General features: G+C 37.1%; 4 protein-coding genes across 6 annotated transcripts in view; all 4 read right to left on the bottom strand.

The window, feature by feature from the left end:
* DPP4 (dipeptidyl-peptidase 4) overlaps positions 1 to 2,236 on the bottom strand; it is a 42,525-nt gene extending 40,289 nt beyond the window's left edge. The window contains 3 exon segments of the mRNA XM_010569541.1: positions 10 to 244; positions 360 to 515; positions 2,193 to 2,236. Of these exon segments, the coding sequence (XP_010567843.1) occupies positions 10 to 244; positions 360 to 515; positions 2,193 to 2,236 (435 nt within the window).
* A 3,992-nt stretch (positions 2,237 to 6,228) lies between these two features.
* Positions 6,229 to 19,165, bottom strand: GCG (glucagon). Its single transcript, XM_010567622.1, has 7 exons — positions 19,080 to 19,165; positions 13,299 to 13,399; positions 12,745 to 12,906; positions 11,813 to 11,866; positions 10,062 to 10,199; positions 7,748 to 7,891; positions 6,229 to 6,728 (listed from the first exon to the last, which is right to left on the bottom strand). Exons 2-7 carry the CDS (start codon positions 13,394 to 13,396, stop codon positions 6,704 to 6,706), a joined length of 621 nt encoding a protein of 206 aa, XP_010565924.1. The 5' UTR covers positions 13,397 to 13,399; positions 19,080 to 19,165; the 3' UTR covers positions 6,229 to 6,703.
* A 6,518-nt stretch (positions 19,166 to 25,683) lies between these two features.
* Positions 25,684 to 69,570, bottom strand: FAP (fibroblast activation protein, alpha). The gene is made up of 26 exons (XM_010567614.1): positions 69,344 to 69,570; positions 68,979 to 69,063; positions 61,643 to 61,738; positions 59,640 to 59,734; positions 59,416 to 59,490; positions 59,171 to 59,223; positions 57,955 to 58,027; positions 56,234 to 56,354; positions 55,525 to 55,679; positions 54,333 to 54,436; positions 53,280 to 53,415; positions 49,777 to 49,821; positions 47,946 to 48,050; positions 47,785 to 47,855; positions 47,126 to 47,179; positions 46,670 to 46,794; positions 45,396 to 45,443; positions 42,411 to 42,509; positions 41,606 to 41,675; positions 40,177 to 40,371; positions 35,731 to 35,785; positions 32,382 to 32,481; positions 29,293 to 29,357; positions 28,333 to 28,405; positions 28,001 to 28,074; positions 25,684 to 26,626 (listed from the first exon to the last, which is right to left on the bottom strand). The coding sequence occupies exons 1-26, from the start codon at positions 69,347 to 69,349 to the stop codon at positions 26,525 to 26,527; spliced, it is 2,280 nt and encodes a 759-aa protein (XP_010565916.1). The 5' UTR covers positions 69,350 to 69,570; the 3' UTR covers positions 25,684 to 26,524.
* Positions 69,571 to 75,021: 5,451 nt separating this feature from the next.
* On the bottom strand, positions 75,022 to 104,275 carry IFIH1 (interferon induced with helicase C domain 1). 3 transcript variants are annotated; one of them, XM_010567601.1, is made up of 16 exons: positions 103,707 to 104,275; positions 101,734 to 101,890; positions 99,296 to 99,472; positions 93,390 to 93,470; positions 89,723 to 89,943; positions 88,648 to 88,858; positions 85,352 to 85,569; positions 83,705 to 83,821; positions 83,091 to 83,214; positions 82,765 to 83,001; positions 80,435 to 80,691; positions 78,813 to 78,962; positions 78,055 to 78,216; positions 77,537 to 77,727; positions 75,998 to 76,091; positions 75,022 to 75,890 (listed from the first exon to the last, which is right to left on the bottom strand). In XM_010567601.1, exons 1-16 carry the CDS (start codon positions 104,154 to 104,156, stop codon positions 75,708 to 75,710), a joined length of 3,030 nt encoding a protein of 1,009 aa, XP_010565903.1. In that variant the 5' UTR covers positions 104,157 to 104,275; the 3' UTR covers positions 75,022 to 75,707. The 3 variants fall into 3 exon arrangements, with proteins under 3 accessions (XP_010565903.1, XP_010565884.1, XP_010565893.1); XM_010567582.1 differs by lacking the exon at positions 93,390 to 93,470 and having other exon boundaries at positions 103,707 to 104,239; XM_010567591.1 differs by lacking the exon at positions 75,998 to 76,091 and having other exon boundaries at positions 75,779 to 75,890; positions 103,707 to 104,239.
* Between the last annotated feature and the right edge of the window lie 2,432 nt (positions 104,276 to 106,707).

Raw genomic sequence — 106,707 nt, 5'->3', positions numbered from 1 at the left:
GCCCCGGGCGCAGGAGCCGGGCGGTGGCTCCGCGATCCTGCCGCCGCCCTCGGGGACTTCCCCTGCGAGCGGCGCTGGGCGCCTGGGCGGGAGCTGGTCCCTTGCAGGAAGCGAGCAGCGCCAGGCACCGGGGGGTCGTGCGAGGTCTCGGATTTCCTGCCGGCTTTGCAGCTTCGCGCGTTGGGGTTTGAGCTGCGGTTTCTCCTTCGGTTCAAACGCTTGGAGCGCGGTGACACAGCTGTACCTTAAAGAGGAGGGAGCTTTGACACTGAGAGGATTTCTGTAGGAAATCGGACAACGGCCGCCCGGAGGCCCCAGAGGTGAAATGCCTTTCAGACGCTAGGGGCAGAGCCCCTAACGCTTTGGTAACACCAGCATTTCTCGCAAAGTTTCTGCTCTTTGAACTTCTTTCTCTGGCAGTCAAGCCACGGAAAGACGGATACAATTGCAGGAGGGGCTCATATTTATTTCTTTGGCACTGGTTCTTGGCATCAAATAGAGGTGGATGTGTAAGTCTGCAACAGGGAATTTTAAATTAAGACCAGAAAAATCGAAGTATTGGATAAAAGTTTAAAATTTAGCTCTGAAGATGACCCTGGGTTATCACATCAGACAATTCCATTTCCAAGGAGAATTTTGAGATAGTAGCACTAATTGGTGGAAAAGACTGAGAATAACCTGTGAATCAAAACTATAAAGCCTTTGGTTGTTTAAAAAGCTGAGTATCACCAAGCAGTCAGAAAGCTGCGGGAGTTTCTGGAATTATTGTAAGAGAAGAATTCTAGCCTCAAAATGTAATTATTGAGTGGTGTGGTTTGTGCTTTTGGTTTGGCCCATCTTAGCTTTTTTCCCCTCTACTTGCGGAACACTAGCTGTTATCAGAGAGAGGGGCAGGTATTTTACAACTTGAGAAATGGAACAGAAAACGTATGTGATCCGCTAAAGCAAGAGGAAGAGACTCGAAGCCAGGGGAGACAGCAAATGTTCTTAGTCTTGCCTTCAAAATACTTGTCAGAGCTTTCGTTAAAGTTGTGCTGCTTGTTCCTTCATTCCGCTCCTGCAGATTAAGCACAGCATTTAGCATTTTGCTGCTGTTTTTTTAAGTAATCTCTATCTAGAAGTGGCTTAGTAACTTTTTATAATAGATACATCTCCTTTAGAGTAAGCCAAAGTATTTACAAATATTAAAGGTTTGTCTATATGGAAGGTAATAGACTTCATCTAGATACAAACTTTGCTCTACTCACTATTGTATACCATTCTCCTTGAAGGTAGTGATTACTACTAGTTACGAATTTACACTGTGCTAGCTATATTGGTTTACCTTAAGAATACCATTAATGTGCCCTGACATTAGTTCCATGCAGCTCAGTGTAAATTTACAACAGAGGATCTAATGTGCTGCAAATTCACAGCTTGCTTAATGTGATTTTCTGTGTATAGATAAGTCCACTTTTATAAAGTAAAATCACAGTGAAATGACAGTCTTTTATATTACTTTTCAAACTAGTATCCCATATGTGCTGTGAGATGCGTGACCAGAGTTTCAGAATGTCTTACAGCTCCACTTAAATATCTATCTGGTATACTGTGCACTCTCTCGTCTTACCAACAACAATAACAAAGAAAAACAAAACAAACCCCCGCCCACCCCTGGGATGAATTTTCCTTTTCCCAGTGAGTAGGAATCACAACATATATATATATATATATATATATTTCAGCCAATCCATGCTTTGTTTTCTAAACATTTAAGTAGTGATCATCACTGTCTCTCAAAATATAGTACAGTCAAATTATAATCTCGGTCTTGTGACAAAACGTACCTGAATGTTACCAAGCTTTTGGTAGCCAAGTTGCAGTTTAATAATATTTTGAGAGATTATCTGCAAGGTTTTAATGCTTCTCAGTGGTTAATTCTAAGAAAAAAAAAGACCTACACTGACAAACCATATGCCTAGCATCTGCTAGTTTCAGTGGGTACACAATTTTAAGTACCTTTGGAAATCTGGATTCACCTATCTAGACCAAAATGTCTAATCATCTGTAGTGCTTCTGACTCTGGTCATGCCAGAGAGGCTTATGGGACCTGACTCTGTACTCAGAACCACCTGAGTGATCCAGTAAGAGTCAACATAGCAGAATATGTTTTCCATTTAGTTGCAATAGTTCCTAGCAGTGATTCTCTACACCTTGGAAGAATCTCAAGTTCCTCCTGTCTGATCAAAATACCCATGGTCCCAAAAATGATTGTAATGGTTGTGCTTCTGGTGCTCTGTCAGATTGTCTTTTGTGATAGCCTGAGACTTAAAAAGCTGTTCCAGCTAATTATTTCAAATTACTTTATACCATGGTGTTCATTTGCAATCAGGTATGTATTAATATGATGCAAAGAGATTAAAGAAATGAATATCCACCAGTGGCTGCTACACAGTAAAGTTTGAGAAGCCGTAGCTGTTCATCATATTGTATGCTGAACACAAAAATATTCATAAAGAAGTTGTACGATTAAGAAGAGCTACTTACTAGAAAGGACCAAAATACAGCTTTTGGCCTGAAGTTTGGTTTTCCAAACACTTGGTGGGCCTACCAGATGTGATGTCTCCTTCAGACTTCTAGCCTCAGTGAAACTCAAGACTTTTATAAGTCTGTTTATATATTTGAGTCTTTCCTCAGAAATATTTGGAGAAGTCAAACAGGAAAAATGGAAAACATAAGTGCTCTCTGCAGAACAAAAAAATATAATTATTGTTTGTGACTAAAAGGTATACAGTCTACTTTACAGGTGCAACAATGTGTTCCAGATGTCTCAATGTGTGGCTATGGGAGACAAAATATGTGCTGGAGAAAGCTTTATACTGATTCAAGTGGCTTCCTTCAAATGTGCTGTGAGGAAGAGAAGGCAAAAGTGCTGTTAGCACTGAGGACTGTTCGAGTTCTACTCAACTAAGTGTGTCTTTTGATACCAAATATATTAAAAATGTCTGTTTTTTTCAGAAATAATTTCTTTTTGTTTCTTTGCATTTTGAGGCTGAAATGGCATAAGGACAGTTTTGTAATTTGTCATTACGCTGGTTCTGTTTGAGAAGATTGTGAAGAGAGTGTTAACTGTAAATCAGGAGAGCAAATGAGGAAAAGAACCTGTTTTCTGTGGTTATGTCATTGGGACAACCATTTCAATGTGACAAGTAGTGGCTGTCATGCAGTTCTTTCAAGTTTATGTATTTTTCTTTATAAAATTAATTTCCTGGCCACTGAAGATTCTTGCCACATGTCCTCAGAGTGCAGTTGAATGGTTAGTGTATCTCAGGTTTCTGTTCATTTTTATTGTATTAATTCCAATTAGTTGTCTTGTTTTGCTTCAATGTGCTTATTTTTCCAGATACTTAGTAAATAGGATGGAAGAGGAAGGATGCTGCACACTCAGCATATAAAATACAGTTATTAAAGGAGATAATATTGAGAACACTTTTTACTATAACTGGAAGTTCTAGGCAGCACATGTGCAAATAAACAGAGGAGTCCAGATACACACGGGTGTTCATGGAATACGGAATTGTAGAAGTTGCACGTACACCATACAGTCAAAACATCTGGGCCAGTGGTACTGTTTTCATACAACTTAAAGAAGGTATAAGATTCAGTTTTCTAGTAGAGTGAAGAAGTCAGTGTGGAGTGAATGAAAACAAAAAAATAATTAAGTTTATGCACCATAAACTGCATCTGTGATACATTTACAGTGTATATCAAATAAGATGGGACCCATACCGTAACTCTTTTGTAGACTTAAAACTCACATCAGGTGCAGAGGGGCATTGCAGCAGTGCCATCTTTTATAGCATGTCAGTCAAGACCCCTCATGTACACCAGGGCATGTGATTTTAATAAGCTATACACAGTTTGGGTCCTTGACTGAAAAGAAGATTAATGTTTCTGAGAATGGATGAGGGTGTAGCCCTGTAGGTAATGCTGAAACACGCTCCTGAGCCTGATTGCCTTAAGCAGTCCCGCTTCTCTTCCTTTATTTGCCAAGACCAAATTGAAGCCCCCTCATACAAGCAGCAGCACCACAGGCAATGCAGTCAACATAGTAACTGACAGCTGTTGCTCCATTGCCTGAAGACTTTGAAAACCATCTATTATTTAAAAGGAATCTTCAGGCTGCTCTGTTCCTAAATTTCTCTACCAATGTACCACTCACAGCATGGCAGGCCTAGAATTCTCCCTTACTAAAGTACAAAATTAAGATTAAGACATAAATAGCAATTTTCTCTAGGCTCAAATGCTGCAGCTATTCTACCCTCTCTCAGCCTGCAGATGTGTAGCTATTTCTCTAGTAAAGACACTTTTTAAAGAAATGACTGCTATTTATTTCTCCCTGTGTTTGTACCATTCACTGAATTTCATCTAGTGTATATTAGAAGTACCCAGCACATACCTCATAGTTTTTTTGATCCCATATGGACTTGCTCTGTGATTTCAGGTTGTGTAAGTCCTAGTCCTGTTGAGCTAAAACATGCATTTGGAACTTCTAGAACATGCTCAACTTCATCTCACTTCTGAAGAAAAGGTGTCTTTTGATTCATGCTCTAGATTGGGACTCAGAAAATAAGAGATTAAATACTTTTTGCTGTGTTCCAGCCAAGCTGCATAACTTTGAGAAAATAATTTATACCCTTCTGTTCCTAAAAGCATATAATTTGTAGAAATGTGGGAAAACAGTATTTTCATAGTTGAAAAAGCCATCATCAGGAGGTGCTCAAATACACTGGTGACAGACACCACAGTAAAATGGATTTGTAACTCAGGAATCCTGTCCTTCAGAGCACTAAATATCCTGGACATAGTGGAATAAAACATTTTAAAGACAGTTGCTCAATCTATGGAAACAGAAGAGTTAGCTGTTTGTACCATTTCAGCCTGGACCATGTCGATCCAACTGTGTATAACTGAATCTTTTTCAGTTCTGGAAGCACTTGGAACCAAAGCACTGTGTACAAATGGGATTAAATAAACAACAAATATGTATACATTCTTCCCCCCCTCCCACTTTTTTTTTAATCTCCAGTGGTATTTTGGATGCTATGGTGGTTTTTTTTAGTGCAAAGTTCTACTGAGTTGTTTAAAGTTGGAAAGTTAAAACAGCTTTCTGTTGCTGTGAAGAAGCTGTTCTAGATGCCAAGTTGGGTGTGATCAGTCCTGATCTGAAATCAGAGAATATTGGTTCCTGTAGCGTTTTGGGAGGACAATCTAATGTTATTTTTCCAGAAATTCTAGACCATCAGTGAAAGTTTCAGATGCCTTTGAAAAACAAATAAGACACGAAACAATACTAGTTATTCCTAGCAAAAGTTACCAGTGCTAATTCTGATTCAACAATGCTCCTGCTTCACATCAACTTCTACTAGATACTTGCTAAGCCCATTTGGTTTTCTCTTAAACCACTTGCCCTTTCAGACATTTTAATATAGATACCTGGCATATTGCTGTTATAGCAAGGGGAGAAAAGGGGGCTCAGGGAGTCATCAGAAGAGGTACATAACCACCTGTGGCTACTTGAGAGTTGCAGCTACTACCATACCTACAAAAACATGCCCTGGCCAGCTGAGAGTATAACAGTTTGAGTTGCTAGAAATGCTGAGATCTGCAAGCAAAATGTTCTGTCACCATAATGGAGAAGGTACAGGTTACTGAAATGACAGTTATGCTTGTAAGTTACAGTAGAATGTTGCTAGATGCAAGAGTTGACGGACAAAGCGGTTCTCAGAGGAAGAAGGAAGAAAGAAGAAAAGAATACAACACAGATTAGAGTGACCCCAGGGCCATTTGAGTTGGCTTTACTTGGCGATCTTATGAAATTTGAAGACGCTATGTGGCAGTTTCCACTACTAATGGAGTATATTGTACTTAATGTTTTTCAAAGCTGTCCTCCTGCTTTTGCTGAGAAACAAGAATTTATGCTAATGAAGAATACTTGTCTGTTAAGTCTTGTTTCCCCCTCTGGCTTCATCTTACATGATTTCTTTTTCAACTAAAGATAATTCAAGGTTCAGATAGTTCTTTTCTGAGAATTATTATGGAGAAAATGTGACAAAACAAAATATTGAGTTTCTTTTATCATTCCGAACAAACCACTTCTAAGATCTCAGTGACACTACAGTATTAGAATAAAATGAAATGGAGTGCAAAGAGGCACAAGTGATATACACATGAAAAGTCAACAGAAAAGAAGCTTGAAAAAATTTATTTAAGGCTATCATTTAATATCCTTAAAGCTTAGCCTTTTTATAACAAAGGTTTTAAGAGGGATATTCACTTCTCAGGCATTTGTAACTGCCAGCCCCTTACAAATAACACATATAATTGGTGATTGAATCCTTTGTGTGTAGAAGTCAACTTTTTAGAAAAATAATTTTATCATTAAATATAAATGGAGTTACTTCAGTCCTAATAAATGGAAAATATGAAGATATGGAACTTTCATAGTCTTAAAGCTGTTAAGATAACCATCCCTTAGACAATAAGTTTTCCATATATAAACCTTTGGCAACACTAAACTATAGTACAATTATTTCCTGGCATGCAAGGTGACATAGCTTTGTTACACCCAATGTAAATGACAGAATACAGATTTCAGAATCTCTTAATAACTGGCAGTTGATGCAATGAAGATCTTCATTTATCCCATTTTTATTCTGCATTTTTACTGGTATTCTCCCAAAAGGTCCCTGTAAAAGAAAGCAGCAGCAATTAGGACATATTATAAATCTCCCAAGATTTATGAAATATGTGTGGAACATATTTTTTCTGTTTAAGAGTTAGCAGATGTTAGTTCCACAGACCCCTCAATGCCTCTGTCTAATAACAGATTGAAAACAATTATTCCTAAAGGAAAAGGGTTTTAATAGTTTCTAATAGATTGTTTGTTTCAACACTGAACTACAAACACAAAAATATTAAAAAGTTAATAAAAACTGTACTTTACCTATAGCTTCTAAATTTTTTGAGATGATGTTTTTTTTTCAGATTTCCAAGATCAACTAGTCATTTTGGGTGCTTCAGTAGTCAAAAGACTAGAAGTAATTCATTTTTACAGAGTGGACATCCAACATTTTAAAAAATCTGACCACTCACATGAGCCTTGATTTGGCATTTTATTATTTTTGAAACGCTTTGTTAATGTTTACAAATAATTCTTAAATATTAACCTGTTTGCAGAGCTCAGGTAGAAAATGTTGCAATTCCAACAGGATTTGCCTATATACAGGCAAGCTAAAGCAGGGTTCTTAAATAGTTAGCTATCAGGAGCTCAGATTACAGTACCCTATTGCCTGATGACAAGCCACAATTTAAGGCACTGTTTTGCATCATGGTCTTTAAAGAAATATTCAAATTGGTGTAATTTTACCAATAAAAATGTCTTATCTTATAATGCCCATGCAAAGGAGAGTTTTATTTTTCAATAATTTAATATGACCTCACTTCTGGTAACCTTCAGTAGCAAAACTCCCCTCAATTTAAATAGGAAACTATTAAATAGGTTTACACTGATACAAAATACAAATTATATTTGGAATGAGTTCTGTTTAGTGTCTTATCATTGTTCAGTACTGTCTGTAATAAAGTTTGTAACACAGTTAGAGAGATGTCAATAGTTAAGAGAAAAATTAGCAATGTTTTCCCTATGTGTGACAAATACATCTAAAACTCCAGTATACTAAGAATAACACAATAAAAATTCAGGCACCTTTGAGTAACTTTTGTGTTAATCAGCCATTTTAGGAACTCTTTGGCAGCCATGTCATCAAGGACTTTGTTGATATCACTCGTGAAAGTGCCATCTGCATGTCTTCGGCCCATTTCTTCAGCTACAAGAGCTTTTTCTGGGAAACTTTAAAGGGAAGAAATTATCAAACAATTTGCAGATCAAAATAAACAAACTGTTTAAAAGGGCCTCGTTACAGGATTCTAATACACTGCACATTTCCAGTGATTTTAAGCAGTTAAGCGTTGAGCATGATGTTATGGCTCAGTACAGTTCGATGTATATCAGAACATCTTTTGAAGCATTATTTTAACAACAGAATAAAACATGGAAGTCTCCCTTTACCAGATGAGGACTGTTACTTCACGTGAGTCTAAATTCCTTTCTAGCATTTTTTGGAAAAGCCATACAAGCAAAAACATATCTCAGTCTGTAATGTCTGTGCCAAGTAGACTAGACATTAATGAAACTCAAAGTAGATTTACTAAGAATTGCTATTTAAGAAATATCACTATTAAAACATTAGTCAAATTTTCATACGTTTTTTCTGTTTTAATTGGACTTACACCCTAGTTATATACTTACAATTAGATTGCATAAGTATTTAGATATTAAGAACAGCAACTTTTTGGGGTGCTTAGAATAACTCAATTACAACACCTGTATAAAATCTATGTGCTTGTTTGCTGTACAATAGCATTTTATATTTGGAATCAGATCCTCATTCTTGCTCTATCATTTTTTGACCATTGGAATACCATTATGCCAAGGGCCTGGTTTAGAAAACTTTCCTCTCTTGTTTCCTCCCATCAAAACCAGATTTTAATGAATTCCTTTAAGGTGGGCTGACACAGAAGCATGCTGTGCTCTGGGATCAATGACAGGCAGACTGGTTCTTTTCATGCAATAATTTCAGGGAAGGCTGTATATAAGTTTGACCACAAGTAATACTAAATATTGGGAAGCAGAAGGGTAGTCTGCGTTTAATTATCCATCTAGGTTTCTAAGCTTAGCTTCTTATCACACCTAGGTTGTAATCTCTGTCTCTTACAGATACTGAAATACCCTATTTCTGCTCATGAAAATAAAATATGACAGAAAAACAACTGCAAATCTGAACATCACTATGAAGAGGCAACAGCCTTTCCCTTCTCTGTATAGCTGACCTCATTTATTTAACTCTGTTTTTTCAGGCAATTGTCATTATTTACAAAATTTACTTTTACCTATTTAGTCTTCCTTGACTACAACACACAATCTTGTCTTACAGATTATATTTTATTGTTATTGTTATTTATTATTTTTATATAGTGCGAGAGACTTACATAGTACTTTACAGCTGGTAGCATATATAAGCAGAGGATGAACTGAAATCCCTGCCCCAAAGAGCTTACAGTCTAAAGGCATAAATAAGTACAGAACAGTTAAAAGGTGTGGAGTGGCATGTGCATTGTGTAGCTCCTACACATGCAGAGTTGGAAATATGATGAGATAGAAGGTGCCTGCAGAGACTGAAGGTAAGGCCTTTCTAAGTGTAAGACTCTCATAAAAAAAGATGTAAAGTCATGAGTGAATAGATGAAGTGAATAGGCTTGAGAAATCTGCAATGAGTATGTGGAGAACATGATATTAATGGAAAAAATCAGAGACATAGGTAGGTCAAAACAGTGGAGCACGGTGTGCAGGAAACTGTGAACAATAGCAAAAGAAGTAGAGGTGTCTTAAAAAGGAAAATAAGTCACAGTTGTAGGAAATTATCGTTATTTTGGCAGCAGCAACTTGGGGAGACTCTGGGGGCATGGGAAGAGGCAAAGAGGTCATCAGTTACTGCTGGGAATGATCACCAGCACATAGAGTACAGCTGATGACATTGGTACAAATTTAATCTTGGAAATATTGCAGAAGAAAAGATTGACTGTGAAAAGGAAAAAAAGAGAAAGTAATTTAACATGACACTGACTTGAATCATTTCAATGATAGTTAAGGAGACTGTAAGCAATGTTATGTGAAGGGGGAAAGGTGGTAGAGGAATGTTTGGTTTAGTTTTAAATATATTCAGCTTAAATATAACTTGACCTTTTAGAGTGTAACAGCATAGTGAACAGGTTTGTTTTAATCTGTATTTGAACTTAATATTTTAAAGTGGTAGTCTAACACCCACAGAATATCTTCTATTACAAAAGAAAAACATGAAGTACAGCAAGAATGATCAAAAACACATCAAGGTTTCATCAGAGTTGGTTTCTAACCTCAAAAGCAAGGCAAAATTTAATAATAGGAATGGATGGATTCTTACTCTCTTCTTCCTCGTCCATTCACTAACCAAGCAATGAACTCTTTGGCAGCTTGACCTTCCAAATAGGAGGTGATATCACTGGTGTAGGTGCCTTCAGCATGTCTCTCAAATTCAGCATGACGTTTGGAGATCGCATTGCTGAAAGAAGAGCAATACTCTAGAAGCAGGCTGCATAATGACTTAATTTTTTTTCAACCTTTACTGATTTCTATTTCCCACCCACCAGACTAGCATTTCCTATTAGGGACAGGGGTTTTTTTGCTTCTCAAATTACCCTTGATATTTTTTTCTTGATATCTTTCAGTTCTGAAGGCATTGTCTGTGCTATGCAATACAGTTTTGTGCAGAGATGCCTGAACTAGTTCTGAACAAATCAAATCAGGTGCTGAAAGCAAATATAGCTGCATTGGAATGGTCTGCTGGATTAATCAATTAGCTATGATCAACAAACTGTATTGTATTCTACAGACATATTTCTTGTTACCTCTTGTGTTAACCTAAAAATTTCCATTAAGCCACTCCTCCTACCTTCGTCTTCTTTATTTCTTAGCCAAACTGTTCAGACTTAATTCCTTTTGAATTTACATTTTGAATTGTTTTGTGAACACCCTTTTAATCATCATTCTGACCAAGTGATAATCTTGGAACAATTTCAAGCCTGGTCATCTTCTCAGCCTAATAGAGAAAGATGATTTCCTTCTCCCTCCCTATACCTTATTGCGCTTCTTTCTCTGATATAGCACAAAATTATGTCACAGTGCCCCTTCGTAAGGCAAGCTGCACTGAGAAGTAGACATATTATGGAAAATTTTCCACAAACAAGTTCCCTAGAATTTCTATTTCAGAATTTGCTAATTTCCACCCAATTTTCAGGGCCTTTAGCTCTTTCTATTATTTTTTATCTTCTTGGGATTTCACCATTCCTCCTAATTTAGTACCATCTGCACTCTTCATCAGCATGCTAACTAAAGTTGTTTGGAACATTATGATGAAACATTAATTTTGTTGAGATATGCTGTTTCATTGAAGCAGAAACTTTATTACAGATTTGTTACTGATATGGACTGTGTTTTGAATGGAAGGATCTTCGTGATCCGGGCTATCCTCTTTGGAATTTCTGACAAAAAGAAGAATGAATATAGGTATTTCAATCTGTTTTGCAAAAACACTGGGGTTTTGTTTTATTTGTTTCAAATTTCCAACTGCCCAACCCCATCCAAAAACATTGTCAAGAAACAAAATTCCGGCCTCCAGCAGGTCTTGTGCTCTCCTTTCCTGTAACGAGTGGTTTATGTAACATGGGACTGAGTGCTTAGGGCTGAGCATTGTATCATGTTTTATCAGCTCTCTGCAAATTGCTGCCTGGCCATTTTCCTTCCATTAGTCTTCTCACTGGTTTTCTTTTCCTCAACATAACAAGTTTTTTTTTCTTCAGCCTTTTTCTATACCAAGTTTTTCTTTTTATCTTATTCTCTACTCTCCTTTATTACTTGGAATGTCCTTTCCTGAAATCTATTCTCATCCTGTTGCATTCCTTGAAGCCATTGCACACAGCTATCGAACACAGGTACAGGAGTAAATAACATAGAGGCATTTCCTCTTTCCTTGTGAAAAATAGGTGCGAGATAATTTCTTTTGATAGGTATTTTTTGGGTTATGGTAACATTGTAAAGAATACTAGTTTTCTTTCTTGTTTAACAGAAAATGAGCTCAAACTGGTTTTGAGTAACAAGTTGTGGCAACTAGAATACCTTGAGAGCTGGTCCAGGATTTTGTCATTTTCTTTGTCCTCCTGTCCTTGTTGGCTGCAGTGGAATTCCACAGTCATTAGATCATTATTGCCAGTACATTGCAGAGCATGCATAAACTGATAAGACTTTATTGGTTATTATTTAAATATTATGATAAACAACCATGACTGATAGATGAATATTACAAATAATTTTGGGCTTATAAATTTAAGTTAATACAATATCTGGAAATCATTACTTTAAAGACTTCCATAGGGATTTAAAAGCATTAATATAAGAGATTTTTGGATTCTGTGGACATACCTTCTCTAGAACACAGGGCATAGACTTACATGCTCTCAGCTTGGTAGCTTGTATTTAATCAAAGCTTGTATTTTCAAAAAACATGCCAACTCATGCCTTAACATTATACTTGTGATACCGGTAAAGTATCCAGTGGTCAACAAAACTTAAACCTTAGCTCCCTTTTCACAAATGAAACTTCAAGATTAGAGTACCCATAGATAGGAAAGTTTTATTAAGGCTCAATGGCCCAGATGTTCAAATTGTATTTACATATCTTATTCCTATTGAACTTAATTCATTCACTGAAACAATCTGTCCCAAAGAAGCTGAGATAGTCTTTTTAGACAGCATATCAGCTAATACACTGATACTACACTTGATTTATCCAAATACTTTTGACTGATTTTGCATATATTCCCCATTTTTAATAACATATTAATTGTGTGTATCTATTATAAATTATATATTATTAAATTATATAAATAAATATATTATTAAATGATATATAATTTTTCCTTAAGTACTTTACTTATTGGAGGGTTATGCATGGTCTGTGATGGGAAGCTGAAATTAAGAAACTGCATTCAGCCAGATTTTTGGCTGTTTCTGTATGTGAAGAACTATAGCAATGTGACCAAAATGCTTACCCATTTCTTTTAGTGCTCATTAACCATTGCACAAAGTCCTGAGCTCGTCTAGTGTCCAAGTACTTGCTGTAATCACTGGTGAATGTGCCTTGTGAGTGACGTTTCACTTCATTCAGCTGTCTAGATTCATCTAATGGTTCAGACTGGGAAGCTTTGAATGATCTGTGAAAAGTTTATAACTTGTTAATTGGCAGTGGTTATAGTACATTCTACAGGTGCATTGACTTTTCTTTTAAAAATACTGTTTTAGACTCTCACAAAGTAAAAGCAAGTGGCATATTGATCACTAGCTGGCTAGTAAAATGAATCAACATAATGGATTGGATACCGCACAATTACAAGGTCTTCTTAGGTAACTAAAGCAGCTATTTGTAATACCAAAAACTTCTATGCTATCCTTTGCAATATGAAAACCTTTTGCCAATTCCAATGGTAGATTAAGTACTGTGTAATAGTATACAAAAAACTATCTTTAAGTCACAGTGTGTTTTGCTTCAAACTATAAGAAAAAGTTCACGCCAAATGTTTCTAGAAGTTTGATCTAAAGAATTTACCTTGATTTCTCCTCCGTATCCTGAAGAGGATTTTGCCAGCTGCCTTGAACTATCATTAAAAGAAGCCCAGCAATAAAATAAACACTTTTCATTTTCATTGCCTGTCAAAACAGAAATATGGCAACAAAGAAAAATGTAATCATCTTTACATATATCTGAATCAATTACATTGAAAAGAGACATCCTTAATGCTGATCTAAACTTGATGATATTGAGAACCTGTGAGGACAGGGTCCATGTCCAGTGGATGGAAACTGTAGTGCCTTGGGTAGGCATTCAAAAGACATAGTCTTTTCTATAGACTTTTCTAGCCTTTAGGCTCTAGTCTCTATTCTAGAATGCAAGGTGAGCTGAGAGCAACTGCATCCTCACTTTCTTCAGTAATACGAAGATAAAGGTCTGTATCTCCTTTGTTCTGTGTACTGCTGATGGCAAACATTAGATCTGTTTCTACAATACTGTTTTATTGCAAAACTAGGGTATTGGTGTGACTTTTATTTTTTCCAGCTCATTCACTAGACAAAAGATAAAGCAAATCTGTCAAGAATACTGTCACATTAGCACCTCTCCATTCTTTCCTTCTGGCCCTCCACCCTCCTTTTAAAATTTTTTTTTTTAAATAACAGACATTGCAGCAGTAGGCCTCTGGACTTAATGATGACTTATTAATAGGTGTGAATCCTTAGGAAAAAAACAACCACCAAACCACACACTGGCATGTGTTCAATTAATGACATGATATGGCAAGTTTTGCTTGTTGCACTATTGACATGATACTTTATTTCGGCTTAAGGGCTTCCATTATGGGACTATATGGGATATACAAGATGTGGGGTATATAGTTCATATTAATGGTAAACCAAAGCAGAAAACATTGTCTCCCAGATGTAATTCTTACTGTTACAGGTCATTCTATTGGCTTCAACCATGTAACAGAAATGGCTACATTATTACATGTGTCTTCATCACACACACTGGAATAAATTGACCAGTCTCACTGACTTTAATGTGCGATTACTCAATGTAAACTAGAGTATTACAGTCTGTACAAATACTTTGGTGATCCACAGCCAATCTGTGATTCCCTTACTTGCATTAATGACTGCTTTACTTATGCAAGTAGTACAGTTCTAACTTTTAGTGAATAGTTACCAATGGGAATAAGGCATTCTCTAATCCCCTAATTATGTGTGCTACAATTTTCATTATTTACTGTAGTAGTATTAGTCTATTGACACGTGATCCCCTATCGGCCAAACTCTGTTGAACAAAGAAATGCTATTCACTTTAGGCTCACAAAACCCTATGCAAAAGGGACTATGAGCAGCTAATGGCTAATAGACTCAAAAGTGCTTTGCATAAACAGGAAATGAGAGGAAATCTACTTACAAAATCAACTAGTATATATTGTTTATTTGTAATTATTTTGGATCACTTTAATTTATGGAATGAATGTATAGAAAAGGAAAAGATTTTAAAATTAGGTTAGGTACTTTTGACCTTGACAAAAAATTGAGTATGCCATTCATTCAATGGCTAAATGCTTGTTTGTTCTAACTTTAAAATCAGTGTGGATCACAATTTTAACCTGCTGTAAAGCAACAGAAGTTGCAATGAGTTCACATCAGCAAAATGTCACTGGAAATAATTTCATCATGTACTTGAACTGATATTTGTGTATTTGAAAGACCCCTTCTGTCATCCATGACACTTTCCTATGGAGGTTTATGTTACAGTCTGAAAAACAAGGGGAGATAGGAAAGATGAGTGCACTGAAGTAAAGTGGTAGCTGGCAAGGTAAGACCCAGGAAAAACCACCCTCTCCACTAATAATCTCCACCAAAATCCTCTGGCTGTAATGGAGGAGTTATTTATTGAAATTCAATAATTTATAAAATAAGGCAGTCTCACTGAAAACATATCTATTCTCTATTTTAATGCCTTGTCACAGTAGGCTGAATTTAAATATACTATGGCCTGGAGGAAGCCATAAGAAAGTTATGAAGGAATGATGTGTAGAGAAGGTGCAGATTACTCTGTCTTGAGATTTAGAGCTGGCTCTGCACTGAGCAGTGCAAATGGGGGATGGGGGGGGCCTATACGAACATCTCTGAAAAAGTAAACTTCTGCATCAAAAAACTTACTGCTGTAAGACTTCTACTCTGCGCCAGTAGCCTGCCCAGTTTCAGAGCATATTTTTTATTAAATCTCTTTCTTCCTTTTATTATAAAATAACTTATAGTTGGAGACGCAAAGCTTGACTGTTGGCAGGAATTTACTTATCATTAGGAAGAATGCATTGCTTCTGGTACTTTGTAAGGCCTAATTTTTAAGAAAATCTTGATGAATAATATAAATATTTTACTAGAATACCTCAGTGTCAGTATCAAAATATTTAAGGCAATCAAAGTCTTAATCAAATCTTAATCAAAACCATGAAAAGAAATGGAATATAAGATTTTCTGGTGGATTGTACTATTAAGCAATGGAGTCAATTTCCTTCTCTCCACCAGAAGCCACTGTCAGTGTTGCTCATGTTTTCATCAGCATGTATGGAGACTCTTTTCTGCCTTCTGTATGTCCTGATATATGACATTTGATTTCTACACTTGCACATTTTCTGCTATAGTACCAACAAATACCGTGGTGGCCATGTAGTCAGTCCTATTGTAACCCTAACTATAGTATTGAACTTTACACTGTTTCATTTGGAGCTGTAATTTCGTGGTGCAACACTGACATCCAATGTTTATCTCAAAGAATGCACAATTTCACATTTCATAGGCTGGAACAAAAACTCTGCCTATTCTTTGGGAGATGACTCTGCTGTGGACAAAAAAATGGTTTGATTGTAATGTAGTGACCCCCATGCTAGCTGATACAGCTGTAAATGAGTTAACCTAGACACCGAATAAAGTCTGGCTATTGCACCATACATAAGTAAATTTGCCCTGCTTAATGGTATGCTAGCAGTTTGGTATACTTTTACTTAACCTGAAAAACTAAAGAAAAATAGTTTACAGCTGCCTGTAGCTTTGTTAAACCATGATACAGATTAGACATAAACCTAAAGCACTGAGGTGGAATGAAAGAAAAAGTCTAGTCATTAATGCAGCCTCCTTATAGCAATATCAGATACCAAAAGCTATTCTTTTGTATAAAACTTTTATGAAAAAAACAAATTCAAAGCCTCCTGTAGTCAGTAAACAGATTTTTGATGATTTCAATATATCTTGGATCTAACTCTTATGCCTCAGTCCTATAAAGCTTTCAGATGGGAACAGTCCCACTGGCTACTTTATGCCTTAAGAATATGTTTAAAGTTAAATGCAGTTTTAGCTTCTTTCTAAGTTTTTCAGAATCAAAATCTGGGGACATTACTAAAAAGAAAGATGTATAAATGCAGTTTTTTGAAATGAATACAATTTTCAAGTAAGAGAATCCTTATTAATAAAATAAGTATTTTCAAAAGCTATTTAACTTCTGTCAAATATGTTCTTTTAAAAATTAGAATAAATTTTGTTTGTTCAACATTTAGTACTTCCTATTGGTAACCCAAACCAGCAACAGCAGTTTTCAACAAGTTAAAGAAGCTACAGTTTTTAAAGAAGAAATTTTTATTTTATCCTTGGGAACACAAAGTTGTTTTGTAAAGAAAAAGAGATGATCAGCAAAATAATATTTGTTTAGTTTATTCCTGCTAATCAATTAATTTCCCAATCAGAAGAAAGGTTTTATTTGCTCTAAGTTATTAAGGTCATCAGTAGATACTGCTAAAATCTGTGCAATCCTATTGTCAAGGTGCAGGAAAACTAAGGCTAATCTTACACAAAATATTTTTGTTCATATGCATATTAGGCTAATGGAAATGTTTTAATTTCTTTCTGATTGGAGATGAAAAATTAACACATCTTACTTTGAACCACCAGAAAGTATGTTACAAATATGTCTCTCAAATCTTGATCGGAAACTTACTGGAATATTATTTCTTTGATCAACATGTTTTTGCTAGTTTTTCCAATATATATTACTGCAGAGGTCTTTTGTACCTATGTGCAATTTTAACTAGCTTAATTTCATTGAGCTTTCAAAAAAAGAATCTTTCAAAAGTCTGATTTGTATCTCCTGTTTAAAAATAGGAATTATGCAGTTACAATAGTTAAGGGAATATTTTCCTATGAAAAGGCATGAATGAATAATACAGATTTCTATTGACATGGAACTGTTTGCAAATAGCATTTATTTCTAATTATAAATATATTACTTTTTCAGGTAGATGTACTTTACATCTAATTTACCTACCATGCTGTAATGCCTGGTGGAAAATTCTGTGAAATATAATGGTTCTAGTCTAACGAAATCCATAGTAGGATGGAAGACTAAATTAAATTTTATACAATAATCACAATAACTATTGAAAGGCTTTAATTTTTACTTTTGTGCTATATAATTTCCTTTTCAGATCTTACAGTGATATGAAAAAAATAGTTGCTTGGACAAAATAATCTAAAGGTAGGGCAGTGGAGTGGCAATCTGTAGGGTGATGGAGTGACAATCTATCTGCCTTGGACAGCTTTAAATCAGTGTCTATATAAACCCGCTTAATTTGTTTGCATTCTGCTAATTTAATCCCCATTGATTCTTAATTAGGCAGTATCTATAAGGAGTGAATATTTCAAAAATCACATTCATTAAATATCTCTAGAGAAGATACTAAAGGAGATAAAAATATAAAAATCAGTAATTATGTATCTCACATTTAAATGCTTTCTACAATGCATGACTTTCATGTTCTCATGGCTAATCTTCCTTCTCTCAATTGCTTCTGCAACCCAAACAGTTGATTTCCCTTTTTCGGATCATTCTCTGTTGAACTAATTCAATACATTAAAAGATTTAAATGATGATGTCATTAACTCCAGACATTGGTGAGTACAACCACAGAAGAAAACACCAATTTGCTGCACCTCTATTGCAAACTTTGGGCTATACAATTCAGACAATGCACTCAGTTTTCTCAAACAAATTGTACTGGTAGTTCATATAAATCTTACCTTTTTATACTTTGAAGTGATATGTAGCAGTTGTAGAAAGACCTGCTACTCTCTCTTCTGGAACTATGGCAAGCCTTGAGGATCCTGAGATCTGCCTAGCTGCCTCTTTTGCACAGACTTATATATATACTGTTCAGCTCTAGTAAGCATTACGAGAGTGCATCATTGCTGACAGTTTCCTTATTCAACTTAAAAAAAAAAAGTAATCATATTTGCTATTCATTTCATTTGATAATTTTACAAGCAATTTCACACATTCATTCTGCTTACTTTATGACATCAGTGCTAACATGGATTTGCAAAAGGAGTGAGGTAGCAATGTCCAAAGAAGTAAATATCAAACAGAAGGGCATTAGGATGACAGGGAGTGGGCTAAAGGTGCCTGGGATTAAGGCAGCAATTTCTCCAAATTCTGATTTGCCACATTTAACATTTAGAATCCCGGTCCTGTTGACATCAATAACATAACTTCACCTATCAATTTTAAATCAAGGTTTATAAATTTAATACATTGTTAACAATAACTAACATGACTTCCCCAAAGCCATGAAAGATTCTTCAAGTAATCTTGTGCCAATATAATGAATGTGAAGAGATGTGAAGTGCTGCAGTGATGGCTACCCACTATGAAAAGCCTAGCACAGGTCAAATTTAACAAAAATATTTGATTACCTTAGATGTAAAATGCTAACTTTGTAAATTCTTTTGTATGAAAATTCATACTTACGGGAGAACTGTATGGCAAACATTCACTATAAATTGAGTTTCACACTGTGGCCTACAGATTTAGGCAAGATAAGACTTTTGGTCATGTCTCCATTCCCTACAAAGAAAAAAAATCCAAAACCCAAACCAGATTTGAGCTTCGTAGCTGTGTGTGTTCTATGCAACTATTGTCAAGGTCCTAAACCATCCAGTAACAGGGGCAATTTCATAGCTGTGGTGGGGCAGCATTGCCAAAGAAGACTATGTAAAGCCATCTGGTGACTACAGGTAGGAGAGATTGACAGAAAGTTTGTCAATGGCCCTGGCAGCTGAAAAAATCTGCCAGTCAGGAATATGGGTCTTTTATCCTCTCTATGAAGCAACAAGTGAGATATCCCCCTCCAAGAAAGTTCCGAAGTTTTCCTTTATGGACTTCTTCATATGTCATGATAATCCTTTGTAAAATGCAAAAGGGCACAAAAATGAAATATGATTATTACATATGTAAGGTGCCAGGCAGTCCAGGAGACACATTAAATATGAAGGACTCCACCCTGAGTTTCAGTTCTGCTCAGTAGAGGGAAGGGTCTGGAATCACAGTGGACATCTCACTCAACATTAATGACAGCCTATGCTCCAGTCTGAAGTGGCCCATGGTCTAATTTGTGGTACAGAGCATACACATTACAGCAAACCCTCTTATTTCCCCTAACAATACTCCATGAAGCCAGCAAAGAATTTTCTTCAGTGAGTTAATTTTCTGCTGGCTGACCACAACCAGATTGGCATAGCCCATATGATACAATTGAGGCAGTGTATAAACTTAATAACCCTAGTGTTACAGTGGCAAACAAAATTTAATGGATCCTTCCTAGACTTCTATCCTAAATACATTGCTGTGGTACCACAGTATGGGTTTAGGGAAACATTAAGTCTCACTACATAGTCCACATAATCAATTTTAAATATATTTTTGGTGTTAGTATAATTTTTCTCTGCTCTTGGATCCATCTACTGAGAGTCATGGTCCATTTTTGTCATTTTTAGCTACAATGCAAGTGTCTACTAATGCTGCTACTGAAAACTTAAGACCACAGCTTCTGTCCCTCTCATCATTGCCTTCTGTTTGTACCTTCAGTCATTTCTGAGAGCCTTATTTTGCCTTTTTGTTATTCTCCTTTTTAATTACTACTTCTTTTCCCATCTTTTCCACATATTCTCTTCCCCATGTCCTCTTTCTTCCTCCTCCTAATTGTATTTTTCACATCCATTCAAAGGCATGGACTCCCAGTCCTTGATTGGCATAGGATATACAAACTTGCATACATATTTATCAAACTTGGCTTTCCAGATTTTTTTTTGTTTGAAATTACCGGAATTACCATCTCCATATACCAACCTTCTCTAGGCAAACAACTATGTAACATCTAAGACATGGTACCAAAGGAGCCAAAATAAGTCTGGAAACAATTATACCCCAAACCTACTTATTTTCATGAAGTGCCGATTTCACTGAGATACTTTGTCGTCTTTATCTCAGAATTATTTTAAAATCTACTTTCTACTTAAACTTTATGAGCGTTATATAGGGGATGCAAAATCACAGTTTAAATGTAAGTCCAGCACTAGAGTATTAGAAGGCACTCTCCACGAAGTTGGTCAACTCTGCAGCTCCTGCGGGAGAAGGCAGGCTGCCCAGCCCTGCAGTACCCCGACAGGACAGCAGATGGTGATCAAAGGGCCGTTTAGACCTTTTTTACACCAGGATGACACATACACAGTTGTTGAAATGGATTGCTACAGACAATTATCTCACTGCATGTTGAGTTAAAGATACATAGCTTTCTAAACAGGCAATACAGAATGTAAGACAATATCATCTCCTCCAGGAAACAGGCAGTTTTTTTCTTTTGTTTAGCTCTGTTTGTTTTCTTGTGTCAGATAAAGTTCCTTGTTTACAGTAGGATGATTTCAGAAAAAAATATATGAGACGTAGCAGCTCAGTGCACCTGGCTGGGCAGGTTGTTACACAGGCTATATCATCTAGCAGGTCATCTAGCATCTAGAAGGTGACTGATTATTTGTTTTTCAAGTGATATACAGACAATAAAAAGTACAGGAAAGAAGTGAACTGCCATCGAGAACCATGCAACCTACAGTTGCTATAACTTACTCTATAGTAATATATATTTCAAGAGCACAGCTAACAAGTTACCAAAAAGAAGTAGAAAATTGTAATGAGTGTATGAGACATGCATATATACTCAGTTTTTTTCCTCTCACATTGTAAAATACTATAGTTAGATGACACCTTTTGGCAAAAGTTAAGGGCAATCTCACTCTCCTCTATATTATAGTTCACATATGAGACAGTACTTCTACTGAGGCAGACTAAGAGACAGAACCTGAAAGTGACCTGCCCTCAGGAAAGTTTCATCTTGATGTTTTTCATGATTTACTTGGAGTAATTAAAATTCTGTATCTTGGGTTCACTGTATTTGGAGCTGATCAGAGTTTCCTGCACCATCATCTCAGCAACAGGTAATGGCTGCTATTAAGGACAGTGTAGTGCACTCACTGGACAAAAAATCTGTGGGGAAAGTTACAGAAGAGGTAAAATAAGAAGCAGAATTCTTACCAGCTGCACACTGAACCTGATGCTCTAGCAGTGACAATTCCAGTTGGCATGGCTTTTTAGAAAAATAGGAGCAATGTATTTGTTATAACTGGCTAGCTTACCCTGAATATCATAATTTTCTGGGAGGTTTCTCTCAAGTCTTTAACTGTTGGTACAAGAAAAAAAATTTAAAAAGTTTAAATTGTCAGGATTTGAACATTTCAATGAATTAGGAAGTTGCTGACTTTTGAAAGTAAAGAAGTAAAAAAATCCCCAACAAATGCTTTCAAAAAAGTGAACCCCCCACATTTTTCTGTGTATTTCTTCGTTACATATTTATTGCTATTATATTATTATATTTTTATCCATTACATATCTAAAGAACATGGGAGGGAGGAGGATGTTTCTTGGGGTATGACTACAGGCCCACACCCTTTTCTTTCTTACATTACACAGAAAGCATTCTCTCCCTAACTTGTCAACCATGAGTTCAGAGGCTGGGCTGTGCAGCCCCTTTTATTTTCCAATCCTTGCTACATGGTAATCAGTCAAAAGAGCCGTGCATTCCCCTTCTGAGAATTAGTGCAATATATAGAGGAAGAACACATGTACACACATACATACATAAAGCATATGCATCATGTTACATACGTACACGTGTACATATACAAACACACAAATGTGTGCATATATATGTATCAGCTCGATGGCTAAGCTTGGGAGAGCAGGAATGGCTTTCTGAAATGGAGGATTAGTTTAGGGTTTCTAAGCCTTTCCACAGCATGGAGCTACCGAGGATGCCAATGGGTTTGTACCTCACGAAAAAGAGCTATTGTAACTATGCTGTAGCCCACACTGTCTGCTCACATAAATCGGAATCGCTCTATTTGAAGTCAATGAAGCTGCATCAATTTGCGCAGGCAGAAGATCTGGCCAAGTATGTACTAGTTACTTTACATTCTGAAAAGACAATGTTCATAATTGAAAGTAATACCAAATGCTCTTAGCGAATACTATGAATTATTCAGATTAAATATAGAGCCTTCAAATGACTATAAAATGTTCTAAACAGCTGTGCCTTGTAATTGGAACTGACTGGCAAACTGGAAAGTATTGAATGTAGTCTGAATTTTACTTGATATCTGAGTAAAATGAGTATAACACTAACCATATTCTGGAGCCTGGCTGGGGTTATACTTGGTTTTCTGTTACTGCTGTTTTCTCTTCAGGCCTTTTCTTCTTTGCAGCTGCAGTAATCCTAAGTGAAGCAAAGCATGTGGCTCCACATTTGAGGTATGAGGATTACATGTTCATTGGTATGTACAACTCACACAGCACGGATGAGGTAGACGATGAAAATAGGTGGTGAATGAATGGTTTGGAGTGGAACCAGTGGTTTTCTACTATTTATGTACACTTCAGTTCCTAGAATAAAGCAGTTTTTGCTTTGCAGCTCTATTTTCTAAAAGCTAAACAGGATTCATAGTGGAAACTGACTTGTAAACAACTGTATCTGTGGCTCTTTATCAAGGACCTGTCTACTTAATTCAGAACAACTATGTCCCATCTTCAGAGGCTTGTATACCTTGTTTATATGACAAATATTTGAAAACTAAGTTTCATTATCTGAAATAGTATTTTTTGGTATCTGAAGTGTGAGATTCTTATTCAAAAGAGAAAAGAAGAGCAGAAAGGGCTCAGCATTTTCTGAAAACCAGATCCTCTAAAACATTTGAAAGTGGGAAGCAAAACTTTGAGGATATTCATTCATCAGCTTAGAAAATCTTGTCACAAAAGCTATCATTTCTTAGTTTCATAATAAGCTGTGTTCCAGTGTTGGCTCTTACATACCATATTCATATTCCTTAGAAAGGAATGGGGCAAATAACTGCCCAGTGAATGTTTGTGGTGATGCTTGTAACATGGATTGTGATTGCAGACAGCAATGCAGAATGGAAAAAGTTCTCTTTCTAGAGAAGAAAAGGCTCGGGAGGATTTTTCACTGTATATAAATATCTGAAGGGACGGTGTAAAGTAGATGTAGCCAAGCTCTTTTCCTTGGTGCCCAGTGACAGAACAAGAAGCAACAGGCACAAACTGAAACATGGAAGGTTGTGTCTGAACATAAGGAAACACTTTTTTACTATGAGGGTGACCGAGCACTGGCAGTGTAGGCCGAGGGAGGTTGTGGAGCCTCTGTCCTTTCAGACACTCAAAAGCCATCTGGACATAGTCCACCAGCTGTAGGTGGCCCTGCTTGAACAGGGAGGTGGGACAAGACGACCTCCAGAGTTCCCTTCTAACCCCAACCATTCTGTGAATCTGTGGTACTGCGATGGTAGGTTTGAAGTGCCCTGCACCATTTCTAATGACTGACTGCAACACTACCTGTTATTAGCACAGGCCAGCAATTTGATGTTGTGGATATTTTTAAGAGGTTTTTTTTGACACTCACAGCATCCTACGACATTTTCCCTCAGGTCATCAAAATACATGGTTGCTCAATCATAAAGTTTCACATTAGACATTATTCCAGCAACTCAGTGTAAATGTCACACTCTGCTGAAGACATATTCCCATTCTTTGGCAAGAACACTGTGTAAGGCAAATAAATTAACAATATGAGAAACAATGAAGAAAAACTGAAAGCAGCATGATGCACTTATTTTTTTCATGTTTTATCCCCACAACTGCTTCCTACAAGCCAAGGTAAAAGGTGGACAGTTTGGAAGATGTGTACTCTGATTGCCTTAGGAAACAGACATAAGGGCAGATGAATAATGAAACAGCTAATGCATCCCTTGGGAAAGAGGTACCTTCTGTTATTTTATGTGACACATTTTCCTGAAATGTCCCTTATTCCAAATACTTCCAGAAGCTTCTGACTATAGACCTGTGTGCAGGGTGTGAACAAAACATTGCATCACTTAATTACTTAAGAATCCACAAAGGGCCAATTTATCTGGTGAAATTTCCAGACCTTATAAGATTTTCAAAAGTATAAGTAAAAATAAAGGTGCAGAAATGTAAAGGGAACTTAACACATTGATATTTATGTGAGATTGATCCCATGCTTTTTTAAAAATTGCTCTAGGTTCTCATTGACATATTCAGGTATCTAAAATTTTTAAGCATCTGGGATAAGAGCTTGATTTTTCTCTCTTTGACCACAATCTTGCAATGGTTTCTGTGGTATTGTATCAATATAAGAAATTGAGAGTTAAATCTCAGTAATTTCAGCTGAATTGTATTCCTTATTTGTAAAATAACCACATTACTGAGACTACTGTTGTGTGCAGCAAATGCACATAGGACCATAGAATCAACATCTAATTAGCCCCACTTCATGTCATATTTGCTTAATGTTAACTTTCTTAGAGCTATAATTTTTTCCTTTAACCATTATAGCAGTTGAATTTTAATTACATTACCAACAAAAAGCTCATTAACGTCACGTAATTGGCAGCATTTCCAAAAAAACCTGAACTAATTGAGTATTTTCTGAAGAGTTCCTATCAAAGTGTAATTTAACCATTACAAACAGCTTGGCAACTACATTTACATAAAGATGTGTCTGAGAATGTTCTCATGTGTGGAAAATCAGATTTGATATTGCCATTAACAAAACGAAGGAAGCTGTTACATAGCAAATCACTTCCACATTTTAATGATTTTGGCTAAACACCATGTTTTTGTCAAGAGGGTCAAATGAAACCCCTTGCTTTTCCACAAAGAAGCAGCAACTGATCTCTGACTGAGCATTAGGAAGCAGCTTGCTTTGTGGGAAGGCTACTCCACAATCTTTTTCACGTTATTTTGTACTCTCACCGACTAATAGCAGAGATGAGATACTGTGTTAGACAGACCACGGTTCTTATGCAGTAGGGTAGCTCAGAATTTTTTAAACACATGACCAGAGAATCATTTCATCTACAATGGATGTCTTGCCAATTATCTTGTTCATATTCTTATATTATGACAGGACTGATTTAATTACTAATCAAAAGAATACAAGTATTCCAATCATTATTAGCCTCCAGCATTTTTTAAAGAGTCCCTAAAACAGTTTCACGAGAAACAAAGCAAAGAAAGCCTGCATAATCCTTTGATCCTTCCCCTCCAGTCTGGGATGAATGACATTGAGATTAACTTGAATGCTGAGGTGATGATTAGAGATTAAAAACAGGCTAATATGGCTCACATATTCTCAATACAGGGAGAAAAACCACTGAGATAAACCAGCTATCATGAATGTCCTACTTTCATATTTAAACCTGAAGACTGAGAGTTCTGCAGAATCAAGGTTTCAAATAAGAGTTGAATAAAATTTGAACACAGCATTCAATATTCACGATAATTATCCAAACTTCAGCTTTAAATATTGTGTGTTCCCATTCCTGCTTGGATTCCTTCCAAGAAATTGGAAATCAGTTTTGAGAAACTGGTTCTTGTTAGGATGTTAATTAGGTACTTGCACTGCTTGCTTTGTCCTTTCCCATTTTACAGTTGTAGTTAACAAATGCAAGCAGATTCCTCTGGCAGTGTGCCTTTGCAGTGGACCACCTATCTTTGGATTACAGAATGTAAGCTTAAGCAAGATGGCAATAAATGCACATGGCATTTTACATTCTGATTTTATTTTTTCTATCAAACAGGTGTTAAATGTGCCAAAACATGTATTAGCATAACATTTGCTAATATACAATATCAAACATGGATGTAAACATCAACTTTAAAATTTCAAAGTTCCTGTTATGAATTCACCTGAAAACTATACAACCTGGGCACTGTTGCACATTGCATTCTCCCAGAGATGTATCAGATGTCTTAGCATGCTCTGAATAGCCTACTTATTCTGACAAAGCAAAACATTGTTTGAGGAAGTGGGTCATATGTGTGTAGAGATGTTTGCTGGAAAGGCCTGGAATTCCATGGTTTTGGTCAGTATACCACTGAAAAAGAAAAAAAAAAAAGCCATAAACCCCCTATGTTCTATTTTGAATTCTGCAATAGTTAAACAACACAAGAACTTTATTTTATTACCATATAGAAGAAAGTGGATGCCTCAAGAAAACAGAGAGACTTGCTAATCTTTTTTCATCAGTTTCCAGTACATTCACATTCTTGCTGAAAAAAAGTTTCTAAACCTTCTGTAATCTTCTGTAAGCATTACTGCCTCAATACTGACAAGTCAGTTGTATTAAGTCAGGCAAAAGAGCTTTGAGATGCCCTTAGGATTGAAATGCCCTCAACCTGCTGCATGGCCTTGGCAACAGGGGTCACAGTCTTGCTTAGGAATACTGGGCTCTAAGCAACAAGCTTTCAGCTAAAAGTTGTGGAATTCTATTCAAAATAACCTGCATTACAACAGGGCCATGAACATTATGAATGTTATACTGCAAATAAAATACACATATGAATTATGCTAGCTCTTAGAAATAACTGACATTCCCCCATAGCTGAACTAGAATGACTACAACTGCATACAGTATTCCAGGCACTTGAGATATAACCTGGGTTTGCTAAAGATCAGTGAAGGAGGCAAAAAATGTGGAATACACAAAAGGGTCTACAAACCCTAACTATACAAGATCCCCAAGGGATCCCTGTGTGATCCCTTTTTGGGGAGTTCATGGCCCTCGGAAAGTGGACTGTGGGAGAACGCCAGTACTTTGATAGCAGGCAAACACTTTGGCCATTGGCCCTGAGAAAAAAATGTGCAGAAGCAGAGCATAGCATGTAATTCAGAACTACTTTTCCCCTGTTCATTCCTCATTTATATCTTCTAACCTCTTGCCTATGTGTTTCTCTCTTTGCCTGCACCTGCTACCCCAAGTAAATTTTGCAAAGAACTTGTTTATTTTCTGATCCTGGATATACTACTTGGATACCTTATACCCTTTTTGCTTGTTTTACCTCATGCCTGTGGCAGGCATGTCCAGTTCAGGATAGAATCCATCAGAACCAGTGATGGTTTTGGCCCCAGAAGCTAGCTCCTTCATTCTCCTCTCTTTTACTAGCTATCAGCAACTTTTATAAGGAGGCTGGATTCTCATTCCTCTCCCTGGCTCATTTTAAAAGCCTTTAAGTTATTCTTGACAAGAAAGAAATCCTGCTAGCATCCAAAGGGCAACAAGGAAAAAAAAGAGCAGCCAAATCTTTCGAGGAAGAAATTGTTTATGAAGAGCAACAAATGCACTAGCAATTGCCAGATTTTGAAGCATGTTCAGTTGAACCAGGTTCTTAAAAACATTGCCAAATGTCAGATAAGCTTATTGATGAAGCTATAAGCCACTGATCAAAATGAAAAATAGTGTGTTATTTACCATTGCCTGGAAATCCACCTGTGCATTAACCAGAGCTTTTGCGATTTGTGCTGAGTTCTGAAAATGTACGTTATCTGAAAAAGGAAAAAAAGAGATTGGCTATTGAAACGTGTAAATACCACACAGCATAAAGTTATAGTGCATTAAGTTGTGTCCACTAATTATCAAGTAATAGAGTTGACATTACTAAGAATGAGTAAGCATCTTATGTCACATGGAAATCTACTGAAGATCTAAGTACTGACCCTAATCAAAGGCATAGAAAGATGCTTAATGTTTTTCAAACAAAGTGATACTGACTCTGTATTTGTACTGCCATTTGCAAACCTCACCATCTGCTGTTCCATGGATGAGAAGATACTCTACGTTTTGGAAATTCTTTGCTCTTGCCATCACAGTTGAATTCTATTGAGAGGAAAAATGAACAGTTCAGCAGCTTCAATTTAAACCACTCAGTCACAGAGCTGAAAGGCTTTCATTACCTAGTAGAACAATAATCAAACAGTTGGACTGGCATAATAATGACAGCAGTGACTTCATATCAATCTGAGATTATAATAGAAGCCATATATATTTAGTGCCTTTTCTAAGGGGCAGTTCACAAAAAGCACAGCACTAGCCATGTGTCATTCCCTGAACACTGTAGTTCCTGGCTACCCAGACAGCTCTACCATGGCAGTTTGGTATTGAGCATTGCTGTTCTTTGAGTTGGGATGGTACTGAGAACGTGATCCAAAATCTTTAACAGGAGTCTTTCCGCTGACTTCTTTGGGCATTAATTCAGGCTTCTCTGTATCCAGAGCTGGTATGTGTGCTGCTAGAAGAAGCTATAGACTTTCTATCAATGTGAAGAAAAGAATAAGGCAACCTGTTCCAGGTAGGGGAAGCTGTTCTGACCATTTAGTATGCTTATGCTTATGATGTTATTATCAGAAAGCTAAATTTGCATGAAGCAGTTTGCATACCACAGCTAACTGTACCAACCAAAACCTTACCAACATCAACATTTTAACCTCTCTCATGAATTCTTTCCTAGGCTAATGGTTCACACTGGCAGAACTGTCTGACTTGTCCAAGTGAGAAAATAAGGAACCTTCAATTTAGCATATTTAGGATTGATAAATACAAAACCACAAGTAACTACGGAGATAGGAATTTCACAGCAGTAGCTAGGCTGCTACAGGACTGCCACTGTGAGAGCTGGTGGGTCATTTTCTTTCTTCACAGTTCTACTTGTCCATGGAAGTGTGATTCAAGTTTAAGGCAGATCAACACAGAAAGAGAATTCTCACCTTGTAGTGCTCAAGATTATCGGACTCTACAGGAAGACCCATAAATCGTTCTGTGTAGATAGATGCTGTGGCATTAAGGAAGAAAAAAGTTATAGATAAAGAATGTGCCAATATTTTTCTGCCTCCAGTGACACACAGCAAATTAAATGTTTATTTTAACTTTATCTGTACTGCTTGGTTTCCTCATTATACACCAAATTTAAACATGTTTAAAAAAATCAACTATGAAGGTTAATTAATAAATGTCCTCCAAATCATCCTTGCAGAAATAATGGTTTGATAGTCATCAGTGGAACCAACAGAAGGTTGTGTGGATAAAGGTAATTAACTGATACTGCTTTATGCTATTGGGTTGAACTCCAGAAGTCAGTTGAACAAGCCAATGAGCCAATAAAGGTGCATGGTGGAAAGATGACACAGATTATTCTTGACACCTTAAAAAGAGAAGCTGAGCAGAATTCCAACCTGGGCATGTGTATGTACAGTAAATATAGATATATATGTTGTCCTTTTCCTGTTGAATGGATATATGCAGCAATTAGGGGGAGCAGGAAATGATAAAGGCTTCCACTGAAAAAGTGCTGCAATTGCTGTTCAGGTCTCTGTTCAGTTCCTTTTTCTAACTACAGCAAAGACTGTTAACAGATTTGACAAAACAAATGTGAATAACTGAACAGTATCTATCATCAAGAAATCAGTAGGAACAGCTATCTTTGAGCTGCCTGGGTATTTGTAATTTAACTAAGAGCTGTTATGAAAATTTGTGGAAAACTGACGCAGCAGCTGTCACTACCAGAATATTACTTTCTTTATGACCTTGCCTTGAAAAAGAAACTGACACATATTGAGCAGTCAAGCTGCAGTATTACGAGGATTTTATTTATTTAACGGAGTCAGGGCTTTCTGACAAAGAAGAGCTGGGATCTTTCCCTCCCTTAAGAGAGGTGATGGCTATTGTAAGCAGTAAGGAATTGGGACTGTCTACCTTGTTGCCCAGTTTGGCACACTGCATTAGAATAATTTTGTTAAAAAGTAGAAATGAGAATCCTCTCAGGAAAGGAAAATGACTCAATATACTCATGTTCCCATGGTTTATTATGTATCCTTCACATATGTTACCACCAAGTGCTAAAGATGTGTACCGTGTCTCCCATATCAGCCAAGAAGGCTCCTGAAGGTAATTTGTAATAAACCAAGTACCAAAAAAACCTAAGTAAGTATCCTATCTTTTATCAAAATCCTTTATCATTCACTGAAAACAGAAAATGTGCAATATCTGTTGTCAACACAGTGTCAAACAACCATATTGGGCTTAAGTTTTCAATAAAATAGACTCTTTCTGAATGGCTGGCATTTCTACAGTATTCTGAGCCAATTCTCCACTCTCTTTTACCAGTGTAGCTACAACAAGTCCACAGAGGTCAGCAGAGTTGCATTATAATGACTAAGTGGAAGATTCGGCTTGTCAATTACTGATGAAGGAAAAGGAGATAAATTGTGAATTTTAATAAAATGGTCACAGATCTAATGCTTTTAACTATACATTGTCCCCAAATGCAGTTTCCCTTGCCATCTTATAACTGTTTAGCTGTTACTAACTCTGACACAAAATGGAGGTGAGTGTGAGGATTTCAGAGAAAAGATTATAGTCCAGACTCTAATCTGTGCATCTAAAAGAGGGTGGGACAGAATTTAGAAGCTCTAGGGGCCAGTACATCCTCTGACATACTGATACTACTTAGAGACTTAAATATGTAGCATCCTGTCGTTTTGCCCCTAACACAGTTCACCCTAATGTTAAAATGATCTGTTTGCAAAACTTATGACTCATAACTTCCTTCTGTTTCCTTCCTTCCTTAGTGGAGGTACATTTGTCTGTTCTGTTTGGATTTTACAATGTGTTTTTAGCAAGATTCTTTAACTCCCTCCTGAAAACTCAGCTAAAGTAAAGATTGCAATGGTGCGTCTAATCTACTCTAACTTAAAAACTTCATTCAATTTTTAATGCTTGGACAAACGTTTATAACTCTTCTTTTATTGAAGGACTTTTGCAAAAATAGTGCTTTATGCCTGCATTCTGGAAATAATTTTGCGATCATGAGTGAAAAATGTATAAAAAAAATCTTGATGCCAGTGAAAACATGAAGAGTATGCTTCCTCTGTCATACAAATCTTTTGCCCTTTGTTTGCAAAACACCATATATACAAGGAATGTCTGTGCTAGCAGGGAAGGAACCTTTCCCATTTAACAAAAAAAATTTCTTATAACCCAGAATACTTAGCAAATAACTGTATGCTAAGTAAATGTGTTCAAAAAGTGCTACATTTTGCTCATTGAAAACATGTATGCCATGATTCTTTTCAACACTAAGGTTCCTTTACACCATGCCAAATGCTTAGCAGGTCTGCAAGTAAGTATGAGTATGTGCCTGCTTTATTCACACAGTAAGGCCCTGGGAGTATACTCCTGGAGTTGTTTCCTCTGAACAGTAAGGAGCCTAAGTAAATAGACAAAAGGATGTCATGTAACACAACAACACAGGAGATGTGACTGAGAAACATCTGAAGGAAAAAATATTTAATTAAAAAAAAATTATATCAGACACAACTGGGTCCCTTTCTTTTCCACTGCTTTTGGGAAATAACTTTGCAGTCATCAGAGATACTGATTCCTGACAGAGATCGTCTGCAGCATCTAAAGTTGAAGTGCTCTGTGATTCCATTACTGGCAGAAAAATAATTTCAGCTGTTTCTGAATTCAGTGATACTTTTTAAACAGGATTTTTAGGGACATCACTCCTGAGTATAGCAGTTTATCAGGAGGGCTTTATACACTTACTGTTACAGATGTGCATATGGAATTATCTGGACGTACCTTCTATGTGACAAAGTCTGTTCCAAACTGCCAGTTGCAGTCAGTTTTTTTCAGCAAGGAAAACATTAAACTTAAGGTCTTAAGAGCTTTATGTCTAGGTAATTGCAATGTCTTTAAATTTCATATTGCCATTCTCCTGCAATGATTTCATTTAGAAAGTCATTAAATGCTACATCTTGCTTTCCAAGTCAGTATTTATGACAAGTTTCCATACCGTAATATTCCCAGCTGGAAACAGGAGCCACAGCCATTCCACATTTAAATACTCCACTGCCAGATCCAAGTGCCAAAGAAGTTACATACCCACCATAGGACTAGGGAGAAATCACAGTTTAAAATTATTGGTGAAGTATCATTTTGTTTTCTGAATCAAACTCATATAAATTAATTCCAAAGTAAATATTTTGCTTTGAATACATGGAGGACAAAGCAACAAAAGCTTTTTAATTTCTTTTATTTATTTATTTATTTCAGATGGATCTGATGTGATTTCTTGTGAGAGAGATTAGACAATTTTATTGAATCATTTCTTTTTTTGCTACTTCTTCAATGCTTATCACAGGATACTGCTCTTACTTAGAATGACCAAAAACCTTAAGTTGGTAGGGTCCTTCAAGGTAATCTAGTACAACCTCTATCTCAAAACAGGGCTAACTTCAGATTTAAAGGAGGCCGATAAGAGTCACATCTACATTACACAGCCTCTCTTCTCAATCTGTTTTGACACTGATGACTGTCATTGTAAAAATTTTTCTTCCTAAAACATAAACAAAACTTCCCTCGTGGCGACTTGTGTTCATTGCCTCTCATCCTTTCGGTGTGCACCTCCAAGAACAGTAACAGGTTTTTCCGTGCCTTAACAAGCTACCTAGCTTTTGCTAATGATTGGCATATTGAACCAAACCCATCATCAGTACTAACAGGCTCAGCTACTTGAGAACTTGAGGTTCGAGCAATTCCTCCCTACTGCCTGCCACTGTTCCATTTATTTTCTGGCCTGATTCCTCAAACTGGGACCCAGCAAGGAAGAATAAGTTCATAGCTGGAAGGTAGGTAAAGTAGTAAGTAAGCCTTGATATCAGAATAGATCTGTGCAACTGTGCGGGGCTAGTTGCTGAGACAGGAAAAAACTGTAAATAAAAAGCATTTAGTTTGACTGTCCACAGGATGTGGAACTAGGGTTGGAAAATACTTGTATAAGGTCTTTAGCAAATAATGGGTTACTGTTTATTCTGGAATGGAGGGAGGGATAAATATATGGTGTGTATCATGAAGAATCCTGAAGATTATCAGACTCATCAGTAGCATATGAAAGACTAAGGGAAATAAGCAAAACTATTAAATATTTTTTTGTGCAAAAGTAAGTTAGTCCCTCCCTCCTCTCGATATTCTAGCTTGAAATGGCAGTGGGGGATATGCTAATGGAAACAATAATTAGTACAATTTTTCCAGCTCATTTGATTGGCTCATTTGATCTTTTAAAAAATCAGGCCACAAGGCTAAAAAGTAAAGGATTAGGATCAGGCAGATAAATCTATGCACCATAACAGGCAGAGAGATAAGAGTTCAAAACCTGAATTGCTTTAGTGGTTATTTAAGAGCTTTTGCCATCCAGAAGAGTTTGGTGAGTCTGAAAGTATGATGAGCTGCATAGTTCATGCATACCTTCCAAGCTGCAGGCTATAAATAAGGAAACACCTTTCAACTCCTTTCAGAGGTTATGGACCAGGAAATGGTATAATAAACAGAAAAAAAATGGAAAAAAAGACTGACAGGTTTGGCAATAGTGCCATTATTTGAATATTATATCCACTACTAGGATACAATACTTTAGATGTGTGAAATCTCTTAATTGGTTCTGGAAACACTGTGGTGAAATAAAATATGATGTGATTAAAAAAATAAAATATTTTCATGTGGCCTTAACTGACTTAATGTCACTTTAGAATTACTCACTTGTAAGTGCCTGTGTCACTTAATTTCACCATATGGTACCCCATTTTATCCTCGTGTTACAGCAGTGTCTGACCAAAGTAATTTAAATATTAGTTGGTAGAAGCTTCATAGAAAGATTTTAGCAACCCTGCTCATGTGCTAAGATCAGGCAACTTCTATAGTTACAGTTGAACTGAATCTTAAAAGATCCATCCTCTAGTGTGTTTCTGGGCAAGTCTCTTACAATGATAGTGGGCCAATGAAAACAAACAAGCAAACAAAACCCAGCAAAAAATTAAACAAAACAAACAGTGACAGATCAGAATTCTCCTAGCAAAGACAAGCAGTTAAAGAGAATGAAATAAAAGGTCTTTCTGAATGATAATCAGAGAAGAATGAACATGTATAAAGAGAAAAATATTGGAAAATGTTTATGAGTGCCAACATACCAGTTTATTCTGTAAGCTTTTTTAGTTAGTGCTGCCTATTACTGCTGGATAGCTGATACTGGGTTACTCAGAGAAGGGGTAAGGGTGGCTAACATAGGTCTGGCCTCCAACCCCCTTTAGCATTCCTTACAGTGCTGTCCCTAATCCATGAGACCCTCAGGTGAAGCTTATCAGCTGATTCTCCTGTTACGCTAAAGTTGCTGAAGCTGGGTAGGAGGCAGGGCTCCAGTTCTGTCTATGCATTCTTGATCCAGCCATTCATGACGAACATGAGCAATTGAGTCAGATGACCTAAATATCTTAAAAATCTCTATAAAGGGGCTGTGTTGGCTTCAGCTCTCCCATAACACCACTAATAGGTCTGCATCTCATTTCCATGAATGGTCCTACTTTGAGGCTGACAGCACAGGAAAAAGAACCCCAACTATTCCAGTAATTTATTTTTCTTCTATTAGAATGCAGTGCTATCCTACAATTTGTACTTGAGGTATGCTACTCTATTGCTCAGTGCCTAAGGGTGGTGGAATCTGGCCATTTAATAATAAAGACTTGCAATACAACTGGCTATAAAAGGTTCTGGGAATGTTACAAAGCAAAGTACAAAAAAAAATCAAAGATGAAAAGCAGACTGGCTAATTATTTGGAATGACTCCCATACTGTCCAGTTTTTCCACTTCTTGGAGAAGCTGTCAATGCTGTACACCCATCAGACCTACATTCATCCCTACTGACCATTTCAAAGCCAGCCAAGTGTACAATGATTCACAATGATGCAAGGGTCACATTTTCTGATGAGAGATAGGACTTTTCTCATTATTTTAAACTCAGATCAGAAAGGATAATACTTGAATTTTGACACCATGCCAGTCAGTTCCTAAGTTAAAAGTAAAGCCAATTAAAATGTCTCAATTTTGCTTAACTTCAAGTCCAAAGAATATATTAGGCATAAGCTTTTAAAAATTCCCTCTTGAGCTGCCAAAGATCCCGTTTCGGGGGCTTGTACTGTTGCACTGTTGCAGTTGCATGTATATAGGCACTAACAGGAACTATTTCCTTTGGCAATACTATCAAACACTGGTAGAAGAAATTTTATACAGATTTAGGACAGAATAAGGAAGAATTAAAAAAATTATACTGCAGGATTATTTAAAGATAGATACAAAAAACCCAATCACTTACCCAGCCCCATATTGCTATTCGTTTCTCATCGATAAAACCCATTTCTATAAATTTCCTGTGGAAACGAAAATCACAGAAATAAATGCATTATTACAAAAGAATGCTAATCCTATAACAAATTAGAAAAAAAAAATTTTTCTTTCTTTTTTTCCACACATCCCACCAATCTGAGCAAATTGACAATCAGCATAGCATGTCTAATTTCTACAAAGCATCAATTATTCAATTAATAGATATTTCAGAGGAAAAGGAAGAATTCTTCTTGAAAGAATAAAAAATGCTGAATTTAATACTTTCTTCATAATAATTTTTGTTCCAGTGGATGAAGACTCTGCCCAACTGGCTTCTTGGCAAAAAAGTTCTTTTTTCATATACTTAGAATCCACCTGGATATTTAGTCCAGACTAAATTAAACATCATACATTATACTCATGTTGTACATGTGCATTTATATGTATGTGTGTGTCGTTTAACCCCAGCCAGTGACTAAGCACCACGCAGCCGCTCACTCACTCCCCCCCCCACCCAGTGGGATGGGGAGAAAATTGGGAAAAGAAGTAAAACTCGTGGGTTGAGATAAGAACAGTTTAATAGAACAGAAAAGAAGAAACTAAGAATGATAATGATAACACTAATAAAATGACAACAGTAGTAATAAAAGGATTGGAATGTACAAATGATGCGCAGTGCAATTGCTCACCACCCACCGACCGACACCCAGCTAGTCTCCGAGTGGCGATTCCCCGTCCCCACTCCCCCCAGTCCCTATACTAGATGGGACGTCACACAGTATGGAATACCCTGTTGGCCAGTTTGGGTCAGCTGCCCTGGCTGTGTCCTGTGCCAACTTCTTGTGCCCCTCCAGCTTTCTTGTTGGCTGGGCATGAGAAGCTGAAAAATCCTTGACTATAGTCTAAACACTACTTAGCAACAACTGAAAACATCGGTGTTATCAACATCCTTCGCATACTGAACTCAAAACATAGCACTGTACCAGCTACTAGGAAGACAGTTAACTCTATCCCAGCTGAAACCAGGACAGTGTGTGTATGCATATGTACAGACGTACACTCACACACATGCAGAGGAAAAAGTTCAAAAAGTGTACTCCTACTAATTACATTTCACTTCCCATAGCTCTACTTTCCCACAGGCTATTATCATTTTGATTGTTTTAATGCCAAAGGTGCTGGATTAACATTACCATTCAGACCTTATCCTGCAAGATACTCAACATACTCATCTTACAATGAGTTGATCTCTCAAGAGGCACAGTATCAACCTCTAAGATTAGGGATTCCCTGGAGCAATAAGCTTTCTTTTTTATGTGCCTGAAAAGTGAAGAGCACATACTGCTACTGTAATAAAAATAATAACGAGGAAAATATCTTCTAATGCTCCAAGTAGGTAATAAGCTTGCAATGGATGAAAGGTGCATCTTGTTTATGCACTCAGTAGTCAAACAGGTCAAAGAGAATCATAAATATTAGGTGCCCTACAAAAATCCTGTGTCAGAGACTGAAGACTGTATTTTGAGAGCCGTACTAGCAACCGCAAAGAAGAGAGGATGAGGCAAAAGACCACAAAGGTTCAAGAGTGACAGATAAACAAAATATGTTCAGATACATCCCAGGACACATATTAGCCTTATTTTACTAGGGCAAGCATGAGTAACTGACAACACCCAAAATGCGGGATACTATCTGGGTGGGACAAAAGAAAAGCCAAAAAATGATTCAGCTTTGTTATATTGCTGTCTTAATCCCTGGGGTTCCTCCTACAGTAAAAGCCTCTCCAAGAACTTCCCACTAGAATATAGGATCCTCTCTAAAAATCACGCATCTTAAACCATGTGTTAGATCAGGAAGATGGAATGCAATACATTTAACTGAATAAAAATTTAGTCTAGGTGCCGACAGAAAACTGGAAAGTATGAAGTCTGAGGTTATTTCTTCACAGCCTGTCTCAGCAGATTTTGCAACTGCAGAATCATTTTAGGTTCCCTCTGTCTCTGGCATTTTATGTCTGAGTGACGATTCAGAGCAATAAAAAAACATTCTCTCGTTATATTTTAAAGTATGCTGGTGCTGCTGAAAGTTTCAAGAAAGAAAAATCAAATAATAGATTAATAGAAAAACCTGACATGATATTGTGGAATAATTGCTGGAGGTGACTTATTAATGACTTATTGATATGTTCACCTCTTAAGGGAAGGTAAACCTCCAGGGTGGAATGCGATGGATACGCAAGGAATCTGTTCCATAATAATTCCCTAAGCAACATAACCTGCAACCTTAGATGTTAGCAACACCAGGGGAGCTTGGTATGCTGACTCTAAGAGAAACAGGGAGGATAGAGAGGAGTGGGAACACTGTGGCCAGGCTCTGTGATGTTACCACAGGTATGAGTAACCGGAACAAGAATGCAAGGTTCCTGCATTGAATCCACTGAAGCAAGGAGGTGAAACAATGAGGTTCTGTCAACGCTATTGCCTTACTTCTGATTTATACCATAAGTGTCCAGTTCTGGAGTAGTGTCAAGCAAAATCATGTCCTCCGGGTAAATTTTGCTCATTATATTCTCATTATAATACCAAAACACACCTCCATCCCAAAGGCTACCCGCCTTCAAGGTGCGACTACACCTCACTGAGCACGTGCTGTGAATTTCTCTAGCTTATACCTTCAAAAGTAAAGCAAGGAGATTTTATACCAATCATAATAAAGGTATGTATGACTAGAGTCACTCAAGAGCCACCTAAAGATAAGAAAATAGTATAAAATGGCTTAAGAGAGGAGGAATGCTTGGGAAGATACCATTGGAGACAAGTTGGGAGGACATCGCTGACTGCTGGGATCAGCTGATGGGCTGAACCTCTCTTCCCCCTCCCTGGGGATGCCTATTAGGTAAGATTTGAACCTTTGGTTATACCAAGTGCTTCCCTGGGAAACTTCAAAATCTCTATAGAGTTATTCCGTGATTTAACACGTTTGTAGTCAGCTGTATAATTCATATTCTTGGTACTTGCACATGCTTTGCAGACAGTGTATTTATCACTGGCAATCTAAAATAATCTGCACTTCTGTTGCTTTAATAAGCTGTACTATTCATTAATCTAGCCATGAGAGTTCTCACGGAATGCGCCCAAAATTCTTAAGTCTGGCCATGCTAGTTCATTGAACGTGACTAGACTGAAGTTACTTTGCGCTATTTGTGCCTCCGTGATTGTGGTAGTTCAATATATTGAACATGACCAGACTTCCAGTGTTGAATTGGGCATCACTCAGAATCTAAGCCTAGCTGCCCCCAGCCCCTCTGATATCTGAGGACAAGCTGGAACACAAGGGGTTTATTTTCTGCCAAACATCTTTACCCTTTAATGCAACAGATATACAGCTATTCTGTTTCATTTATCACTGAAAAGGATAAAGGTGGGTTTATATCATTGAGGAGGAAATTAATTATCACAAAGCAGAAAGAGGAAGGAACAGACACCCTCCTCACACACACTTGTAAATATAGGCAGTGTTCTCAAACAAGTAGTGAAAGCTGTGGAAACCTGGACTGCTACATCCAATTTCTAGCTAAGCTACTCAGAATCAGGTCTATTACTTGGGAAAAGAGGGTATTTACTGTTGCACCTAGAAATCTATCCATGCTCTGATGGGCCAAATTCCAGATCAAAGCCTAGACTAAATTTCTTATTCCTGCCTTGTAGTCATCTCTGCGGAGTTCAAACTAACACTTCTTTAAATGCTCACTTTAGCAGTGCTACTGCATCTGTAAGCTTAACAGGCAGCCTTTCTTTACAAAACCTCAGCTTTCACTCCCTCGCAAAACCTCTGCTTAAGGAATTATTTTCCCTTGGAACACTTTAAGTGCAACGGAGCAACTGTTGGAGAACAACTACCAGAGGACCTGGACCTCAGACACTCTGTTGTTCATAACTATCCTAAAATAGCATGGAAGGCAAGTTTATAACTAACAGATCTCTAGAAGGCTTGTGTCAGGATTCAGTTCTGCTACAAACTTCACATTTGACCTTTAGCTAATCACTGTGGTATATCACTGTGGACCTTTGGTCACTGAGGTAAGTTTCCCCTACAGGAAAAACTTCAGAGTAATGGATAATACACTGGCTTACCTCTCACCACTGACACTTGTATTTCCTTAGGCCTAGGATTGAAGCCTCTGATGATGCTCTTATAAAATGGAAGTGGTGAGGTCCAAATGTGGACTTAGTAGTATATGGACTTAATCAACCACACAAAACCTCACTGACATCAAGCACCTCAGTAATATTTTATTTCTACAAGTCTTCTTGTCTTATTTCCTGGAGACCTCAGTTCTCCAGAAAAAAGGCTGAGAAGTGTATTTAATATTTTTTCACATTACTTCTTGTAGGTATGTAAATACAACAGTTATACAGGGAGATATTCTACTTACTTCACTGCTGAGATTTGGTCCTCAACTTCATAGACTCCTAGTCTTCGATATACTGCATGCAAAATCTTGTCACCTTGATAAGCTGTCCCTCTGCCATCCACTAGAGCAACAATAATTCCCTCTTTGCTTGCAAGATAGGTTATCCAGCTAATGCTAAATGTTTCCTTTACATTCTGACTGCAAGGTCCTCCGTACCTGAGGATGAAAATTCACACATTTTCAACACTTATAAATTTATAAATGATTACCGGATACTGGACTATAGCTATAGGTACTTCTTAAATTTTCTCCACAAGTATTTTGTTATATGGCTGTGGTTCAGAGACCTCAGTAGACAAACAGTTCAACTACCATTTTCATATATTTGTGAGATTTTGCTATCTAAAATCCATTTTAATCCTTAAGGTCTTATGCCTAAGGCAAATCATTAGTTTTAGCTCAGACTAAGGGGTGCAGCATCAGGTGCTTGTCCTAAGGTAAATCCTTGGAAGAGTGATGCCTCAAAGACTCAATTCTTTCCTCTCTCCAAATTCCTTAGGTATAATAGCCCTTTTTGGTGCTTTTCTGCATTTGATCTCCACATGCAGTCAGCAATGCCAAAGAAAACAGGAGAAAAAAGTACAGCTCCTTACACTTTCTGGCCATCCCCAGACCTTCTCTGTTTCAGTAGGGATTATTGTGCTGTTGGAGCTGTGGGCAGAACACACCCCACATAGCTGAGCCGAACAGAGAGACACTCCTCATGGGAATAGCCTAATGCAAATTACACATTTTACCTCAAGGACACAACTGAGTTAATCTTCTACTCTAAATTTCATTCAAACATACTTAGCATTCTTGGACCTTTGGATCATCACTGATTAATAAAAAATGATGTAAGGTTTATTACATCCACTCAGCTCTCCTTTCTGCCTCTCTTTTTTTTTTCACCACTGAAATTTTTGTTGCCTTTCCTGCCTGCAATAAATTAAATTCATGTCAAATGCTCTTTAGAAGGAACATTTGATGAAAGAAGCCACTCCACATGGTTTAGGGGTGTTTTTGGTTTTGTTTTTTTTTTTAAATGAAACAGGCTCTTGTATTTTTCATATTAGCAAAGCTGAAATCAATAATTTCAGACTGCCTCATGATAAACAGAAGCAGCAACAGAGCTACGAGCTCCAAGCATTAGCTCACATGTTTTTATCCTTTTTCTTTCTCTGAGGAACTAATCTTTGCCATGCTAAGATTAACATAAAATCCTCATTGATTTCCATTGGGTTGAATGTCTATTCCAGAAATATATTTAAAAAAACAGTACGACAAGCAAAACAGAACTAAGTGGTTTTGCTTTTGCTTCAATGTTGTAAATGTCCTAGGTTTTGTTAAATTATAAGAAGTATGTTTTCTGACAAAACAACAACATTAAAAGAAAGGAAGTGTTACATACACCTGAATAAGCAGAGGGTACTTCTTGGATCTATCAAACTGTGGGGGTAGAAGCATTTTGTACCACAAAGCTAGAAAAGACATATTAAAATTATATTGTTAATGGTTAAAATGATTCCTCCAAGCATAATCCAGTCTGGTGTAATAGCGTATGAAAGTGAATCAGCACAAACTACACAATGCATGAACTGTGAATCACAGAACTGATGCAAGTAACTGTTTATATTCAGCTGTTGAAGAACAACTTTGAAGAAATAGTGTCCACTTTTATTTTAATTTAGCTATGCATAAAATTATTATTTCACATTACCTCTAGGTTCTGTTTTCCAGGTGCCTAGAAAAACACAACTAGGAATATAACTCTTGTTAACATCATGAGAAACACGTTTTGGAACTTTACACTGATTAATTTCCATTGAATATTGTTTGTAAAGTCACTAGTGAAAACAACAGTGTATGCAAGTCAATATAACGTGTAACAGATGAACAGCAGTTTACATTTCACATTTTATCACCACCATACTATAATGTTTTTACATGATATTTAAACACCTTACCGATAGTATTAAAGATTTAAAACAAAAAATTGCATTGTGAAACAGAGATGTTATTTTAAATACTACTCAGATACCCTGAGGCACAGACAAATTGGTTGCTGTCCAACAGGGCGGAACCAGGCCTATTCTTCCCAATCTGAGAGGCTAACAAGTTTGTTCTACAGAAAGACGATACTTACTATAACAAAATGAAGGCAAAATATTAAAAAGGTAGGAATAAAAGGTATAATAAAGATGTGTAATTCTTACTTATACCATCCACTTCAAGTTTATTAATTTCTTCTTTTGGCAGTTTGATCTCTTGCAAAGCAGACTGCAATTCCCAATTGTCTTCCAATACTCTGAGCTCTAAGTAAAAGAAATGCATGAATTATTAACTAATTTATTGTTAATTCCTCTTCATTAATTGAGGTTCCTCTATCTTGTGTTATTAGAACAGAAAGGAAATCCGTGAACTTTACAAGCAGAGTAATGAAATCAACTCAGACACTTCTAACTGGGCTTGATCACATAGCTAAATAAAAGCAAGGCACTGGTATTATAGTGCACAAATATTAGTTAGATTTTTAAAGGATGTACATTTTGCAATGCAAATCATTTCACATGTTGCCTCTGAGTGTTAGAGTCCTGGATGTTATGAAGAAACTCCTTTCTCCTGCAGAGCTCTCATCCCAGTTTTGTAATACGGTGGGAGCTGGAAATGTAAAATTCATCCTGTCATGCAAAACACAGTCCTGTATCTCCTCTCTTGCTTACCACAGTAACATCAGTTTAACCTCTGAGATACTTGGGCACTGTGGTTAAGCACATAGATGTTTGGGAATATCTTGCTTCTGGGCTAACGCAGGAAATGCAGTTTCTTAAGGGGTTGTGGCAAACCCTTGCTTAACCACTGTATGGTATATTCATGCACAAAGATACTAGACTTACCATATAACTGTCCCTAGTAACATATTACCGCACACTTAGTGAACCTTTTTTGTTGTTTTTTTTTAATCTAAAAAGTATTTTACATTTTTGTTTTAATTGCTTTAGACCCAATTTACAGTTATATAACTTAAAAATTACTATTCAAAATTTAGTTAATTTCCAGCATAGGCTGCAGAACTATACATTATGAATCCACTGGATATTACTTGTTTATTTATGTGTTTTCCCATGAATAGTGATGGAAGAAGAATATTATACATAATGGAAATCTGTGACTTTTAGCTTCACTTTCAAAATGAAAGAACCTTTTAAAACTGCAGGAGATTTTCTGTTAGTTTTTTTTTTGTTTGTTTTGTTTTTTTTTAATGCAGCCACTTCCTGTCTCTGGAAATGCTCAAAAAAATACAAGAATTACTTCTCTCAGCACGTCTTGAGCTAGATAGTGGTCAGGACATGCCAGAAATATAACACTGGAATTTGTTCTTTCAAAGTAGTATTGACAAGTTTTAGAGATTCAAGTTGGTTTTTATGGCTGAAAGATCATGCTAGCTTTGGGTACTCACCTAAACTCAGCTGAACCCTTTCCATCCTTCCCCTCAAAAGTCCTGAAACATGCCCATTACCACAAATGAATTGTAGGCATGCTGGAAGGAGCTTCCAAACTGGTGTATGTTAGTTTAACTGCATGCCTCCTACTAAAATTCATGGATGATATATTTTTAAAATCCTGCCAACTGCAATGAAAATGGATCTGCTAAAAATAGCTTTGCACCAAAGAAGAGATTATGAAAGCAAGAGACTTAAGGAAAATTAATCCAAAAAGGTCATAAAAAGTCAAAGAGAAGCCTGAATTTGTTTTTATTCCTGAAGAATAATAGCACAGCAGAGTTAGACATCATGAAACCAGTGGTGAAGATCCACTAAATGAAACTGTTCTCCCCTACAAAGAGGTTAAGAAACACGTATTTGTAGTTGGGCATTTAGCTGCATTTAATGCAATTCATACTTTGATAAGGAAGTAGTAGTAAGGGCCCTTGATACACAAGGTCATATTGAATCATGGAAAACAGCTATCACAATGGATTAAATATGAAAAAATCCATGCATTAGCAGTATTTAAACCTTTAAACCTATTTAAACCTTCTGCAAAAGAAATACCAGAAGGACATAGTGTTTTTATAGCACAATTGCAATAGACACATTGACCAATCTTTTCCATCTGCAAACATTTTTGAGTGGTTAAAAACGAAGATGTACCAACTCCTATTGGAGTCAAAATAATCTTATGTTGCATTTCATTGACTTCTACATGAATCACCACTGATCAATTTAGCTTAACAATATTGCTGCATTTGTCTTCCTCATCCTTTTATGTGTCTTCTGGTCAGACAATACTCAGTTAATAGTGGGTTATCAATACCGCCTGAACTGTAAGGACCCTGGCATTAGAACTACCAGTGCGTTCCCACTGATTATTGGGGAATGAAGGAGGAATGCCAAATCACTGAAGTTTTTTACAGGACCATGTTAGTTTTCATAACATTTCAGGACTGAGGGCTTTAAGTTGGGGAAAAATTTTTAGGGTAAAACAAGGGACAGACAGAGAAAACTCACTGCAGAGCAATTAATATTTTCATGCTTAGCAAGTTCCTGCTTGGTCTGGTTGCAAACACTCCTCTCTAACAGGCTACTTAAAGGAGGGCTCTGAATGTTTCTTGCTGGAGTTCCCATTTTGTATCAATAACTACACCTTGTCTGAAGCAGTTATTTGAACTGATCATCTAAAAGAGCTTCTGCTCTTTCCTGACATCTCTACCAATGGCTGAAGCGCAAGTCACTGATCCAAATTCTAATTAGTACAGTACAATACCTCAAACTGCAAACTCTGAACAATACACTGTTGCCTTTTGTATAGGGTAGGGCTGTTTCATGAAAAAACTCAGAGTGTCTTGTGTTCATCTGAATGTGAAAAGGAATAGTTTGGAAATCACAAGAATGTTTTCTACAAAGTTTGACTCAATATTTGGTAGACAAAGAGTTACTGATGTTCTTTGCATCTATGGTATGTAAACAGGAAAAACCTCAGTACGCTATAAAAGTGCTGGACTCAAGAATAAAGATAAAGGCTTGAAATTGATATTTGCATTTTACTAATTAACAAATCTAGAAAGACACTAGGTATTTTAATAACAAACAAGACAAAAGGCTTCTTGATCACAATCCTAATATTGTATTAGAGGATCTGCATAGTGAAGATCAATGAGAAAAACAATTGCTCAGAAACAGGCAGGATATTTGCAGTACCTCTATCACCGTGGTTCTCAAAAAGAGTAGAAATTGGAATCCCGGGACCTGTCATAAGAATGATAAGAAGGCAGTTTATAGTTTGAAGCTGGAATTTGGTGATGGAGTGTGTATTACATTAACATTGGTAACTGACAGGTGTTAAAAAGCCCAAAGTTCATACACAAATCTGAATCTTCTCTGCTGTATAACTCACTAGTCCCTGCTGCACGAAATGCATAAAGTACTGTGTGTACACAGACTTGTATACATACAGGCATTGCTTAGCAAACATAATAGAAGTAACTTCAAATCTACTAACAAACTCTTCCTCCCTAGAGATGAAGTGACATCTAGTTAATACCTGAGATGAGATTACATAAGGTGAATGCAGAATTAACAATGTGAAACATTCTTTGAGAACATGTCACATCGTATTTGTGAAGGTGAGTGGCTTTCATATGGTGACGACCTTACTGACTGTTTTGTGCAAGAATGATTGAAAGGTGTTATTATTTGCTACATCTGCTTCTCTGCTCAACGGAAGTTCTAAGGAACTCTTCAGCTGATCAGTCACTGCAGAATCAGAAGAACAGTAAACTTTATATGAAATATGCGAAGGGAAAACCCTGGATATTTTTCTTTCCTTTTTTTTAGATTGTGACTTCAATCTTCTTTGATTACAGCAATGGATGAAACCTCAGATCACCAAAATTACCTAACATTTCAAAAGAGCTAAGACTTCACTTAATACTTCTGTTACAAGTGGTTTCAGTGATCACACATCTTGATGAACTGAATTTTTCTTAGTTCAGTTATTAAAAATGTTCTCAGGTAGTAAAACCCCAGCATTTTGTGGCTGACATGGGCTTTAATAATTTCAGTTGGGAAACACATTGTAGTAGTTTCTCAGAGCTAACTTTGATCACAGGAATTGCAAATCAGTGTGTGTTTCTAAATCCTGCTCTTGCTGCTGCAAGAAAAAGCATGACTGATGAACCAGACTACAGTCTGTTTTGTGCCATGAAGGACTTTCACAAATTTGTTCTTAATTCTAAAAATCGCAAGGTTTTTGTTGAAAAAATAAAAAAATATAGAGTGAAAATATTTGTATTTTCTGAAACATCTTCCCAAGGTTTTTGGACATGGAAAAGTTTCTTTCTGGAAATCTCTCCTGGTTATTGTGAAATTTCTATGATTCATCTAGCTATCATTTGGGATAATCAGTATTATCTACACCTCTGATAAATTTGAAAGAATAGCTGATTTTATGTTTGCTTGCATGCTATACATACCATAACAGATCAAGGCATAATACTTAGAACGTTCGCTGAACCTTGCTGTATAATACTGGCATCTCTCTTTCCTTAAATTGCAAGTAATGCATTGTTTTCTGATAGGTTTACTTCCAATACTGATTCTAGGAGAAAAATAAAAAAAGCAATATTTATTTTGCTACAACTAACTTCACACGTGTCTGCCTTACATTTTAGAACATATGCATTGTACTTTCAGAACAGTTCAATCTAAAAATAAATGTTTCCCCTTTTTCTAATTTTTTTCTCCCAAGAGTATATTTAAACCTTAGGTGCTATTTCTCCTTAATTCTCAGATATAATCTAAGGTCAAGATTTAGTTAAAATAGCTTGTGAAATTACACTTTAAACATCTTGAAACAATTATTTTATTGACAAATCCAGAGTTATATTCTATCAACCTAGTATCATTAAGATAATATTGATAATACTTACTTGTAAATATTCCTTCTTCCTGGATAGCCTTCAAATTCATTGCTTGAATAGAAACTGTAAATTCATTTATATGTTAATAAATAATCCATAAAGTGATGACCTATGAACCAGCATCAAGATGAAAAGCCGTCTTGGAAGTTAACTTAGACTTTTTGAGATGTCTGCATGTGATGGAAGAGTAAATTAAGCTTATAAACCTTTCATCTTAATAAATCTTTGCTCAAACTCTCATTAGATGACAAATAAACAACATAAATAGGAGTTCTAGCTTAATTCTCATGAGCTCATCACTCCAATTATGTAAGCTGTATCTATCTATATAGTAAACTGAATGAGAGACCATAAAAAGAGAAGTAACTGCAAATTGTATGAGGGTTAACCACATGATTAAATTTAAGTATTTCTAAATAAGTTTCTCTAAGATGGGTGATTGAAAATAAATAGAAAAATTAGGGCAATTTGCAAAGAATCTCCTGTAAGTAAAACAAGTTTGCAAACTCATGCAGTGCCTTTGCATACAAATTTGTTGTGGATCCATTCAGATACAAAACAAATTATACCTATTTATAACTTGATGAATTAACAAATGGTGCTCAAGTGATTAAGTGTTGCTTTTACTGACACCACTCACAACCTGTTCACTTCTTCATGATACTTACATTGCATCATTTGTTACTCTGAAAATGTATATTGCCTCCCACTCTCCACTTGTAATTTGGATTGCATTCTCCTGTCAAGCAAGACATATAAGTTACTGAATATTGTAGAGTTATTTCAGGAACTTACAGTAGATCAATGTAGAACACTTTGCTTGACTTACCACAGAGTCATTGATGTAATGAATATGCTTATAACCATTTTTGTCACTAAAAATTTTGTAGTATGAACTGCTGTCTGATGTAAAATATGGTGTAGAAACAAAGAACTGAAACAATGCAAGAAAAATGGTAGATGAGATGTTAAGTAAGACTGTCCAAACTATTTAGCAGATTATAATACACATACTAAAAGTAACAAGAGTATTTAATCAGTTCAGATGGGACAAAGTACTTTGCACAAGTGTTTACCTGTGATGTTCAATCTCCCAGTCAGTACACATTACAATTTCTAACTTGTCTTGTCAGATTTCTTAAGCTGATAATATAGATACCTCAAGTACCCCACAAATGCAAGCTCCCTACTTATAAGTGGAATAATTTGTTTGTATATTGTGAATGACCTTTCTTTAGTTATTAAAAAATAGGTAGAGGTGATGTTTAAAAAAGAAGTTCCTGAATAAAGTTAATGTTCATGAATGGTGCCAGACTGAAAATCTTGTGGACCACAGAGTCTGGCTGATTCACTGAGCAAATACAGCGCTAAGTAAATGGATATCTAAAGTTTCCCATACTATTCCACTAATGTTAAAGAACATATTATCCCAGAGAAGACCATTCAACTTTTGCTTCCTTTCAAACCATCAACTCTTTACTAAAATTGTCAGTCAAGGATGAGTTACTGCAACAGTGAGTTTTATTTTCAAAACATGAACACAGAAGAATGACCTGCAAGCACTTCAAATGTAGCACCAACATTCCTGAGTATGACTTTTGAATAATGCTAACCCAAGCTCGACCAGAACCTATGACCACAAGCTAAATTGTTCTGGAGCCTGCTTATAATATTCTTAACGCTTAAAATGCCATAAAGGCTAAAGCAGGGATTTATGCATGTGTGCAACTTCTTTAGCTCTAATAAAAACCTGTCATCACAACGTCAAGAGAAGTGGCAAAAAAAGAAAGGGACCAAGTAAAAGAACTAATTCTTGTAAATGTGTAATCTTCAACTCAAATAAAAACACGTCTCTTAAAGGACAGTGTACTGAAAATCGAAACTTGGTTAAGTCCACGGCAGGATATTCAGGCACAGTGTAAGGTTGCCCACACTGAATTCTAGTAACTTCACCTGGCTGAAGAGTAAACATAAGCAATAATACATATTCACTGTTAGAATATATGATTATAAATACTGATCTCATGCTCTTACAATTTTCTTGCAGGTTTGTTTTTACTGTGAGTTCCCAAAGATAGGTGTTATGTCTCTTCCAAGATAAAGGTTACTGGGTAGAGAGAATTTATTTTGCTTAGGGGTAACTGCAGAGAAGTATCAACTACCATTGTAAGTGGGGTATCTTATGTTGAAGGTTCCTCCCTAGCTGAAGGTGTGCAGCACTTGGCACTAAAACTGAGTTCTGAACAGACAGGTTTTATTCTCAAAATGTTATGGTATGACTGATCTTATCTCTTGCCCTTAGTGATATCAGAGGAATTTTACATCTATTCTTTGCCTCCAGGATGCTTCTAAGAATTACATTGCAGTATGAATCTGTGTCTTTTCATGACTTCCCTCCCTTCAGTATAAGGGAGTATATTTTCTAATCAGTTGGTCTAAGATTTGTAAAATAAGACAGAGAAAGGGTTTTTAAACTCAGAAAGCAAGTAGCCAGATACTATGCCTCGCACAGCATTAAAAGTCTTAATCTTACAGTGCAACAGGTTTAAGCAGTAGTGTTGTATGACTCAGAATTGTGCTTCATGTTTCAAAACACTGCTGTAAAGATGCAGAAAGCTGTAGCTTTTCATTAGATCAAAATAGAGTACAAAAAAACTCACTCCGCCTGCCCATCCTGTTTGACTCTCTTCTATGTGCTGTTGGTTCTGAAAAACAAAATCAAATGTACACTGTTTAAGAAGTTCAAGAATGAGTTTCTGGAGATTTAAAATCTTCAAATAAAAAAATTTGTAGCTGCCTGTAAAAGAGAATTTTAGAATACTTGCTATGAAGGCTCAGGGACTTGAAGGTTGTCTGAGGTAAATAATATTACTGTATTATCATTATGTTAGTTAAAATATTATTTTTAACAGCTGTCATCAGAGCTAAATAAAATCTAAAGTAATTGTTTTAACCTTATGCAACATTTTCACTGAAAGCAATAATTAACAACTACTTAATCTCATGAATTTTTCAGTAAAAAAACCAAGTAAAATAATTTCAGGAATAATAATTAAAAAAATCTGTGTTAGATTCTCAGTTGGTTCATTTGACATATTTCCTTTCTTTTCAAAGCTATGATGTTGATTTATAACAGTGGATAATGTGACTATTAGGTACTTCTTTTAAATGTAAACCTTAAAAACATAAAAAATACAAGCCAAATACTTTAACTAAGTACATAGAAATCAAGGGTCTCTATATTTGGTGCTCAGCTCAAAGATATTAAAGGGCCTGATTTTCAACACTTCAAAAATATCTCACAAATAACATATTTAGAAAGAAGAATTAAGGATTGGCAAAGATAATGTAGGCAGCAAAAATCACCCAGATTATCACACCCTGAGACTATGAATGTAAGTTTAGCAGGTCTTAACTCCTTGTAACATTCTTAAAGCTGATTTTAAAAAAGACTTATACTTAGCATAAATAGATCAGTACCTCCTGCAGCTAAAGGTGCTTTTACATTTTTATTTATGTTTTACTTATAAAGTTTCTAGTGCATTTTCAATACTTTCCTAAGACTTTTTTCATTGAAGAGTATATCTTGCTTGTTGGATGGAGCAAGTGATTTATTATTTAACAATTCTGCATTCAGTCAATGTATTTATTTTTTTTTATCTTGCAAATCTTTCTTTATACTGTTCATTTAATACAGTATTTCTTCACAGGCTGAAATAAATGCAACAAATTTGCTTTCTAAAGAATATTGTTTGTAGTTGTTATCCTCAGTGTAATCTCATTAGCATTCAGAATGCTTTCCCCCTTTCAACTTAGTCCCTGCAAAGTGACTTATTTGAGCAAAAGTTGCGGGTACTTGCCCTGTAGAAGACCGTTTTGTACTCTGTAAGGGCTCCACTGAGCTATTAACTCAGAAGATGGATTTTAATTCTTTTCATGATAAGAAAAACAGGATGTATTGTTTTATTTCTGCATCCTAAATTTATTTTCCTTTCTTTAAATTAAGGCTCAGATCTTGATGACTTAGTACATTAAGGATATATTTAACTTCTCTCATATGAGTAGTCCCATTGACTTCTATGGGATTTTTCTGTGTATTAAAGTATGTACAGAATTTAATTAGAGAACTGTCATCTTTATAGGAAATCCCAATTTCACAAACACATGCCCAGGTTTTAGTCACATGAATAGCTCCAATGAAGTCATATTGGTTTCTGTGGTCTACTCACATGAGCAAGACTTGAACACATGAACAGTTCTGATGAATCAACAGTTTAGGAACATCTTGTAGATTATATTTTGTTATTATTTTCAAGTACATAAAGCCTAGCACATTTATTGTACATTAGAGTCTCGATTTATTCTGAAATCAAGAAGAGAACTATTTTTGCCAATGGAAATGTACAGAGATGTACTTTCTAATGGCAAATAGAGCTAATGCAGCACTCCCATCTGTTCACACTCCTTCAATTGGCCATTTGCGCAAACTTTAATGTGATAAAAGCATTGTATCACTGTATAAATATAGAATTATAGAAACGTCAGTAGTGACTCCACAAATAAGGTTTCATGGAGAAATGCAATTAAACAAGGATCATGAACACAGTCCTGCAAGATGTTAATTGTTCTGGTCTGGTTCCAGCAAAGCAATTAAGCACATGCTTAATTTTAAACACATAAATAGACCTACTGAAATAAATAAAACTGCTTACATGCTTAAAGTTAAGCTTGTGTTAAAGTACTTTGGTGTATTGTGGTAGAATCCTAGAACCCTTGAGGTTTTTTTCTGTACATTAAAATATTTAGTTATTAAAATGTAGGTTACTTGGAGGCAAGATAGAGATTCAGTGTTAATGCACTTATAAAGTGGAACAATTACTTAGGATACACATCAAATGCTGCAGTAAATATGTATTTCCTTCTAATAAATTAAGATATTTCTCTGTGGAAATTTACTTCAACGATAATGTTTTTGAAAGAACAGGACCTTAACTTCCTTTTAAATTTGCAACAATTGTCATATCATAGAGGAATAAAAATTATTTTCAGCTTGGAAGGGCTGTGTCAATACACTCTGAATTTACAATTTATCAGTTATACAGGACAATTTTATAAGTATTTTTGCCTTTTATTTCCCATTAGTTCAAGGTTTCAGCCTAATGCTAGTTTTTGTAGGTGTTCTGTATCACAAACTCTAAAAACAAGACATGCAAACAGCATCAGTACTGAAAGACAATAAATGAGACATCTGTACTAGAGTTACTGAAATTCAGGGTTATCCTTTCCTTCAGGATCTATATGAATGTATCAGTGTCTACAGTCTTCAGGCTTTACAAGGTCTTTTAAAGAAATATTTCTTTCAGAAAGGCTTCCGTATGTAAGATCTGTAATTATTTACATATTGGTATAGATAGCTAGGCCATCTAAGCCATCCTTCTGCTCAACAGAGCATGGTTATCCCTCCAAAATGTCTTAAAGATGGCTACCGTTGCAACTGGCCTGAAGTTTTCTTTTCAGATCTGAAAAAGGGATTTTGTTTCTGAAAACTTGCGTGCTTTCTTCAACTGTGTGATTTGATAAGACAGAAGGATTTCTCCCTCCTGAAAACCTGACTTGCTTTTAATCTGTATGTTCTTTCAACTAATTTAACATTAATCATAAAGGACATAATTTAGTCAGACTTAGTATAAAATGTCAACGTAGTATAATAAAATTTTCTTTAAAAAACAATAAAGATCCTACGTGGTTCCACTTTTGAAGATGAGGAAACAAGAAGGAACTAAACAACAGTACTGAAAGCTGCTCAATAGCCACCTTCTTAGTTTTGTTGCCTTGTTTGTTATTTAAGCCTCGCTAAAAAAATATATTAGTGATTTTATTTCTTGTTGGTGGAATTGAAATTTTTTCACCCCTCCCCCAGCAATTAAAATACTGAAAAAGGTATCACTAGTAGCTAAAAGATGAATGTTATCAAACACTGGAAAATACAATTATGGCAGGCACGCAATTATTTTCTGAAAGAATTCAGGGCAAGATTAAATATACTTCTGCAAGTAAGTCAGAGCAACCTGTGCATGACCAGTAGGTGTTAAAATAGCTATGCAGATAGGATTAGCAAATGCTAATTTCGGCAATGTTAAATTTATATTTCCAACTTTATTACCTCTGGGCAGTCCCAAGTATTTGAATATTCTTTGAAGTCACAAATAGCTAAGACTGAAAAATTCTGGATTCTCTTTAGCCACTGCACACAGATTCGACTATCTGTTACCCAAGTAAGCCAAGTAAAATAGTGATCACTAAAAAAATAGAACAAAAAAAGAAAGAAATGGTGATTATTAAAGAACAGGAATATAGAAGCATTGCTACAGGTTGTATCCCCCATATTGCTCTGTGGAAGACAATAGCAAAGCTTCCACTGTCTTAGAGAATTATTTTGTCCTTTGTAACTGTCGTGGTTTAACCCCAGCCAGTGACTAAGCACCACGCAGCCGCTCACTCACTCCCCCCCCACCCAGTGGGATGGGGGAGAAAATTGGGAAAAGAAGTAAAACTCCTGGGTTGAGATAAGAACGGTTTAATAGAACAGAAAAGAAGAAACTAAGAATGATAATGATAACACTAATAAAATGACAACAGTAGTAATAAAAGGATTGGAATGTACAAATGATGTGCGGTGCAATTGCTCATCACCTGCCGACCAACACCCAGCTAGTCCCCCAGCCGCAATTCCCCACCCCCACTCCCAGGTTCCTAAACTAGACGTGACATCCCACGGTATGGAATACACCGTTGGCCACTTTGGGTCAGCTGCCCTGGCTGTATCCTGTGCTAGCTTCTTGTGCCCCTCCAGCTTTCTTGCTGGCTGGGCATGAGAAGCTGAAAAATCCTTGACTTTAGTCTAAACACTACTGAGCAGCAACTGAAAACATCAGTGTTATCAACATTCTTCTCATACTGAACTCAAAACATAGCACTGTACCAGCTACTAGGAAGACAGTTAACTCTATCCCAGCTGAAACTAGGACAGTAACAATGGATCATATAGATAGACAGAATCAAAATACAACATTTCTAGTTAGCTTGTGATCCATCTAGGAGATGAATATGGCACTCCACTGTTAGAAACAGAAAACAACTCAGAGGTTCAAGCATTTAAAACAAATTGGCAAAAGCTTTTTTTAAAAAATAGAAGACATATTTGAGGGCACACTACCTGGATGCTATGACTGCAGGAACTGGCACCTCCTTAGGACCAAACGCTTCAGCATTAACAGTGTCTACAATAAACACTTTAACAGTAGGATTTTTAGCCCCAGCCTTCAAAGAAAATGTATCAGGTTATTCAAATCAGGTTCTGAACAATTCAGATTGAGGAAAGTTACAATACTTTTTGCAGGAAAGGAGATAGGTTAGAAAATATGTATTCAGTTGAGTATAATAGGGCAAATGCTGTCTTATAAGATCTCAGAGTGACACTACTGCAGTAGTACGTTACTTTGCATCATTTCATATATAAAGGAGAAAACCTTTTAACAGTCAAATTTAGTGCCTTTCTATACAGAAAACGTGCTTGATAGGAACCAGCGTTCTCTTTGCAGTGTGGATCTTTGCAGTACACACTACACTTACCGTGGCATAAAACTACAGGAGTATATTCACATGATTGCAAGTGCTCTTTTACATCCAAGCTGTGAAATAAAATGGTTTAGCTTAAACTGATTTCATGCTTGCTTATTCATTGTATATATTATTAGGTTTTTAATTCTCCTCCATGTGTTGTCTAAACCATCCAGCTTTACTTTAGAAATGTAACCCAGCTGACAGGTGAGTAACTTCTTAAGATACATTAACATCATCACTTGCAGTGGTAAGAACATGACAAGAGTTGGGAGAGCTCTCTAATACATGCTGAAGAAATGCCAACGCAAAACCTTCTTGTCTTAGATCTTGCACTTGAAAGCAGTTAAAATCCAAAGCCCCTTGAGATCAAAAAGCACTATGAAGTGTGGAAATAAACTGAAGCTGTCCTAGCCTTTACTTTTCAAAATAAAAAATGTCATATAATTCATTTACTGTAATGAAAAATAACAACTGCATAGTTAACACATCACAACAAGTAAACTGAATTGAAAAAAGCAAGGCTTGATCATGCAAGCATATACTTTTGGACACGCTTTTTACTTACATGAGTAATTCCATTTATTTCACTGATATTATTAAATATCTACAGTTTTGAATGTACCTATACCTTTTCAGAACTTGGCCTAAGTTTGTTTTCTTTCATTAATTTAGGCCACAATGGATTTAACCACTGTAATACAACTATTCTTTGAGTACAGTTAATTTTATCATTGTCATAACTCATTTCTCAACAGAAAGTAAGTCAAAAGAATGAGAAAACATACCTTTGGGTATGGGATAATTATTTTTCTAGGATACTGGTCCTCACCAAAATATGAATATTCAATAACTGGTATGTCAGAATCATTAAATTGTACATAGGCTAAATATTTTCCACTTGGGGACCACCACAGTGCATATTTTGTTGCTAGCATTTCCTCTGAGGAAAAAAAAAATCATTCATAATAGTTTATCATTGTAATCTATCTATTTTAGCATTCTACTCTTACCAACCTAGACATGTAAAGGGAGTTACATTAAATAAATAACACCGATCATATTGCAATGCATGTCAATTCTGAAAGGCCTTAAGAACTCTCAGAACAGGCACACAGATCCCATTTAACTCACTTGGGTTTTTCCTGTGTGCATGTGTTTGTTTTTTTAAGATTTTTTTTGCATTGAAGTGCCAAATTTTCACTAAAATTAAAACTTCCATTAAAGCTTAATTCCCAACCACCGCCTGTGCAGCAGAAGGAAGCCCAATTTGTAAAGTTCTGATACAGCTTCAGTAACAAAAGACTCAGGATTTTGGTTACACACTATGAATACAAAATGCAGTCATTATATGGCAAATAATATATGGAAATGAAGTAATCCTCAGGGGTCTAAAAATAATGTATCATCACAGATATTTTAGAATGGATTGTGAGAACCACATAATCTAAATAAAGCATTTAACATGTTAATTGTTGCCCTGCAAGATTTACTTACCTTCATAGACCCAATCAGGAATCCCATTAAATATTTCATTCTGTTTTCCATCACTAGTTAGTTTAATGGGTACGTCTCTTGGACTTTGTTTCAAATAGATATTATTCTGATATACATATACCTAAAGACAAGAAGTATTTTTTATGAGTATAGGCACTAATAACAGGGCTTAGAGTAAGATCTGCAGTCAATGCTCTTACATTATATCAACAAGAAAACGTAATGAATACAAACCAGGAAATAAATGCTACACTAAAAGCCCTTGCAAATTCTTCAAGAGTATCTACAGGCCTTATACATTACAGGCCAAATTCTACGTTCAGCTATGTCAGAATAAATCCTGAACAATTCCTTTGATTTTAATAAACTTCAGAGGATTCTGTGGCTAGCTTTGGTGTGGAAAATAATGGGGAAAAAAAAAAAAAAAATCTTTGAAACTCATTCAAATTGCTGTTTTTTAAAACACCCTCAGACAAAGTGTTTTGTGACTTTTCCTTCTGGTTCCACCAAAAGTATAAGATAAAAACAAATACACAGTGACTAAAAAGAAAATAATTGGACTTTTCTAAACCTGTCAAAAGGCCTAGGCGATGCGAGATGAGAGAAAAAAAGGTTTTACTTTGTCTGGGCTGGTTTGTTCCTTTCTAGTACATTAGTTACCAAAGAGAGCTCTTGCAAGAAATCCTTGCAGGCCTTGGGTATCTCTAAATTTCAATCAAATGGACCTGTGGTTAAGAAACCAGCATCAGAAACATCACTTTCTTAGAAAATTATGCCTTTTGAAGCTATAAGCATTTGTTAGCAACATCAGTGTAACATTTTAACTACTTTGTGCTTTAAATGAAAAACAGAGCAACTCCTAAAACTCTCAGATACAACACAAGGACTATTGTATAAAACCACCACAGACTATTAGTGCTAGGAAGATAGGAAACTATCTTCATTGTATTCTGTCTTCAGAATTCTTGATAAAGAAAATAACAATATTTAATTTAATTGAGACAACTAATACTCTGCTAGAACATGGAAAAATTTTCCTAATAAAGTATCCATTCATATTTAGCCAAATCCCTGGGTGTTTTCTGAAATTAGTATGATGTTTAAAAATATTTTCTTGCACAAATATTTTGTAAATACTGGATAAGTAGTTAAAATACCACTATTATTGGGCTGATGCTTTGGAACCAAGAATAAAAAATGTTTATAAACTTGTTACTCTATGCAATAGGTCTATTATAATTACTGGGAAATACATACTTGGCTATCAAGTAGCTATTAAAAAAAAAAAGAAAATAACATTTTTTGTAAAACGAATCTGGCAGGCATTTCCTAGAGTAAAAATTTTAAAAAAGATTTTGAATATTTCATCTCTGAATCACCATAGTAAACTCATGTGTTATGCTGTGTCAAAGGAAAACACATTGGTTTTCAGGCCTTGAAGCCACATTTAATCCTACGTACAATTATGTTGGTCAATTCTTGATAAGAGACTGGCTAGTGAACTGAAACACAATGTAGCTGAGAACATGGATTCTTCTATTGAGACACAGACAAGTTAAATTTAACAAGTTAAAACTGTTTTGTCATTCTTGCTCACAACCAAGGTTAATACACACAGGCCTGTCAAAAAAATGGCCTAACAAAATAATAACAAAAGGCAAAGAAATGTCTTCTAGCCACACAAAGCAAAATCATTCTAGTGCTTCATTAACTTTACTGACCAATTTGTGTCCAACGGGTGACCAGGATATATACTGAATTTTATGTGGAAGCTGATTTTCTGTTACAAAACCACTAAAAAAAGGAAAGAAGTTGAGATGGCTTTTTGTGCACAGTGCAAATGGATCATTATACTGTACATTCATATAAAATTCATGAAGGGCTATATTTTCTAACAGCTTATTGTTTCTTGAGCAATGCAAAACTAAGGCAGGCAGTGAGACATGCAGTAATGTGATGGTGTTCACCAGTGCTGGTAAAGGTTGCAGCTCAACCCTTTGAAAACATATTCAACAGCCTAAGAGGCAAGCCTTATCTCTTTCTAAATACTGCACAAGCATCTACAGTCATTTGCTCTATCTGCAGTCTTCATTACATTCTCAGCAAGTTATTGGGAAATGTGAATGCAGGATATAGCATGCTGAGGCAAGCATAAAAGCAGCAATTAAACATTTGTTAAGGATCATGACCCACATGCAGTACCTCTCTACTCACATTAGCTTGCAGCAATCTTTTCCTGTCACCTTGAGCCAACAGTTTCCCAAGAATGGAGCAGCTCAGTGCAGCCCCTGTTGCTCAGAACTAAGAAGCATTTGGTCATGCTGCTACTTAATGGCATAAGTATGCCATACATGGGTATGGGGAGTATATATAACAAGTACAGGGAGGCAGATGCCTCCTTCTGACTTGGGTGGAAAGAGTAATGGTTTGGGGAAGGTCCTGGGAAAGAGACCAAATGCCATGGAAGAAGCTGTAAAATTTTAAGGAACCCAGGATGGACTGTTACAAGATCACTGGAGCACTAAAGGACATGTGAGAGTTTTAGGAAAGTTAAAGATTAGATCAACCATAAAAAGGATGAATTAAACAAGAGAAGGGCATGGAGACATCAGGTGTGAGACTGAAGTGGACTCAAGCAGCCAAGACAGGGTGGGAGAAAATTATGCAAAGAAGAAAAAAAGATGAGAATGTTGAGCAGTGAAAGTTTTAGGGCATGAAATATATAAATCAATCCAGATACCTGGATGAGTAGATGAAAGGACTGTATGATTTTCTTAGAGGCCATTTTTTTCAAGCAAACAAGTAACCTGATAGATTCAGGCAAAAGCAAAGCAGGGTGGTAGTCACATTACTATAGATTTTTTCAGTGGAAATGCTTGCAAGCACATCACTACAGAGTATTCACCATATCTTGCTCTAAGAAATATCTGGCCTTACCCATATATGAGATCATAAATGTGGTATGATGCTGTGTAAGAGTATCTCCACAGCTGCAAAATTAAGCAAGAAAATAATATTATTAACTTGGAAAAAGATAATCTAATTAAAAATAATCAGCTGCCCTTTCACAGCCTACACCTTTCTCAAGACACTACCAAGAAACATTTATCTATCACAACCACAATCAACAAAATACTAAATGAAATCAAACATTTCATTAAGTGATCTATTTAAATAATTACCTTTGAATAATTGCTTTCCAGAGCTATGAAATATTTGTCTGCTGACAACACATAATTTGAAGCATTAACTTGTTTCTGAAAGATTAAGAAATAGATTAGATTCTAGTAAAAAACCCCTCTAAATAAGGATTTGATGAGTCAGGTTTTAATCCACTCACTTTTAAACTGGTACTTGAAATGCAACTGCATTTTGCTGCCTTTTTATTAATTGAAAAGGTACGTACCATTGTGCTGTTAGTCATGATGGTAGTTGGGTAGTTCATTTCAACATTGTAAAGAATAATATCATCTTCTGTGGACTGATGAAGATATTCATTATCTTTATAAACAAGATAAAAGGGCTGTTATCTTGCACAGAAGATACTACAGAACAGATCCGTTTATCAAAGTATTCACACTCCTGTCAATGAATAGATTTTGAGCAAATATCTTTTGGCATCTACATAAAAAATGTTTTTCTTCTAATGATGCCAAGGTACAGAGTTATCAACAAACTGTCTTCAGGGTTCTTAAAGTATGTTCTCAAGATTACACACTGCACACAGAATCAGCTAGTTAACTTTAAAATTAAATGCTAGATTTTATTCTCAGTAATGTCTGATCAAGAATACCAGAGACAGACCCATTAAAAGGTCAGTACCACAATGTAAATGTTTTAAAGAAAACATTTGAGATCTTTGCTTATAATTTCACCAGAACATTCTCATTTGTACAGATTCCACAGATAACAGCAGTACCATGTAACTAACACAACATAAATGATGCTGCCCTTACTCACACAGATGAGTGGCCTTCAATGAGAATGGAATTTAATGCTACCTGTGCTCAAGACCTGAGCCATAGTTTGATAGAGAATGAAGATCAGAATTTTAGTTTCACATCATTATTTTCACTGCTATAAACAGAGAGAAGAAATTACACACTTGGTGTAGCTGAAGAGAGAGAGACTTTAACAGTTTAAAAGCAGCCTGAAATATTGTATAAGGTGCTCATTTTTAGGAAATTAGATCACCCTTGGACCTTTTGAGCACACTTCTGTGATTTGTGTAACTGCATTTGTGGTGATCTCAGGCACCCTTAGGAAGAGATATTAAATTTTAACTCCTTGCTTCAGAAGAAAAGTAGACATATGGAATGCTGTAGGCATGACTATCTATGGAATCTATGGCATGACTTTTGCGTGAGCTGTGTGACAGTTAAGAGGAAAGATAAGTCTAAGTGAGAAGGATATAAAGAGGGAAAGAGAATATTAGGTTTAGGTGATATGCTGCCTACATACTTCAGACATTCAGATAGAATTCTAACAAATGGTGACCTAATTTTTAAATCATACAAGTGATGTCAACATACTTCAAATTGTTAATTGTAAAACTTGAACTGCTGCTAGCAATGTCCTGGAAGTCTTCAGTTCAGTTCTAAAATAGTGGGTTAAAACTAACTTGGTAAGAGTCCATGTGAACAGGCTCTATGTTTCTTGTCTCTAGTCAGAGAACAATAATTGCTTGAGGCAGTGGATAGATAGGAGCGGTAGTAGCGTGTGTACCAGAATGTAATCCAATCTAGCTCAAGCCTTTTGGTGCTGCTGCAATTCAATGATAACAAGACTAGTATTTCAGCCACACACAGACACATATATCAGCAGCAATTAGCTTCACGTCTTTATATTCTACCTTAAGGAACGTGCTTAGAAACTCAACCTTATTTTCAATGCAATTCATTGGAATTCAGGAATTTCAGCAGTGTCAGCATTTCCTTAAATGAGATAAGAACAGCTGGGCTCATGGCAGAGCTAGGTACTACTGAAAACAAAGAAGAATGGGGCCTGTAAGACAGGCTACCTCAATTATTACAAATGGTACATAAAAAAGTGCTGTTACAAACACAAAAAAGGAGATTACTTAAGAAATGACTGATACATCGACATATTTCTTTCACTTGCTTCAATGAATATGACAGTAAAAGAAATAGAACACTGAAGGCCTCTAAAATTATAGTTTATATTTGACTCAAACATGTCTGTTGAAACATCAAATACCTAGAATTTCTAGAATGACTGACAGAATAGTAAATTTTAACCATAAGTTTTGACTAGCAGATTGTTTAATCTCATAGTTAGCATTTATTCACAGTAAAGCTGGAAGGAAAATACATTTCTGAGTCTGTGTAAATCAGTCTGGAAATGCATATTAGAAAGGTTTATGTACTTTTGAGAAAAGGTTTTACTTACCTGACACCCAATATGGAAAAAATGTTTTATATTGGAAGTTTCCATTCAAATAATCCTCCAATGTAAGAGCCCTGGGACCATCATTGGTGTTGACAACTAAGAATAAGACAGAAAGTTTCTGTTAATGCAGTGCTGTGAAGTGGGAAAAAAAAAAGAAAAAAGAACTAGTAATTACTAGTCCAATATTTCCTTTTTTTCTATATTTAGCACCAGGGAACAGCAAGGATAGTATAATCCTGGAGGTATGCAGAGAGTAGGCACAGAAGAAAAGAAAGTTCTCTTACTGTTCTGATAAGGTCCTTTAGCTTCTGAAGGACTCACCTTTAGGAATAAAAAAATTAGAAAACTAGACAAACTAATTTATTCCACTCAGTCATTTATTCACTCAGACTTATTTACTTCTAGACCTGTGAGTCCAAGAAAAGCCTTTTCCACACAAAAGACAAATCAAAGTTTTTTTTAAAGCATGAGTTTCATGAACTTCTGTGGTATGTAGAGACAACTATTTTAATAAGCACCTGCACATATTCAGCAGAGAGTCAAACAACAGGATGTGCATACAAACCCCTACTGCCTAATTTCATAAATGCCTCATCAACCAGTGTTAGAAGACAGATATAAGGCTTGCAAAATAATCACCATCCACATATATTTCTTAGTAGCCACATGAAAAAAATAGATGAAGGTATGCAGGTAAAAATAATGCTCAAAAGTAGTGAATGAGTGAACACAAACATCAACATTTTATTTAATGCTGCAAAAGAAAATTGGCAATGATTCTGGAGAAAAGACAGAACAGAAGCCAGGTATTTGATTTCCAAGCAGATCAGAGCACTGCATAAAAATAATACACAAAATTGTGGCTGGTTTTGTGGCTCTTGTCTTGACTATGTTTATTGCCAAAGCTAAACACCTTAAGCTAGGGCAGATTTTAAAAACAAAATTTAAGGACAATCAACTGGATGACAAGAGGGTAATGCTGAAAATGCTGGCTTGCTAAGTGCATGGAAATGAAAAATTCCATTATAAAAATGTAAAAAAAGGCAAAAAAGAGAAACTATGCAGTTCACAAGAGAAAGAGTACTCAAAATATTTAATCCTTAAAAGACACAGGAACATTTCTGATAAAGGCCAGTTTTTAAACTTCAGTACCATAGTAATGGCAGCTTGTAAGTCTAGGCATTCTGGATTCTATACTTTTCTCCTTTAAAATCAAGGGGACTTTTTCCATGGTCTTCAGAGGTAGCAGAGATGTCACACTGCAGCCTAGTAGATATCTGCCACTTCCCCTGTTTGTTCCTTCAGAGCTCTCAGATGACAGTCAGATAATCAAGATGACTTGTTACCCTCAGGTTTCATATCATGCTCCATCACTTCCTCATTACATCTGCCCTCTCTGTTAAGATCACACTGACTTCCTTGAAACGTTTCTTCATATTCTCTTCTATGGTACTTTGTAATGATAATACATGTTTTCTTCTGCTAAGTGACTATTACTTACTGTAGAATACACATGTCAGGTTGACTGTTGACACTAGCCTTGTCTGCACTAATGCAGAAGCAAGCTGTCATGAGAAATAAAATTGAATGCCAATCCACAGGCGAAAACCTATCAGCTAGCAATATGTCCAGAAAATATCCCAAGAAGTTCAATAAGAAGTTAAATCCTCTTGCTAATACCATTACTGTATATTAGACATCTTTGATATGTTAATGATAAGCACAGAAGATGGCAAATTCTTAAAAAAATGCATGGAAAATAATTCCAAAGAAGAATGCAGTTCTATTTATATTGAGCGATGATTATTTATCACTAGCTTTCAGTTTAAATTCTCTAAGTGAATATGCCTGTTAGCAAAAGAAATCCACTATTAAGATCTGTTTCCATGGTTGTGCGTATAGGAGGCTTAAATTTGCAGTCCTGTTTGATACCTTACTCTGGTAAAATTTCCTGGTTCCTTCTCTCAGTTTAAGAGGATTTTTTACTAAAAAGACAAGCAATACCACAAATGTCTCATCTCTGGTCTAATTTTCTTAGCTCTAATTTAAACCTTTACTCTGTTAGCCATCTCACCCTTACATACTTAATATTCTGTGATAATTTATTATGACTGCTAATGATTTTCAAAATGTGTCCATGCCTATCTTAATTTCTACCAGTAGACTGCAAAAAATCTGAACACAACTATTTCTTACTTGATTATTTATAAATTTGAATGGTTGTTTCTAGGCAACAGAAGATATCTTTAAAATGCTTTAATTAAAAGCAGCATCTTTAATTGTTTCCTACAATTGTTGCCGATTCTTTCTTTCGTAACTAAAGACTGGTTCAGCAATAGTATTCTAAATCTCTGTTCACAGAATAGACCCTAACATGAAAAGTACTTTACATGTCTGCAGCACTATATAGACAGCTATTTGGATGGCTGTTGGTAAGCTTGGTAAATTCTTTAGTAGTGTTTCGTTTCTCTATGAAATAACAAAGATGAAAAAAGATGCCCAGGGACAAAAAGGAAGCAAACAGCAGAGCCAAATACAGAAATGAAAGCTTACCAAATTTCAGCTTTGCTCTTTTCCTTTCACCACCCCACTGTCTCAGTTTTAATCCTTTGTGGTCAATTTGCATTCATTTAGAGGCTGCAGTTCTGTATTTCTCTGTGCATTGATTTAGTTATTTTGCTTCACAGTGTAACTTGCTTTATATATTCCATGATCATAATTACACACTCATGTATTTGAGTGTATTCAACGTACATGTATAATTGTGGTGATAAAAGCCTGTAAGCATCTATTAATTGTCACTGGCTTTATCCAGATACCTTCTCCTTTGCCGTTCAGTTCAGTACTGTTATGAGGGAGCTTAATAAAACACAGAAAGCAGAACTGTCAATTATATTAAACTCAGATGATCTTTATGCACACCAATCTATCACTGTGATATCCTGTTGTATTATTAGGATTATTCCCTTTAAAAGATTGGATGTGGGTAGACCAACACAACCCTTGCTTTGGATTTCAAAGCCCTATTGGCTTATTCCACAACATGGTTGTCCTGGTTTCGGCTGGGATAGAGTCAATTTTCTTCCTAGTAGCTGGTATCATGTTGTGTTTTGGATTTAGTATGAGAACAATGTTGATAACACATTGATGTTTTTAGTTGTTGCTAAGTAGTGTTTAGACTAAGTCAAGGATTTTTCAGTTTCCCATGTTCTGCCAGCAAGCAGATGCACAAGAAGTTGGGAGGGGATACAGCTGGGACAGCTGACCCCAACTGACCAAAGGGATATTCCATACCATAAGACATCATGCTCAGCATATAAAGTTGGGGGAGGAAGAAGAAAGGGAGGGATGTTCAGAGTTATGGCATTTGTCTTCCCAAGTAACGGTTATGCATGATGGAGCCCTGATTTTCTGGAGATGGCTGAACACCTGCCTGCTGATGGGAAGTAGTGAATGAATTCCTTGTTTTGCTTTGCTTGTGTGCACGGCTTTTGCTTTACCTATTAAACTGTCTTTATCTCAACCCATGAGTTTTCTCACTTTTACTCTTCCAATTCTCTCCCCCATCTCACTGTGGGGGGGAGGGAGCGAGCAAGCAGCTGTGTGGTGCTTAGGAAAAAAGCCTCTGTCTAACTATACACTAAGAAAGAATCATTATAATCCCTTTCAGTTATCAGAAATTAAATTTTCAGAAAATATGTTTATAAAGAAAAGCTAGTATAAAAATTTACCTTAGGTCATAGCCATCATACATTATTTCTAAGCATAGACTTGGAAAGGTAAGATTGTTGTGCTAACCCCTTTAAATTAGTCCTAAACCAGAGTATTTATTCTGCCACCAGCATATGAATAAGCACAGAAAATTAATAGAGCCTGTTTTGGGTAAGCACTTCATGCTGATTTAAGAATCTAAGCAACAAAGAGTTTCTTCAAAGCACTAGTCAGATTTGGAAAGAAAAGGCCCACCCAGACCACAGTCCTAGGAATATTGTCACAGACCACAGCTGCACAAGTATAGCAGAATGAACCCTGTTAAGGGAACATAAACTAATGGAGCATATTGTTTTTTGAATACTTATCTAGAAAGATTTTAGTATGAATGCCTACCAATTTTTTATGCAGTCTGAAGTACCAAACAGAAGACGTATGAATTAGTCTAATCCATCTTAATATTGGTTTTTATTACTCTGTTCTAATACCTTATGATAGCTCTCTGCCACCAGTGTACAGATCACTGTAGCTAGGTTTACACTATTACTTAGATCTGAGCCTGAACTCTTAGCTAAGACTGAACCACCAGATTTTGGTGGAAGCACACTGTCACAATAATCTATTGATTTTCAATTACAAGAAACTTAGCAACAGCTGTAAGTTTATAATCTCTAATTGTCACTTGCCAATTTTGATAGATGGCCAAGAAGATGCAAATTTCTCTTTACTTCTGTTTTAAGTCAAACATCCAGGCACCCATTTCAATTAGAAAGCAGCAACTAACACCACCACCTCCAGCAGAATTCAGTGTCAGCAACTGAATTCCTGACTGGAACCATTTTTCTTCCACTCCACAATGATGGAAGCCACCCTGTTTGACTTTGCATCGGAACACAGAGAGGCATTTATTGAATCAGAAAATGGATTCGGCTGGGGTGCAGCAAAGATCACCACCAGTTCCTAAGAAACTGGCTGCTGCTTCCTGGCTGAGAATTATGCCCCATGACCTAATCTGCAACATCAGAGAACCAGGGTCTTCGTCTCAGGCCTAGGTCAAGTGTACAACTGGAACAGAAACATTGACAGGCAGGATTCTGGTTATTCATTAAAAATAGCAGAAGAAAAGATTAATTTGGAGCCTAACCAATACATTTAGTTAATTCTAACTGTGCCTGTGGTTCCCCTATTGCTTTTCAACTGCAGACAGGTATTTTCTATCTTGTTTATGCTGCAGAAGAACAGGACTAGGTACACCAGTGTACAAGTGAAAAGAACCTTTCTGAAATGTTTAGAGTTGGGTTATCATAGCTGAGTTATCATCGTTAGGTAAATCACATAGCACATTCCTAACTCAAGGAAATGTCAAAAACCTGTCACTAATTTCTTAGGCATAGATGCCATTCCCTATACTGAGATTGTCCCCCTTGCTCTTCTGAGCCCCACAGAAATTGCATAATAACTGCAACTATTTCCCCCTTACTATCCTCTGCAAACAGAAAATTATGTTTCCAGTATAACTTTTGAGAATTTTTCACATTTTTATACTCTTCCATTTGTAAACCAAAATCAGCTATCATATTTTGAGAAGCCTGAAGAACATGAAACTTAGCAGACAAACCAGCACTAAATATTTCTTCCAGTTCTTTCAGAATTACAGGCAACATTTTTCTTTGCCGATTTCTTAAGCAGAAATTTAGTTGGTCTGTGTCTATGCATTTCTCATATGAAATGGTCTTTCTAGATTGCCGCATCCTTTCAGTTAAGCACTAGTAAAGGTGGAATGTACAAAGAACATTCCATCTCTGTAGCTATTTCCTGTCTCTTTGACTTGCAAAATTTGTAACCGCAAAATTAATTTATATTTCTTCCATTTAAAACTAGTAGATCAGCAGACTACTAAGAATTTGAAAAGGTTTAGGCATTCAAACAGATAACCGCATCACTTGCAGTTCCACCTGAGAATAAGAAGCCATAATCAGACGTGTTCAACATAATTGTGTATTCCATAATTGTCTAAAATGCTCCTTCAAAAGCATTCTGTAAAGTAAGATAAATTCTTTATCATCCTACTGGATCTAAATGTGATGTCTGATATGACTGGTTACCAAGTCAGTATTCCAAGAAATTATAGAGATGAAAAGAGATCTTCGTAATGGCTCAGGTACTGAAGAGACTCAGAATAAGACCAGTGAGCTGGTATGTGATAACTTCAGAAGGGAAAATTACATTCACTTCCCCTACAGTACCTTCCATGATCTTTAGCAACTTCTTCAGGCTGCCAAACTGATCCTATGTCTCCAGCCTCTTTGTTTCCTCACTGCTTTTTTGTTTAAATCTCATAAAAATATTCTGCCATCTTAACATGCAGACTTGGTATGAGTGAGTCTGACTCGATACCATACATTTATCTAGTAATCAAAGCTCAGATTTGACCATGCTTAAGCTAGCCAAAAAATCTGGCACCCCATCATTGACAGTAAAAGTCAAACCCGTCACTCTGTACTTCTTCCCAGCACTGCCTCCCACCTTGATATAATCTGTCCTCATATTCACATGCTGCATATCAGAATCAACCCTAACTGCTTCAGAAACCTCCAACCCTTCTCTTGACAAAACAACCCATGATAAACATATTCCTCAGAAATATCAGGTAGGAAAGAGATTTCGCCTTTCACAAAACCTGCATATTAACTACAGGACTTAACTTTCACAAGATTTAAGCAAATGGCTGATTTTATAACATTTAGTTGTAAATGCAAAACTGATTTCTTCATCTCAGTCACCCTGCCAACACATGAACAAAGAATAGTAATAGAAAAACAAATCCCTTTAAATAGATGCTGTTACTGGAATATAGGTTTTTTATTACTATTTTAATTATTTCAGAGGCATTCAATTAATCTGCTATAGTGAAAGGGCCACGTAAATACTTATATTGGCCTTACTACACCTCTCACGGTAAAAAAATACCATCAAGTCAGTACCACTCAGGCTCTAAATTTCAAACCACACTCACTTCAAACTTTACCAGAGGACTCAGCAGACCACACCATGTTGATTTACCTAAGCTAGCATAATAATACTAGAGCAAACTATGCATCCCTATTTTATAGAATGCTGACTTTAATTTTCAAATGCAATCTTAAATATGTTCACAAACAATTCATCATACCCCACCTACAACAAAATGTTTAACTTGTAATTGGATAGAGACCTTCTATAATTATTACATAACCATTTAAAACCAAATACAAGTTCACCAAGCTAAAGGAAATTACTAACAGTTTGTGAGAGTCTCCTAACCCCTAATATAAAAAATAACATAATGTGAGGAGATCTGAGAATTATTTTTGCAGTCCTGTCTAAGAACGTTATATATCATGCACAATAAAGTTAATTCTGGTGTTTTTCACTTCAAGGAGTTCCTTGTTTCAACATCTGCTGGCATTTCAATCCTACCTTCAGGATATTTCAGCTGTAGGTACATTTCTGTGAAGTGAAAAAGCCATAAAAATTCTGACAAGACAATCCTAAAGATAATTTGACAAACTTTTGTGAACTTTAGAAGTCATAGTAGCTGTAAAGATATTGTGTTTTACAATACATTAGATTACAAATGCCTTACCTCTTGATGGAAGCAGTATAATACACATAAGTAATAAGGAAAGCAAAAGGCATATAACCACGCCAAATATGATTTTTAGCCGGGTCTGCAGGGCAGAAACAAACAATAATTACAGTTCTAATATTGCCTGAAGCACACTTCTATGGCTTGTAAATAATTAAATCCTCCCACTCTCTTTAACTGCTGTAATCCGTCCAAGCAACAAGCAAAAATGTCCCTGCAGTACATTTGAAAAGACTTCCCTTCCCTTTTTCTTTAAAACAAATACGCTCACATCTGAGCCTGGTCTGGTCTTGTGCAATAGCTGACAGTTTAAAACAACAGATGTAAATGTTACCAAAAGCTGAATTTAGCAGCATACAGACCTTCATTTTCCTGCTGTATTCTAAAAGAATGTAAATTCTCTCTTCTGGGTGTTGGTCAGTGATCTAGGAGAGGAGTTTGAAAAGGCAGTGTCTGTTTTCACAGTTGGAGGCTAAACCTCTGGCAGACTTTTTTTTCCCCTACATACTTTTGAAAACTGTGCCAAATTTCAAAGGGTTTCCATAAAATTAGAAACACGCTTTCGGGGAAGTTCTTGGACTAGAAATGGACAGTGGGTGGCTATAGGGGTGGTGATTACATACTTCCCATCAATGTGAGCTGTAACCAACATCTGCTTACACTAACTTAAGGGTTTTATGACTCAACAGTTACTCGATATGTACTGTTTTTCTCTGAAAAGTTTCTACTGTGTATTTTGGCAATCCTCACATTCTCAGGACATAGTCATGACCTTATTTCTACTCTTTACAGAGAAATGAAAAGAATATCTAATAGCTTTATTGTTTATATATAATGTAAGTATGTTTACTTTCTGAAATAATAAATGATGGTGCAAGAATGCAAAACAAGAAGCAGAAACAAATATTGTTTAATGTCTTCCACATGTGAGAATTACTTTTTTCTGAGAAAACTATACACTTGAGTAGCCTAGGTAAGAGAGCTTAGAGAAGTAAATATCTACAGGCCCAGCGCAAATTCTGAAACAGTGCTTAAACCACCAATTGCACATATTTTACTTAGCTCACTGAAATGAGGTCAACTGAAAACGGGGAAAACGTCTCTTGAGTCCGCAGTGTCAAGTTACATAAGAGATCCCTCAGCAGAGAGAAGAAACGCTCGAAAAGCGAAGTAAAACTATGCTGTGCTCGTTAGACTGGCTTTACCCAAATATTCTCACCACCGGTCTGCCCCAGAGCCGCTCTGGGGAGTGCAGGGGAAGGAGGGGAAGGCGCAGGCAGACCGCGCCCTGCCCATTCCCCTCAGGAGGGTCTCCACACCGGCCATCGGCCCTACCGCGGGGAGCCGGCGGGAGGGGGGAATAACGGCCGGCCGCGGCGGGCGGGAAGGACAGTCGGCGGGGAACAGGCACGCTGCCCCCTAGCGGCCGCGCGGCCCGTACCGGCGCGGTCCCGGCCCAAAAGGGACAGAAACGTTTAAACGAGGCACCGTTTTCTGGGCCGGTACCGCCGTTTAGCCTGCCCCTGCACAGCCCGGTATCCCGCAGGTACCCGGGTCCCTCTGGAGCGCTCTGCGCTGTCGCCTCCTTTCTTCACTGCTCGTTGCTCTTTTCCCAGCAACCCCCCATGCTTTCGGGCTTGCTGGCATCTCCTGGCGAGGTTGGATGCTTTGTAGTACGTCTCCACACACCCTGCAATGCACAACTGCTTATTAGTGATGTCCAGGTCTCAGAAGGATGATCTCAAAAAGGAAATCCTTCCAGTGCTCCTACCACAGAGACAGTAATCATTCTTTCAGATGATTAACCTGAGCATAAGACTGGGCCAGGCATTTCAGATGTGTTATTAGGAAAAAAAAAAAAAAAAAAAGCGATCTCATGCCCTTTATAGCAGTCATCCAGCGTGCTGGAAGCAAACACCAACCAAGGACTTGTGCAGAATGCTGTGCCCCACAGCCATGGGTGCAGGCTATGTGTTATGTACAGAAAGGCACCAGGGATGGCAGCAGCTGAACTGAGCTACAAAACAAAGCCGGTTGTCCACTCACTGCCTGTAGCATCCCAGCCATTTCACCCGGTGCCCATGCCAGAGGAGACAGCAGTGCCTGGCGATGGGCATTCCTCTGCTTGGCCTCCATAGCCTGCTCAGGGCAGCCAGGCTCAGCCGCAGACCCAGGCCCAGCTCAGCTTCCTTCTTGCTGCTGCCTCAGCCTGTGTGGTAAATGTCAACTGCCAAAGGTGGCCACAAACTGACAGAATATTTACTAGGTTTGACATGAAACTTAGACCAGTGACTAGAATTTGCAGGTTGGGCTTAGGCATTCTTGATTTTCCATGTGGAGTCTGCTGAATCACCTCATCTTTCTCCCTGCACTAGTCTTGCATTTCTCTCCTGTGCTTAACACCAAAAAGGGAAAGATAAGAGGGTGAGGAAAGGAGTCCAGAATGGTGGTGCCTCAGTGTGTAGGTCAGGCACAAGGACTATGATTCTTCAGAGAAGGTTAACAAGGACTGAGTACCCAAATCTTACTGGAATTCAGTAGCAGCTGGGTGCATCAGCTCCTCTGGCTTCTTTGAAAATTGAAAATGTAGTAGATGAGATAGGTTTCCTGTCACACCAACCTGTCCAGCAGAACTTGGGCTAATGTTTTACAGAGAAAAAACCTCCAAGTATTACCGCCAAAGGTAGTCAAGTTACCACCTTAGCCTAACAGTATGGGCTGGAATTTGAACCCTAACCATTACACCAGCCTTGGTGAGGCAGCAGTTGATCTGGGCATTCCTTACATTAGTCTTGGTGGGGGGATTTTTGAAAAGAGATTAAAATTAATTGTCTGGAAAAAACAGTGATATAAAACATGCCTTATTTTCCCATAAACTCAGTTCCCCTCTCTCCCCAGTTCTTGTCACAACAGTAAAGTACTTTATACAAGATAAAGTTTCTGAATAAGATCCATCCTGTTGACAGAAGCCATGCAGGAAAAAAAGGGTAAGAAGGCTAAAATACTTTGTTCCTGATACACTGCATATGAAGGGCAGAACTGAGCTCAAAAACAATAGTGTTTCCTAACAAGATAAAACCGCAGCTACTCAAAATTTCCAAAACAGAAAAGGATTGAGACAAAAGAATTTTTTCCCCATGTAACTCATGCTCCTTATTCATATTTCCAAAGTGTTACTTATTTCCTAACATTCTGTGGTTAATGCCATATGTATTTTCAATAACACACTTCAGAGAAATCCACTTTTTTCTAACATTGGTTATCTCTGACAACCAGAACATCACAAAACTGCAAATGCAGGTTTTCATCAGGCTAGTTTCCATTTCTAAATACACAGCTTCCTCTAATGAATGCAAATTTGAGAATGCCTCAAAGGAAAGGATTCAAACTCACATCATCTGAAAAGACTTTCCAAAATGACTCTATGCTGCATACTATGTATTTTTCTAATTTGGAAGTCTTAATTATTCAGGTATGTACTGTAGTAAGATTCACAAAGGTCGCAGCATTAGAAGCAAAACAAAATTTACCTGGCAGAGAATGACCTTTACAAGCTTTGTTGACCTATTGCTCCTAACACCTGAACTCCCTTCTCTGGACTGTTTATATTAGTACTAGTGAAGAAGCAAACAGCAATTCTTTCAACAGCCAAAGTTCCTCCTAACTTCTGCAACATCAGAACCCCATAATGTAATATAGAAATAAAAGTGTAAGGAAGCTAGAAAGAGGGTGAATCAGTTGGAGAGATGGACAAATTATGGAACAGAAAACATATTTAGTTTGTACAGCAACTATCCAACCAGTTATGCAACTACTCTAGTGTTACTAAAGTATTTACATTTCCCGGATGAGGAAACGCAGATTTACAGATGTAGGTTGTGCAAGATGTCAGACCAAAAGTAGATAGAAAAATGAAAATGCAACTAAAGCTGAACTAGTTCTTAAGTAGCCACACACATAGCTAGACAAATCCCCAGTGACTAATACATTTCCACATTTGTGAACAAATAAAAGCTGTAAGTAGAAAATACAATCAGGATTTGTCACACTCCCTGGAGGACTTTGGGTCCATAAAGGCAATAAATGCAGAAGTAACTAGCAAATAATATATGGCAATTTAGCTTGTTTTTTACAACTTCACACTTCCTGGATGAACAATATAGGCACGTTTTACAACCCCTTTCAGAGACAGTAACTTGAAGTGGAAATTCCTTATCCTACACACCAGCAGGATTCATTTGAGGTTCATTACACATTATGCTGAAGTGAGATTGTGCAAACACTCTTTAAGCTGAACGTGGCTGAGTAACGCTAGGAACTGGGAGTGTAACAGCAGCACATAGGTGAACTAGAAGAAGCCCAGGCATGTTTCTGATATAGCCCTGTTGAACTCAACTATAAAAGAACAAAGAAATCCAGCTGCACATGCTCTTGTTGCTTCAGTAAAGGGAAGTATCAAAAGCTCAGATTTCAGAAAATCTACTCAGCATGGAAAATTATTTGATTGAGGATCCAGCAGCAATCTATTTAATGATACTGTTTTTTCAACAGGGTCTTACACTTCTTTAAAGTACTGAATAAATTACTTCAGACACTTGAAAATGCTATGTACAGTGTATTATGTTACATTTACATAACTAACAACTCATTAATACAGAAATCCAGAGATGATCTGGATTATGATTATTTACCAAGACATATATTTAGCATATTTCATGGCATCTCATCAGATACTGAGCACATGGACAAAATACATCTTAAATTACAATCATGTGTGATCTATGAATCTCCAACATTTTTAAACAGTCAGTTTCTCAGATCAATGTGTAAAAAGTGTAAAATTTGTCCTGCACTTAATGCTAAATCAGCAGATTCTAGAAGTAGCCAAAAGCTTCAGTATTAAGCAAAATACAAGAAAGAGAATAACTTAAAGAGTTTTTAAGAACAACAGATGATGGGAATGGTTTGATTTTTTTAACTAATGAAGTATCTAATGCTGAATAAAGAAATTGGTGAAGATTTCACATTTGTCTGCCCCGCAGAATATATAAAGGTAAGAATAGCATTATATAAAGATATACATGAATATAAAACACATATACTACAAACCGTTTACACTCCCTATCTCCCAGTAGCCTTTCCTGTTTTAGTTGTATCATTCAAAAATACCTGTGGAATTGCTGTGTTTTGAAACATCTTTGCATATATAATCTCTTAACTCTCAATATGACTGATTTTTTTTTTACAGCCCTAAGGTAGTAGTTTATTGGTATAAATTGCTGTTGTGGAATAATTTCAACCTATAAATAAACCACAATTTCTGTAAGTTTAAGCACATTGTAATCTACAAAACTGCTATAGTGAAAACTCATCGTGTGCATATTTATTTCATAATGCTATAATTTTTTTATAATTAAGTAGCTAATCCCAGAATGGCCTGTATCAGTTTGGTGATATCTGAAATGGGCTGCTCTTCTCAGTCAGAAACTAGTCGTCCCCCCCGCCGAAGCAAGGCCAGAAATACAACCACCCCTCCAACCCCCTAAATCTGGTCCTGATGCAAACCTGAAATCAAATCTGATTTAAAATAATGTGCACAGTATTTATATTCCTTTCAAAGATGAGAGCAATTACAGATCTAGCCATAATAGGATTCTTTTTTGCTGGGATATACTTTTCAGCTATGTTGTAACTTAGAAATTTTACCTGGGGCTACTGTAGTGTTTACATGTCCATGCCAGTAAACATACCATTTTATCCTGAATTTGCAAAGCTGACTGTTATAACAACAAACAGACCTTCTTTCTGCTCTCCAGTATCTTACTTGCAAATGGGGGGGGGGGGAAATCTGTCCACGAGATAAATATGGAGACACATTATGCTATTTTTACAGTCAGAATACCAATATCCTTTAAATTTCTAGGGTGAAACCGTGGTATTATTATTGTCAAAATACTTACAGTGAAAGAGAATAAACAGTATCACAGTTGGCAAAGGTTAATCATTATAGTAATTTATTGAAAAAAATACGTACCTCATTATATAGCCAGTTTAACAATCCTATGAAACTAACACACAGAAAGTCACTTGGTATTGTGCTTCTTGGACATTAAAATAATCAATTTCAAGTCAGGTTAAGGGCTTGATTTTTTGAAATGTCTTTTAAGGGAAACTTAATTTTAGTCTGTCAAAATGTATGAGCTTACAGCTAAAGAGGGGAAGGACTCAGTCATGAAAACACTGACGAAGCAATGATTCAGAAATAACACTCAGCTAATCTGTTCTCTTTACATGGCTCCTGTTTTGAGACACTTTATCTTCAAAAGGGTTAAAGCAGGAAGAAAACCAGAAAATAATCACCATGGCATATCTCAAGATGTCTGTCCTATGTTCTGTCCTTGACGACAGGTCAACTAACACACTTTTGACAGTGTGGTCACCCCATGATGGACTGTGAGTAGAGATGGGAATTTGTTCCATGGATACACATGACTGCAACGTATTTTGTCATCTTTGTCCCAGAGTACCACTGCAAATCTGAGTGCAGACAGCAGCTGTATGACTTTGTCCTTCTCCTTCCTTGTTTTTTTTTCCTCTTCAAGACAGTTTCCTCATGCCCCAGAGCTTTCACAGTGTTTATGATGCAGCACTTCCTATGGGACACAGGAGCTTCTAATCAGCAGTCAGAGAAAAGTTGAAAAGGGATTTTATTTTCATTCTAAGTCCTTAATCTTCATCACTTGAAGGACAATGAGCTGCATAATCAAAATTAGGGAACTTGACAGGCAGTTCTCCCCATTTCTTAAACATTTGCTTTGTTGTTTTCTTGTCTTCAAACACAACCACAAAATTTCTAATCTTTAGACAAGGCAGGTCAAGACCTCGGTGAACCATCATATTTCCCCAAGCCTGCAAGTATAAGAAAATTACGTTTCAGATAAAATAGACAAGAACATTAGACAGAAATAAATACAGACAACAACAACATAAAAGTATGAAAATAAGTTGTTCCTCACTTGTCCACAATCTTTACATATAATTTCCCCATTTATCTGGTAATCGGCACGCTTATCTTGCAGTGTCTTATTTTCTCTTGTATGGTAAAGACTTCTGAAAAACAGTCAGACAGCGTGCGTCAGAATACATTGGTCATTCAATGCTACATACAGACTTAAACACACATTGACTACAACTGCTGAAGTCAGATATGAAACCTAAAAGACTGTAAACTCTCTGTTATGCACATTCAGGAGTTGGAGAAATGCAAGGTCATATTTTATGCTCCTAAGTAATGGTGAAATACAGGTGCACTCCATGCCTCCTTTTGTAGCATTTCAGGAGCTGCATCCTCCCTCACACATCTTAAAGTAGGAGCAGCAGGCTCTCTGTTATAATAGGGGATAGATCTAGCTTGGTTTTTTCAGGTGCCACGGAGCTGTCAAAGAAATGATACCTGAAAGTTAGAGGTTTTCTTTTGATTACCTGTAGTCCAACCTTACCCCTTAACAGAATCATTTGGTTCTGACTATGCAGAGCTGCAGAGGATGTGCACATTCTTAGATCGTTTAGTTTAGGGAATACTTGATCTTGAGGGTTACTATTAGCCTGTGCAGAGGGGCTATAAGAATTATTACCTTGTAGTTTGAATTGACTGATAACATTATGCTGACAAGACAATTTCACAGTAAAAGCAGTTTAATGTTTAGTGCTGCACCTCAGTTTTAATTTTTTCCAACATATGGGTACTAATTTCTCATAACTCTTCAAAAAGTCTTTACAAATTATACCAGTGATATGTCTCAAAGAAACGAGAACTAGGGAGGGCAGTAACTTGGTAGGATGGTGTCTGTTACATAATTAACAAAGCATGACTGATCTGTAAGGTACAATACCCATTACAAATTTAATGTAGTAAGCAAATGCAACTGAAGTTGAATTAAAACATTTTCTTGGACTCTTAATTTCCATTATAAGTGGGAAAAGAAAGTAACCTCCTGCCACCATGGCACTGAAAAGTTAAACACAGTTTAAAATAAATGTTTACTAAACTAGACGGCATCTCTTGCCATAAAGATTAAGCAGGAACAAGAACACTGGGAGAACTAAAAGGGGTGTGTCATCAGTATGAACATCCTCTAAATACACAATTATCAATGCACAGCTCATGGCCAATATGTTGTCTGAGTCACTGGTCATAGCCAAACTCTTATCCTGGGTCTGTTACTGGTGTAAGTATGTGGGTAACTGATATTCATCTTTGGTTACAGTTACACTGTGGAATACATACTGTATTAATAAGTGACCTAGTTAATATTACTGCAGAAGCTGTACCTTTTTCCAAAGTTTCAAACTCTGGTCACCTTGAAATCAGGGGTAAGAATCAACATTTCCTTCAAACTCATTAACTGTAAACTCCATAGAGCCTAGGACTTAACAAGATTGGAATAAGCTTTTTTTTCCTCGCAGGGCCTAGAGGGTTACAGGCCCTGTACAACCCTGCTGAAAAGAAAATCTGTTTCTACCTGAAAGAGATAAAGTAGTTCATAAACACTTACTGGAAATCTTTTTTCACACTGACATGATGCATGTTTTCAATAACCTGTATGTCTTCTCCAGAACATACCAGCTTGTGGCAATTTTTGCATAAGAATGTTATTAGTGAAGGATTTTTGTTGTATGTCTTGCGCTGATCTCTCTTTGCCTTCATTTGTTTTTCCACTATACTTTGCAACTGGAAATTCTGAATCTAGAAATAGATCAGCAAGAGCACTGTAACATTCTGGTGGAATGACAGTAATAGTTTTCTTTTTCAGTTATTTTACTGAATTCACTGACAACATGGCTTCCAGTCAATTTTCCCGACTTATGTGTTTCCCCCCCTACCAACAGAAAAGCAGACTTTTCTAAAGGCCCAGAAAACATGGATTATAAATCAAATATTGGCAGAAGGATTCAAGGCCATATGTAGTAACTAATATTATTTTAAGTTTCCCTCCCCTAAGTAGATTTCAAATAGAAAGTATTTCTTACAATTTCTTTCTTTAAAGAGAAAGTACAGAGTTGCAGTAAATACCTTATTTAAATACTCTTCCTGTGGCATCTTTTGGACACGCTGAATGGCCTTATACATCATTTTCTCACGGAAAATATTAACATCTTCGCGTTCAACAGCTCCTGAGCCACTCGAAGCCACAAGTGCATAGGTGCTCTCATCAGCTCGAGCTCGACCACGAGCCTACAATTTGCAAGGAATACAACATAAAGAGCACAGTGTTCCTACAACACTGCACAACATTTTTTCTGAGTTTTGTAATGGAAGACATGTACTGTTCCTTATGCAGTGTCCCCACAGAGCATTTTTTTTCCACTTACCTGTGAAAATAGTACTCAGGAGATTTGTGGTTAGCACAATATCTTCAAAGCAGAAACTGTATTTTGCCACCAAAAAATAAGCATGCTTTTAAATATTAAATATATAACTATTTGTGTTCACAAATTAAGTGAGAAGATGGACAAACTGGTATTCTGATATGCAATTATCTCTTTTTAGCTGTTGGTGGTACAAATGTCTTTTATATCAACCAGTCTGCTAAAGGGCTTACTGTTTGTATAGAGCTTTAAATGGATGTTACACCATTACACATGGAGGCAAATTTTATATTGCATGCCAACTGAGGATGGCAACTGGAAATGAACATTGTTGCAAGAACATTTTGTCTTTTAGCATGCAAGTATTTCAAAATTATCTCCAAACCCTAGGTATATGATTTACCATTTGCATATTCCAAACAGAAAAGCACTTTTAAAAATATGTATGCAGTAAACTCATACCTGCACCATAGCAATTTCATTGGTGACGAGGCCATAGCGAATAACGATGTTACATTCTTTGATGTCTAGGCCTTCCTCAGCTACAGTAGTAGCAATAAGTAAATTTACATTTCCACTTCGGAATTTATCAATAACTTCCCTTTGCTCATTCTGTAAATTAACAAAAATCAGTACATTAGCTTTCAGTATTAGTTTCTGTCATTAGTTTCTTCTAATTAAGAGGTTTAAGAAATTATAGTCAAATCATTTCAGAATGGAGTGCCAAACATCAAGTGGCTTAACAACTGCATTTAAGCATCTTTCAGGATCACAAACAAGGAGTTCCTATTGAATATAATAGGTGTTCAGCACCTTTTTTGAGGGGGGGAGGGAGCCAAAGCCAATCTTAAGGTAACTGAGCTTGGAACTTTGCAGCCAATTTCATAGACGCTAGGAGTTTTTATAATATAGTTGTTCTATCATTTTCAAATTCTTTAAGTAGTTATTCAGAGGTTCTGGATTTCTACCATTTCAGTAATTTCAGCTGAAAGTATAGACTTCAGCACTTCCAAGTCAAGTTCCAAAGCAGTTAAAATTCCCCATAATAAATGGGGACCATAATTTTGGTGATCTGGGGAGCACCAAAAAGCACAGCAATAATATATTTAAAAAATAAAGCATCCAAAACACGGACTTCTGAATTAGCTGGATATTTCAAACAAACTTGAGCAGAGGGACAGAAACTTCCTATTTTCTATATTCAGTTTCAAAATGCAGAGGCTATTGTTTTGTTTGTGCAATGTGGTGTACAGATTAAATACCAAATTTTCATAGAACACAAGCAACATTGAGGGAACAATTCCTAACTTTATTTTGAAACTGAGAGCAGCTGAAGGAAATGGACTCTGCCCAGCAGTAAACCACACCATTTCTGCTTAAATGCTGAAGTGGCAATTTTATGGGGAGTGAAAAGCAGATTAGAAGAGAGGTTTTAGGATACTGAAGCACTTTGTTTTGAAAATTTTTAATTTGGAGGTATAAATCATCAGAGAGATGTTGTGTATGAAGTCAACACAATGGTATGAGACAGACTCTTGAGCGATCAATTGTGGTATTTTCATTGCGAATTTTGGCAAATTCTCTTTCAATGATTATGCGTCACTGTGAAGCATGCATATAATTGGTATAAGTTGATTAAGCAATGACATCAGAAAAAAGACAGGCATAATCAACATTGCAATTTTATTTTTCAATTCGGCAGCTAAAATATAATTTGAATTACTGTTGTCCTGATAAGTATAAACTCATTTAACCATCACATTTTTGCTATTGCCATTTTGTTCCTTTTTCTTCCTATGCCTCACTATAACTTGTGTCCCTTTTGACTACATAGTCCTCTAGGAAATGGCTGCCTGTTACTCCTATTGCCATAGAATCCAAAGCTAAAAAAGCTTGTTTCTTGTGGAAATAAAATTATTCTGACACTGTTATTCACCTAACCTGCAGCTTATGAAGGTAAGTTGCTGGCAGGTATGAAACCAGACCTCTGAGCTCCAAACTTCAGTTCGTTGTTCTAGTGCTGAAACAAGCTGTTTTCTTAAATGATGTACAAGATTTTAATGCTGTAGTGCATAGTTCTGTACCTGAGTCATGGGTTTAATTTCACTGTTATGTCCAGCACCGATAAGATAATGGGCCTTAATTCCCACTTCTTCAAATTTTGGGTTATCCTTAATCCACTGGAATAAAGCAAAGGCACTTAGCCGAGTCTTTGTGAAAATAATTCCTCTAGGTTCTTCAGTCTTCGTGAACTCCTCCATTAAAGTGTTTCGCAACTGTATTAGCTTCTCATTTTCATATTCTGGCTTTCTAGCCAACTCTTTCAGCTGTTTCTTTTTTGCTTTAAAAATAGCAGATGTAAATTAAGAGAAAGTAACCATGTAAAATAACAGCTCTAGAAAAAAAAACCCAAAGTGAAGAGCAGCTTTCTATATAATTCTCCCAGCATGGCTAATTCACATCCAGTTTGAAGAGCTGTGGCATAGCACTTATTTTTCAAGTGAGTTTATATTCATTAAAAACACACTAATCAATCAAAATAAATCACCATTAACTTTTTAACACACACTTTGCCTATATTTCAAGGGGAGAATAAGCAAAAGAAAAAAACTGTATACACACCAGAAGTGGTACAGAGTTAAGTGCACTATATTAAAGAGCTAAATCACAGCTTATAGTATTTGCAAAACAGTTTTAAAACAATGGAAAAAGTCTGACAAGGAGAAACAGATTAATATGCACAGCCCTCAGAGCTGATAATGTTTTTATAAATTTAGACATAAATTGTCCTTGGGGCATTCATTAAAGTAGGAAACCTCACTAGCAACATGCAATGTAATAGACACCAGGATGGGCGCATTGTTATCAGTATCGCAACTTTTAAAGACATTTCCATACACTCAGTGAAATGTTAAACGAATGACTCTCTTTGACAAGCACTATTGACCCCGACCAGGGAGGATTCCTCATGTGTTTTAATTTTTTTAAAAAATTCTAATATTTAAAAGCCTACACCATTGTCAGATGATCGTTCAAACACAATAATAACACTTTAAGGTGCAGGCCTTGTGTGTTAAGATATTACAGTCACTCTGATGTCATTACCCTGTGCAGATTATTGCACTGCACCTTGTCCAATGCAATGGTAGTCAATGTATCACAAAATACTACACCACTTAGGCAGTGGCTTTCTGACTACAGTCTTATTCATATTTTAGAATGTAATCATATACAAATACATACAAAAAGTAGGTAGCTGTAACAAACTCCCATAATTTCCCCCCTTAGTTAAACCTGCACTAAGGGCTGCAGTGAGTTAATCACCCAAAGATGAACTCCACTCTTAAAAGCTGGAAGAGAAATTTTAGATTTTCTTCCATTACTCCTGGCACCTTCAGTGGTAAAATCAAAACAAATTGGAATAGAATTTATTTTTCACTATCAGGTTGTTTGCTTTCATTTCCACAGGTAAATGAAGTTCTATCTAGACAACTAAGTTTCATTTTTTAGTTAGTTTAACTTTTTGGTTCTCAGCAACAGCTCAATACTGAAGTTCTAAATAAGGGGGCATAAAGAGAGGTATGAAGAGTCATTAAAAAACACAATGACATTATCTAACCTAATCTATTTTTCGAAAAGTTTTTTAACGTTTCCTGAATTTCTTAATGATGGCATTCTAAATTTCTAGTTCATAGGATACATGAAGTTGGGATACATGCTGCAGTACAATCTATTTTCTTTTGCACTGCCCAGGAGCCATAGGCAATGGGAGCAAACTTGTCTACCTCTTCCTCATTGTAAAGGCAGTAAGGGGAAAAAAGAGGCAAAAAAGATTACTGTGTCAAGAACTGAATGAATCCTAGTTCCAAGGTGAATGATCTGAAAAAAGGCAACTAACTTTGGTGTTTGCAATTTAATCCTCTGTTTAATTCTCTTGCTAATTGCTTTTTACCAGAAACTTACTCAGGGTCATCACTCCCACCTCATAGTATATACATAAACAAACTTTGGTAGAAAGAGTTGGTTAAAAACCTGTCATTTCATTACTTTTGTATTCCATTTGCTCAACTTTTTGCCCCTCAAGAGTGTCTACTGGAATACATACTCTATGCATCTATCAGAGTGTACTCAGCAACACTTCATTGCAGAAAAGCAGAGAACAGTTTTTACTTACTATCAGCAAAAAGAAAGTGCCCTTGGGCCAAAGCTGAAGAACTTGTACTACATGTTGGGATGTGATCACACTATGATGTTTAATGTACTCCACACTGTATGAACTGGGACATCCAGATACTGTCATAATAAATAACATGGCAATCTCTAGGATGTAATAATTAATGGACCCATGCAAATCATGTTAATGCATAAACTATGGATTTCAAATATTAAATATCACAATGGCTTTCAAACTTACCATGAAATAAAGCTATTAGAAATTCATCTGTTTCATCCTGTTTTGATACTGCTGGTTCATCATCATCATCATCATCATCACTCCTTACTGTCTTCTTACTTTTCTCCTCCTTATAAAAGTTATTTAGGTGATTGTACGCATCCACCATTCGGATGGTGTCATTTATCTGGAGAGCATCATTGTATTTCTTCAAGTGTTCTGCACACACACGTTCCTTGCGTTTTTCTTCTTTTGCAGCTAAAAGTGAACAAAAAATACAAAAACGTGCCTGTGTATAGAATGACTCAAAGAAATCCAAAGCTGGGATATTTTTGCTATGCAGTTACCTCTTCTCTCTTCTCTAATCACCCACTGTTCATATGGCTGAGTTCCAAACTCAGATTTTGGATGGAGCTGGCAATAGTTTTGAATGTCTGTCATGATCTCAGTAATTCTCTCTCTAAATGGATCCTAGAAATAAATTGATTACCAAAGTAAGCAAGCATCATCTGGCAACAAAAACATTGGCTAGTACTACACTGAGTAATTTTTTTAAAACATTAAACCTTACATTAAAAAACAAGTAAGGTTGCTAAGTGCATTTAGAATTATGGAAATAAATAGTTCAGAATATTACAAAAATTACACTGTGAAATTACACTGTATTTTTTTAGTGAATATAATGTCACTCCAATACAAACATTTCAATTATGGATCAGAAGATCTTTTGACCAGATACCTCAAAAATATAACTCATGTAATTAAAAATTTAGTTCTATTTGACTTTACTGGTACTTTCTATACAGAGGTAAGCAGCAGATAAATACACACATATTCAAATTAGCACTACAGATCACAATAAACCTATAGAAAAAGAGCATTAGCTATAAGTTTTTGATACCGTACAACACACTTTCAAGGGCAATATAACTTTAACACTCATTTGTCTGAAAAAACATACCCTTCTTTTGTCATCTGCAATCACAGTCTTCTTATATGGTTCCTTCACCTGATTTTTCAATTGGGAGGCATGCTCTTCAACAGTCATGATTCTACATGCATCAAGATTGGCACAGATCTGGGAGAAAACAAAATGTTATTTCTTTTAACATTTAATGAGTTATTCCACATGAAAACTGAATGCAACAGAGCTTCTCATTTAGATATTGGGTTTTATATAACTTTATTTTCTTCCTACAAAAATTGGATACAGACACTATCAGCATAAGAACGGCCAAGTCTTTGAAAAGCATTTGAAAAGCTGAACAAGTTATTTTTAGGCCAGAAGTGATCCTTGCACTCAGGAAAAAACTTGTAGATCAGCCTGCAAAACCGGTATTTTGAGAAGGAAAATATACCATCAATACTTTGGAAGAGTAGATTTTGGAGCACAAAACAAATAAACAAAAACAATGGTGAAATAGAAAAAAAGAAAATAAATGTTAGGGAATAATTATAAAAGTAAGAGCTGGTCATGAGAGTAGAAAGTAGTTTGAAATTATCTTTCGTGGAACAGGAAGAAAAAGACAAAATTTCTGTGCTAACTGCACAACTGAACTGGACTTTTCTGCTTTTGATCTCTTCCGAGAAGAAAATATGTACATTTCTGTCACTAAGTCTAAAGTAATAAGGGAAAACCTTAAAATTTTTATGAGCAGAGAAAACAGGAAAGGAAAGTCTGGCAGGCAACCTTTTTAATGTCTTCAGCAGTAGTTATCTATTTGAGCTTGCATATTCGGATTACATTTCTTTAGATACAAAATCCAGCATCCTATCATTAAGATTTCAGAGCTGATGAAAAGGAATTCTCTGCTTTTTCCATTGCCAGAAAGTTTTTTGTCTTAAAATACCTCGCAATTCTATCTACTTCAATCAGCTTAAAAGCTTTTTGCAGGCCTCACCTATTCAATATTGCAGTCTGTTCTTGTGCAATTTGCTAGTCAGGAGTTTTCACTCGAGTACTGGGCTAAATTCTACTTTTGTATTACTAATGTAAATCCATGGAATTTCAAGTAAAACAGAGGGTTTTTAAATATAAAATTTAACCAATTATCTCCAGTCAGGTGTTTATGCAACACTCCCCTCTCAATGAGTAAGTCTAACAGCTACATTTGTAAGCTACCTGTACCTCACAAGTGGTTTCTGCTGGTTTAAGTATTGCACTTTGTTTTTCACTTTCTTGGATCCACACAAAAGCCCAGCTTAGTCACTCTAGAAATACAGATATAAAATACTGTGATCTCTCTAGGATTTAGGAATACACAGTGAACTCTAATCCATCAATGGAAAAATAAGACTTTTATTAACTATAAAACCTCACTATTTTGTGGATTTCTTGCTTCTGACCTTAAGAATTTTTTTCAAGTGAGGCAATCTTTTAAATTCCCTTTTCAGTAATCCTACTTCCCTGTAAAGTAACCTTTACTTGTATATGGATTTCCATTGATTTGTAGTGGGTCAATTTGCTGAACGGCTGTGAGCTGAACTCCCATGTACACATGAAAAAAAAAAAACAGGTTATATATTTGGAGCCTAACACTGACTTGAAAAGTTTTACTTGAACAAGACAATATACCTTTAATGGTTTGCAAGTGTGAGGGATACTTACTTTCAGAATATGTTCTTCAGCTTTTGAGTAGGATGTTGCACCTCCTACACCAGGTGAGGCTGTAAGTCCCAGAATCTGAGGCTGTGGGATCAGTGGTTTGTTTTCTTTTGCCAGCTTCCTGTTCTTCATCTTTTCTTTTAAGTAACGTCGCATTATATTGTTGTAGACACCTTCCTTTTGAGTGTGATGACACTCATCGATAATGATGAGTGAAAAATCTGGGAAAAAAAAAGGACCCCTAAAATTATTAATTTTCTTTCAACTGTAGAATTTATGCGACTAAATCTTCTTACAGGTAAGGACACTGTGGAAGAGAACTCATCAGTTTGTCTGAGCCCTAACATATTGGGAAATTTGTAGTGCTGGAGGAAGGCATGGATGAAAGCTGTATATATTTAATGGACTTTGCAATCTTTGCTGCACTCTTGATGTGTCAAGTAGTTTTACATTTCACGTAATGTAAAAAGCTTTTCTATTTTTGCAAAACCAGTCTGATGGTATAAAGAATTTCAGAGAGGTATTTTTAATAAGCAGTGGTAAGAACATATCATAGTTTAACTCAATCCTATCTTTTCTATCCATAACTGTATCTGACAAACTATTTGTTTGTTTCTGAGAAGATACAGAAAATGTTAGAAGCCTTTCAGACATTCTAGAAAGGCCTGTCCTGACCAAAATATACTTCCATTTTATAGCAACACAGAGATTTCCTCCCTATTCCTGTCCAATTAAAAGATTTGTATTACTTTATGGATGTGTCATTGGAAAGAATAAACAGATGGTGGGAGCAGTACCAATCATCTCTCTTTTGTAGCGGAGGAAAGTGATGAAGATTCAGACAGGTATTATGTACTTTTTAGTCAGATCATATTTACATGCAACAAGTAAAGTACTATACAATAAGGAAAATTAAGATTATTTTTTGTTCTAAATTTCTTACAAACATAGAAAACATCTATTGGCATATGCAGCCAGTGACATATATTTCAAGGTTGTGATTTGAAAGACTTATGAACATTTCTCTGTTTCTTTAACAGCAAAACTGGTTTACGGAGCTCCAGCTCTTCCTGGAGCTGGCCAATAACTCTCTAATTCGACATTGTTTCCTACAATTGGACAAATGTTTGTGGAAATAACTGTAAAGCAGATTACTGAAATGATCAGGGTGAAACTCTTTTTTTCCTTCTTTTTTTTTTTAACCTGGACAATTCCATGGTCTTGTTTACACATTAGCTTGCTCAAATTCTTGCATCACTACAAATGAGTTTGCAAGAACTGACAGCAGAAGCTGGAAACTAACACAGAGCTAGAACATTCTCAGCTGGCCTTTCTGCCAGAGAATGTATCATGTAATTTTGTCTTTGAAGAACCTAAAGAAAGGAGGAGACTGAACAAGGGAAATTTTATTTAAAGGCTAAACCAAAGCCTACCACTAGGAAAGCAAACCAGTGCTCCATGTCACTGGGGAAATCTGATTGTCTTCACACAAGTGGTTCAGGAAGCCAGTTTGGACTGATATGGTTTTGAACCTAAATTTCTCTTTATTTCTAAGACTTCTACGCACTGCAAATCTTCAGAAGCAGTGCTGGCAGTTTCTCAGTTATTTTGCCAACATGAAATTACTCCCTTTGATTTTGAACATCATCTCTGTAATGCATACTCCTATCATTACTCAGGAAGAACCTAACCCACCGGAAGAGATATGCTTCTACTAAGGAAGCGATACACAGCTTTTAGAAAGTCCACACAGTGACTTCAGCCCTTTGTAAAGAAGGTAAACATTTGGTAAAACACAATTAAGAGACTCCCCTCCATTTCACTGAGGCTGGAATTCCATGTTACATGTATGCAGACCCCCGTGGAAACAGATGAAAAATGTATGAACAGAAATTAGGAATAAAAAAACTTATAACTAATTAGGATGGTTCATATAGGCTGTGAGTTAACCAAGGCATAGCTGTAAAAATGGAGCTGGCTCTGTTCAGGCTTGTTTGGCTTTGGTCCAGCTGAACTTACTAGCACAGGTGTAATAGCAAGGAAACACGTCCCTGTTTGCAGGGCCACCTCAGTTCTGGAAAAAAATACAGCTCCTTATGAAGGAAACTTTGCAAGGTGTGAAACCCATTCAGCAAAACACTTCATTACACAAGCTGGTTGGGACTCAGTCCAGTTCTAATGAGGTCAGCAGTTCCCATAGAAATGTTCAGGTGTCTCTATATGGCATTCCCAAATGATTCAGGTTTGGGAAGGTTTATTAACTTAGGTGCAGTAGAAAGGAAATAAGTATCAGAAAATCTCTGGTACTCTGCCTAGGTTAATAAAAAGGCATTCTGAAGGAAGGGAAGCAATTCTTAAGTACCCAAGTGGCTCTGCACGAGTTAGTTTGGATCAAGCAGTACTCCAGTCAGCACTAGGCACTGATAGACACAGACTGACCCCTCAGGTTTCTCTGCTGTCTCTGTAACACCCAGATAAGTCCTTCTTTTATCTCAGATCCATTATTTTGAATATCATAGCTCTCCCCTCAGCTACATCCTCCCCCATCTAAACAAGAGTTGACTGCATGCAGATAGAGGGAGAAGTTAACATCTCACTGAGGAGGGTCACTGTAGCACAAATCCTGGAGCTGATGTCATGGGCTGTTCCATTATTTGTATGTCACTGGCAGATAATTCCATTTCCTGTCTGATCTCCCATAGATATCTGCCACTTTAGTATTCTGGGCAAACAATTATACCTCATCTCATCTTGTATCTTTTGTTTTCTTCAACTTCATTCATCTGTTGTACGAGACCATTATATCTGCCAAGCCCAGAGAGATAGTTATAAGTAACCGTATCTCTGTACGTTAGCAAAACTGTAAGAGTTTAAATACAACTTTTATAACAGATTGGCTTTTATCTTGTGTTCCATTGTATTTCTCAAACTACCAACTACATCTGAGTTATAATTTTTTTCTCCCCCTGTTTATGGCTTCTATGTGATATAACTCAATGGTCTACCAAGCTTGGAAAGTGGAACCGATACAGCTGCATTTGCACAAAGTTGTGCTTGAGCTAGATAAAATAGCAAGCACAACAAATATTTAATACAAATGAACTGTAAGAGTCTAATTTGGCTTGAAAAAACTGATGCTCATTAACTAAGATCTCTAACTAACTCTCAGCTTGCATTTATAAAACCAGCCAACTGAAAAAACATTAACTACTGAATGTGGCACATGTTTACTCTGCAATTTTCCAGAATAGAGACATACTTTTAGCCCTTCTGTAAAAATTTCAGAATTAAAAACTTGCCTGATAACTGGACACCTTCTTCATCTTCTTTGGCTGCATTTAACAATGAATTCTCAAGGATCTGCGCTGTACTGATGATGACATCATTTCTTCTGACAACTTCAGGAAATGAGATTTTCAGCTGAGAATCGCCACTTAAACCAATAACCTGATACCAACGCTTCAGGAATGGATTAAACTCCTTTCGTAAATGCTGCTCTACCAATGGTACCTGAATAAAAGTTTCCAAAGAATTTAAACCAGAGCATACGTAGGATTAAAAATACATGCCTGTTTACCAGGAATGTTGTTAGTTGAACATACACTGTGCAAAATATAATCCTTTAAAAAAGCAAACATCCTCTTATTCACTTCAGGGTATGATTAAAAAAACCCCACCAAATGCAAAAAACCAAAACCAAGCATTAAAAATTTCCAAACCAACCCCTCCCCTCCAACGGCTCCTATGAAACCTTTTTGTCCCAAGAACTTTGGCTTAACTGTGCCTTAGAAAGAATAAACAAACCATGCATGCTCTGGCTCTTTAACTGAGCTTAAAACATGGTGTCAATTTTATTCTTATAGGAGGATATGGATATCTTTTATTATTTTAATAAAATTCTTAAATGTATTTCTATATTTTAATATTACAATACAAGATTACTTTATATTATATGTGCTAAAATTAACTGTAAAAATTACAGCAATTATCAGAAAATCTGACAGAATATTCCCTAACTACTGTGAGACTCATTAGGTGGCCTTCATTACCAAATCCAAACACAGAATGTGAAAAATATTTTTGTTTTTTAAAATATGATTTTAGTTCTATTCTCTTTAACATGAAATAATTTTTTCCAATAATGTGGTTATTAGGGGACATCTAAATTTGCACTTGCACTGGGGTAAACTAAAATCATTCATGCTTGCACCATGATGATGGTGCAATGGAGATGACAGTCTAGAGCTGTATGCCTTTAAACATAGCTACATCCGGAGAAGCTGAGAAATGTGTTTATATTCATTTTACAAGTTCTGTATCAACAGTGCACGAGGTTTGAAAAATACTGTTTTTTAAAAAAATGGACCAACATACCTTATTAACAAGTACTATAACTTTTCCGGGCTCTGATGCTCTTTTCTTCTTATCCAAATGATCTTTGGTAATGTAAACAGCCACTCTGGTTTTACCACTGCCTGTAGGGAGACATATTATAATATTCTCCCCATCCAGTGCTGGCTTTGCAACTTCCATCTGGTAATCTCTCAGGATCAGATCTGGCTCAGGTGAAGCTCTGCTCTCCATTTCATCTTCATCTAAGGGTACAAAGAAATATAAGTATCAAACAGGAGGCACAGAATATTTATCAGAATATTGAACAAATGTCAAAGGGAAAAATATTAATTTACTATCAGAAGCATCTTCTGAATAAATAGAAACAGGGCATATTAGCACAGGTAATGCTGCTCTGTGGACCTGTCCAACTCTGGATCACAACTGCTTACATCCAGTCACCAACCAGGGTAGGTGGAATAAGCCACTGTATGTCTTCACCCATCTATGTTGACATGACTATTACTATGTATGAATTCAAATGATACAGTTCAGTAGCACTGGGACCAGCAAAGGTTGTGTTCAGAGCTGCAGTATTTATAATCTAGCCAATCTTATGTGATGTTCTCTTTCATCAGTACTCAAATTTATTTGGTTGCAAGTGAGCTACCGTTTTAAATACTTCCCAAAGGATGAAAAAAAGGATGGAGCCATAGAAAGAAAAAGAGATAGGGACCACTTAAAAAATGATGAAGGGGGCTATAAAGTATATAGATCAAATAGATAAGAAAATGCAATTGCCCATACAAGATAGAGCTAACTGCAGAATGTATCACACCTATTCATGGTAGACTGCGCTGCTTCCAGACTGACTCATACATAATGCAATTGAGCTGTTCACTAAAAAGCCATACACATTTGCCACCTGAAGGCCAAAACCTTCCATCTATCATATAAAATGCAATGGCAGAGAGTTCAGATCTATGGCTCACAGATGAAACAAACAACATTCAAAAGTTAAAAGTGGGAAAATGCTGTTGCATTATTTCAGGCAGTAAGAAAAGCAAATCAAGTCTCTTGAGTTTACATATATTTGGGAAGTCAGAAATTATATATATTAGTATCAGAAGGATTTATTTCAGTGGAATTTTGGGCTTTTTTTTTTTTTTTCCTACAGGTATGTTTAAATCACCCTTCAAGTATTAACTGTTCTCAGTGAAGAAAAGGCACAAACTCATTCTACCAGACTAAAAATGAGGGAAAAAACCCTGTAGTTTTACTTCCTGATGATATCATTAAATGAAAAATCATGAGGATTTTATTATCACTGACACATTACACACAAAATAAGTGTATTTTTCTAGTATCCCTGATTCCATTAAATAAAATTAAACTAACAAAAAGTAATGAAGCTTGATAAAATACTGCTGATGGAAACATCCAAATGCCATTCTTAAGTGTTTTTTGCTTGTTTTGCCTTTTAGTGTGAGTGCAGTACTACCTGGAACACAGGAAAATTCACACCAGAGAGTACTTGCTGTTACTTATCTGACTTCTACTACTCTCTTTTGAGGAAGAACGTTGTTTGCTTTCTGGTTGGCTAAATTCAATAGTTTAATCATACTGAAACTAGCACTTTATCACCCATCTGTTTGGTTAAATTTCAGTTCCTTAACATCCTCAATTAACTGTCCAGGCCTAAAAAATATTTAACTTGGCTCTCTCATACCTTCCTCAGCCCCTGTTTAGATAAAGCCTAATACAGGAATCTTTTCACAGGATATGATTCCATTAAAGAATTTTCATCATGCACAGTATAACTTTAGGGAAGTTGTCTGCCTTTGTACAAGGCTCATATGAATCATTGCTCTGGGCTAAAAGAAACATGATAATTATTCTTCTATTGTCCTAATTCCACCATTTTTTCTTAAATGAAAAATGATCCTTGCACAGAAAACTGCGACTAAATCCACATGATTCTTTGCATTAAAATCCAAGTCACGTCAGTGCATTAAGACACTCTACGCAAACATCTCTGTTAATACAACAGCCTTACTGCAAAATTTCAAATTATAAAATCCAAAAAGATCACAAAGCACATCTGTATCTCCTTAGCTTTTTTTCCTCATAGTTGCTCTCACTGAGTTTACTAGGCATGATTAAAAAGCACAAATGTTTTTTAAAACATTGTAACTAGTTGTTTTTAAAGCCCACATGAAAACAGAACATATGACAAGTAAACATTGGGAAAAAACATCTATTCTGCATTCTTCACATAACTGTAGTGATTTATTTTTTTCTGCTGGACTACTGGACATAGCTAATGCCCAGTTTACTTAATGGGAGATTTTTCAGCAATCTTAAAGGATCAGGCCATATATTTATATGTGCTGCCACATACCAGCAGCCTGTATCAGCCTCACCAACTGATATAATGTGACTGTCCACACAGCAGAGAAGTTTCTGTGCCCAGACATTTCACATGACACAGTGAGGAAAAAAATACAATGTGACTGATGAGTCACCTCAGTTGATGCAGAAGTGCAAAGTATATTCTTCAGAGTCAGCAATACATAGACTAAAATCCTAGCTATAGGGCAGCAATTTAGACCTGAGCTATCCTGAATTTTTTGTGTACTTACAAAATACATGGATTTTAATATTTTAAAAGCTTGAAACTATTTTAAAGTGTTTATAGTAAACACTTTGCAGGCATATGAGATATAACATTTACATTGACTTTACTGATCTAATACTAGCTTTATTAGGCAGAGCTGGCCTGAAAGGTACCCAGATTGTTTCTAGTCCTTGTACAAGACACAGTCCCAGCACAAACTTTATAAAGGCTAGATTCCAAAATGTAACTTGTTCTTCTAGAATTCTGTGTAGGTAAACACAGGCTGTTCACCATGGTGGAGAGCTGGAAATTCGTTCTGCCTGAGGTCTAAGATTAAAAAAAAGAAGGAAAAAAAAAGGGATGTCTTTTACAACAGCAGTGTTTAATTGGGATCAGAGTATATACATAGAAAGTTCATATCTGTCGGCAAAGTATTATGTAAACACAGTCCAATACTTAGTTTAAAACTATATTTTGAACTTGCACATATGTTTAAATGTGAGATTTGCAAAGGTCTTCAGATAGTAACCTCCACTGATTATGTTGCTTTTACAAATAGGGCTACTAAATTACTTCAGTCCAAAGTGGATCTTCATTACTGTTCTGCAGGTACCCTGGAAATGCTTCTCCTCACCCTTAGATGCCTCTAAAGCATGTCCCATTCCCTCTCACCCCATGCACGGGCCAGACACAATCTAGCTCCTCTCTGGGAGCAAAAGAAGGACATGTATGTGGCAGCATTATAAATATTTGTACAGGTGACTGCACTGGATGACTTCAGGAAGTCCCTTCCAGCCTATGTGATTCTATCATTCTGCATCACACATCACGGACCATTTTGTATGATGATGATGTCTAGAGACCAATTCAGACAATCTCAGTAAATCAACTCTTTTGGGGCAGGGACTTAAGTACAGACCCATAAAAATGGCATCTGTTTTCCAACAAAGTAAGAGGAATTCTGGCACCTAAATATTGTGCGCTAGAGTTCACAGTGAAAGCCTTCCACTGATTTTTGTTCTAGACCATTCACAGAGTGCTGACCCTCCAGAGCTTATTTTGCAATTACTAAATAACAGAAGGGAAACACACCTGAATCACTGGTTGTGCAGCTCTGTCCTAGGTTTTCATTCATGTTACTGACACTTCTATCTCCTATGGAGACATCTGACTCTAAATGAAAAACACAAACAAATGTAGTATAGTATATTTGCTATACGAATATAAATAGCAAAAGCATATTGTTTTCTCTCTCCCTAAGTTGTTAAAATAGGCTAGACAAATGTCTGGCAGGGGTGGCTGAGGTACAATTTCCTTTATTAAACTTCTTAGGTAAAGAAAAAAACTGTGAGCAATATAATTCATTTTCTTAAGGGAGAAAATATGGAGTGGAAGATGAAAGTCCAAAACATAGCAGAGATAAGCAATATGGGTCATGATTTATTGTTGTCAGGCATGTATGCTCTGTTTGCTTGAAAGTAAGGGTCCAGACATAACTGCCTGCATGATCCCCTCTAGTCCTATTTTACTGTATCTTTTCAGAGGGGTGAAGAGCCGAAAAAAAAAGAAAGAAAACCACGTTGGTCTACTGGATACACAGCGCTGTTGGCAAACTGAAGACATTCTCTTTTACTCCCTGTAAGCCATGTGAGTTATATCTGTAGTAGAAGAAAATCAAAACCTGAACTGTGATTTTTTTTTTTTTTTTTCAAAAGGGCTTCTTCATGTAACACGAAAAGAGTAAACCATAGTTCCCAGGTAAATAAAAGCAGAGAGGAATTATTAAATTTTCCAAACTGTTTGCAAGTAAAAGCAGAGACCGACAATCCTGTTACACCCAATAGAAGACTTGGACCCTGCCACAGAAATCTGGCAAGTTTACTGTAGATATTCTCATGTTAAGCTCTCCCTCTGCTGGGCAATCAATGTATTACACTGACTGTTTTTACAGTCACAAGTGTAATTTATATAGCTAGATTTTGCAAAACTCAGTCCTTTTAATATCTAAACAGATACACAGTTTTTCTGGAAAAATCTGCTGCAAACAGCCTCACCCTGCACTGTCAGCTTACCTGCGGCACTCTGCAACTAAGCTCATGGTGTGCATAAGAAATCAGTCAGAATAATAGTGTTGACCTAAGTTTTCCTTAATTAGCTACTGAACTTGTCCTATCAAGTTTTTCATAGTTTTTTCCAGTGAATATCCCATTATGGTCCATATCCATATTGTCCCCAACAAATAATTCATGAAGCAAAATAGATGCTGTGAATGAGAGTTTAGAACTGAATGGAAGTTACAGTGTCTTAGAATGGTACTCCTGAAATATACACTACAAAATCTTGGTAAGTGGGGTGGAAATTAAATCTACTCTGCATTCAGTAAAAATATGAAGCTTTGACTTCCCTTTATGCAAGTTTTGCTCTCCTTGAAAGATGAATGAATGACAGAACTATTCTGCTATTTCACAGAATGAGTATAATACAGACAATTGAAATGAAGCTACTTTAGCTACCACTAGGAGTCAGATATTTGTTTAAGTCTTTACTTTTAGTTTTTCTAACATAACCATGGAAAGTGATGCAAACATCTGTCTTGCTGTCCTACAGTCTTCATAATTTCTACCATGCAGACCTCAAATTCTGATCCAGCTATGAATCAACACCATCTGTAGGAAGTGTTAAGATGGGCAAGGGCACTAAAGACTTTAAGTGCCTAAATTAAAAGCCTAGTCTCCTAGAAATCAATGCAATCAACAGAAGGGCACTTACTTAAAAAATATATTCACAGCAGAAGCCTAATTTATATAAAATTTCCCTATCATTATATAATAGCATGCCTTTAATATCATATTAAAAGACAACAATGCCCTGAAAAAAGAAGAAAACCTCACCAGTTATAATCTGTGTTCAAAGACCTGTGACAAACTATTAAGTAGCATTAGTGGAAATTCCAGCTATGAAGATGACACTGCTATCTCTTGTTTTCACTTTCTAGGAATCCATGCTGATAGGAAAGAGAGAACAAAATTAAAATTCTATGTATCTATTCCATGTGGTCTCCCATCTAAAATAGCCTACTGAAAGATGTATATGCAGCAGAGAATATGCATTTGCAAAGTGTTCTGTACATAACTATCTGAATTACAATGTGCAGTATGTATTACAAATGAATCTCTCAACAGAAAACGTCAGTGGTGAAGTGAAATGCAAAATACTTGTCTTCCAAAGAAAAGGTTGTCCTGGTTTCAGCTGGGACAGAGTTAATTTTCCTTCTAGTAGCTGGTATAGTGTTATGTTTTGGATTTAGTATGAGAAGAATGTTGATAGCAACCACTGAAAACATCAGTGTGTTAAGTAGTGTTTATAATAAGTTAAGGATTTTTCAGCTTCTCATGCCCAGCCAGCAAGAAGGTTGGAGGGGCACAAGAAGTTGGCAAGGGACACAGCCAGGGCAGCTGACCCAAACTGGCCAAGGGGATATTCCATACCATGTGATGTAATGTCTAGTATATAAACTGGGAGGAGTGGGGCTGGGGGGATATCGCTGCTCGGGAACTAACTGGGCATTGGTCAGGGAATGGTGAGCCATCGCCTTGTGTATCACTTGTTTTGTATATTCCAATCCTTTTGTTATTATTATTGTTATTTTATTATTGCCACTATTACCATTATTAGTTTCTTCCTTTCTGTTCTATTAAACTGTTCTTATCTCAACCCACAACTTTTACCTTTTTTTTTTTTCTTCCCAATTCTCTCTCCCATCCCACTGGGTGGGGGGGAAGTGAGTGAGCGGCTGCATGGTGCTTAGTTGCTGGTGAGGATTAAACCATGACAAAGGTGAATAATGTTCTCCTTTTACAACCATGGCAACTTTCTTGAATTATTTAAAAATAAAAACAGTAAGCCTTTCCAAAACAATGAAGATAAAAGAGTTGATATTCTAATAGCTGTTTTTACCACTTTCACTAGTCTTTCCTTACCACAGTGCTACTTGCACATTGTAATGCAGCATATTCCACAGAAAGATTTTCAGTCACTTTGCACTGACTAGTAAGTATAAAGACAATGGAATGCAATTAAAAAAAAAAGGATCTATGAAACATTAGTTTAAAAAGTCTTTCTTTCCTGTCCTGTGCTACATTATGTCATAGAGTAAGTTTCAAACATCGGAAAATATATATGAAAGACCAAAATATAAACAGGCTATTGAAATTGGTCCTACTTTCAAATTAATGGGCAGTTTTTCTAACCTAAAGCATTAAGGGCCATTTTGTGAGATATTATTGAAATCTCCAGTTAATTACAGTGTAATTATTTGTTCCAGTCAAGTTGTTTTTTTTTATGAAACCGGCCTTGAAAAACAGAGCTGCTATTTATTTAAATTGTTGTTTATACAGGTAACTGTAGCCTTAATCCAAGTGTTCACTTCTGACCTTGCAAACTTATGGCTTTTGTGTTGTTTTTTGTGTGTGCAGTTTCTCATCTGTGTTTTTGCATGCACAATTTCTCTTCAGTTTTCTCTTAGGCTAAATGATCTATTTCTGCTTTGTCTTTATGACCCTACTGCCCTCATACCTTCTGACTCCCTCTGTTTCAGCTACTCCAAAAAAGGGTCAAAGGAGGGAGGCTTTAGATACAATGCAAATTGCAGTAATTTCAAGTGACTTGAAAAAGCTTTTTTCTCCTTGAAATTTGTCCTCAATATATGAAGGAACGGTAGGAGTGTACTGCAAAACTGACAATACTTGACAGCATCAAATTGCAAATTAAGTGGGTTCCCAGCCTACTTGGAAGTAGAGTCTGGGCTCCAGTTGTATTTTCAGCTGCCTCATCTAAAAATAACAGTCTTATGAGATCATGAGAAATGATGGAAATGGAAAAAGACTTGAGTTTGGATAAGTCTGTGTGTACAAGTGCATAGAGATCAAAGCTTACTGCACTTCAAGATGGCTGAATGTGAGTCAGTTCTTCTACAGCCATCTTCATGCAGCACTGTCTGCTGGCAGCCCTTGCTATGTTGCATCTACACTGCTGGTTTAGCTCTACTCAGAAGTGCATGTTTACAGTGAATCTGTCAATTGTTCCCACTTATAATACTTTGGTTCATATCACAGAGCTGGCTTGAATCAGAAGAACTCCTGTCAGCTGAAACCAAATGAGATGTGTTCCGGCAACTTGCAGGCACACAGTTCACACCAGACTGAAGTCGATCTGAACCAAACTGCCAGAATTCATGTAGTAGGTACACCCTTAGCACCATTTCACTGAACAGATCCACCCAACTGCACAAACTGCTAATACCCCATCTATTAATTTCAGTACTGTTCAGTGCTGAGAAGACCACAGTTTTCAGGCCAGAATTAGCTTACGGCAGGCCAGTTAATAGCGAATAGATCTAGTTACCTGTAACCCTCAACTTGACAAGAGTCAAGTAGAAGATCAGGCTAACAGCAGTGAAAACCCACCCTCGGTTGTACCTTCAAGGCTACAATTAAGAGTCTCAGCCTTGCCTTGAAAGGACCCTAAGAGTGAGGATAACTCAGTCTGATCCATTCTGAATCATCATTAAATATCTGGCACCTCTTCTGTATACTGCCAAATTACGTTCTAATCCAGGAAAACCAAGTTGATATTTTTGCTGTAGTTAATAATTCACTACTTGCTACAAAACATTGTGATATGCTGTTAATATCATGCTAAATGAGAAATAGGCTACTACTGTTGCACACTGAAAGGCTGCAGTTTTCAGAGCCAATTTTTTTTTTTTTAAATTTATTCATATTTGATAAAAAAAGAGCAGCCTTAGCAGTCTTACTCCTTTGGCTGAGTAAGCCCACTAAAATAATTTCAGGCATGATTTATCTCAGTTGTAACTATTGTTTGAGCTCCATCTGAACTTGTAACACATATGAATGGTTCCTTAATCATACAGCATATGTTTAAATCATTGGTTCCCAGCTATGTCTGGGAATTGTTGCTGGTAATTGCTGTTGTTCATAATCAGGTCCCAAGGCATGTTTTTAAAAGTGGATCCATATGAACAGGCCACAACAATTTCTAAACATTTGTACTAAAAAATGTACTTCTGAGCATGTGATGTGACAAAGGTTGTTGGATGCTCTGTAAATATAAATTCTTAAAATAAACAGAAAATTTACTTGTTGGACATCGCTAAAGGACTTGCCAAAACCAAAAATGTTTTTCAATATAGAATTACCAACCTTGTAGAAAGAAGTACTTAATACAGCTGCAGTTATAGTGGTACAGAAACATTCCTCTTGATTTAAACTTTGTCAACACTGGGAGGAGTTGTCAATTGTAAACCTAATGTTTTCATTGGATAGTATAAACCTACCATGAACAGGTCTGAAATAAAGTATTCATTTAATAACTTAATATTGATAATTAAAAATATTAATATGTTTGAAAATGACTCATTTCTTCACACAGTAAATTAAAAAAATAATAATACAAAGTTGTTAAAGTGCTATTTAAGAGGAAAGGAAGATCATTAATGTTTCTTAATTATAAGAAAATCAAGCAGCCCATGGTAGATAAAGCACCATCATTACACCCAGGATACAGAACATGTCTACATGAAGGCTGCACAGTGTGCTACAGGTTTTTTGGCCATTTACCTCCTAAACCATTCTGCACTGTGCTAGCAAATTGGTTTCTGAACCAGCTCTCACCTTTCAGATTAATTAGTTCAAGTATGATGACATATTCTTGTCCTAGAGCAACTCTTTGAACTGAACAAATTTGTAGATCTGACCCTTAGAATTGCTATTGCTCTTAATTCATAGGAAGAAATAGAATTTACTGCTTCCGAAAAATTAAGAATTACTTTTTCCATGCATTCCCTTCACCTCAACAGTACCATATGTTCCTGAATTTCTGAGCAAGTTGGGAGCTAATGCACCAAGAACGTTCCCTCAGTTACTTGCAGTTACTAAAGTTAACTGGTACCAGCACAAAATACCAGTTAGTGGACATACCTGAAACTACAGAATTCGTTCCAATACATGCTTCCAATACACTGTTCTCACTGCTGAAACTTTCATTCACGTTTTCTTGCTGTTTCAAATCCTCTACTACGGCATATCCTGGTTGGCTTATAACTTCTGTTTCTTCATTTGTACTGTTCTTCATCCCATCTTGTCTATTCTCTGTTCCTAGAAAATAAGTAGAAATTCCAAGGCACTATAAAACATTTCATTCCTTTTAGCGTGGAGCACGGAAAACATAGAACTAACCTGTATTCATCATGCTCATAATGGCATAACAAATGGTCTTGGTCTTGACTTAAACATTATAGCTTGGAATTTTGATGTTTTTATAAATATTAAGAAAGTTGTTGGTCATAAATCTCAAATATTTGCAGTCACTATAAAGATCTGAATATTGAATTTGTGGACTAAACCATGTTTCCTACCTTCTCAATTCCATTGGTCCTGTAAGCTCATAAATGGATGTACCTTACAGCAGGACTAGAAAACTTGCCCATAAAATAGAAAACCTGAGAGAGCATTCACAGAATGTTTTCTTTCCTTCCACTTCTTTGTCTTATTTCAAATAAGGAAATCATTTCCCTTTGACTTCTCTGTTCTTTTATTTTTATTAGACTCATGCAGAACTAGGCATGCTCCAAAGGCAAAAAATGCTGTTCAATAACTTATAAACGTTTTTCACAAAAAACTGTGTAAGACCACATTCCAGGGTTTTCCAGATTTGGAACTAAATTACTCCGCAATTAGAAATTAAATTTAAAGAAATTAATAGATTTAATTTACTTCAAGATTTATTTTTTATAAAGTTCTCAATGTCTGTGTGTAGGTGTCTGCTAATAACAATGTATTTTACTGTAACAAATCACTGAGGATCAACCTGGAGTAATAAAATGAAGCACCACTCTTCTCCTTCCCAGGTACCCAATGAACCTGTTCTTAGTGTTTCTTGTCTATGACCTTTTATCAGTGGATGCTACAACAATCGTACACTTTACATATCTACACACGTACAGGACTGCGTACATGGAAAATTTCTTATCCTCTGGTAAGAGCAACACAATTTACGCTTTACATATTAATCCATACAGTTTCCTTTAGGGCCTGCATTGCTCAAGATTACTGAGAAACTGTGGAATAAATGCATTCATTCAGTATTGCATTAAACAACTGAATTAAACTTAAGTTTTACCCTATATGGTCTGCACTATACTGAAAATTCAGAAATGCAAAGTTTGAAAAGAACTGAAAATAAAAATATGAAAAAAAATTAATTATTTGCATATTTGCTAAATATTTATTACTTTGTTTACCTTACTGACAGTAAAGTAACGAAGACAAGAATTTAAGCCTGACAAAGCTGCAACACAAAATGAAAATTAGGATCACAGTAGCTGACCTCAGCTATTCCCAGCATCTGAACTTCACTCAGAACTATCTTCTGAGGCTCTAACTTGGTTGCCCTTGTCCTGCAGACTGGAACACTCAAAGACTTTTGAACTGCACACTCAAATATGGCAGCTGCTTATCCGTGTCTGGCAGAAGACAGGTTGATTCCCGTCCTCAACTGGAAGAGACACCTTCATGCGCCTTTTATCCCAATCTTAATGCATTGTCCCATATGCAGCAACTAAAAGTACAGAGATATAGTTCTGGTGAGCTCCTGAAGCGAGAAGGCTGAAGCTGCTAAATGGGAAATCTGTTAAAAAAATTTAGTCTTAAAAATCTTATAAAACATATGTGGAGCCCAGTAAAAAATGAGGGATAGAGTATTTGGGGGCTGCTTCCTTTTCCATATTTTAGAATCCAGGGGAGCACTGGGATAATTTTACAATATCATAATCATTGTATAGGAATAAAAAGTAGTAGCTGAAAACCTATAGTTCTTTTCACTTCATTTCTGTAAATAATCTCTTTACTAGTTTATTCTGCTACTTATAGTAAATTTTATACAATGTCTTGAGACTTATGACTGTCTTATCCTCAACTGCAATGTACTTTAAAATGCTGCATATATTTGTAAACCATTCTATAAAGGAAACACTAGCTCTTGTGTTGAAGGAGAAATCCAGGAAATGTTTGGTTTGTTTGTTCAAATTAATCTTCAGAATATTTTTTTATGAATTATTATAAAAACATCACATTGAAAACCAATGGGTTATAAATGGTAAGGATTCAGTTTAATTACAACTACATACATATTATTGTAATTCTGATATTGCTTAATAAGGATTGTTAGTGTTTAAGAATCTATTGAATAAGCTGTTAACTAACTTGATTTTGAAATTCCCAGATAAGTGAAAGCATTAGTCTCAGTGTCACAGCAAAATCAATACGGTGAGAACCCTGCATTGTTTCTTAAGTAACGGTACAAAAAAAAAGATATATTAAAACCCCACACATTAGTACTAGTGAAATAAGATGATTACCTCCTGTATTTCCGCTTAAATCATCTGCAAGGCCTCCATGCTGGGTTTCACGCAGAGCAATCAAAAAAGGAGAGAACCAATCTTTCTTATGCACTATTCTGCTCAGTAGCTCCCTTGCACCATCTCTGTTCCCACGATTGTCAGTAACAGTGTGGATCTGGTGAAAATAGAAAACAAACCCAATCCTGAGACAGACTTTGAAAATGGTTCAGGGAAGTTAGTAAGAATAGTGTAGGTAGAAGAGCATTTCCCTGTCATCATTAAAACATACTTACAGATATAAAGTGGGCCTGCCACTCATCAAAAGAGACTCACTCTTGGAATTTTGTCCAACCTCATGTTTATCCCATATGGTTTCAGGAAGGATATATAAAACTTACAAAACCTGAAATTTAACTGAAGAGACTGGTAGTACTGGACAATGGTTATAATAATAATCACTATCTAATAATAATTATTATTATTGTGGAATAATAATTGGTGTTCATACTGGTTTAGGGAGTAGCCAACCTTGATTAAGGAGAAGTGATGTCATACAGCTTACCAGAGCTCAGACTTAATCTGTAACACGGAACATTTCCCTTCCTAAACTCTGGCTTCATCATCTCAATTCCCACTTAAAGATACAATAGCTAAGCCTCTGGAAAGTGGCTATTGCCTTCAAAGAAGCTATGGAAAAGTATCCCCAGGCTTTCATTAGCAGAACTTGACGTGTGATCACATGAGGAACAAGATGACCATCCCAAAAGCAAAGCAGCCCGAGACAGGTGTTCAGTCCTCAAGGGCAATTTTCTCGAGGCTCAGCAATCACCCATCCCAATATGCAAGAAAATGGGCAGGCATAGCAGCAGGAACTCCTGACTGAGATTGAACACTAAAAGGAAGTGCATGGGAAGTGAGGGTAGGAAGAGGCAAACAAAAAGGAATATAGAAGCACATTAAGAGAGCCTAAGTGCCGTTGGAGTTGAAACTAGCGGGATTGTGATGGGTAATGAAGGGCTTAAGGGAAATACCAGCAGCAAAAAGATGACCCAGGGGAACATGTGAACCCATTATCAGGAAATGGAGCCATAACCTCCTAAAAGGCCCCTGCCTCTGCCTGCTGTGTTAACCAAGCTCAGCTCCCCATCCACTAGGGTACAGCTGGCCCTTACTGCTACCTGACAGTCACCAAACGAAATTACATATAAGATTGTCATTTAACTGAGATGGAACATTAAACTACCTAGAAAGTGGATGGAAAAGCTCAGGGTGCAAATATGATGTAGTTCTACCCTCAGTTTGCCAGTCTTTCCCTTATTGCTATGGCAAGTATTATTTTACTTTCTTCTTCTAACACTGTTTCAGGGTATCCATTTTTGGGGGTTCTAAGTAAGTTGCACACTAGTCCAGGCAAGTCATTCTTAGCCAAATGGAGTAAACACTGGCAAATGTTTTCATCAAAGGTTAACACTCTCTCTTTCTTGTCAAACTGGTATTTCTGCTCTGCTTCACCGTCTAGTATGATACTCCTTATTGAACCTATGGCACAAAAGGGGAGGGAAGGTCTTGCTTTATTTTAACTCAAGTATTCTCTAGGACTTTACAGGCCATCACTACTTCGGGGTATGGTTCAGGGGCCAGAAGACACTTAGTGATCTTCTGAGCCTAAAGTCTGTGGCAAAATGGTAAGTAACAGTAAAGACAGCCATACTCTTTCCACTTAGACGCTGGCTTAGTCTAACCCTCCGTTCATGGCGTTTTTCTTTCCCTGGTTCTCAGCTGACATCCCACCTGCTGGCCCATTGCCAACAGTCTTCGTCAGCTTACTTGGAGCATCATTTCTCTTCTCCCCCAAGCTTGGGTAGTCCCCTTTCATTTTTGCACTTACGAGGCCATTTCTAGTTACGGCTTCCCACGTACCCCACAGCTCTCGGGGGTGGCCAGTGTCTGTGGCGCTGCCTGGCGCCTGGCCTGGCAGATGGGCCACTTACCCGATCCAGGTCCTCGTCCTGGAAGATGCCCATCTGCAAGCACTTCTCGGCCACCTGCATGGTCTGCATTTTATCCACCAGCGTGCTGTGGAGCAGCTGCACCAAGTGCACGCAGAGGTCGTGGTCGGCCTCCTCGGCCGGCGAGGGCAGCTGGCTGAGGCTGGGGTTCACGTAGCAGGCGGCCAGGCTGCAGCCGCCGTGCTCCAGCGCCTGCAGGAACTCGTGGAACCAGCCGCACCCGCGGGGCCCCCGCTCCACGGCCCGCAGCAGCTCCTCCGCCCCCTCCACCTCGCCCCGCTGCAGGGCGGCCGCCCGCACCTTCTCCCTCTCCTCCGCGCTCAGCGAGGGAAGCCGGTCCAGCACCGGCTGCACGCGGATGACCTGCTTCAGCCGCGGCCTGAAGCAGGAGATCATGTAGAGGAAGCGCTCGTCTCGGGTCTCCGCTGCCATCGCCGCGCTGCCGGCGCCCGCCGCTCCGGGACGCCTCTGCTGCCCGCTGGAGGACGGCGGTGGGCACGGGGAGGGCTGGGGGAGGTGTGGGTGTGCCTGCAGGGGCGGCCGGGGTCGCCGGAGGCGGGGGTCCGGCTCGGCGTCAGCGAGGAGCTCGTCCCGCGTCCCGCTCGGCGCCTCCTGAGGCTGCCGCCCGGCCGGCCCTGCCCCGCTTTATCCCGGCCCCGGCGCCGGTTTCGGTTTCGTTTGCGAGTTCGGTGTGTGCCGGCACGGGCCTGCCGCGACGCGGCGGCGGCGGCAGCAGCGGGGGGGGCCGCGCCCGGCACCCGGCGGGAAGGGCACACGACTCGGTGTTACTCCTGAATATTTGAAAGGGAACCTTTAACAGGAACCATGAGTTTAAAAAAAACCCCACAAACTGAAGTGTATCCTTCACCTTCCAGCTCGTGAGTTTCTCGGGCCGGTCACTAGTGTGTCAGGGTTTTCTGTGCTGGTGGCTTTCCAGGCCTGCAGCGAGAGATGCGAGGCACTTCGGCGGTGGTGACCCCAGGTGATGGGAGTGGTCCGCAGTCAATAGCAGGATAAGCCTTTTTTGCAGAACACGGACCCACAAAAGGCCACCTGGGAAGTAAAGCTGACCTGTATATTGTAATGGTTTACTTTGGGTATGTTCTAAGAGATTGTTTTTGTGCTTTTTCTTTTTAGTGTGAAGAATTGCACCTTGCATACAGAGCAGGAGGCTGTGACGCATGCGATAAACTTCCTAGAGGACTCTGTTGGATAGTCTGGGATGTTGGAACAGTCTCTCCCTGAGATGTGGTTTCACCCATATGGTAGATGTCACCGAGCTTCAGAAGCAGGCTTGGTTTCCATTGTGGGCTTTTAGGGAACCTCAGTGTGATTCTGGGGTAAGGCAAAAGATCCTTGACTCAATTAAATGTTTTGTAGCAAAATGATAAATAGAGAGCACCTGAATTACTGTGTTCAGTTTTGGTCCTGGACAGGTCAAGGGAGAGACAATAAAATTGGAGAGGGTCCAGCGGAGGGCCAACACCATGCTTACAGGATTGGAGAGCTTGGCATGTATTTGAAGGAACTGGGTTTATTCAGCCCAGAGAAAAGAAGGCTCATGGGAGATCCAACCATAGTTTTCCAGCTCCTCAAAGTTGGATCTCCCTTCACAGGGGTGCACAGGACAAGGGGCAATTGGAACACGTTTCTTCAGGGGAAGTTCTGCCCAGGTGCAAGAAAAAAATTTTCCATTGTAAAAAAACCCACACACTGGAATGTATTTCCCAGAGAAGTAGTGGGAGTTTCCTCAACAGAAATATTCAAGACTTGGTTTGACAGGGCTCTTGATTTAAGGCCTTGCTTTTAAAAGGAAGCCAGATATCTCCAGAAGTCCTTTCCTAGCATAAAATTTCCTGTAATTCAAATTGTGCCCTCAGCTGCTTGTCATGCTGAGATGCGCTACCTCATTCTGCTCTCAGTGGAGCTTCCTTCAGTTGGAGGCTTCTTTTGTAGAACTTAATTGGTTTTACTTTCATTTCACTGTTGTCCTCTCTGCTTCTCAGGTTTCACTCTTATTTCGTCATTACTTTTTTATTACTGCTTTATGCAAGCTTCCTTTGAAGGATTTCTGAAGACAGTCTCACTGCTTCCCCCCCACACACTACTTTTTCTTCTGTTTTCAGCACCTTATTTGGATGACACATCAGCCTTTCTTGTAAGGCCTCAGGACCCTGCAGGAGTTACTCCAGTGCAGTGTGTGTAAATATGTTGTTTCTGCGTTTGCTTGGTTTCCCAAGTTGTGTATGTAGCAGCTGTAAATCAGGCCCAGTCTATTTATACCACAATGATCCTTTACAGGTTCTAAGAGTTTGCAGACATTAAAAGGACACTTGTGACTTCCACAGGGGAAAAAAAAAATCAATGCTACTTGGTTATTCCAGCTACTGCTAGGTTGCACCGATGATGGTTGTGCTCCTACTCTGTCCATTGATGATACAAATATCGCGACTCTTGCTCTCGTCTAGCTGGATGCTTATGGTCCTCATAAACTCAGTGATTTTCGAGGCCTTTGTCCCTTCCAGGTGTGGCTGAAGTCAGTCACTGGGCTGATAACCCGGGGCAGGACAGGGGCACAGGGCCTTCCCCCCCCGGGGGGGAGCTAGGCAGAGAACCTGCGCGGTGCCAGCTCCCAGCTCCGCCACAGACGTACCGCCCCCCCTCCCCGCACGGTCAAAGTCCCCGCGGGGAGCTGGGGAGGGGGCTCAGACGCAAAGGCGCTCCAACGCCTCCCGGAGCTACATTTAGGGGCTCCTGCTGCCAGAAGGACGCCGCCCGCCCCTCCAGCGGCCGGAAGCAACGGACGCGCCTCAGGCAGCGCACCGGAAACGCCCCGCCGGCACTGCGCACGCGCCCTCTCCCCCTCCCGCCCTCAACGGCCGCTGTGGGCTGGCGGGCCCGGCCGGTGGGCGGGGCTTCGGCTGGCCAATAGCAGAGGCCTCCTGCGCGTCCCCCCGCAGCCGCCCGCCTTCGGGCTCGGCGG

This window comes from Haliaeetus leucocephalus, unplaced genomic scaffold, assembly GCF_000737465.1.
Source record: "Haliaeetus leucocephalus isolate CR32 unplaced genomic scaffold, Haliaeetus_leucocephalus-4.0 Scaffold1, whole genome shotgun sequence".
NCBI lineage: Eukaryota > Metazoa > Chordata > Aves > Accipitriformes > Accipitridae > Haliaeetus > Haliaeetus leucocephalus.
Note: the sequence above shows the minus strand (reverse complement) of the source record. Positions and strands in the feature narration are given on the sequence as shown.

Excerpts from the sequence above, each read along its gene's own strand:
- GCG (XM_010567622.1), bottom strand. The coding sequence starts at position 13,396 with ATGAAAATGAAAAGTGTTTATTTTATTGCTGGGCTTCTTTTAATGATA. Across the intron at positions 10,200-11,812 it reads ATCCTGGACCAGCTCTCAAG|CAATGCGATCTCCAAACGTC; the intron begins GTATTCTAGTTG and ends CTCTTCTTTCAG. Across the intron at positions 6,729-7,747 it reads AACACAAAAGTTACTCAAAG|GGACCTTTTGGGAGAATACC; the intron begins GTGCCTGAATTT and ends TTTCTTTTACAG.
- FAP (XM_010567614.1), bottom strand. Across the intron at positions 42,510-45,395 it reads TGAGAACCACGGTGATAGAG|AGCTCAGAGTATTGGAAGAC; the intron begins GTACTGCAAATA and ends TCTTTTACTTAG. Across the intron at positions 28,406-29,292 it reads ATAATCTTGAGCACTACAAG|AATTCAACTGTGATGGCAAG; the intron begins GTGAGAATTCTC and ends TCCTCTCAATAG.
- IFIH1 (XM_010567601.1), bottom strand. The coding sequence starts at position 104,156 with ATGGCAGCGGAGACCCGAGACGAGCGCTTCCTCTACATGATCTCCTGC. Across the intron at positions 101,891-103,706 it reads AGGACGAGGACCTGGATCGG|ATCCACACTGTTACTGACAA; the intron begins GTAAGTGGCCCA and ends TATTTTCACCAG. Across the intron at positions 85,570-88,647 it reads AGAAGGTGTCCAGTTATCAG|ATTTTTCACTCATCATTATC; the intron begins GCAAGTTTTTAA and ends TTTTTTTCCCAG.